The sequence below is a fragment of the Globicephala melas genome, chromosome 4, assembly GCF_963455315.2.
Source record: "Globicephala melas chromosome 4, mGloMel1.2, whole genome shotgun sequence".
NCBI lineage: Eukaryota > Metazoa > Chordata > Mammalia > Artiodactyla > Delphinidae > Globicephala > Globicephala melas.
Genome location: NC_083317.1, coordinates 9,114,768 through 9,258,946, shown reverse-complemented (window position 1 = coordinate 9,258,946; position 144,179 = coordinate 9,114,768). Strand labels below are relative to the sequence as shown.

At 44.3% G+C, this 144,179-nt stretch overlaps 1 protein-coding gene and 1 pseudogene across 3 annotated transcripts; one reads left to right on the top strand and one right to left on the bottom strand.

Annotated features, from left to right (window-relative positions):
• Positions 1 to 32,397: 32,397 nt before the first annotated feature.
• On the top strand, positions 32,398 to 32,803 carry LOC115865806 (large ribosomal subunit protein uL14 pseudogene; annotated as a pseudogene).
• Positions 32,804 to 56,051: 23,248 nt separating this feature from the next.
• On the bottom strand, positions 56,052 to 143,559 carry SETD4 (SET domain containing 4). Of its 3 annotated transcripts, none has more exons than XM_060297811.2 (12): positions 143,004 to 143,524; positions 141,271 to 141,440; positions 137,627 to 137,722; positions 133,295 to 133,332; positions 130,815 to 130,903; positions 128,859 to 129,288; positions 126,697 to 126,871; positions 125,137 to 125,218; positions 123,860 to 123,940; positions 121,210 to 121,333; positions 119,778 to 119,944; positions 56,060 to 57,682 (listed from the first exon to the last, which is right to left on the bottom strand). In XM_060297811.2, the coding sequence occupies exons 2-11, from the start codon at positions 141,341 to 141,343 to the stop codon at positions 119,810 to 119,812; spliced, it is 1,323 nt and encodes a 440-aa protein (XP_060153794.1). In that variant the 5' UTR covers positions 141,344 to 141,440; positions 143,004 to 143,524; the 3' UTR covers positions 56,060 to 57,682; positions 119,778 to 119,809. The 3 variants fall into 3 exon arrangements, with proteins under 3 accessions (XP_060153797.1, XP_060153794.1, XP_060153795.1); XM_060297812.2 differs by lacking the exon at positions 56,060 to 57,682 and adding an exon at positions 68,207 to 68,225 and having other exon boundaries at positions 143,004 to 143,526; XM_060297814.2 differs by lacking the exons at positions 119,778 to 119,944; positions 121,210 to 121,333 and having other exon boundaries at positions 56,052 to 57,682; positions 143,004 to 143,559.
• Positions 143,560 to 144,179: the final 620 nt, after the last annotated feature.

The following is a 144,179-nucleotide window of genomic DNA, read 5'->3' as shown; positions in this document are numbered from 1 at the left end:
TATCATTGTAACATCCATCATTATTTACTCCCAACCATTCTTAATATACAAGATTACCCATAAAGTTCAAGTCTGCTCTGAAGATGAACCAACACATCCCTCCACACTTTCCCAACTTGCCATGTTGTCCACAACATTGGTCTATTTGGAGGCTGGAGGAGCTGGAAGAGGACTGAAGGAGGGCAAAGAACAAGGGGGAAAGCATCATTCAGAAGTTAAGAAACTTCACTGTGCCTTGTTTAGGATCAACAGAATCTACTCCTTACAGAGACGTCACGTCCTGAGATTCTCATGAAGATTGCAAAAGGGATCACACATCATCACTCCCTTGGGAAAGTGGCTTAAAAACTCAATGAGGCAATTGATAAGCTCACAAGTCTCCCAAGCAATCAGTGGAAAATTTATTTGGAGTTTCCATGATTTGTTCGCCAACTCCCAAGAATACGCACACACCACACACACACACGTGCACTCACACACAGCAGCATCCAGACTTCTTCAGCTCCAGATCTTAACCTGGTGAGGTGAGACTTGCTAAGTCCCCTTGCTGAGGTGGGACTTGCCTCTAATATGCTTTTTCCCAAGATTCACTTTCTGTGTCACCTCCCTTCCCACATTCTACTCCCCACCACCAAGCTACCAAAAAGTGCGCAGGGGCTCCAGCCATGGTGGAGAAGCCAGGAGACCATGTGTTCCCAGGGGATTTATTTGGTTTCATCAGTGCCTTAGAACACACACAGGGGAGAAAAGTGAGCAGAGCGCAAGGGAAAAGTTTCTTTGATCTTCAGTCTGGAAACAAAACATATTGGCGTGAAGCAATGAAGAGCCAGAAATGGCAAATGAGAAACCACAGCTTGACTCTCAGAATTAAACATCATTATCAAATTGTTGTGGGTCCCCGATGGCCCCTAAAAGCTCCATTTCAAAACAAACCCAAACTATGGCTGGAGCTGAAGAGGCTCTTATAATAGGTGAGTCCACGGCCTGGGTGAGAGAGTCAATGTCTTACTCAGCTCCCCTCACCCAGAGGCATGAACACCTACAAGCTTCACCCGAAATAACTCATCGCGGCCACTCTTTTTATCTTGGCAGCCCCTGGGAGACTTTCGCCAAGGTTCTGGGCTCTTTCAGTCAACATGACCAATTCCACATCCTTTTATTAATCACTAACCATTTCCCCTTGTAGTCAGCCCTGAAATCCCTGCTTTGATCTGCCTGACATGTCACATGGTGTGTGCTTCTGAACACAACCTCTCCCATAGCTGACCAAGAACCGGCAGGCCTGGCAGACACACACACAAGCAAGGGAGACATTTCCTGGAGACACTAGAAAAAGGGGAATTCTACCGGGAAATCAATGGCCATAAGCAGAGAATTTATTTTGTTCATTCCCTCTTTATTTATTGATTGATAGCCCTTTGGTATATGCTGAAAAATCCAATTTCAGTGGCTATCATAAACGCCCTACATCCCATCCAATTAGAGGGTCCATAACTTATTTAGCTCAAGAATTGACTGTGATTCTGAAAGTAAATTCTGATGAGCTGAATTAGGTGCTTAACCAAGAAGACTCACAGACAGGCCTTCTGGTAGCTTCCGTTAAATTTTCCAAAGGCACCAAGGCGTCTGCTGCTCCTAACCAAGTCAGAATGGCTTGTGATGAGATGCCTGTCTTGTAACCAAGACAAAGGACATGAGCAGATGCCCGTCATCCAGATCCACTTTCTTCCTTGGACCAGTCTCTACATAAACAGCCTTTATGATATTTCAAATCGGCATAACGATAAACCAGAAGCATTTCCAAAGGCACACGTACAAATCCGTTGTCTCCCTGGAGCCTGACAGCAGATGCTTCCAGGGAAATCTGAGGGTAAGCACTGTACTGAATTTAACAAAAGTAATTGAATTTTTGGAGCCCACCCCAAGGATCAAAAAGAAAATAGCCATTACCAGCAAGCATCCGATCTTACATGAGCTGAAACTGGCCACGTGATTAAAAACATTAAATAACAAATGATTTGCCTTGATTAAATATTTAGACCATTTCTATTTAACAAAAATGTGAACCTTTTTTCTTTGCACAGCTTAAGATGCAGGTAAGCTAAGGCTTTACTTTATCTTTACTTCCTCTTGGCAACCCCTACACATACAAGTCAGTCTTGCCTATTCCCCTGCAGTAAAAAAATACCAAGTCGACTCTGCTTCTGCTGAAATTGCTGTCTGGTGCAAAGATCAAAGGGGCCTCTTCCCCCTGCAGATTACTTGTCTATAGTTCCCTGGCTTCTCAGTGTGGTCTCAACTGCTCCCACTCGTCCGGCGCTGCTCCAGAGTTAGCAGCCGCCTAGATCTTCCAGCTATACAACTGGGCTTGTAATGACAGTAATTGCTAGTCTGTCAAGTCACCTCCAACCAAGAAGGAAAATGCCCTCCAGACACACTTCTCAGGCCCACATGAAGAGATAGGAATGAATTCAGTAAAAGAAAATTATCCAGTCCTGTTTATACAATGCCACTAAGACCAGGAGGCTTTTTTTTCTTTTTGTTAATAGGGATATTAAACACTCCTGGGCCACAAAGTGGGGCAAAGGTTTTATGTCTGTTCCCTCAAGTGTCCATGTCCTTGACTTGCTTTGACCACCAGATATCCACCAAGAAGCAATAAGTCCTTGAGCATTTCACATCTCTCCAAGGTATTGTTGGGCTGGGGATGCCTTTGGGAGGATACCTGCGCAGGCGAGGGGCCACCTGGGTTCTTATCCAAAGTGGAAGATGTTTCATCTCATTCCTTCTCTACCTTTTCTGTTTAAATTTGATCCTTTTTTGTTATTGTAGAAAGATAGGATTAGTATGGCCAAGACCTAGGATGTAAATGATTGTTTTGGTCTTGGTTCTTACCAATAAAGCCAATTGGATAATTAGTCTGAATAAACATTAACATGAACCTTTTAAATATATTATCCATTAGCATCTATACAACTTCAGGGTTGTATGTATATGCTAGATTATAACGTTATATGATTCCACAGAGACGGGTTTAAAGAAGTGATAACTAGTAACAAAATGTATCTCGTTCATTAATTTAATCAAGTAATGTGCATCTACTTTAAATTTACGTAGGATATGTCCTTGGAAATGGGTGCTGACTAGTCTTTTGTCCCTCAGCTCCACTCTCTCCCTTCTTTATTCTCCCATCTGGCCTTGGGGCAGAAAGCCTGAAAACCACATTTCCCAGGTTCCCTGGCCAACCAGCCCCTGTTGGGTTCTACCAATGGGAGGCACCAGCAGCAAACCAGAAGGTGAGCAGAAGGGAGATGCTATTTTTCCACCTTCTTGAGGTGCTTCTGGCAACGGCGGCAGCAGCAGCAAAGGCAGTGCTGTGGCTTCTGGGTTTCTGCTAAGTCAGCTCAGTTTTAGCAACAACAGTTTCGTGGCCAAGTAAACCAAAGCTGAGAGTCCCGCCATGTTCCTTGTGGCTTCTTCAAGACTAATACACTACCATGTGTAAAACAGCGAGCTAGTGGGAACCTGCTGTATAGCACAGGGAGATCAGCTCGGTGCTCTGTGATGACCTAGGTGGGTGGGATGGGGGGGTCGGAGGGAGTTCCAAGAGGGAGGGGATATATGTGTATGTATAGCTGATTCACTTCGTTGTACAGCAGAAACTAACACAACATTGTAAAGCAACTATACTCCGATAAAAATAATTAATTAATTAATTTCTTTTAAAAAGCCTAAGGGGATAGTGGCTTCCCGCAGTTACTAATCTTTAGGTAACCCTGCCTCCTCATTTTTCCTCCTTCATCCCTCTCAAATCATGTACTGCATATTCTCTGTAGGAAGCACACCTCATTTTACTGCACTTTGCAAATATTGCATGCTTTACAAATTGGAGGTTCACGGCAACCACGTGTTGAGCAAGTCTATCGGTGCCACTTTTCCAACAGCATTTGCTCACTCCATGTCTTTGTGTCACATTTTGGCAATTCTTGCAATATTTCAAATTTTGCCATTACTATTATATTTGTGATGGTGCTCTGTGATCAGTGATCTTCGATGTTACTATTATGACTCACTGAAGGCTCGATGATGGTTAGCATTTTTTAGCAACAAAGTATTTTTTAATTAAGGTATATACGTTGTTTTGGGGGGTATAATGCTATTGCACACCTAAAACACTACAAAATAATGTAAACATACCTTTTATATATGCGCTGGGACACCAAAAAATTCGTGTGACTCACTTTATTGCAATATTCACTTTATTGCAGTGGTCTGGAACCAAACCCACAATATCTCCAAGATACGCCTGTATCAGATTCCTTCTTTGAGATACCTACAGTGGTTTCTAACAGAAAATTGCACTGATTGGAAACCGATCGATTCATCTTGTCATACAAGACATTTATCCCCGTAAACTGCATTTGCGATGAAGCAAAGTTTAACCAGATGTTTAAAGATGATGCTAAAGTCATTTCATTCACTCTGCCAAATCCATGGCAGAATTAGGAATAAAAGTTTAATTATATAAATTCTCCTTCTAAGACGCCATAAAAGAGGCAGTGAGTGGCGCAATCCCTTTTCCAAACAGCTTTGGTTTGGATGTTATGCTTGTTGGGTTTGGGTTTGTCCGTGTGGGTCACGTGCTGGCCCGCTGCGGGATCTCAGGATTGCCACCGAGTTTGCACGGCTATCCCCTGACCTAACGAGGCAGATATTGGATGCCACAGCTCTGATCCACGCACACGCACAGGATATAGACATAAGAGCTCCCCAGACCAGCTGGAAAGAGTCCCCGTGGGAATACTCCACGACATAGTAATCAAAGTCAAATGGCAGAGCAAATTGAACTGGTTCATTAATTATGAAAATTCTCTCACAAAGTGACATCTTGTTAACTCTGTGGAAGCTTAGCACATTTTCACAAGGTCCTTGCTGTCTACTCAGATCTAAAATGTCGCATTTAGTAATAAAGAGAGGAGGGTTTTTTCCTTGTTGAAGAAAAAAAGCTCTGTTATGCCTAACCCACATGTAAATATATACTGTGTGTTTCCCTATGCCCACTATGTTGTGGATAGAGGTAGCGAGCTGATAAAAGAAAGTTTACAATACCAGAATGTGTTTTACGAAGATGTATAGGAGGAATTAGGAAAATAGATGTTGATTATTTTAAAACCTCTAAATCCATGTCAACTGCCCACACACCTGGGCTTACTGGGAAAATTCAGCTGCCGTACCGAAAGCTGGCCTTATTTCTCTATGAATGCTGGCTAAAATAGTGAAAAGAATCTGTGCCTCGTATCCACTATCATTCAAAGGAGCTTCAGTTGCTTGGGTCTTTTCCTCCTTCAACATGTGGGGATGAGTAGTTTAAGTGACTAAATGTTCCCTTTCAATATTCAGACCTTTTACATAAACTGAGACAGCCATTAGACACAGTTTGACTCACCTCCTGTAAGTCTCTTACCTCTCTGTAAGATGGGTGTCTCACCTACCCAATCTTACGACAAGGCCTGACCACTGGAAATCCTTTCTAGATCAGTTAGTTGGGTTACTGATTTGGCTGCTGTAACAACGGCCAAAGTAACAGTGTCTTAAACTGAGAGAATTTTATTTCTTTCACATAATGGTCTAATCATAAGTATTTAAAGAGTGCAATGCCAGCCCATATCATCAAAGTCCCATCTCTGATTTCCTCCTCTGTCATTCAGAATACATGGCTTCCATTTTGCCGGTTACTGATATGTGTAGACCTAGGCCAGTCCACAGAGGCCAAATAACAGCCCCTGTCCACAGCCCCTCAAGGTCAGATCCCATTGGCCAGAACTTAGTTTCACGGCACTCCTCACACAAGAGAATACGGGAAAGTCTTTATCCTGGGCTGCCGATCGCTCAACAATACTAAAGAAGGAGGGCAGTGACTGGCCACCTCTGCCACGCTCTCCCTCTTGTTAAGGTGCAGTGTGTCCCTAAGTATTGGCACAGGGAAGGCACAAAATAGATAATTGTTAAATGAACAAATAAACAAATGAGTGGATGAAATCCTTAAGGAAATGCTAATTTAAAAACAGATATGATGGGCTTCCCTGGTGGCGCAGTGGTTGAGAATCTGCCTGCTAATGCAGGGGACACGGGTTCGAGCCCTGGTCTGGGAAGATCCCACATGCCGCGGAGCAACTAGGTCCGTGTGCCACAACTAATGAGCCTGCGCGTCTGGAGCAACAAGAGAGGCCCGCGCACAGCGATGAAGAGTGGCCCCCGCTTGCCACACTAGAGAAAGCCCTTACACAGAAACGAAGACCCAACACAGCCCAAAATAAATAAATTAATTAATTTAAAAAAAAAAAAAAAACAGATATGAGGACAGATTGCTAGGACGTCCATGGTTCATTTCTTCATCACTCTCTCAGAAGTGAAATTTAGGTTTAATTAGATAATTAAGTTGACCTAGAAATCGTATATTTGTATGTCCGAATCAGAATAGTGATATAAATACCCAATGATGACTCCATCAGATTTTTCTCCAGAATTTCACAAACTCATACGGTCATGGAACCCTTTTGTCAGAGAATATCCACTAACAATTCATGAGACATTCATGAAAAACACTCTCCTGCCCAAAATCTTAGCAGAAAAGTAGAATTCAACCATTCATCTTCTCAAGTAGGACCTTAAAGAAATCATTTTATACACAGCGAAATATATATTTTTTAAAAGCAACAACACACAGCAAAACTACTCTGTTTGACATCATAATGGTGGATACATGCCATTAAACATTTAGCCAAACCCATAAAATATACAACACCAGGAGTGAACTGTAAGGTAAACTATGGACTTTGGGTGACTTTGATGTGTCAGTGGAGGTTCATTAATTGTGACAAGTGTAGCCCTTTGGTGGGAGATGTTGATGGCGGAGGAGTCCATGCATGTGGAGGTGAGGGGGTATGTGGGACATCTCTGTACATTCTGCTCAATTTTGCTGTGCAGTAAAACTTCTCTAAAAAACTAAAATCTATTTCTGAAAAAAGCAAAAGAGGCTTTTCAGAGCACACTAATAATGGTTCCATGGTATCTTGCCATGACTGCGAATGGCTAGACGGGCTGACCTGCCACCTTATGTGACATCCTCTTCTCCCCAGTGATTTCCCAACAATCATGGAAGGTTAGAAATGGCAGGGACCTTCAAATGTCATCGAAGCCATCCATCTGTGTTCAGATCCTGATGTCACCGCAGGACTGAGAGAAAACAACATCAGAACGAAACTTCATGACATGATCTCATTCATATGCAGGGTCTGGATAACATCACTTCCACTTTAAATAAATACTGAAAAGGGAAGATTATCCAGACAGACGATCTTAGATGCACTATATTTGTGGACTAGGCGACTGTAACCAACAGCCCCAGGAAATCTGGCATTTGTTTGGAAAACACGTCTGGAGTTTGAAAGGGCTCTGCCTTAACACCTTCAGTGTATGCCCAGAGGTCTCTGAGGAAGTGCGCTCACAAAGAGGATGCGACTGTGTGAGGAATTTTGATTGATGCCACTTTCGTGCTGCAACTCTGGCTCAAAAGGGAAGTTAGTCCAGTTCCCCTTTGAAACAGCTTCTCAGCAGCAGGTGGCCACCAACCACTCAGAAGGCAGGCATGTGAACGCAGCTGTCTTGAAATTCCACTGTTTTGTAATGATTCTCCCTTAATCCATTAAAAGGGCATGCGAGGGAGGACAGAGAAGGTCGATGTTTAGTAGACAATAGTCTCTTGGAATTACAAAACTCAATATGTCATGGAGACACTGGTTCCTTTCTCCCATTTCGAAGAATTGTTATAAAATACTGGAACTAACTGAAAGCCCAGCGTTGGAGACCCCTCTGTAATTAGCATGGTTTGGAGGAGGAGAGCTGAGGAGGAAGTCCGTTGAAAATAGTTTGGAGTAATCTATTAGGCAACTCTCGACACTTTTCCACCATAATTTTCATTTTTCCCCTAATAAGTTCTTTTTTTGTCTCAAGTTTCTATATTTAGTCTGGAAACCTTCCAGACTGGGAGATTGTTTTTATAACTTCCTTTTTAATTGAACTAGAGTTGATTTACAATATTGTGTTAGTTTCTGGTGTACAGCAAAGTGATTTAGTCATATATATATATATATTCTTTTTTCAGATTCTTTTCCATTATAGGTTATTACAAGATACTGAATGTAGTTCCCTGTGCTATACAGCAAATCCTTGTTGTTTATTTTATATATAGTGGTGTGTATCTGTTAACCCCATACTCCTAATTTATCCCTCCTCCCTTTCCCCTTTGGTAACCATAAGTTTGTTTTCTATGTCCACCAATGAATTCTGAGTCTCCAGAAATTAGAAAGACTATTTCTCAATTTACCTGGGCAGTAATCCATTTTAATGAAACTAAGTCTGGAGACTGAGGGAAACTAGATAATAATAGAAATAATTGTGCTAATTTTTAAAAGAAAAGAAAAAGAGCAAGGTTAATGTTGGTTACGGTAAATATTAATGAAAAATATGTGTTATTCAAGGTAGTCACTAAAAGGATGGAAATATTTTCAAATGTGATTCGTTCCAATTGAAACAGGAAGGGGAGCAAAAACATCAACATCTGACAAGGCAGTTAACCTCACTAAGTGACAGCAGCTCTGCCCCTGTGGGGAGGAAACCGCCCTCCTCCCAGTGGGGGGCTGGACCAGCTCACTCCAACCAGCAGCCTCTGGAGAAAGAGTCATGGAAACACACACACACGCACACACGCACACAGAGAGACAACAGCCAGCCACAGAGTGTGAAAGACAGAGGGGCTACACCAACCCCTTCAGGACCACGCCAGCTAAACGATATCCTTCAAGAAGGAAAGGAATCACGAAAAAGAGCTGAAGGTGGAGGCGTTGGGGGCAGTCCTAGGCACTTCTGGTTTTGCGCTGCCCAGCTGGAACAGATTTTTGCTCAAATAAACTTACAATTTTTTTAAAAGAAAAAGAAAAACAGTTAATGGATAACTTAGGTCAAAATCTGATTGGGAGAGGGTTGACCAGTTTTGTGGATTCAGGGGTCCTGAGACAAAAACCTAAATGTCATCAGCAGGCAATTCAGGTAAGGAAGCCAGAACAGACTTGGAATGAAAGGGAATGGGGGCCCCCAGGAATAACACCCTGTAAATGTTCAGGCCTTGGGGATTTGCAACTTGAAGAAAATGGCCAAAAGTTACTTCTGAAAGCTAGGAAAATGTACAGAAAACACAAGCATCTAAAAAAGGAGGGTTGTGAAATGGGAGAAAGGGATGACCTTGGCTTCTATGAGTCTATGCACCTACTTTTAATTTCCTTCACTAAAAAAAAAAAAAAGTTTGTGTAATGATACTTTTAAAACCCGTAAGTAGAAAACCTAGCTGGGAAATAATCAGTGTGAGCTGGCAGAGCATAGATATAGTAAGACCCCTATATACGAACCTTCATGTTGCAGACTTTCAAAGATGAGAATGTGCGTTCACATGTCCAATCACGTAAGTCAGTTCACGTGCCTGGCGTACACTGTCACACGTGGGCATCCTCTACAAGCGGTTGTGCTTTTGTGTACTTACTTTGTGTAGCTTACTAATGAAGATCTGATGGAATTGGAGGCCCAGAGAAAGGACGAAGAGAGACAAGAGGAAGAAGAAGTAACTGAAGAACTGAAGAGATTCACGATGCAAGAAATGGCAAAGGGATTTTCTTTATATGAGGAGGCACTGTTGGAACTTCCCTCGTGGGGCAGTGGTTAAGAATCCACCTGCCAATGCAGGAGACATGGGTTTGATCCTTGGTCTGGGAAGATCCCACATGCTGTGGAGCAACTAAGCCCATGCGCCACAACTACTGAGCCTGAGCTCTAGAGCCTGTGAGCCACAAATACTGAGCCTTTGTGCCACAACTACTGAAGCCTGCGCACCTAGAGCCCATGCTCCGCAACAAGAGAAGCCACCACAATGAGAAACCCACTCGCCGCAGCTAGAGAAAATCCACGCACAGCAACAAAGACCCAACACAGCCAAAAATTAATTAACTAATTAATTAATTTTTAAAAAAGAAGGAGGCACTGTTAGTTTTTGAGGCACAGGACCCAAACGTAGAACGGTACATGAAGGTTGCAGCAGCCATTCAGAACGCAACCCAGTGCTACCGTGTCATCTTTGATGAGAAAAAAAGAGCTACTACCCAGACATCACTGGATTGTTTTCTCAAGAGGGTAGACAGAATTGAATCCAGCAAGGAACCAGAACCTGTGCCATCAGCGTCAGGCGAGAGTGAAATTGCAGCCTGCCCTCCGTCTCCTACTGCTGACGACCCTTCAGCTCTCCCGTCTCCCACCTCCTCTCCCTCCTCCAGGCAGTAACTCTTCTTGCCTGTTCTCTCGATGCCAGCCCCTGGATACCAGCTGTTGTACTGTACCACTGTACTTTTCAAGGTACTGTACTGTAAGATTAAAAATGTTTTCTTTTTTTCTGTTTGTTTTTTATGTATTATTTGTGTGAAAAGTATTATAAATCTATTACAGCGCAGCACTACACAGCCAATTGTGTTAGTTGGGTACCTAGGCTAACTTTGTTGGACTTACAAACAAATTGGACTTAACGAACATGCTCTCAGAATGGAACTTGTTCGTATGTAGGGGACTTACTGTATTCTCCTATTTATCTAACTTCCCTGTAAGAGAAGCCACGGGCTCCACATTACAGAAGGGTAAACGGGTGCCATGTTTTAATTTTTTCAAGATTTTGATTTAATCTAATCAAGATATTGGGGTTTAGGGGGTGGAGTCCACTACCCCAGGGAGGCGGATCCAGTTACAGACTTGAGGTGCACTCATATCTAGACCCTTCCTCCTGACTTGACAGCTCAGCATCACCATCCGGCCGCACTGGGCACTCCACCAGGAGACCCTGCAGACCCTCAATGAACTCAGTCCCTTCCCTTCTCTCACCCTCTTTCCTCTTTCACTTTCATCTCCCTTCTCCTCTCAGCCTTCTCTGACACTGTCTTCTGCATCTCAGTTAATGAGGTCACTACCCATCTGATTTCCAATGCTAGGAATATTCAGGCACATCCCTGACTAAATAACTCTGCAACCTCCCTCACCTATAGGATAAAATCCAAACTTTTCCATCTCCATGGAGAAGAGCCTTTCACGTTCAGGTCCCCATCTACCTTTCAAACCCTCCCTACCCTATGCTCCCAATTCACCCAAGTGTCCTGCAAGACTCCACACCCGATCACGTTCCAGTGCCCTTGGACATACTCCCTTCATTTGGGGCACCCTCCTATTCTCCTTTGCCTCGGGAACTGCTGCCTCACTTCAAGGTTCTGCTGAAGCATCACCTCTTCTGTGAAGACCTCCCTAAGTCCCCAGGCAAAGTCTGTCTGTCTGTCTTTCATCCTCTTGGGTTTATAGAATAGCACTTGCCCTGCTGACTGCTAACCATTGTGTTTTTGAGACTCTCTTCCCCAGTGAGCTGTTAGAAGGCATGGAGATCTCTTATTCATCTTTGTGTGTGAGCAGTAAGCACCTTAGTCACCTTACTTAACATTGCAACGTACACATACACACATCCTGCTGTGTTTTCACCACAGCACGAATGTATACACACTTTGCCTGTTTATTATCTGGCTCCCTCCACTAGAATACGAGCTCCATGAAAGCAGGTATTTTGGTCTATTCTGTTCTCCCCTCTACCACCGATTCCCAGAATAATACCTGGCATGTGGTGGACGCTGAATAAATATTTTGATGAATGTGCATCCAAAATGACTACAATGGTGTCTACACATCCAATGTATTCATTGTTGAATGAATGCAAAAGTCCCACCTGCCTCTTAGAGCTTTCCTTGGCTTTCTCCCACCTTTATCACCTGCTCTGAACTCCTACAATAGCTACAGTGAGGTCCCACTACTCTCAGTACTTTGTTCCATTAATGTATTTTAATCTTGTCTCTCTAAGGAGATTATAAAAATTCCAAGGGCAGGCGCCACATCTTCTAAGAAAGATAATGTTAAATATAACTGGTGCCAGGTGCTTCCAAAGTGATTTATTGTATCACTTAATTATCTCCCAAACATCTACAAAATTAGTTCACTATTCCGATTTGGCATATGAGGTAACTGAGGTGCCGACGTACCCACGTTCTCAAGGCCTTTAAGTAGCAAAATCAGGATTCAAACCAGGTTTGACTCTAACTTCTGTGTTCCTTCCACTAACCCACATTGCTTCTGAGTCAATGTAGCTCACTGTTCATTTTTCCAAAAATACAGAAAAGCCAAAAACAGAAAAACAATCGCCCACGAACTCTTCATCCAAAGACGATCACTATTAACATTTATTCTATGACTTGGTCTTTTTTATTCTACATATTTTTCAATAGTTGTGGTCATACTTTATGTAAAACATGGTGACACCAACTTTCTAATTAAGATTTTAAGTTTGTGTCCCATATGTATAATAAATGTTAGGATATGATCATTATTGTCTGTTTATCCATGAAGCTAAACGTTTTTTCAAGTGTTTCTTAATGTGTACTTTTTCCCTTTGTGAATTATTTATCCTTTCCCTACTTACCTAGTCGAGGTCTTAATAATTTTCTTGTACATTTTATAAAGGATACTTTCTGAAAATTGTTGAGACATCAGATTTTTAAAATTTTAACCAAAAAGATTTGTAACTATGTGAGATGACGGTTGTGATGGATATGTGAACAAGCTTATTGTGGTGATTTTTTCACCACATATACGTACATCCCATCGTTACGTTGTACACCTTAAACTTACACAGCTTATGTAATTCATATCTCAATGAAGCTGGAAAACAAAATACTTTCTTACCCATTTTTTCTGAGTTATTTTCTATGCTATTTCTCAATTCTCTTACCCAATAAGTGCCTAGCACTGTGCTGAGTGCAAAATGAACGTGACATAATAGTGCTGATTAATCATTTAAAATTATTCACCCAACCAAGTGATTGTGGTTCACATCATCAGTAATGTCATATTGATATCATGTCTTCCTGATATGAAACAATAAGAAAAGCACTTCGGGTTTCCCTGGTGGCGCAGTGGTTGAGAGTCCGCCTGCCGATGCAGGGGACACGGGTTCGTGCCCCAGTACGGGAGGATCCCTACATGCCGCAGAGTGGCTGGGCCCGTGAGCCATGGCCGCTGAGCCTGCGCGTCCGGAGCCTGTGCTCTGCGACGGGAGAGGCCACAACAGTGAAAGGCCCACGTACCGCAAAAAAAAAAAAAAAAAAAAAAAAAAGAAAAAGAAAAGCACTTCCTCTCCATGGTGTTCTTCCCCAAAATCCATAACCCCGGTCTCACCATGAGAAAACGTCCGACAAACTCAAGTTGAGGGACATTCTAAGAAATACTTGACCAGTTCCTTCAGAAATGTCAAGGTCTTGACAGATGAGGAAAGACTGAGAAATTGCCAGAGATTGGAGAAGATTAGGGAGACACAATGACAAATGTAACGTGGTATCCTGGATTAGATTCTTTATAGAGGGAGGGCATTAGTGGAAAAGCGAGTGAGATCAGAATAAAGCCTGTAGTCTGAGTAACAGTACTGTACCAATGTGAATGTCTTAGTTTGGATAAGATACCTTGTTAGATGAGATGCTGACATTAAGGGAAATGGGGTGGAGAGCATACAGGAAATCTCTGTACTATCTTTCCAACTCTTCTATAAATCTGGTTATTTCAACATAAAAATTTTTTTCTTTAAATGATTCACTCTGGATACATAACTAGTATCATTTCACAGAAGAGCATAACTTTACCTGACACAACCTTAGTTCTTTCAACAACCTTAAATGCCAGAATAAAGAACTATTTATTGGCTTCATAATAAATTAGAGGATAGCTGAAACCCAGAACTATAATGTACTGGATGTGAGTTTGCCAAGTTGGAAAAGAGATCAGAAACAAGACTAGCTCAGTTAGACAGGTCAAAAATCACCTTTCTAAGGCAGAAAAAGTGGACCAGACAAACTAAATACAAGGTCCCCTAAAAGCAGGATGGTATGTTGGAAACAGCCCGAGTTCTGAAGTTGAATCCTGGCATTGCCCATCTCCAGTTGGTTGGGGACCTTAGGAAAGTAAACAGCCTTCCAGAGTCTTGGTTTCTTCAAGTTTGAACTTGAAATAGTTATATTTCTTTCATGGGCCTCTAGAGGAGAGATCATCAAACTTTCTTCCTAAGATAAGAAATACGTTGGGTTTTGTGGGTCAGATGGTCTGAGTCACAGCTGTTCAACTCTGCCAATGTAGTTTGAAAGTAGCCACAGACAACACTTAAAAGTGTGGCCAGAGGCTCAAAGAAGAGATTAGCTGGGGAAGAAGAAGACAGAGTAGAAGAGATTGATAACTTCCATGTGCCACAGAATTCCCCCATTTCATTGCCAGGATGATGGTGAGGGTAGCACTGTCTACAGAGACCTTCATTTCCAAATGTAAATATTGTTCATGTATTAGCACCCTGGGAATACAGCAGCTATAACGTGTTTGCTGTATTTTTAAATATTCAGTACAATTAGAGAGGACAAGAAAAATAAACGGGGTGGCTGAAACCCAAAGGGTACATTACTTAGATGGTAAGTAAGCTAGTGGCTCGTGCAAGGCAGGTGAAATTCATTGATGTGTTCGCCGTAGGTAGTGAGTAAGCATATAGCATAATGCAGAAGATGTGTATTTCTTGAAATAGCACAGTCATATAGGATGTATCCAAATGTTCCTCTTCTTATAGGCATATCAATCATTTTAGATTAGGGCCCACCCTAGTGACCTCATTTTTTTTTGGCTGTGCCTTGAGGCATGGGATCTTAGCTCCCCGACGAGGGATCGAACCCACACCCCCTGCAGTGGAAGCATGGAGTCGTAACCACTGAACCACCAGGGAAGTCCCGACCTCACTTTAATTTAATTACCTCTGCAAAGACCCTATCTCCAAACATGGTCACACCATGAGGCACTGATGGTTAGGATTTCAATATATGAATTTAACTGGGATGGGGGACACGATTCAGTCCATAACACTTGACTTTTCCAACGTCTAGATGCCACCTGCATTCCTTGGCTCATGGTCGCCTCCTTCGTCTTCAAAGCCAGCAGTATAGCATCTTCAAATAGACATCTAGGGCTTCCCTGGTGGCACAGTGGTTGAGAGTCCGTCTGCCAATGCAGGGGACACGGGTTCGTGCCCTGGTCCGGGAAGATCCCAGATGCCGCGGAGCAACTGGGCCCGTGAGTCACAACTACTGAGCCTGTGCGTCTGGAGCCTGTGCTCCACAACAAGAGAGGCCGCGACAGTGAGAGGCCCACGCACCGCGATGCAGAGTGACCCCCGCTCGCCGCAACTAGAGAAAGCCCTCGCACAGAAACGAAGACCCAACACAGCCCAAAATAAATTAATTAATTTAAAAAAAATAGACATCTATCTCTCTGACCTCTGCTTCCATCATCACATCTTCTTCTCTAACTCTGATTCCCCAGCCTCCCACTTCCCTAAAAGGAATCTTGTGATTATATTGGACCCACCAGATAATCCAGGATAACCTCCCCATCACAAGCCCCTGTATCACATCTACAAAGTCCCTTTGCCATGTAAAGTTACATATTCACAGTTCTAGGGACTAAGACGTGGGCATCCTTGGGTGCCATTATTCTGCCTAACACAACCAGTCAGCAGGTTGATTGGGGATCTATAGCTACTGGCTGGACATCATTCCAATACAGCAAGGATGTGCTGGTTACAGGCACCTTTCATCTACTGAACACCTTGTTTAACCTCAGCTCGAGTCCTTGTAAGCACACCATGGACAGACAAGGCTGATGCAGTGGACAGGCAGTCAGAACGTAGCCCAGGGTTCCAGAATCCTGGAATTATGGTCTTTCCATCCTGCAGGCACTGGATCCTAAGTGCGTTCATCACCCCATCAATTTCTCCTTGCTTTTCACTGCATGTCTTGAATTGGTTGAATACACCATGTGATTTGAGCATCTTCTGTGGTCTGTGAGCCTTTCTGTTCCGTGATAGCCTGCCTGGTAGGGTCTTAGAGGCTGCCACAGCATCAAGGTCATTTTCGATACATCATCAGCTTTCATACAGGAGCAGATTGTTGAGTCAACAGAACACGGTGAAATTTGATGGAGAAGGGTATGTAAGCCTCGGGCTCAGAGAGGGTGGAGTTGGGAGGAATCCAGCAACGAGCATCCCAGGATCCCACGAAGGCCTCTGCATCAGAGGACTGGGGGTGACCAAGAATCCACCATGGAGGAGGAAGACCCTGCCGGCCAACTTCCCCGGGCACGCTGCCCAGACCAGCCCTGTCCAACAGCGCCCGAGGCTCACGCCAGGCCAGATTCCAGGGCATTGTGTCATCTGAGGCAGTTAGACGCACCAATGAACACTGAATAGTGTGGGAAATCTGACAGTCAGGATACCAACAGGACGGCCAGGAAAGGAACAGCGAACAGAACTCCTGTTTCCTCTTTGTGTTGTTTCGGAGCCATAACTTCCATAATTTGTGAAATCCAAAGCAGAAAAAGAATGTTAAAAGACTTGTGCATACATAGGTTTAAAACACTTTCTACCCTTTTCCCAAAATACCAAAATCAGAAGCATTCCAGATTTCAGGGAGGAAATACATATTTAATTTATGTTTTTTAAAGGAATGCCATTTGAAAAACATTAAGAGATGCTCTTGTATACCAAAAGCTGACTTTTAGAAATGAATTTATCTTCACTTTAAAAAGGCTTTAGGGCTTCCCTGGTGGCGCAGTGGTTGAGAGTCCGCCTGCCGATGCAGGGGACACGGGTTCGTGCCCCGGTCCGGGAAGATCCCACATGCCGTGGAGCGGCTGGGCCCGTGAGCCATGGCCGCTGAGCCTGCGCATCCAGAGCCTATGCTCCGCAACGGGAGGGGCCACAACAGTGAGAGGCCCGCGTACCACCAAAAAAAAAAAGGCTTTAAAGAGTAAATATCCTTTTAATTCAATGTCAATCTTTTAAAAATTAAAAAAAGAGCTTTTCTCAATAGTAATTGTCACATTTCAAACCCCTACATTTTGGATTTTTTTGGAAAATGAAAATAAAATGTGTCCTATCTGGTGAAGACACATGGAGTGTTACTAGGACCACCCCCAAAACTCTGCCCTTTAGACTCCAAATTCTAGATCAGGACGAGCCCTGCGTCTGTCATCTACGTTAAGCCGCCGCCACCACTGTGATTGGAATAAAGTGTTTCCTTGAGTGATGGGCATCCTTAATAATTCACAGGTGACCACTCACAGGTCCCTCCAAGAGACAGAAGACCCTCTCAACCCTATAAAGCTGGGTAACTGAGCCCGTATCATAGGGTTATGAACAGCAACCTTTTCTGATAGAAACCTTCAGAGTTAAGTTTGCAGGAGAAACACGCTACCGGTGTCAGACCAGGAGAAAAATAGTTTATTTGCAAAGCACAACAATCCAGGTTTCCTAGCCCTAATGTTGTCTTATGTGAAGAGATGCTACATGAGAAACGCTTTCCAGACTTCAGGTACAATCCTAGGGTCAGAATCCCCTGATCCAGCCCCGAGTTTATAACAAGAAAGAATACCAGCATATAACAAATAAAACATAATGAAAAGGATGGAGAATTCTTCCTGAGAAAGTTTGCATTCTGCTTTCATATCAAGAATACATGTGTCCTCCCTTTAATTCCAGTTACAGATATTTATTCTAAGGAATTAATCAGAGATGTGAAAAATGTATATATAACAATATTTATTTCAGCATCATTTCTGAAGTAAATTTGGAGCAACCCAAGTGTCCACCAATAGGAAAATGATTAAACAAAGTGGAGCACGGGCAAAAGATGGAATAATACGTTACCGTTAAAAGCTGGGTTTTGAAGAGTAATAATACAGGGGTATGTTCTTGATATAATGTAACATGAAAAGGAGGATATAAAATTATAAACACCATCTGATTTCAATTTTGTTTCTAAAACGGTAAGGATTGTTATTTTCATGATACTTTCCTGTTTTTTCCAAGTTTTCCACACTGGAAATGTATCACTTCCATAATTGGGGGGTGGGGAGTATATATTATTCAACGAAATGGATTTATCCCAGAAGACTCCCCCTTTTTAATTCTACTTTTTTTTTTTTAACTCTACTGTTTAATTCTACTGTTTTTACAATAGCCCGGCACATGGATGTGAAAAGTGGCTACAATGAAGGCTGCAGTGACCACAACCCTGTGGGCTGTTTCTCCCCAGGCCTCAGCATCCCCCATCTAAGACTGCGTCTGCACCCCCAGGGGAAACCCTACAGACAGTCTGGGGAACCTGCCCAACGATGTCAGTTACTTTGATAATTCAAAGTTTGACCACAAGGCAGCATTCGTAGAGCGGGTCCTGTCTGTTCAACAGCAGACGATCCTGCCCCCCAATAATCACAGATAAGCAGTTCAACAAATGTACTCTCCTCCTAAACAACACCTACAAGGCTCTAGCACACGTGTGTTGACACAGAAAGTGCCATCAAAGTGTGTGTGCGCGTGCAGGAGCCTGTGGGCAAGAGAGAAGGCGTGCGCGTGCAGGAGCCTGTGGGCAAGAGAGAAGGCGTGCGCGTGCAGGAGCCTGTGGGCAAGAGAGAAGGCGAGGGAGAGGAGAATCGGGAGGGAGAAAGAGAAGGGAGGGAGAAGGGGAGGGGAGGGAGAAGGGGAGGGGAGGGAGAAGGGGAGGAGGGGAGAAGGGGGAGAGGAGGGAACAAAGGGAGGGAGTGTTCACACCAATGACTCAAGTCTGTGCCTGGCTAATTTAAAAATTCGCTGACTCTAAAATTTTCCTAACATTTCCAGGATAGGGAAGAACTAAGAACTCCAATCCCGACTAAAGGAGAAGAGCCCCTTCTGTTCCTTCTTCCAGCAACTTAACACGAACATCACCAGCTTTGTCTGTGTACACAAGTCGTCTAGAGCACTTGAAACTGGTGCCCAGCAAAAAAGGAGAATTGAGCCCTTCTTTCAGCAGGATTCCCTAGCCCGGGCTGCAGGCGTTATCTACATGCATTAATGTGTATGCAAATTACTGCCGATCTAGCACGGACACCGAGAGACATCTAGTGACAAGTCGGGTGAAAAACACGACAACATACGGACCACAGAGAGGAAGCAATGTGCCATCCACCTGCAATTGTACTTTATTCAATAAACTGTTATTAAACATCTAACGTGCTAGGCACCAAGCTAAGTTTGTGGGAATACGAAGAACAAGACAAACAAAAGAAGAATTTTCCATCATTTGTATCAGAATTTTCCATAATTTGTAAATATTTCTCATTAGAAAATGTCTTTCTTCTGCTGTCTCTATTTATGAGACACAAAACAAAGTCCCACATTCAAAACAGAGCATCTCTCAAAGGAAAGCCAAATTATTTGCTTTCCCATGGTAAGAAAATTATTTTCCAAAAGCTCTAGGATTAAAAGAATATTCTGTCAGTAATTCCAAATTTGCAGTCCTTGCAAAAGGCTGGGTTTTTTCTTTGATTTTTATAACACTTTCCCCATATTCCCTCTCCCAACCCAGAGGGCTGAGCAGAACAGAAATAGTGCTTTTAAAGTGAGTTTATATAAATTTTGTTCTGGTAAGTTTAGAAATTAATTTCATAACATTCTTTAATCAGTTCAAGCATCAGGCTCATAAACTAACCAAAAGAAAATATAAAACTAACATTCAGGGCTTCCCTGGTGGCGCAGTGGTTGGGAGTCTGCCTGCCGATGCAGGGGACACGGGTTCGTGTCCCGGTCTGGGAGGGTCCCACATGCCGCGGAGTGGCTGGGCCCGTGAGCCATGGCAGCTGAGCCTGCGCGTCCGGAGCCTGTGCTCCGCAACGGGAGAGGCCACAGTGGTGAGAGGCCCGCGTACTGCAAAAAAAAAAAAAAACTAACATTCTGAATTCAGGTCTCCTTGATACTGTCGATAGTTTGTACACAGAAACTTTTCTATACTAAGAGTGGAAAGGTATCTCTGTGTGCGTGTGTGTGTATGTGTGTGTGTGTGTTTACTCTCTGTATACCTCCCATCACTAAGAAATATCAACATGTGGAAATTCTAAGCTGTATTTTATCTTCAATTATATCATAATGTATTGCATATATAAAATGGTACGTTGCAAATAACTCCATCATACATTTCTTTTCCTGGTAAGAGAAGGAAAACAGTTCAGTACTCTGTACCTCGAGTGCTAGAGAGGTTTGTGAGCAGTCATAAGAAACGTTGGTACCTTTCTTCCAGGGAGGGCCGAAGGCAGTCCAAATCACCAGATCTCATAAGACCATATAAGTAAAAGCAACTCAACTTAGAGCTTGTCCTACTTAGCGGTTTTGGTGAATAAGAAATACAGGATATGCCATTCATTTTAAAAGCAAAGACCAAGAAACATAAAATTATTGTGTAAATGCAGTAAGTGAAAATAAACTTCCCTTCTACGTTATGCACATTTCAGGAAAAGACAGAGTGATGGGGAGGGGGGAGTCTGGAAAAAAGACAGATTATGAGACCAACCTGGGTCTTACCATTTGCCATGTGCCCTGAAGGCAGGATGGCTTTCTTTGGGAAAAATCTCAACCCTTTAGATTAAAAGGATGAATAAATCTGGCCAAAATTTTTTAATTAAAAAATATGTTTAACTGTTGCCATTTGATATAGTTTTGTCCCTCTTCATTTCCTTCCCAAATCACCAGAGTCCCATTGCATGCAGCCCCCCCAAATGCCTGCAGCCTACAACAGGGCATCCTGGATGTGCCTCTGTGATCTGTTTTACAGCCCTGCTTCTCTATCCCAGCAGCCTGTGACATTTCTTTCCAGACCTGCATTGCAGTAAGTGCAGACCCCTTGCACGGTACCTGCCTGCAGAAAAGCCAGGGTGGACAGCACACTACATTTCCTACCTGTCACAGCTGAACCCCTGCCACCATCTCCTTCTCAACAGGTATCTTCCACCTGGCTTTGAATTCCAGCACCGCACCAGGCTGAGCCCGCCCGGGGAGGAACTGAGATAGGGCTTGACTCACACCTGTTTGACCCCATGAGTGCTGCATATACACAGTGCACACACGCACGCACACACACACACAATCTTTGATAATTTTCTGAGATAACTGGTCAACACCGCTAGGTCAGAAGAAAGGACCATGTGCTTCCAAATGAAAAATACCCAGAGAAATTACTGAGAGAGGTATAGTAATTAATCACGTTGGCAGATACTTTCAAACAGGCTTTCTCTCGTGCCTCCGTTCACGACAGCACTTGCAGGTCCGTATCGGGACAGTCCAGCAGCCCAGCGACACCTGCATTCAGGCAGCCCTGGCTTGTGCTCTTGTTGCAGCCCCTAGTAGGGACCGTCACGCTGCCTCTCCCCCCAGGGCTGCACCCAGGTCTCTCTCCGCCCCGCAGCCTGCTGCAGGGTGGCCATCACCCCGTTAGCCCAGGACAGTCCCAGTTTACACTGGTTAACCTGTCATAATGATTATTAGCACCTTCTTTTATTCTGAAAAGAGCCCTGGTTTGGATAATAAATTTCATGGTACCTCACCTTTTGGGAACATTCTTCCCAGCAACACACCTTTCCTATCTGTGCAACTGTACAGTCGGCTGAAAAACGGGACTTTGGCACTTGTGTATTCCCATGATTATATGCCCTGGGCCCATCCATGGTTCCCCAAGGCTGACGTTGGCCGCTTCTAGACCATCTACTGGTCCAAGATAGACAGATCACACGTGTTCTCTACCTTCCCCTTTCCAACAGGTTGAACTCTAATCACATCAGATACACGTGTGCATGGATACTCATCAGGGACAAACTCTAACATATGGGGTCCTGTGGACTGATCTGTATTAGAAAAGAAGATAATGTAAGATAATGTAAAAATAAGATAAGATAATGTAAGTTAGGGAGGATACTCAGTTGTAAGTCCTCATCTGTGAAACCTTTTACAGAGGCTTCATTCAAAATTTAAATAGGATAAAATTCACAAACATCATGATTTGCTCCTAATCGTTGGTGACTCCAAAGAATGTCACAGACCTTCTTCAAGTTACTAATGAGAACTGAATTCAAGTGTCTTTAATTTATAAATGTCATCATTATTCTGTCCAGCTGTGGACATGTACCTACCACCACTTGGTAGAGACCCAAAGAGTACTTGTTGATTCATTTGTTAACAGAAGGGGAACCACTTCTCAGGCCACATTTGCAGGCGGCATTGCAGGGGTGAAGAGCTGGGGCATATGGTCAGACACACCTGTCTCTGCAGCCTGGCTCTACCCTCTTAATTCTCTTCTACTTTGAATAGTCTCTGAACCTCTCTGAGGCTGTTTCCTACTCCGTGAAGTAGGGATAAGAGTCACCAACCCCCTAGCATTGTTATACTACTGCACCTAACAAATGAATGGATAAAGAGGGTTGTGGTATACAATGGAATACCACTCAGCCATAAAAAAGAACGAAATTTTGCCATTTGCAGCAACATGGATGGACTTGGAGGGCATGATGCTAAGTGAAACAAGTCAGAGAAAGGCAAATACTGTATGATATCGCTTATGTGTGTAATCTAAAAAGTACAACAAATGAGTGCATATAACAAAAAGCAGCAGACTCACAGAGAACAAACTAGTGGTTACCAGTGGGGAGGGTGGTGGGCAGGGGCAATTTAGGGGTGAGAGAGAACACAGCCAGTATTTTGCATTACATAACCGTAAACAGAAAGTAATGTTTAAAATGTATAAACATGTTTTTAATTTTAAAGAAAAATACCGCACTTAAGGTGTTTGATACAGTGCCTGGCATCTAATAAGCTTTCAATCATTATTTTTATCTAACAAATACACATTGTGCTTATTAAGTGTCACACCCAGTTCTAAGCACTTTGCAAATACAAATTCATTTAATCCTCATAACAACCCCATGACATAGATAGTAAACATTAGTACTATCCCCATTTTACAGATAAAAACTGAGACAGAGAAAGTTTAGGTCCCCTGCCTGGGGTCCCACAGTTGGTTACCACCCAGTCAGACTGGCTTCAGACACTAACCTCTTCCCCGGTATGCTAGGCAGCTCTGCTAGTTTTCCACACTGGTTGAGCGCACAGATGGTATCATTAGGACCCACGGAGGCCAGCTGATCAGTGGAGCTGAGGTAGGAGCTCCACAGTAGCGTCTGGTACACGGACTTGGACACAAGGACACTTCCTGTCACCATGACACACCAGGATGGTGACCCACTGAGATAATCAGTGGCCAGATAACTCTAGCTTAAACCCAGATGCGTCCTGCATCAACTTCTATTACATTTTTTTAAAAGACTTCTGTTTTCTCCTTGCATTGATCTCAATCCACACGGAATCCACACCCAACAGCACAGGTTCTCCAGGTAAAGAACCAATGTCAAATTAATCCTTCAAAATGGACGTGTTTTGAAGGGCTCTGCTGCTTTCATTTTAGAAAAGACACATAACTCAAACTTCACATCAGAGATACATTCAGTCAAAAAACAGGATTTACTGAGTGCTAGCAGGACCTCCTGAGCTCACCAGTAGGTGAGGGGCAGGACCTGTGAGGTTGAATTGTGTCCCCCCAAAAAGATACGGTGGAGTCCTAACACTTAGTGCCTCAGAGTGTGACTTTATTTGGAAACAAGGTCTTTACAGAGGTCATCAAGTTAAAATGAGGTCATTAGGGTGGGCCCCAATGCAGTATGACCGTGTCCTTATAAAAGAAGAGGAAATTTGGACACAGAAACAGGCAAACTCTGAGGGAAGATGATGTCAAGAGAGACAAGGAGAAGACAGCCAGCTACAAGCCAAGGAGAGAGATCTGGTACGGAAGATTTCCTCACAGCACTCAGAAGTAACCAACCCTGCTGATACCTTGATCTTGGACTTCCAGCCTCCAAGAGTGGGAGAGAATAAATTCCTATTGTTTAAGCCTCCCAGCTTGCGGCACTTTGTTACAGCAGCCATAGGAAATTAATACAGACAATGGTATCGGGAGTGGAGTGGCTTAAACTCAGAAACCTAACTGGCCAAGAACTGAGAGGCACCCCTGAGACACACAGTGAGCTGATGTGAGTTAGACAGTGGGCAGACGGGGCACCTGTGCCCCCAGGTGAGGCCAGAAGACTCTCTTCCTTGGCCTCGATTGGAGGGGGTAGGGGGTGGTCCACATGCTCTGAGCACTGAGGGTCACCTGTCCAGTGGAGCCAGGAGCAGGCTTTACTGTCCCCATCCAGCTCAGTGCCCCTGGCCATTCCAGCCAAGAGCACACGTGTCTAATCTCTCCATGTCTAAACTCTCCAGGTCAGACCTCTGTCTCCTTCATGTTGAGAGTCCTCTCCACTGGCCTGTGGGTCTCTTGATGCCTCCTTGACTATGAAGAGGGACAGCCTCAGCTCCTAGAAGATGGGGCAGGCATATGTCAATGTGGGTTCCTCTCTACTTAAATTAACCCTTCACCTAGTTGGTACAGAGGTGTAGCCAATGAAGCCAGTTGAAACTGGGGGTGTTACCCCGTAAAAGCAGAAGTCCTTCCCCATATACTCTCACCTCTGTCCTTGACATCAAGCCTTCCCTAACAAGTAATCTACTGGCCTGTGTACTCCAACGCCTCTGTGCTGCCTCTGATGAACACGTCACTCTACCCTTTAAAATCCTAACCCCTCCACACCCTCAGTGATTACAATTCCGGGGCCGGTGTCATGGAACAGAGGCACAAGTGTAGCAGGGATGGTTTGATCTCTGTAAAATATTGCATTTACATTCAACATCATCTTGAGATGAACCCTCCAGATTTGGAGAAATCACTTCTCTTACTGAAATTTAATTACTCCTGTGATTTTGGTCTACCAGAAAAAAATACAATGTACAGAATATAAATAAGAAACAGAACAGGCAGTGCCAGATATCTGACTGCATTTTTCCTAATATAAAACATATAGGTCCTAATTCCCTTCAAACATCTCTTGCCCTGTAGATGAAATATAGATGCCTTTATTTTTAATAAGCAAAGGGGAAAAGGATCCTTGATGCAATATTTTCTTGAAAATACCAAATATCTAGCCATGTCAAGGATCAAATAACCTAAAATTAACCAAATAAAGCCTTAACCATTCCTACTGTAGTCAAAGAATATTCAATAACATGGAGGAATTATTTTTACATCAATGTTAAAGGGAAAAAAGCAGAATTATATATTTGTTATATATATATATAATCACACAATGATTATATACATGTATAGAAAATAGAAAAAAGGAAATGCCTCAAATAATGGTAATTATAGCTGAGTGATAGATACCAGGTGCTTTCTGCACCTTTGTGTATTTTCCAGATTTCCTAAAGTAAGTTTGGATTACTTTTTTTTTTTTTTTACTTTTTTTAAAATTTATTTACTTATTTTTGGTTGTGTTGGGTCTTCATTGCTGCGTGCAGGCTTACTCTAGCTGCAGCAAGCAGGGGTTACTCTTCCCTGAGGTGCGTGGGCTTCTCACTGTGGTGGCTTGTTTCGTTGTGGAGCACGGGCTTTAGGTGTGTGGGCTTCAGTAGTTGTGGCACGCGGGCTCAGTAGTTGTGGCTCACGGGCTTAGTTGCTCCGTGGCATGTGGGATCTTCCAGGACCACGGCTCGAACCCGTGTCCCCTGCATTGGAAGGTGGATTCTTAACCACTGTGTCACCAGGGAAGTCCTGGATTACTTTTTAATCAGAGAAAAATGTTATATTTTATTCTGTTTATTAATAATACACATACTTTATAAAGTATATGAATACCTGATTACTTTTTGCATGTAAGCAATATTAGCCCATTAGGTAAAATTTTATAGCCAAACACAAAAGTCATTACGAGTTGTGTGTCGGACCCCATAGAAGCACACTACACACACCTGTAAATAACAATTAAAGAAAATATATAGCTTGTTATCACTTGAGCAAGTTTAGTTTTTGGTAACTGATTCTGTTTCCATTTGCCACAAGAAATATATCCTCTTTATCTATGTCCTCCCTTGCTTTTTTTAGGTGTATAAAATGACAGCTTATGTGGAAATCAAACTGAGGTCAAATTACCAATATTCTGTGTGTGGCTGGAGGTCAGAATTACCTTTGTAAAGAGCCCTGAGGCCCAGAATGAATTTCTATTTATTCAGCAGTCTACCTCCCAAACTCTGCTAACAAAAAAAGAAGAAAAGGGCAAAAGGTTCCCAAGCTCAGAGCTCAGCTTGTGTTTGCAAATGACCAGGAAAAAGAAAGATGGAAGCAGGCACAACCAGAGAGAATAGGGGCTAGAAGTCCCTTGTATTTGTAAAGGCAAATGCTTATTGGTTTGACTCAGTTTGCATCATTTCAGTTGCATGGTATTAGAGAGAAAAGAAAACTGTACACTGCCAGATGATGAAGAGACCCTTGATGTGCTTTGTGGGCTCCGTGTGTGTGTGTGTGTGTGTGTGTGTGTGTATTTCTTTTTAATTTAATGGGCACCTACTATGTGCCCAGCACAGCGCTAGGAGCATAGATCCCTGACAACTGACTGTGGCCCTAAACTCTAGGAAGAGTCTGGCCACTTCTTTCTCAATTGTTGACCATGTTCTCTATTTGGGGTTCTACTACATGTTATAGAGGCCTAATTCCCCTTCCAGAAATACCTGCTAAGTCCCATTGGTTTAATTGTGTATAATGCTTGTTCTGGCTTCAACAAAGAGACATCTGGATTATGGATTTCTGCAGAGATTGAAAAGTCAAGGCCTGCACGATGCAGCCCATGGAGCACTGCCTTTCCCATCATTATCCATCTCCCCCGCTCCTACTTCATGCTGCCTCACTGAGGTCAGTGATGCTAGTCTATTCAGGCTAATAGCACGTCCTTCTTAGTGAGCTGCTCCTAACAACGTGTGCTGCTTTTGCACACCCCTGGCTACTTTTATCTCATTTGTGCTTTACAACGTCTTTGAAAGATGGATGGGAAAAGAAATATAAGTTGAGACGTAGAATGTTCTAAAACCTTGCAACTTAACACCAGTTTCCACTTTGATACTACTTAGTTCCATAGGCTGCTAGCTTTCTCCTTGCCTTCTCCAGCCTTGTCCCATTCCCATCCATTCTCTGTTATGGCATCAAAGGGCTTTTTCAGAAATGTAAATCCGATCATGATATTCCCCAATCTAATCCTGCCCAATGGCTCTATGTCACCAACCAAGAACAGTTGGAACTACTCAGTGTGTCTTCCTGGCTGCCCCTTCTGGCTGCTTCCCTCCTGCTGGGGCCAGTGTTTCAGCCCCATCCAAGCCTCTGCATGTGCGTTCTCCCCACCTGGACCACCTTCACCACACCTCATCGCCAGCAGAGGAACTCCTTCTCATCCTCCAAGGGCCAGCACAAGCATTCCATCCTCCATGAAATGTGTTTCTTAGAAACACTCAGCTTTTAATAAGGAAAGACATTTGAGTCAGTATCTTCTTCGGAGGAGACAGGAGAGTGGTCTTGACCTTGGAGAGAAAGTTACACTCAACCTCGGATAACCTGCATCTGTGCTTTTTCTTTCATCCAGTTCCCATAACTAATGAAGAAGCGGACTCGGCACACCAGGATGAAAATCACATTGATTTTTACTACTAAAGCCCTAGGAAAATAAACAAGTCATGGAACCAGTCAGAGCTGGCAAGATCTCACAGAAAAATGCTCATGGAAACAAAAAATACACTTTGATATTTTCTGCCCTTGCAGAATATTTTTTCCACAGAAGTGTGTCTTTCACTATCATCACTATCCCCAAGAACTTGGGGGAAATAAGATGGTTGGATTGAGGGCCCACCCGAATCCAAGATGATTTCATCTTGAGACACTCAATTTAAGTACATCTGCAAAGACCCTTTTTCCAAATAAGGTCACATTCACTGGTTCCAGGGGAATGCACCTTCTGGGGGACCACCATCCAACCTGCTACAGACAGCATGCCTCACTCTGACTGAAACCTCATCACTAACACCCCAGTTCTGAATCCTGGCCGACCACACTGCTTTCCAATTGTGGGTTCATTCCCAGGTAGCACGACCTCTCTGGAGTTCTGGAGACTTCAGCCTCTCTGCAGTTATGTTTCTTGTGGGAAATCAATGGACTGGAATTCTGGTTATACACTTGAGTCTCATAATTGACTCAAGTGCATAATTTCACTTGAGTGAAATAATTGTGTATCTGTGCTAGAGAGAGAAGAGCCCACCTCTTAATGTGTCAGCCCAATACTATTCCTGAGCCTGCAGACCTGGAGCCCAACTGAAGCCTGGGAAATTAAGGTAATTTTCCTAAGGTGAGCCATCTAGGGAGGCCCCTAGAGAGACTGCCGGCCGGCCATTCCACAGATGACCTTCCCTTAGGCCTGGACAAGTGAGGACATAGAAGCACAGAGGACAGAGGACCAGAGCTCCTCGGGGAGCCTGTAGTCCATCCAGGTCTTTCCACCCAGTTTTGTGCTGGCCCTTTGAGTCAGTCTTCTGGAAGATAAGGAGTGGGGCCAGTCAAGATGGCAGAAGAGGTAGTGAAGGACCTTGAAGACCACCCTGAGCCCTAATGAACCATGTCAGTGAGCAATGCCCACTGTCCAAACACAAGCAGCCAGGAAGCCATGTCTAAGAAGCACGTACCTCCTGAAGTGGAATTTGACATGCAACCTCGCCTCCTGGAGCAGGTGATGCCATATGCCAGCTGAAATCCTACTTTCAAAGCTCTCCCTTAGCTACTATCTAAAAAGTCAGTAGAAACAGATCTACACAGAGCCTTTTTTTTTAACTGAAGTATAGTTGATTTACAATGTTTCAGGTGGACAGCAAAGTGATTCAGTTATATATATACATATACTTTTTCAGATTCTTTTCCATTATAGGTTATTACAAGATATTGAATATAGCTCTCTGTGCTATGCAGTAGGTCCCTGTTGTTTATCTATTTCATCCATAGTAGTACACAGAGACTTCTTAACCTATTGTGTGCTGCTGGTTTCGTTATTGCTGTGGGTATTTCTGCATGATTTCCAACGGATCTGGCTTCTTGGAGAAGCTGGTAGTTTTCCAGTGATTAGAACTGTTCTCCATGAGAGGAAAAGGATGATAAACTGAGATCTTAAATGTCACGGTGACACTATGTGTGTGTCCTCAGAAAAACATTTCTGCTGAGAGATAAAAATCTTCTGGATGCTTTTATCTCTGAGCTTCTGGCAACTGCAGAAATTCCCTCATGGAGCACGTGCTCATTACCAGACCACAGACACTGAAACAGGGAAGAAGGACCTGATGTGAAAGGACGGAGGGAAGGGCAAGTTTGTGGGACCTGAGAGACAGCGCTAGCAGCAAGGAGCTTAGCGGCTCTGACTGAAGCGATCCTGGATTATGCTTTCTGAAGTTCATTTAACTTAAATTTACCTTCTTCTTTATGTGTAAGGTACATGGGCCTATACTGAGTGTCCTGCCTGGCTTCCCTCCATTTTCTGTGCCAAAACTCAGCCTAAATGCTGTGTCTTCCCAGTCCCCCATCAATTTTGGCCAACCAAGTGGAAATGCAGAGGCGAGGAGTTCCAGCACGTTCCTGCCCAGTCTCCTCCCAGGACCTACCTGTGTCCCCAGACATGGATGAGAGGCCGTCAAAAGGGACAGTGGTTTCTGGAGGCAAGAAAATGGCTTACCAGTATGAAGGGGCCAGGGAGAGGGCTGTGCATGTTTTGAATTTCATTTCAGACCTAACCTTCCCCTCAGTCTCTGCCTAATAGAAAAGAAATAGTGAAAGACTCACAGACTTAGGGAACGAATTTATGGTTACCGGGCAGGGGGAAGGGTGAGGGGAAGGGATAGTTAGGGAGTTTGGGACTGACATGTATACACTGCTATATTTTAAATGGATAACCAAGAAGTCCCTACTGTATAACACAGGGAACTCTGCTCAGTATTATGTGACAACCTAAATGGGCAAAGAATTTGAAAAAGAATAGATGCATGTATATGTATAACTGAATCACTTGGCTGTACACCTGAAATTATCACAGTGTTAATTATAACATTGTTAATCAACTATACTCCAATATAAAATAAAAAGTTTAAAACAGAAAGAGTGAAACATTCTGGAAAAGATAAGCAGTGGAATCATTAAGTGCTTAATTTTAGGAGCCGTGTTCCAGAGACATATACCCTCACAGCTCTTCAGACAGGAAATAGCAATATAATTTCAGGAAATATCAATGATCTTCATGGCTTAGTATTTCCTGTAAAGGCGTAGAGAAAAGGGGGGAAATGACATACTCAGCTTGCAAAAACTGCAGCTTCTAAAAACAAACTGCAGCTTCTAACACATGCCAATTCTTACTTATCTAAAGGCTTCAAAAGTCAACCCCAACGTGATCAGAGAAACACCCTTGGTTGAGGACTGTGTTTATATTGGTTATTTACAATATTCTATCACACTGACACTCCAAATGCTAAGTTTCCTACAAGGATTTTGGAATACGTCATGTAAACCAACGACTAGTTTACAGTAGATAGTTTTGCTACATTGAAGAGTTTCTCACTCTCAGGTGACGATCAACCAAGAGCCTTAAGTGACAACTTTTTTAAAGCTGTCTGCCTTCTTAATGGAAGTTTGCTTTTTCGAAGGTGAAGTACGCTGTTCTTTATGACAGCTTTGTTGACACCAACAGAAATTCAAAGTAAAGCTCTGAAAGTGAATCAGGTAGGATTACCTACATGTTCTTGGAATTCAGCTCGGCTTATGGGAAATCTGTCAATTATTTTCATATTCCATTTCCCAGGAAAACATAGTCCATGATCAACAGAAGCTCATTATCCCAGAGCAGCCAATCAAGGAAGCATACCCTGTCGCCAGGTGAGATACGGCTACATATGGGTCAACATCATGAAGAAATACATCATCATCGTGTAAACATGAGCAGTTTCAGGAAGACAGCCTTTGCATTCCTGCCTTGTGTTTCATCGAAACCAGGACACGGAACTCACGCTTCCAGACACAAGTCAACTCTGCTTTGACCCTTGCTTCCACCAAGTTCACCGACACTTCAGGAAAGCGGAGAGTTGCCTGGATGAAACCAAAGAATCTTCTGGCAACCCCCAAATCCTGCCCCTGACAGCAGCCTATACAAAGTGAGTCTGAGAAATGTAATACATCTTAGGAATGCACCTGAAAAGCAGCAATATTATATCCACCAGGGGAAAAGTCTTCCTGGGGATTAGTGTGGGCTCTGAAACTTGATTCTTCCCAAGCTTTCATAATTGTTATCCCAATTAATGGAACTGCAGACACCATTCTTCTATTCCCAGGTACAATCATGTCACGTTCTTCTGAAGCTCACAAAGCCATTTCCTTCAACACTGCCCTCCGGGAGGGAGACTTGAGGTTAATGACCCTCCACAGAAGACTATCATTTACGTACTGTACAAGTGCATCTCCTTTGCATTTCAGTGATGCCCTGACCTTGGAGAGGACGATGGGAAGGGGGATGCCTGACCGCCCTCCCATTTATAAACTGATTATTTACCTATTGGCCCCTTCATTCTGCAATCACTGACATAAAATCTTTTACCAAACAAAATGTAAGAAATGAGAAATCGATTGGATTTCTAAAGTTTGCTTTGAACTCAGCCATTGATAAGAGGTTCTTTCAAGAAGAGGAGTCTATAGGAGTGACTCCACACCAGAACCCAGCTGAGCTACTTCCCGAGGAGATGCGGCCACAACCAATCGAAGCGTAGAAACTCTTAGTCATTTTTAACTGAATTGACAGAGAAGTACTATTTTTCTACCAAAAAAAAAAGGAAGGAAAGAATGCTTTCATGCAGATCTACGCAAGCTAAACTTACACCAAAAGCTCACGCAAGGTCAATGAATAACAAAGTTTTCTACTCCCACCACAGACTCCTTGCCATGACGTGGCCCTCACAGACAATCTTCCCCAGAGGGCAGCTCAGCTGCTTCCTTTCTCTTCTGCAGGTCTTCATGCAAATGCCACCTTCAAGGCAAGGCCGTCCCTAATCACCTGTTGACAATTGTAAAGCCTCTGCCCTACCATGCCCACCTGCTTTCTCCACTCAACTTTCCTTTATAGCACTTCTATATCTGAGATTCTCTACAGTTTGTCTAGTCCTTTATTCTGCCTATTGCATGTCTCCCCTCACGAGAAGGGATGCTCTATGAGGACCAGGAGATAACAACAACCCCTGAACAGAAATCATCACAGAGCAGACACTCCGTAAATATAATGATATAAGATGTTTAAAATGGAAAGTCAAAATAAAATCGCCCAGCTTTTTGTCGCTCTCCGGCATTCAAGATGTCAAAGCGAGGACATGGTGGGTCCTCTGGTGTGAAATTCTGGATTTCCTTGGGTTTTCTGGTTGGAGCCATGAACAGTTGTGCTGACAACACAGGAGCCAAAAGTCTGCATATCATCTCTGTGAAGGGGATCAAGGGACAACTGAATAGACTTCCTGCTGCTGGTGTGGGTGACGTGGTGATGGCCGCAGTCAAGAAAGGCAAACCAGAGCTCAGAAAGAAGTGGTAATTAGACATCGAAAGTCCTACCGGAGCAAAGATGGTATGTTTCTTTGTTTTGAAGATAATGCAGGAGTCGTAGAAAACAAGCGAGATGAAAGGTTCCGCCTTTCACAGGACCAGCTGCAGAAGAATATGCAGACTTGTGGCCCAGGATTGCATCCAATGCTTGCAGCACTGCATGATTCTTTGGTGTATTTGTAAAAAAATAAAAATAAAAATGATTTGCTCCCCCCCCAAAAATAAAATAAAATCGCCTGCCATGAACAAGTAAGCACCTTCTCTCCACTAAGGGAGACAGGATGGTGAAGCCGTTGCCCAGAGAGCCGAGGACGAAACAGGAGGAGAAACACTGCTCGTGCCCTGGCACATTGGATACTAAGCCTTGTGCCTTCCATTTCACCTTGGAGCCCTGATCCCTGTGCACACCTCCACCTGAGAGACTAGAGGGAAGAGCGGAGACGTTCCCTCTGGTTTCCAGCTTGCTTGTCAACTCACTGGTGAGTTGTATCCAGGACCGACTTCCCGGGAATGCAGCCTGCATCATGCCACAAGTCTCCGCACTTGGAAGGGACCCTATGTTTGGTTTAATGCTCTGCTGTCCATACCTTGAAATTCTTAATAATTTTACCTTCCAATTTGTCTTTTATAAGTGAAATTCAGTGGGACAATGGAAGATGCGTATGAGCAGAGGAGAGTCATGAAATAAAGGAAAAACCTTCATATTTTAGACCTTTAATGGCACTTTTCCCTACCTTTCAACAAGCAGCCCCATTTTCACTTTGCACTGGGCCCCAAAATTATGTAGTCGGTCCTGGTTGTATCCATGTTATTTCTGGAGAGCAACAAAAACTTTCTAAGGTAGAGGAAATCCATTCTGTCCTATATGGTCTGTTCTCCCAGCTCGAAAGCAAAGTGGTCATCTTTTTGGCTGGCAATGACCCCCCATCACCAAGCTTAGATTCAATTAAAGTAGAAATTAAGGATAGCATTTGAGGCAATGAGTTGATTTTGGAAAGAAAGAAAAAAATAAAGAAAATCCTGTTATAAAAATAATTACTGAAAATGTTAACAACAGTAGCTTGGAAACTCTTTTTGTTGTCTGAGAACTTTTCAAAAAGTTTTTTTGTTTTTTTTTTATTGTTTTTTTTTTTTTTTTTTTTGCGGTATGTGGGCCTCTCACTGCTGTGGCCTCTCCCGTTGCGGAGCACAGGCTCCGGACACACAGGCTCAGCGGCCATGGCTCACGGGCCCAGCCGCTCCGCAGCATGTGGGATCTTCCCGGACCAGGGCACGAACCCATGTCAGGCAGACCCTCAACCACTGCGCCACCAGGGAAGCCCTCAAAAAGTTATTTATTGAAATCATATGACTATATCTACTACAACTACACCATGTACGAAAAGAAAATGGTTTAATCCACCTCTTCCTGGGGAAGAGTAGAGATTAGTGACATTACCCAAAGAGTCTCAAATACTGGAGAGAATCTGGCCATTCGACAATGATGCAAATTAATAAAAGGCGATGCTCATCTTTATTTTCACAACTTCCTAATTTTGAGAAAACTCTATGAACTCACAGGTTAAATTAAAATAAGAAAAAATTTAAACAAGCTGCTAAAAAATAAAAGTTAGATGGGTCATTCATAAATTAAATGCTAATGACACCCAAATTTGGTAACTTGCAAGAAATAAAATAGTTTAACCTCATATTCCCAAATGACTAATATTTTTCTAATAGCCAGCCCTTCCCTATGTCTCTATTTCCAGGATGCTGTCAAAGAAGATGCAATACCTGAGCTGTAAAATCAAACACCTGTAGGGATCAGACACATAACACAAATGTGTGACTCAGATTAGATACAAGGTAACAGAGGAGATGGGACAGTAAGAACTGCATGTGTCCCTTATAAAGAAGTGTTTCATTTCGTTTTGTTTTGTTTTGAAGGGGGTCTGTGTTAGTCTGGGTCTTCTGAAAAGCAAAAACCAAGAGAGGATTAAACGTACGAGTAATTTATTAAGAGAAATACCTATGAAAGAACATGGGAAAGGAGCCAGTCTCCAAGAGGTGATGGACCGTGATGCAGGTCTGACGTGAGGGAAGGAGAGAGGGAAGGAAGGGAATGTGCATGGATGCCTCCTGGGCTGCCTGGAGCTCTACAGAAAGTTCGCCAAGGCCACTGGGGGAGGCCTAAAGCCACAGTCAGAGGCGTCCCATCTCTCCCAGAAATGGACCTGCCTCAGTTTCCTGCCTCACTCAGCCTTGGAAGGCATGGCCTCAGTACCAACCAGTGATGGATTTCAAAGCTCAGAAGCTGGGGCTTCTGAGAACCACTGGAGATATGAGGTCATTCTCACGGCCCTCAGGGTGCCCACAAAATACACCTGCAGACCAGCAGTTTGAGACTCTTCCTGGGCCCAGATTACAGTTACTTTCTTCATTCTCCCGACATCGCTCCCTTGATGAACCACTGTTGTCTTTCTGTGTCTATACATCTCTTCAGACACAAGGAGAGTGTAGTCATCCAGTTCAGAGGCATTGAAAGGATTCATCAGTTGAAAAACAGGACTTGCGCCGCTAGGAGAAACATTTTCAGAACCAGCTGTCCTTAGAGATCTGTTGGAAGTCAGTCACTGAAGTTGCCTTCAGGCCAGAAAAGTTGGATCAGGTATCAGATTGTTCCATGTCCCCACAGAGGTCACGGTGCCCTTTGCTGAATGTGGTTCCAGAACCAGAAAAGTTATGTAGGAACAACCAGCATTTTTTTAACCAATTAATTTTATACCAGTGTTTGAAACATAAAGGAATCTCTCACCCTCTTCTTTTTATACAGAAAAGTGTTCCCCTTGGGAAAGTTCCAATGATCCCACAGTTCCTCCCATGGATACAGAAATAGCAACAGTGTTACATTTAAGAAGTTGAGAGACAAAACCCTGAGTACTACCAGACCCAGGGCCTGCAAAAATATTAGCAGCAGTGTTGCCACACAGCAGGGCTGAAAGTATCATGGCTGTATCCCAAGGGGACCTCAAGTTAGCAAAATTATTCTGCTGAAGGACTGAAAGAAAATAAAGGAGAAAGCTCCCTGTAAATACAGAACCAGTGAAGAGAACAAAAACAAAAGGGCATCCTTTTAAAAACACAAATGAAATATGAAACACGAAGGAAGATTAACAGCTAAGCCCTCACAGGGGGGAACCAGAAAAAAAGGAAACTTTGCTGTTGACATGTCCAAAATGCCACCTGAGAAAGCTGAGTGCAAGGGGCCTATCAGGGGGAAACGATGGTCTTCTGCAAGATCTTTTCTCTAAAGGATCCAATGCCCCTAAAATAACATGTCATGCATTTTGGGGAAGAGATGAGTAGAGAAATACTTTGTCAAGAACTAACATGGGGTGATTGCCAGGGAGCAAGCAGACGACTGAATAAAAAGGGGAATGACAGTTATATGAAGGTATAGATTGAAGAAAAATCATCTAAGTGTAAACTTAATACATGTACATTTTATTGATATAAGTTATGCTTCAATGAAGTTGAAAAATCTTAACAGAAAAAAAAAACTAACATGGGGTATAGAAGAAGAAAAATGTGAGACTTGGGTGTGAGCCACATTTTACTGATACTGTTAACCAAGTGTGTGGTTACACTGTGTATTCTAAAAATGGAATTGTGACATGATCTGTGTGTTGCCTTTCCAGGTGATGTGTCTTCTACTAGGACATTCAAACATCCTCAAATCCATCCTGACCCCCAACAAACAGCCTGCCCTCATGTTTTCTTTCAGGAAATGGCAGCCCTGTCTATTCTGGAAACCTATCCATGTTGGAAGACTTCTCTTCTCCAGCCTTATACAACCCATCATCAAGACCTCTCGGTTTCACTTTCTCTTGACTCCATCTGCTTCTTGTAACCGTAACCTCCACCCTGGTCTAAACGAAGGTCACTTTTTTCCAACTCTCTAGAGACAGCCATCCAACTGGTCCCCTTGATTCGACTCTTTCTCCACACCCCCCGTCCTTCTCCAAAGAACAGCCAGTGACCTTCCCAAGACATAAATGGCTCATATTGTTCCACTGTAGTCTCAACCTCTCCGGTGGCTTCCAATTCTGCTTTACTTACAAAGACCCTCATCCTCAATATGCCCGACAAGATCTTCATGTGTGTAGCCCCCCTTGCTAATACATCCACCCCATCTGCTCAGTCCCTACACAGCATCAACGCCGCCTTCTTCCGGTTCTTCAAATACTGTGCTCTTTGTTGCCTCAGAGCCTTTGCAAATACTGTTCCCTCTGCCCCCATCTCCTCACCTCTTCCCTCCAGCATTTCATGGAGTTCAAAAGGATTTTCCTCAAGAAAGCCTTCCCTGCCACATCCTTGACTAACCCGTCTCAGAATAACTGAGGTCCTTTTCACACTTCTTGTAGCATGATTGCCATTTTAGTGTATTTATGGGATGATTTGACTAATCTCTGTCTTTATATCTAGAGTGAGGCCAGGAACCATGTCTGTTTTCTCAATTATTTCCCTTGTGGCTAGTCCAGCACCTGGCACAGAGGTGAATAATTGTGTTGGATGGATGGATGGATAAGTACAAAAATATTATAAATGCATAAACCAAATACATCTTTCCAGGGGCGGAAATAAATTTCCAATGTAGATAAACACTAATGGGTAAATATACCACATTTTCAATGTTTTAATTGTTTTGAATAGGTAATACATTTACATGCTTCAAATCTAAAAGATATCCATTGAGAAAATTTGTTCCTACCTTGTATCCTTCTATTCCATTCTTCACCACCCCTATAAGGCACCTACTAGCATCTTATATCCTTGTATCTTCACGTACATACAAGCAAATACATGTTCTTAGTTTCACTTTTTCTTACACAAAAGAGAGCATACCATACACACTGTCAGTTTACCGAGAGCTTCTTACTCTCTGTACAGGTGTGTGGTAGTCTGTTTATTTAACCCTTCCCCTCCTCTCTTTCTTTTTTTTTTTTTTGCTCTTTCAAACGAGACTGCCATGAATAACACCGTGCATGTGTCATTTTGTATGTGTCCAGGTCTGACTGTAAAGTCCACTCCTGCAGAAGTAGGATAGCTGGGTCAAAGTGTAAATACACTGGTAGTTTTGCTAGATTTCCATCTACATGCATTTTAAAATCTCATTTTAGAAATCTATAACTTCGAAAAAAGGTAAGTTAGGAGAGAGTGGGGTAAGCCTTAGAGCCAGAAATGTCTGGGTTTGAATCTTCACTCTATTATTTACCAACTATGTTAGCATGGGTTAGATCACCTCTCTGAGCCTCAGTTTTGTGGCTTCAAACAATTCCCAAACCTCCATCTGCAGCTGAGACTCTCCTCACTTGTCCATTTGCCAACTGGATACCTCCTCCTGTATGCCCCACATCCTTAAGTTGCCAATATTTAAAACAAAACTCACGATCTGTCACTTAAACTGGATTCTATTCCTGCGTTATCCAGTCATCCAAAGACACAGAGACCTGAGGGGTTTCTTCTGCTCTTTCTCCTTCTACCCACAGTTCCAATCCAGTCATCAAATCCTGGTCATTCTTCTTCCCAAATCTTCTGGAATCTGTTTCTTCCTTTATTCTCTTTCCATCTGTCCCATTTTCGTTGTTCATAGCTTCCCAACTGGACGATTACAGAAGGGACCAGGCTAGTTTTTCTAACTCTGGTCTCAGGGCCTTTTAGGACAATGTCGCTAACCGGTTGTAAAGGGATCATTCTAGAACACTAACCAGGTCTTGTTTCTCCCTGGATGAAAGCCACTTGTTGTCCTCCACCTTCTGGGGGCAGGTGTCTAAATAAACAGCACGTAAACTGTATGAACCTCAGCTTCACCTCCAGCCCCTCGCCTCCAGCCCCGCCAGCCTCTCACCCAAACAGACTTCTCTTTGCACAAGGAACTCTTCCTGTATGTTCTTCATTCATTTATTCATTCAGCAAATATTTCTGAGTGGCTAAGATGTGACATTTATCCTTTAATTAAAAAAATATATATATGTCTGGCACGCCTCAGACTACTGGACCCCCAGAAGCTTCATTGGTGCAACAGATCCCTGAATTTTCATAGGGTAAATCTCCCAGCTCTGCTACACAGGTGTTTTACTAAGGCAGTATTTCTCAACATGGCACTATTAAAATTCGGGGAATAAAGCAGAAACTAACACACCATTGTAAAGCAATTGTACCCCAATAAAGATGTTAAAAAATAAAATAAAATAAAATTCGGGGAAAGACAATTCTTTGGTGAAGGGTGAGGGTTGTCTCAAGTATTGTAGAATGTACATCCCTGGACTCTACCCACTAAATACTCGTTACTCACAATCCCTCATTTTTAACAACCAAAAATGTCTCCAGATATTCTCAGATGTACCCTGGGAGTTAAAATCCCTTGATCGAGAACCCCTGTATTAGGGCATCTATGATACCTGCAGCACCCTGATCAGTAAGTCCAAGTACCATGATGTCGTTAATAGGTGGGCAGAATGAAGTTCGGTAGAATGTCAGGATGAGCAAGGTCCCAGCAGACGTGTAGACAGCGAATGTATACTGCTGCCCTTGCCATGTGAAGGCCAACCACTCTAGATTCTCCCCGTTGATGGGGACTGAGAGAAAAGCATGTGCTAGATCAGTAGTCCCATAACCAAGTTTGAGGATATGTGTTGATCTTCAACATTCAACACATTCAACACATCTGGTACAGCAGCTTCAAAAGGGATTATCACCTGAATAAGTTTAAGGTGGACTAATAACACCTGCCATAATTCATCTGGTCATTACAGGGATGCAATGGGTAAACTGAATGGAGATATTATAGGAACCACCACTTTGCATCCCTTATGTCTTTGATGGTGACTATCTGTAATTCTTCCCTAGGATGCAATATTATTTCTGATTACCTATCTTGGATAATGGGGGAAGAACAGTTTCAGATTACTTTTATTTGGTCCTTCCTACCATAATGTCCCACACTCCACAAGTCAGAAAACCTACTGGGAGTTCTGCCAACCATTAAATATATCTATCCTACTCGGGAATCTGAGAAATAACCCCAGGGTAGTTTTGTGGACCCAAAGAGCCATTATAAAATGGACTTTGGGGAAGACTTAATTTGTCACCTGGCCTCCTAAAGCTGCTGATCTAACTATGGGGCCAGTATGTGGCATTTCAGATACGCTGGTACTACTGTCAGCTTAGACCGTATATATAGTCGTTCTCAAAAGGTCTGGCTAGTCCCCATTCCGTAGCACTAGTTACTTGGGGAAATATCTACAGACCCCTTGAAGGGGAGGATTAGAGGAATAAATTTTCACGTATACTAGTGAGAAATAGTAATGTTCTTCTCCAAGAGGACCTCAGCCTCCCTTAGGGTCTACAGATTCTAGATATGTAAGTTGACTTACATTTGAAAACCAAGCAAGAAGCCATAATTTTCCACTGCAGTGACTGATGATAACATCCTGCTCTCCAGGTTTCATTTCTGTTATTATTATACAATTTTAACAACACCCTAGTCAGCTGTCCATCCGTCTCCTGTCTAGAAACACCACAATCTGTTAGTCATTGCCACAAATCTCTGAAGGTTAAGGCACCCTAACTGCTACTCTGTGGTGCTTCCGGTTATAATAAGCATGGCTACCTTTGCCTCTGGTGGTTAAGAGCTGCCACCTAGTCTTTTAATTGTGGAATCTCATTACCCTCATTGACATTAAGGAGTCTATGGCAACGTTTACCACCATTAAGCTCAGCCTACAGAAGACAGACACCAACCTCTCAGAGATGTCAGTGAGCCCTTAATTTGTGACTTTGTATTGCCTACAGAGGGAGTGTCCTCCAGTCTCTTTCAAGAAACAGAGTGGGCTTCCCTGGTGGCGCAGTGGTTGAGAGTCCACCTGCCGATGCAGGGGACACGGGTTCGTGTCCCAGTCCGGGAAGATCCCACATGCCGCGGAGCGGCTGGGCCCATGCGCCATGGCTGCTGAGCCTGCGCGTCCGGAGCCTGTACTCCGCGATGGGGGAGGCCACAAAAGTGAGAGGCCCGCGTATCGCAAAAAAAAAAAAAAAGAAAGAAACAGAGTTAAGTGGAGGTTCTTAGGTTTTACACAGTAAATCCATTCTAATATTCCCAACTCTTTGAGTCTTACCCTTTCTTCACACTCCTGCACCTCCACTTTACCAACTGTAGGCCATCATCCTGCCTAAATGTCAAGGAGCCACCCCTACTGACCAGCTCCAGGTGACCATGACAATCTAACACTCGCAAGACCCACTCCTACCCATCTCTGCTGGTGCACATTTGACAATCCCTGTATGTCCTTTGACACATAGATTGTTTTCCTTGGAGCGGAGAGCTGTGATCAGACCTGACTCTGGCTATTACCCAGGAGACAACAAGAGACGATAGGGACCGACAGTGAGAAAAACAATGGTCAGATGTGAAGCATCTCCTCTGGGAGGTCATGGTGGGATCCCCTGGGAAGGGGAGGCTGATCCCTTCAAGTCACTGGGACAGCTTCTGCCAGCCGGGAAGCTTCAGGCCATTTGGGATCCAATATTCTCAGTCTCAACCAGGCAAATGTCACCATCCAAGGGTCCCACTTCTTTCCTCATCAGGGGATTTCCTTTGACACAGAGGAGCCGCTAAGGCTGTCCATTTATTCTTTATGTTTCTAACATCTTATCATCAGATCCTGCTTTAAAAGTCTTCTCCCTTGCAGCTTGAGGAGATGAGAACCCCCTTTACAGCTACCGCAGGAATACCCTGGCTTTCAAAGACAGGCTCAAGATAGCACCTATCATTTTTTTGCAAGGCTTCCAGAGCCTTCAAAAGTGATTACCGCACATCACCGTCCTAATATTTATTGCCTCAAAACGGATTGAGTGCCGAAGTGAAATGATATCCGCACACTTTACCTCCACTTCACCCTTGTCCTCTTTAACTTCGGATAAAGGCTTTAGTAATCGTGATGCTACCATGTGTGGAGGGCTGTCACCACGCACTCACCACTGCCAAAGTGCACCAGAGGGTCTGCTTTCTAGAGCCAACCTAGGTTCCCACTCTGTTCGCCCAGGTTCTCTAGACACAGACCCTGGGGCATATGTTTATTTGCTAATACTTCATTCAAAGGTGTGATCCTAGAGAATGGGGTGGGGGAGGGGTAGAGCAGCGAGGCAGGGGAGAGGGAGCCCAAGTGCACGAGGGCAGGGTACTGAGTTGGCCAAAGCTTTGTGACAGCCTGGCTGATTGTGCAGCCTCACGTGATGTCCTCAGGAAGGTTGTAGGAACTGTTGCATCTCAGAACAGTCTCTGAAGAGAAAGGAAAAAAAACTCATTGACCAGCTCCTTCCTATCCGCCGCCTCCCACTGGGTGAAGTTGGCCCCAGGAGGTTTTCATCTCTCCACATTTCCAAGATGTCCCAGCCTCCTCCGGGGCGGTGGCCTCTTCTTGATGGTCAGGCTGCATGGAGAGTGGCAGCTGCAGTAATCTGACGTCGTGACCACAGGAACAGAGCAAGTCACTGCTGGCGCAGCTCCAGCCAGTAGGCAAGAGGGAGGTGCAGATCTGGGCGGGTACAGAAGCTGAGTCTGGCACAAGCCCTGAACACTACCCTTGCATTTGGATTAAATAAAGTCAATGAGTTGGATCTAAAGGAGGTCATTTCAGCACAGACACAAGATACAATAACATGCGAAATCTTTTCTTATCCTTTTCAAATTCATGTCCTTAGATTTTTTTATTTTTTTAAGAAAGAAAGCTGTATAGCAGCTAAGATGTTGACATTTCCTTAATACATTCATTGAACTTGAGAAACTAACCACAGATTTTCAGGGAATTCTACCTGTTTAACCAAGAAAGTTAATGTAGGAAGCCAGAAATGTTTGAAATTATAAATTCTATGCCACTGGGCACAGTCTAACAGCTCACTACTGCTATTCTGTCAGATGGATTTTTTCTCTAACTAGTCAAATTGCATAAATTCTCCACTTCTATTTGTACTTTGTAGCCAAAGCTCCTTCGGCTTCTTACAGCCTCACCAACTCTCCAGCTGAAGGATGTCTCTGACTGCAGGGCAACTCTACCTGTGTGCTGTGGGGGAAGAGCTGACTTGTCCGAAACTACAGTTTGGTAAAATACAAGACAAAGGGCTAGAGAGAAAGGAAAGGATTTTTTTTAAAGTCTCCCATTTGTACTAACCGTGAGCCAAACTGAATTCGAGGGACTTGTGTATTTTAATTGTAAAATGTACTATATCTGACTTCATTACAGATTCTGCTCTTAAAGTGAGATCATATTTTATCTGGACTAGGAAAATTGTTCTTTAAAGATACGGCAGTGATGAGGAATACGGGGTTAACAAACTACTATACATAAAACAGATAAGCAACGAGGATTTACTGTATAGCACAGGGAACTATACCCAATATCTTGTAATAACCTATAATGGAATATAATCTGAAAAAAAAAAAGAATCACTACGCGGTACACCTGACACTAACACAATATTGTAAATCAATTATACTTCAATTTTAAAAAAAAAGGTACTGCAGCAAATTTCTTATTGCTAAGTGTCATTTTGTGATATGAAGAATCACGACTTATTTTATCTGTTTTTTACGTTCAAATCTATCCAAAAATCTTTCAGGACAATATCCCGGTATTTCACGTCGAACTTAGGGCATACTATCCAAAACATGCTTCACTTTTGTATTCAATGAATAATACAATGCAATACAAAGCAATACAGACCGAAATCAGGAGCTAAAACAAAAATGCATTCGACGGCATGAGGGCAAATTTGCCGTGGCTGCAACGTCTCCTGTTACAGCCTACCCAGCGTGCTGTCACCATATCATTCTGGTTTTGCGTTCAGTAAACCAGCAGTCTCGTGGCATTTGGATGCCGAGACAGGGCAAAGTTTAGAGCATAATCTTTCATTTTAATCTTCCATCCTCATGAGATGTGACGCATATGCAGCTATCTTTGGACTGCTCGACTTCCAAACGTCCACTCCCTCCCTGCACGGACACAGGCCCACAAAGGAACGAAATTGATAGCTCTGAAGTAGAGAGAGCCCACACAAAGTTAACCAGCAATAGGAATATGGAGTGGTTTGGGGGCTTTTTCCCCAATAAGAATACCCTCTGTCAACATGAATCTTTTAGACGGGATCAGAAAGGGACTCCCTTAAACATCCAAGCAAACAACAGGTACCCTTGGTTCCCAGCCACAGCGCCCTCTGCTGCGTATCGAAGAGGGTCCCCCACAGAAGCATACTTTGCTTTAGACTCAACTATTTTTCAATTTATTCACTTTCTGGAGTAAAATGAGGAAGAAAATTACGCAGTTAAGAGCGATGTAGGAAAAAAGACCTCACACAACAAAGGTATCCACTAAATGCTTGCTCAATGAATCAATGAATGAATGAGTCAATGACCGTATCTGAGCATGACATGGCACAACAAGCATTTTTTTGAACCTCAGAGCCTATGTAACCAGTCAAAGCTTTGGTCAGTTAAACTAAGCAATGTCCTTTTTTTTTTTTTAATTTTTTTTTTATTATTTTTTTTTTTTGGCTGTGTTTGGTTTTCGTTGCTGTGCGCGTGCTTTCTCTAGTTGCGGCTAGCGGGGGCTACTCTTCGTTGCAGTGTGTGGGCTTCTCATTGCGGTGGCTTCTCTTGTTGTGGAGCATGTGCTCTAGGTGCGCGGGTTTCAGTAGTTGTGGCACGCAGCCTCAGTAGTTGTGGCACGCAGGTTCAGTAGTTGTGGTGCATGGGCTTAGTTGCTCCGCGGCATGTGGGATCTTCCCGGACCAGGGCTCGAATCCGTGTCCCCTGCATTGGCAGGCGGATTCTTAACCACTGAGCCACCAGGGAAGTCCCAGCAATGTCTTTTTAATCTCTTTCTAAAAATACTATAAACAGCTATCACACTTATTTTAAAAGTAATAATACTAAAATATGGAAAATAAGAAATGGAAGTTCCCAAAGTCCTATTCCTGAGAGGTTATCTCCCTTAACAGTTGGCTGCATATTCTTCCAGGTTTTTTTTCCCATGCATATATAGAATATACGTACATATTTTTAATAAATGGGGTCCTAAACTGCATATTATTCTGTAAGTCTTTTTTTTTTTTTTTTTTTTTGCCACACCACACGGCTTTCAGGATCTTAGTTCATCCACCAGGGATTGAACCCGGGTCACGGCAGTGAAAGCACCAAGTACTAACTACTGGACGCCCAGGGAATTCCCTGTAAGTCACTTTTTAAATCTAGTACTAACTACTGGACCCCCAGAGAATTCCCTGTAAGTCACTTTTTAAATCTAAGTCTCTATTACAGACATTTTACATGTCAGAATATATAGTAACTATATCTCACTTCTTTAAATGTTAAATAATATTCCATAAGTCACTTAACTTACCCCCTATAGATGAAGTATAATTGTAAGGTCAAAAATATAGGCACTTTTTAAAAACAGATATTGTCAAATTTGTCTCTAAAAAATTATACCACCATCATCAATACTGAGTACTGTTAGCCTTCTTAACACGTGTAATCTCATGGAGAAAATGCTGTTTCATTGTTTTAATTTGTACTAATTTGATTATCAGTAAGGATAAGCATCTCTTCTGCTTATAAGCTATGTATACTTTTTCTTCCACGAATTGCTTTTTCATAACCTTCGTCCATTTTAAATTGGATTGTTAATTGCTTGCTTACTGATTTGTAGGCACTTAGACACTTCTTATACTAACCTTTTTAAATGACACAGGGTGAATATTTTTCCCAGCTTCATATGCTGTCTTTAAATTGGGTTATATAGCTTTTAGTTACATAGAAGGGTTTTGCTTCACTGTTATCAAATATGTCATTCTAAACCATTTGACTTATGGGCCATATGTCATTTCTTTCAATGCTCTGCTCACTCCAACATAATGAAAATATTTCCTATGCGCTTACTAGTATTTTAAAGATTTTTCTTAAGGTTTAGATCTATAATCATTTCAGATTCACTTTTGTATGTGATATAAGTTAAAGTTATAACTTTCTTTTTAAATGTTTTATTTCTTAAATCTTAGCTTATTTTTTAATTTTACCAAATTACAGCCAGATGTGTAAACATAATTCGTTCAATAATTTATCCTTTCTTCACTGATGTAAAATGCCTCCTTTCTCATATACCAATTCTCCATGTACAGTTGAAGGCTTTACGAGCAAAGACTAAGGTTTTCAGGAGAAGAAGCCATTCTGCCCAAGACTGCAACACGGAAACCCTGGCTGAGTCTCCAGCCTGCCTGGTCTGCCCTGCGGAGTCTGGACTCAAGACAGTAACATCAGCTCTCAGTATCCTGTTCATCTCTTGGTCTACTCCTGGGCTAGCATCTCACTCTTTTAATTACTGTAACTTTATAGTTCATTTTCACATCCAGAAAAGTAAGACTCTCCTTCATTCTTCTTTTTGAAAAGTTTCTTGACTCTTCTAGAGCATTTGCTTTTCCAGATTAACTTTAGAATCAAATCTGCGATAGTACAATCATACACATTCTGCCTTGGAAGATTTCTTCTCTTCCTGCATCCAAAGTACACTAACTAGGCCTCTTTTGTGTGTTGGCCATCGTATGTAGGGACCACTCTTGCAATGGTTCCAAGCATCAGAGAGCCGCAATCTAAGATGTCATAGACTAATAAATAATACATTTCCACCGCAGTGGGGGAAATGAAGGATGACCTGGATGTCCAAAGAAGGTCACCTAACCCAGATTTCGTGTCAGAAAAGTTTCCATAATAGGTGATATCTAAACATTGACATAAATAATATTAGGCGTTGGACAGGAAAAACAGACAGAGGAGAGTATTTCGGGAAGACAGAAGGCAGTGAGGAAGAGAAGGCATATTGGGCCACAAGACCTGAAATGTCCACTGTGACTAGAACATGACGGCCACCACCAGGGGCCTAACAAGCTCCATGAAGGCATCTGTGTTCTTTCCCAAGAGCAATGAGCTGCCTTAAAAAGGGTTGGACAGAAGAGAGTAAAGGAAATGAGTCAGAGTCATTGAACAGTCATTGAGTGCCCAAGCAGCCCCTCTTTTCCCAGTGACGTGCAGCACCCGTCACAGGGGGCGGTACCATTGACCAGTTCTGGCCAATGGGCTGTGAGTGGAAGTGATCGACGGCATTTCCATGCCAAAGCATTTAAAAGCTGACCCTCCCACCCTGGTTGCCCCAGCAACCTGGAAGCCACATACAGAGATCTTGGCTTCCCAATATGGAAGTGGCCTGGATCACCAGGTCCCTGAGTGGAGGACAGTGCCCTGAAGACTCGCCTGACCCACACCAGAATTTTCATGAGTGAGAAAGAACTCTTTATTGTGTAAGCCACGGAGTTCTAAGGTTTATTTATTGCTACAGTACAGCCTGGTGCTAACCTAAGAAAGTCTCCAAATACAATCTGATGACAGGGGATCCAGCTTCTCAGAGCTCCCCAACACCACTGAAAGTCCTTGTCTTCAGAAGCTGAGAATACTCCTTCCTCTTTAGGGGAGAACAGTACTGATATCAGCAAGGCCGTCGCTATGCCTTCTCGGGGGTTTACAAGCTACTCCGTTGATGAACACTTCGCTCTACTGAGCAGGCGTGAGATGCTTCCTGCACAGAGAATGTTAAGTGGTCTGCAATTTTCCACTCTCTCTCCCATGCTTCATGGTTGTACCTTTCTCTCTTATGTCCCCTGGTTCTTTCATCCCTGGCCTTTTTCCTATCTTTCTTCAGCAGTGAGATGGTGCTGGCTGATAACTCAAGGGTGGCCACGTGGCAGCTACAGCCACAAGCAATGTCCTAACCTCCAGCCCCGCTGCACCTCCAAGAGGGAGGACAGACTCCCTAGCACCGCTGCTGCAGGCACAGCAACCCAAGTTCAAATCCAGCCCAGCCTCTTTCCTCTCTGTATGCAGTTTGAGAGTTTCTCAACTTCTCTGAGATTTCATTTCCTATTCTGCAAAACGAGGATAGTGATACTTACTTGAGAGTCTTACAGGGATTATAGGAAAAAACAAATGTAACGTTCCCAGCACAGTGCCTGGCACAGAATATGAATTTCCTAAAAGTCTGTTTCCTTTGCCCTTTCTCCTGAGGGAGAAACCGACTCCTCTCAGATCTCCATGGTTTAATCCTACATCTATCTATGTCGGCCTTTTGATGGGCAAAACTGCACTCTTAGGTCTGTGGAGGATACAAATGATCAGACAATGTAGCTGAGGAGGCCAGACGTACTCATAGGGAAAAGTTAACAGGTTAATTATTAATTAGATGTGTAAATACCCGAGGGTTTAATATAAGCCATAAGTGCTAAAGAAATCCAGAGAAAGAAGAGACATGCTCAGGCTCCTGGGATTGAGGCTAAGGATTCAGCACAGGGAGACGGGGATAAGGAAGCAGCTCCTGCTTTCCCGAAGGCCGGGTCTCCCATCTCTGGGTCAGCATCCACTCTGGTTCAAGACGGGCTTCAGACTGATAGCTGTCCCAACGATGACAGAGCTGGAGAGACATTTTCGGACAGGCTCTGTCCACTCACAGCAGATACATCTCTGAGTACGACCTACTGATTCAGGAGGGTATAACAAATAAACTTTTGAATGAATGTGCCCACCCTACAAAAGCTTTTAGAGGGTCCCCTCTGCGTAAGGTACAAGGGTGGTCACTCCAAAGGCTACACTTGATATCAAAGGCGGGGACTATGCCGGGTACCCTTGCCAAGCCAGAACCTAACACCAGCACCGGGCACCCAGAGGTTATTTACAGGCTGTCACAGGAGGTTCCCAGGGCTCTGCAAACATGCCTACAAATGCCCTCAAACTTCTAGACAGGCGGGGTCAGCTCCTGATTGGGAATGACGCCGTCAGCTTACTCAGCTGCACGTGTGCTTTAGCCGGGACGTACAGTTCCTTTCAAAAAATCTCACAGAGGGGCTTCCCTGGTGGCGCAGTGGTTGGGAGTCCGCCTGCCGATGCAGGGGACACGGGTTCGTGCCGCAGTCCGGGAAGATCCCACATGCCGCGGAGCTGCTGGGCCCGTGAGCCATGGCCACTGAGCCTGTGCGTCCGGAGCCTGTGCTCCACAACGGGAGAGGCCACAACAGGGAGAGGCCCGCGTACCACAAAAAAAAAAAATCTCACAAAGGTGGGGATCATTTAGTAAATGTATAGAAATTTCAAATCACTACTGTGTGAACCCGGAACCAACATAGTGTTGTAGATCAATTATACTTCATTTTTTTAAAAAAAAGAGAGAAAAGAAAGGATGTAATCACCGTATTCTAATAGGTTCTGTCTGCAGTGAACAATATTTACATAATTAGAATGTTGCAAACACTAATTACTGGCATAATTAAAAGTATGATAATTTGGGGGAAAGAATGAGGAAGGAGAGGTAGAGGTATTAAATCTTCATCTCTTATAACACTGATAAATTTAAACTTGCTTTTTTCTTTTCTTTTTACTGTGTCTATACAAGACAATAAACGTTAACTAAACCTACTGCGGTCGTCATTTACAATATATATAAATCAAACCATCACACTGTACACCTTAAACTTATAGAGCAATGTATGCCAACTGTTTCTCAATAAAACTGGGGGAAAAAAAACCTAACAAAACTCCAGCCACCACTCCCAAAGGAAAACATGAATTTTAGTGTGATCCTGTCACATTAAGTATGCAAAACAATGCAAAGTTGCATAGCAACATCATACATCCACTGGCTGAAGACTCTCACATCAAATGGCATATTCGAAGGCCAGCAGAAAAGCAAAACAAACGAACAGTGACTAGGTTAAAATGTTCACTTCTGCTTCTTTTCAGAACCCTCTGGGTACATGGAAATGTAAGGGAATAACAGGTTGATTGTTCTTTAGACTTGAAGGTAAACACAGGCCAACGGTGTGACACAGCTACCAAAAAACCAAATGAGATCTCAGGATGGATAAATTAATAGAAGTACAGTGTCATAAGCAAAGGAGGTGACCGATCTCTGTACATGAACGATGTGCGGGGTCTATATTGCTACTGGACAACTGCTGCAGGAGGTGAGAGTGTTCTCCCTTCGCATCAGAAAGCAGTGAGGACATTCAGACAGGAGACAATGAGGCAACGTAAACACCAGTGTCATCTTTAAACATTGCAAGGACCTCAGTATGAAGAGAGCTGGATTTTTTTCATATAGTTTCAAAGGGCAACTGAGACCAAAAGACAAAATTGAGAGGGAGACAATTTTTAGCAAAATGTGAAGGAGACCTTTCCAACAACGAAGGCTGTTCAAAATCTGGAAGTCTCATGAGGTGGTAGGCCTTCCCCGCACTGAAGCTTTCCTACAAAGGTGTCTTCCCACTTTTTTTGGCTGCATGAAAATTTAGAGGAACATGAGATTCTTCAACTTTCAAGGCAGGTTTTGTAGAAAGCATCCCTTAGGACAGAGAGTTTAGGTGGGTGGCCTCAAATGACTGCATAGAAGCTAACCCAAAATTCTTGCTTCCTCAGACATTATTTTCCCCTATTACAAAGGTTAAGAATTTCCCGGGTCAGATTTTAAAGGGGCATTTAATCGGGTCATTAAAGTTCAGTCCTTTTCCCAACTGACAAGTCCCGTGCTCACTGGCCTTCGTGCGGTTCTGCTCTCTCCTCTTCCCACCCCAAAGTCACACCCGCGCTCTTGCTAAAAGCTGTGGACTCTAAACCTCATCGTGTATAATGCAGAAAGGGAATCATTGATTTTGTTCTGATGAGTCATCATAATGCTTTTCTCTTATATGTACTTAATCACTGTGGTTTCTCCAAGAATGGAAAGCTTTCCTTTCTACGGGAGAATCTAAATAGCTCTGCAAACAGACAGCAGCTGAGCAAACAGTGCAGAGAATTTCGGTGCCCTGTGATGAGAGCCACCGCACCCTCAGCTAAGGCCAAGCAGCTCCTGGCACGGCAGCCAAGTTACAAATAGCTGCGGAGTGATTCCTTTTGATCAACGGTGGACGCTTTCATTTCTTACGAGAATGTTCCATCCAGCTTTGTGGTTAGTCACAAAGCCTGAAAATGATAAATGTACTAGAGAATCGGCCAGCGTTTCCCTTCCAGGACTAGGACCAGACGGAGCCCGGGCAGCACCACTGCAGCAGGAAATAGCCGTACAGCTGGCCCCCTGGCAAGGGGCCGGCATGAAATGCTTCTCCCTGGAGTCCTCATTTCTCCGCAGCCTTCGCTGCGCACCCTGCCTGGCCCGCTCTGCCTGTCTCTGCCCAGCGATCAGGCCTTTCGTACTTTGCAGTCTTAAGCACAGGAAACACACAAGTCAGCACCCACAAACACGCACATCACCTCTTGCTCCTAAGGAGAATTCCCAGCAGCTGTTTAACAGGGTATATGCCCACTCACATTATCTAATTGCTGAGGCAGGATGAGATGGGGTGGAAAAAAAAAAAAGGAATGAATGACTCCTGTGAGACTGCAGACTGTTGAATAATAACCAGTTGGCATTCTTCCCTTAAGTAATGTTCTAGTGTTGCGGGGGGAAATGTAGGTTTGAGAAGTGTTGCAGCCTCCTCGTGTTCTAGGGGAAGAGGGCTGGCCAGGGGCTTTTCCTAAATACAGAGGCTCCTTGGGGCTGGTACTGGGAGGAGTATTTCCAGCTCAAAGCACCAGGTGATGCTGCAGCAGAAGGAAGGGATAGAAGAGTACAGTGTCTTCAAGGCCAAGGCCACCTGAGGTCTGACTCTGGGCATGGTCAGCCTCCCAGAGGAGGCCACAGTGAACTTGGAGCCTGTCTCCTTGGGGGCAGGACTGCTTGGCTTCTTGCTCTGTGGGAGAAAGTATGAAGCCTTGTCTTTAATTTGCATTTTCTCATTAAGTGGAGTCAAGCCCTCTTACATCTGTGGATACTGTGGTTGCCTTGACTGGGTAGTGTCTTTACATTCCAAATTCCAAATTACCAGCTACAAACACACTTTTATTTATTTGCCATCTGTCTTTACACAACCTGGAACGCACTCAAAGGAAGCTGGGCCTCATGCTGTAAAATCATTATTTTTCCCAGGTCGTGCCGAGCTCAGGCTACAGAACCCTGCCCGCATTACTAAAGCTGGGTCTACCCGGGCCAGGTCTTACTGCTGAACATTGACCAGAGGCTCTTAAATACAGGACTTGGTGAGGGAAGTTTCTAGCAGTACAATCCTACCTCAAGAAACAAGAAAAATCTCAAACAAACAATCTAACCTTACACCTAAAGCAATTAGGCAAAGAAAAACAAAAAACCGCCAAAGTTAGCAGAAGGAGAGAAATCACAAAGATCAGGTCAGAAATAAATGAAAAAGAAACGAAGGAAACAATAGCAAAGATCAATAAAGCGAAAAGCTGGTTCTTTCAGAAGATAAACAAAATTGATAAACCACTAGCCAGACTCATCAAGAAAAAAAGAGAGAAGACTCAAATCAATAGAATTAGAAATGAAAAAGGAGAAGTAACAACTGACACTGCAGAAATACAAAGGATCATGAGAGATTACTACAAGCAACTCTCTGCCAATAAAACGGACAACCTGGAAGAAATGGACAAATTCTTAGAAATGCACAACCTTCCGAGACTGAACCAGGAAGAAATAAAAAATATAAACAGAGCTATCACAAGCACTGAAATTGAAACTGTGATTAAAAGTCTCCCAACAAACAAAAGCCCAAGACCAGATGGCTTTACAGGCGAATTCTATCAAACATTTAGAGAAGAGCTAACACCTATCCTTCTCAAACTCTTCCAAAATATAGCAGAGGAAAGAACACTCCCAAACTCATTCTATGAGGCCACCATCACCCTGAAACCAAAACCAGACTAACATGTCACAAAAAAAGAAAACTACAGGCCAATATGACTGCTAAACATAGACGCAAAAATCCTTAATAAAATACTAGCAAACAGAATCCAACAGCACATTAAAAGGATCATTCACCATGATCAAGTGGGGTTTATCTCAGGAATGCAAGGATTCTTCAATATACGCAAATCAATCAGTTATACACCATATTAATAAATTGCAGGATAAAAACCATATGATCATCTCAACAGATGCAGAAAAAGCTTTTGACAAAATTCAACAACATTTATGATAAAAACTCTCCAGAAAGTAGGCACAGATGGAACTTATTGAACATAATAAAGGCCATATATGACAAACCCTGAGCCAACATCATTCTCAATGGTGAAAACCTGAAACCATTTCCTCTAAAATCAGGAACAAGACAAGGTTGCCCACTCTCACCACTATTATTCAACACAGTTTTGGAAGTTTTAGCCACGCAACCAGAGAAGGAAAAGAAATAAAAGGAATCCAAATCAGAAAAGAAAAAGTAAAACTGTCACTGTTTGCAGATGACATGATACTATACATAGAGAATCCTAAAGATGCTACCAGAAAACTACTAGAGCTAATCAATGCATCTGGTAAAGTAGCAGGATACAAAATTGATGCACAGAAATCTCCTGCATTCCTACACACTAATGATGAAAAATCTGAAAGAGAAAGTAAGGAAACACTCCCATTTACCACTGCAACAAAAAGATAAAATACCTAGGAATAACCCTACCTAAGGAGACAAAAGACCTATATGCAGAAAACTATAAGACACTGATGAAAGAAATTAAAGAGGATACAAACAGATGGAGAGATATACCATGTTCCTGGAATGGAAGAATCAACATTGTGAAAATGACTGTACTACCCAAAGTAATCTACAGATTCAATGCAATCCCTATCAAACTACCAATGGCATTTTTCACAGAACTAGAACAAAAAATTTCACAATTTGTATGGAAATACAAAAGACCCCAAATAGCCAAAGCAATCTTGAGTAAGAAAAACGAAACTGGAGGAATCAGGCTCCCAGAGTTCAGACTATACTACAAAGCTACAGTAATCAAGACAGTATGGTACTGGCACAAAAACAGAAGTACAGAGCAATGGAACAGGATAGAAAGCCCAGAGATAAAACCACGCACATATGGTCACTTTATCTTTGATAAAGGAGGCAAAAATATACAATGGAGAAAAGACAGCCTCTTCAGTAAGTGATGCTGGGAAAACTGGACAGCTACATGTAAAAGAATGAAATTAGAACACTTCCTAACACCATACATAAAAATAAACTCAAAATGGATTAAAGACCTAAAAGTAAGGCCAGACACTATAAAACTCTTAGAGGAAAACATAGGAAGAACACTCTTTGACATTATTCACAGCAAGATCTTTTTTGATCCACCTCTTAGAGTAATGGAAATAAAAACAAAAATAAACAAATGGGACCTAATGAAACTTCAAAGCTTTTACACAGCAAAGGAAACCATAAAAAAGACGAAAAGACAACCCTCAGAATGGGAGAAAATATTTGCAAACGAAGCAACTGACAAAGGATTAATCTCCAAAATATACAAGCAGCTCATGTAGCTCAATATCAAAAAACAAACAACCCAATCCAAAAATGGGTAGAAGACCTAAATAGACATTTCTCCAAAGAAGATATACAGATTGCCAACAAACACATGAAAGGATGCTCCACATCACTAATCATTAGACAAATGCAAATCAGAACTACAATGAGGTATCACCTCACTCCGGTCAGAATGGCCATCATCAAAAAATCTACAAACAGGGCTTCCCTGGTGGCGCAGTGGTTGAGAGTCCGCCTGCCGATGCAGGGGACACAGGTTCGTGCCCCGGTCCGGGAAGATCCCACATGCTGCGGAGCGGCTGGGCCCGTGAGCCATGGCCGCTGAGCCTGCGCGTCCGGAGCCTGTGCTCCGCAACAGGAGAGGCCACAGCGGTGAGAGGCCCGTGTACTGCAAAAAAAAAAAAAAAAAAAAAAAGTCCCCCCAAATAAATAAATACAGGACTTGATGAAAACAGCAGAGCTAGTAAACCCTCCGTGTAAACAGAAAGCTGAATTCTGTGTATATTGACTCCCTTACGAGGTGACTTAGGCATTAATGATTTCCACAACTAAGACTCATGTTTTGCAAGATACTGATATCAACAAGGGGTGAGGCCGGAGCAATGAGGAGCTCCCTCCTCTCTTCAGAGGAGACCTAAGCAGGGCAGAATCTGGAGAGACTGGAGGAGGAGGAAGAACGGGAGGCAGACGGGGGCTTTGTTCGTGGCACAGAAAAGCACATCCTAGCAGAGAGGGCGTCTGCCTTGGGCACAGGTGATGAACATCCTACGGACACAGATGCTAAAGGCAGCCAAGGAGAAGCAGCAGTCCGTCCTCACAGCTCTGCCCCTTCCCAGCTTCTCCCCACGCTCTGCCCTCCTTCCTTCCTTCCTCCTCCAGAGCTTCACTGGGAAGCAGCTGCATCATGGAGAGGTGGTGAAGCTCCTGGTGCCTGTGTTCTGTCTCCGGACACAGCGGGGAGGCCTCTGGCTGGGGTCAGGGCAACGCACCGGCTACACTGGCTCAGCCCCACCTCCGTGCCAGTTTTCACTTGCTCCACCTGGAGAGCAGCCCCATCCTCTGGTCTGGATCTGTCCCCGTGGACCCTGCGCATCCTCCTCTGTGTACCCTGCATCCCAGGACTGACACTGGGCTGGCACTTTCTTCTTCGCAGGGACCTAACTCTTGGTCTCTCCTTATGAGCTGCCCCAAGTCTTCTTTCTGTATCGATTATAGACCTTCATCAATTGTCTTGGCAGAGGCTGGCTTCGCGTAGATTGATCGATGCCCACAGCAACTTTGCTGAGAACCTGAGTGAAACCCAGAGCTCTGGCTCACTCTTCATCCTCTGTCTTCTGTCTGACAACTATATCCTCCACTGCAGTCAGTGCCCTGTGTGTTCTAGGAGCGGAATCAGTGGGAAGAGGCGTTTCTCAACTGGGTTCCAAGCTGGAAACAGTTCCCTCCAGGTGGAACCATAAATACCATGACATGTTGGGAAGGAAAAATCAACCATAGCTGGCAATGAGATGTGAAGGGGGAGGGAGGATTCCTGCACGACTCCCCAACTTTGAACTTGGATGACTAGGTAGATGGCAAACGAGGGCAGGAAGACAAAACGGAAGGGGGTGTGAGTGGATATCCATGTGGGGTCTCTCCCAAAGGTAACAGCTACCTGGAATGTTGTTAATCATCCCCTTGCTTCATCATATATATGCAGTGATGTGATGGTAAATGTTTAAAAATCAGCTCTCCAAGAATTAAATATGTGTGCATATCCTAATAAGTTTGTTATAAATTGTGTGATACAAAGGATGTATATCACACAGTTTACAAATAATAAAATACATAATATCCTTATTAGAAACCTCTAACATTCAATTGATTCTCACAGAATATTTTTTATTTTTGCCAAACTTTCATAATTGTGGCCAACCTACGGTTGCAACAGATGAACCAATGTAGTTTCAGTATGAAGGTTGGTTGATATTTTCATTTACATAAACAAGTAAGAAGAAAGCAAAACGACAGAGACACATGGTAGAAAATCACTTTTTTATCAATTATGTGAGCAACTTCTTTGTTGAATCGGATAATAGTTTTCAAATACTGGAAGGCTATTTCCTCAATTTCTGTGCTATTCACAATGTAACAGCCGCAGACATGACAAACATTTAAGTTTAATCTGTTAATCATTAACATTTAGTCCGTCATTTTGTTATATCCAGACAATCAACAAAGCAATCACGCCCTGATTTGTAGCACTGGCCAATTTCTTTCATATAAATAGGGGCCCATTTCAAGCTACCAAGGTGATGTCACTGAACACTGAATTGGAAAGAGATCATGGTAGCATGCCAGTTTATAGGATTTTTACCATACAGACGCAATAGATAGAATAACCTCAACAGCATAGATAATAGTAAAATAAGTAAGATCATTAGGAGGTGATGAGTTAGAGTATTTATTACCATTCCTGTTGCTGTAATTATTTTATTGTAAGCTTATATAATTTAATCTTTAATAACAGCTGTGTTTAACAACTGCCTTGCCGAATTCCTGAAAATTTAACTATTGGATCTCGCAAGTCAGTTCAAGCCGGCTCAGGCAAACCATTGCGTGAATGGCCCAACAACATGTTGTTTCATTTCGTGCTTTATAAAAATGGTACCATGTTGAGATTCCCTGGCGGTCCGGTGGTTAGGCCTCCGCGCCCTCACTGCCAAGGGCCCAGGTGCAACCCCTGGTTGGGGAATTAAGATCCCACCATGTTGCAGGTAATCTTCTGGGAGTTGCTTTGTCACTCGCCATCGTGTTACTCTTGTCTAGGGACACTCAACACTATCCTGTCCCCTTGTTCTCAGCTCTGTCACAGGAAGTAGAAGCCTGAGGGCCACAATCCCCAAAAATCTCTTGCCAACAGGGTTTCTGTTCCATGACCAACGATAGGTGGACGGTGGTACAAGGTGGATTTCACTCTTCCTCAGGCAGCGATGGTGTCTGTGGTAGCCATAGTGGCTTCCTGCAATGTTCTGGTTTCCGAGGAGCATCCCCATCTCTGGATTTCGCCCCCTCCCATCCCTTCCAACAATTTTGTAGGACCTGATTTCCTGTACTAAACCCTTCCGAATGGAAATATATAGAATGGTTTCTGGGCTTAGGATTAAAAGACTGGGATTTATCCACGTTGATGCATGTAACCTAGGACCGTCTTTTCCACTGTGGTATAACAGGCCACACTGTGACGGTATCACATAGGATTCTCCATCGTGAGGCTGCATTTTATATCCTGCCTGCCCACCTTTGATACTTTCAATACAGCCAGTGTGCCCAGAGGATACTACCATGGGCAACAAGAGATCACGCCCTGGTGCTGACCCACACAGTTCTCAGGCTCACTCACTGGACTCAACATTCCTGCCCTTACCTCCTTCTCCATCTCCTTCTGTAGGTGGTCCACCGGATCCTGCTTTCCAGTCCGTCAACCTTGGCCAAACATGCTGTCATGTACTGAAGGAGGGTCTACTGGTGATAAAGAAGTCTGGTTCCTGTGGGCCAGTACAGGCTCCCAGCTACAGCATGGGAAAAAAAAATCACATAAGAAAAATGTAGCTTGGGTTAGCACATGTAAGCTTTTATATATGGAGTGGACAAATAACAAGGCCCTACTGTACAGCACAGGGAACTATATTCAATAACCTATGATAAACCATAATGGAAAAGAATATTAAAAAAAAGAATGTGTATATATATATATATGTATAACTGAATCACTCTGCTGTATAGCAGAAATTAACACAACATTGTAAACCAAATATACTTCAATTAAAAAATACTGAAAAAAAACATAGCCTACCTGCTCATAGTAAATTACCTTGAGACGTAAGTTGACAATAGCATGACATAATTGGCAACAGCCCGCCCAGATTCATTAGTTAATCAAACCCAGCCAGGACTTTTCCAGAATGTCCTCCCTGTTCCCATACAACCTGTGCTGAGCTGCTCAGGAGATAAGTTAATTTATTTCTGGGAAGAAGAGAGAAATATTGTCTCCCCTTGTCTATGAGTTGAAATCCTATTCACCCTTCAAAACCCAGTTCAGATATCTCCTCCTCCGTGAAGCCTTCTCAAACGCTACCCATCTGAAATACCCTGCTCTGTATCCTCTGCACCTTGTGTATAATTCTTTACACCCTTGAGAGATGGGATAATGTCTTCCCCCCAGACAAAAAACGGGCTTGCTTATCACTTACTCTAAGAACAGTGGATTCCCCAAGCTCAGCATTCCTCGGCTATGATACAAACCCGCTGCACACCTAACATCCACCTGGACCCCTCATATTGCGCCTGTGGGGCTTAGAGGACAAGGGGAACCCAGGCCATCATAATACTCATTCAGTCTGCTCTGCCATGAATAATGAAGTCCCTCGTCTCTGACCCAGGACTCTGTCTTCTGCCAGCATCCAGCGAACCAGTAAGAGGCTAAGTCATTAGCCTGTGAGTAAAATCCCAGACCCTTCCCAGATCCAAGACTGAGTCTGTGTCTTATCATCCTTGGGGCTCCAGAGTCTACTACAGGCCTGATTAGTACAATATATGCTTGGAATTTCATCAGGTTGAATGGACTAGACCAGATACCGGGAACTTTTCTTCTACTGCGTACCAGTGAGCCCGGAGTCTCTCAACTTGGGCACTGTTGACATTTGGGGCTGGATCATTCTTTGCTGGGTGGAGGGTGGGAGGCGCTGCAGGATGTGCACTACAGGATGTTCAGCAGCATCCCTAGCCTCTACCCACTCTCCAACTGTGGCAACCAAAACTGTCTCTGGACATTGCCAGCTGTGCCCTGAGGAGGCAATACCACTCCCCTTTCTCCAGCAACGAGAACCACTGGTGCAGCCTACCCAGAGGGTAGTGGTGAGAATGGGAAGAGCAAGCAAAGGGGCCGTCGCTAAGTTACAATGTAGCATCCGTACAGAGATATAAAATATTACACAGAGGGGGCTTCCCTAGTGGCGCAGTGGTTGAGAGTCCGCCTGCCGATGCAGGGGACACGGGTTCGTGCCCCGGTCCGGGAGGATCCCACATGCCGCAGAGCGGCTGGGCCCGTGAGCCGTGGCTGCAAAGCCTGCGCGTCCGGAGCCTGTGCTCTGCAACGGGACAGGCCGCAGCAGTGAGAAGCCCGCATACAGCAAAAAATAAATAAATAAAAATATTACACAGAGATGTAAAATACTGCACTGCCTTTGCACAGCTAACAGTAAACACAACCGTGTGAGCACCATAGGTGCCCCGGGGGCATCAGCTAGGTCACCTCATTCACACCCTCCAACATTTCACTCTGTAGGAACCGGAGGCATGGATGGGGTAAGCGGTTCACCCAAGTGGAATAGTTTGGACTTGAACCCAGAGCTGAGGGTTTCCAACACTCTTGTTCTTAATTCTTAGCCTCGTTATGATCCCACAAAGAAAGGCGGGGGGGAGACAGACTGGGGCTTAGAAATAAGGAGATGGGAAATCAAAGTTGACCTTAAGAAAAAATAATAATAATCAAAATTACATGTCAACACCAGTCTCTTAAGGGTTAAAAATACATAACCCTTTAGCTATTTTAAGTGGGCAAATAAGTGCCAGAATCTGTATTAACATGTACTTTAATTCCTACATAAAATGTTTAAGTACAAGCCCTCATGAGCTGCTCTCTTTTCTGCATCCCGAAAGTCCAGAAAGGAGAAAAGTGTCAAAAGCTGTTTTAACGCAGCAAACGCATTGGTGAACTTCAGTGGAGTACCTCTGCCATCTGGTGGCGAGTTGAAGAACTGTCCTTAAAACACGCAAAGCCACTTGGTACTACTCTGCGATGGGTGTTTGAATGAGTGCCCACCTCATTCCCAACTGAGTCAGACAAGAATTGATGCTCCAAACTGGCTACAGGTTGATACCAGATTTGGGTAATCTGGAGAGCAGAAAAATTACTGATTACCTATGGAATTACAAAGCTGGAGTAACTCCTAAGGAAAAACACTATTTTGACTTTATTTTAAACTTTCCCTGAGAAGCTAACATTCCCCTCATCCTTAATTCTCAGAAATGTTTTCAATGCACGATAGCGTTGTGTTTTGGAGGCAGAGAAAGACAGCAAGAAAGAAGGAGGGGGAAAGAGAAGAAATGAAAGAAAGGGGACATCACTGCCATATTTGGTGCCCAAAACCATAATTCTATTAAAAACATGCATATTAGTCAAAGATTTTCCAACATCTAAGTCAGTTTCTCTCAGGAATCCTAAAAACATCATTAATGTTTTTATTAAGAAATTAATGATGACTTCTTAGTTAAAATAATAAATTTACTTAAAAGTGGGATTAATGCCCAATACTAAGATACATCTACATAACTCATGTTGATAAAAGTAATTTCCTCCCATTATTTTATGTTCCAAATAGAATTGTCTCATGTCTTCATTCCTCAAATCTTTAAACTGTTCTCTTCCTCTACTCAGTAATATCATAGAAAAATCTACAACACGTTTTTGTTAATCTAATGAGTATTTTCTTGAGCATCTACTGTGTACCAGGCATTGGGATATAGCAGTGAATGAGACATATCCTTACCCCATGGGGCTTACAATCTAACAGGGAGAAAGGCGATCCACAGGCTCTATGTAACGTGGTAAGCACCATCTCATTTAATTTTCACAACTCTATGTAGTGGGTCTTATTATCCCCATTTTACATATGAGGAAACTGAGGTTCAGGGAGGTTAAGTGGTTTGTCCAAGGACTCAGAAGACTAAGTGGCAGAAGCAGGTATCTGATTCAAAATCAGATACCACCTCTCCAAAGCCCAGCTCTTAACACCTGTACGATCCAGTTACACGTCTTCAACAGCGAAGCAGGCAGCGTGCACTGAGAGCTGATATGTTCAGGGCACGATGCCAGGCCCTGTGGGGTATAGAGGAGGTGCCTCCAAGAGTTAGAACAGCATCTGCCTGCAAAGATTAGTACATGAGGCTTCCGGGCCCAAGAGCACACCTCCCCACTCACCAGCATTCATTAAAAATAACGAACGGGGCTTCCCTCGTGGCGCAGTGGTTGAGAGTCCGCCTGCCGATACGGGGGACACGGGTTCGTGCCCCGGTCCGGGAAGATCCCACATGCCGCAGAGCGGCTGGGCCCGTGAGCCACGGCCGCTGAGCATGCGCATCCGGAGCCTGTGCTCAGCAACGGGAGAGGCCACAGCAGTGCGAGGCCCGCGTACCGCCAAAAAAATAAAAATAACGAACGATCCCAAACTCCACTCTAATACTCTGGGGGAAAAAAAATCATTCTTAAAATTATAATTTAAAATGTATAATAGAAGTGAAATTCAACAAAAAGATTCCCATTAAGAGGATCATCAACAGATCCAGCCATTTCCCCATAGAGGGAAGAAAAGTCAGGTTTGGGGCAAACGGATATCGTGGGGGGCTTCCGCTCCCCCACCTCACGAATTTAAAGTCATGATGAAGGACAAGGACGGGGATTTTCAGGTGGCCAAATACAGCCCCTGAAGTGGAGATCTTGCTTCTGTACCAACAGTGCATTCTGAAAGGCTCCGTGACGTAGAATGTAAAAGGAGGAGTGGGAAATTGCAAAAGACACTCCACTTGAACAGACGGAAAGTCAGCACTTCTGGATATCACGTGCCTCTTGGGCAGGTATCCTAAATCTAGGCTGCATCTCACACAGACCCAAAGTTGACCTCGGAAGAGAAGCCCCGCTGCCTACACCGCTGTTAAAGCCCATTCCGCCCGGCCATTTCTGGCAAACCTCTGATTTCCACTTGTTGTCTGAAACACAGTTTGCTTGGCCAAAGCCAAAAGACCTGAGAACCTCCCAGGGCAAATGTTGATCTAAAGAAAATGTCCTAAGTGATCGGTGGTATTTATCCAGGTATTATTTCCGCCACCTGAGCTGAGTTTACCAAGCAGGTGGGGAGAGCTGCTCTCTCCCCTACGTTTCACTTGAGTTGCCTGGATACCACGTGTTGTGTTCAACAGGGAACATACACGTAATTGTTCCTCTCTGCACTTAAACCATAAGGATTCCAAATTAGCTCATATCGCTGAACCACAAGAAGGAACCCTGTGCACGTGAACTCTGCGTGGCTGGCCAGAGCTGCCCTGTGAAACCAGAGGCAGCAAGGTTTGTAATCGAGAAGATGCCTCAGGGTCTCGCCAAACCAACCAACATTCAAGAATCCCTCCTCTTGGCAGGCGTCAGTTTCGGTGTGATCGCTCCTAATTGCTGGTGACATTAAGGAATGGATCTCTGAGGTCTGATTCCCTTTCTGCAGCCAAGTTGCTAACGTACATTAAAAACACCCTCATAAACTGTCATTTGTGGGCAGAACCATCAGTGCCCATTCCAAGACATGCTTGGCTTCCACAGACTGGAAAAAAAAGAAGAAATCGGAAAAAAATAAGCCCAGAAAGGACGCAATTATAATAAATGTAATACAAGGAGTAAACTTCAAAGTTGCAGCTACCGTAGAATCTTTGGCAAATCTTAAAATAAGATTATGAAACGTCATGGAAACGTTTTAAGGTATCTTTTCACGAAATCAACTTTTTTTTCTTTGGGTTCTATTTTCATTTCATAGCACTTATCACAACTGTGATTCATGAATTATGCACATAATTTTTTTATTGGCTGTCAGACTCCCTGGTTATTCTGTAGCTCCCTCAGTGGAGGACCCGAGACTGATTTATTTACACTCCCTATGCCCCATATATGGATGGGCACATAGTAGGGGCTCAAAAAAAATCGATGCTATCTTTGCAACAGCACTGTGATTTCATCATCTTGATGTGTCACCTAGCTGTTTCAAAAGCACTCTGCATCATTTCATACTTTTGTTATGATCGTTAAGCAAGACGTTGCAGGGGTAAAGGGTACATGGTACCTCCCTGTATATTTTTTTTTTTTGCAACTTCCCGTGAATCTGTGATTATTCAAAGTCTTGGATTTCACCTAAATAGTGGAATTTCCATTTCGATCTCTCACACGCATGACGTCACAATGCTCTTGGCTTCCTGGATTTCACCAGTGTATTCTGGGTTTCCCCAACTCTACTTCCAACAATCGGACACCCTGAGCAGCCAAGTGATAACTAGAAGCTCATCTTTTTTTCCCTCCAACCCTTGACAGAGCACATCCCTCCGTACAACAGCTACCCCTCTGAGACAGCCAGCCAAAATGTCAAGACTGATGCCAATTTTCATACCATTTATCCTTCTCTGTCTTCTCCACACAGAGACCACCAAAAAGTTATCACGTGGCAGTAATTTTCAAGAACTAGCTGGAATACCAAGGTTCAGGGAGAGGTGCTATGTTGCTAAGCCAATCATTCCCTCAAGATTGTTAGTTGGCATAAAATCCAGAACGTGTGTGTCCGGATTCCAAGTCGGTGAACCACACACTCCTAACTCTTCTTTTGCCGCGTCCGTGGCAGCCTTGTGTTACACAAAGAATCAGGCCGCCACCGAGCCGCCAAGAGCCTTGGAAAACTGTACAAAGTGCATTAAAATCAACAGAAAGGTTTCCCAGGTCACAGTATTTGGATAACTTCTCACCCCTGCGAGGTCCCCCAAAAGCTACTGGCTGAAGTCTGACACACTGGCTTGAATCGCACAATCAGATTCAAACTTTTAAACAAAGCACTGTGCAGCTATTCACTTCCCCATGAGCCTGGGAACACAGCCCAGCCCCACTGGACGTTGAGGACAGATCCCATATCTAGGGGCAGAGCCGAGTCAGGACTGCAGAGCGCTCTCAGAAGTTGAGTATACGAGCAGCCTCCGCCAGCCCCGAGCTGAGCCCACTCTGCTTCTTCAGCCTCCTAATTAATGACCTTCTCCGGGAGAAAACAGAAAGTCCTGCCTTTAACATTCACATCAATTTCTGTGAGTCAGAAGACAGAGGCTGTCTGGCTTTCCAACACCTTCACAGGCTCGGAGCACCGTCCTCTATCGACCCTTGTAAAAGCAGATGGCAACAGCAGAAGTTCAAGGAGAAACAGCTTTGAAAGCTACTCCAACAGTGAGACCGGGCTACCAGGAAAGACGAAAAGAAGTGAAAGCCAGTCTTCATTGCCTCCTGGACCAAAGTGGGAGAAGAGGGAGAGAGGGCCAGGGGGAGGAGAGAGAAATGATCTTCATTATTAAAATGCTTTAATAAGGCAGCATATACACTACCAAACGTAAAATAGAGAGCTAGTGGGAAGCAGCCGCATAGCACAGGGAGATCAGCTCGGTGCTTTGTGACCACCTAGAGGGGTGGGATAGGGAGGGTGGGAGGGAGGGAGACGCAAGAGGGAAGAGATATGGGAACATATGTGTATGTATAACTGATTCACTTTGTTATAAAGCAGAAACTAACACACCATTGTAAAGCAATTATACTCCAATAAAGATGTTAAAAAAAAAAAAAAAAAAGACTGATATTCTCACTGCCAGGCAGTGAGTCCAGAGAAAGACAAATGCCCCATCCTCTCACGGTTTTTATTTAGCAGAAAAATAATGTCCATTGGTATAGCATTTTTAAATCAATAAAGTACTTTCACATACGGAAACTCACAAACTCTCAGCAGCCTTGAGCTATTATACCCACTTTGCAGATGAGGAATCTGAGACTCATAGCAACACGAGTAAGTGGAGAAGCAGGATAACAGTGGGACGGTCAGCAGTCAGCAGGGAGACGAAAGAAGCAGGCGAGAACTGCCTTGCTACCCTTTGGGGGAAAAATAGAATAAAACATAGTCCCCAGATCAGGGTGTGGGGGATTCATCTCCACCTTTGTGGTGGGCCTAGGACTCCAGAAAGGACTTCGGAGAGTTAGTTTATTCTTATTCTGACAATTCAAAAAGAAGAGTCCCTAAGCTGATAATTTCTCATTTCAGAGGTGATTCATAGAACATTGTCTCCAAACAGAAATCCACTGAGAAATGTGAGATGAGAGAGTTATAAACAAAGGGCCCCCAGCTGCTACTTGAATCGGTACATGCCTCAAATGGGCCGGGAGCCTAGGCCAAAATATTAACGGGCTCTACAGCGGGGCAGCTCACCTTGAAGTGACTCTGGAACACGACCTGGTCATGGATGAAGACGCAGAAGCTCAAGCCGGGGCCTCGGTGACAACAGGAGGTCAAGTCCACGACTCAAACCTCTGACCTCAGATAATGAAAGGCAGGTGGGCCACACCCTCTGGTGCTGATGGAGAAGCCGTCTGCTCCAGGTTTCACAGAGCACCCACTTTCTAAACACAGAGACACGCACCTCTGATTTCCATGTGCAAACAGATGTGGCCTTGGGGGATGGAGAAGTAGGGAGGAGAGAGGAAACGGTGCTGCAGGAGAAACTGGGCCCTGAGTGCTGACCTACGCTCTGCCCCTCAGGGTCCCGTCCCAACATCTCACCCTAACCCTAACCCTAACCTGACAGAGCGGGGATGCAAGGCCAAGCTTGCCCGGGGGCCCTTGAACATTTAAAAGCAAAGCTTGGTTCCATGACCTTGGGGAAATGAGTTTTCTGTCAAGCTCAGCCTACAATTGCCTTTAGGAAACCTTTGACAAGGGTTTCCTTTGCCACGTCCGGCTGTGCTCTCTGCAGCCATACCGGTGTCCCCACAGGCCTTCGAGGAGGTGGGTACCTGCTCACTTCAAATGTACTGAATCCATTTGACCTGTCCCAGGCTGGGCCACTTGGACTGCATTTCCCCCTTCTGGTAGAGAATTTGGGAGCACACTGCCCTGGGCGGACACTGGGAGCAAAGAGTGTGCTCCCCAAGTGTAAGCACCCAACTCAACCTGGAGGCTGGGGGAAGGGATGGAACAGCGACACTGAGGAAGGCCCAGCCCCCCCTGCCTGGTCCCAGGGGGACCCCACGGAGCAGCGACCACCCAGCTGCCCCCTACCACTCTGGGACAGAGAAATAAACGTCTGTGTCATTGAAGGCGCTCAAAACACACACAAACAGGACGGAGGGAAGGGGCAGCCCAGGATAGAACTTTCTTTTGATGAGACTTTGGATTCTATGTCATGTTTTAATCCACAAGAAATCTGGTCTCACTTCACGCCCTGGGAAATAACAGAGCCTCCCTCCATTTGCCCAGCCTACTCTTCTGAAGTTTTATTCCAGATTTCTCTTTTCGTTCTAAAAGTTTTAAGGAGGACTTCCCCGCGGTCCAGTGGTTAGGACACTGCGCTTCCACTGCAGGGGGCCCGGTTCCATCCCTGGTCAGGGAACTAAGATCCCACAAGCCATGTGGCATGGCCATGAATAAATAAATACATAAACAAATAAAATTTTTAAAATAAAAGTTACAACAAATTAGGCCCATTGTGTCGTCCTTTCATTTATTTTTTTAATTGTGGTAAAATACACATCACATAAAATTTACCATCTTCACCATTTTTAAGTGTGCAACTCAGTGGCATTCAGTCTACTCACATTGCTGTACAGCCCTCGCCACCATCCATCTCCAGAACTTCTTCATCACCTCACACAGAAACCCTGTTCCCATTAAACAATAACTCCCCACCCCACCCCCAGGCCCTGGCAACAACCATTCTGCTTTCTGTCTCTATGGATTTGATTCCTCCAGATATACCTCATGTAAGTGGAATCGTACAGCATTCGCCCTTTTATGGCTGACCTCCTTCACTCAGCACAATGAAATGTAGCCTTGTGGTTCATCCATGTTGTGGCAGGGCTCAGGATTTCCTTCCTTTTTAAGGCTGGATAACATTCCGTTGTGTGGATATACCACACTTTGCTCATCCAGTCATCCTTCAGTAGAGGCTTGGACTGTTTCCACCTTTGGGCGGTTGTGAACAATGCTGCTATAAACGTGGGCCTACAAAGTCTGTTGGAGTTTGCTGCCCTTCCTTACAGCCGCCCAAACTGAGATAATTAGAAATGAACAGGGCATCACAGAAGACCGTCGGTTTACTATTGCGACGTCACTGCCCAAGCCCATCTGAAGCTTGGGCCCAGGGGTCTGTCTCAGCAGCTTCCAAGGCCCCAGTTCCTTTTCAGTGCCCCCCACACACATGACAACCAACCCCACAGGCCCAGCCATCGAAAAACACAGACCCCCCAACCTTCACACAACCCAACCCTCACACACACCCAACCCTCTCACGGCCCTGACACAGCAGAGGCCCTGTCGTCTCTGGGGGCGTCATGGAGCAACCTCCCACCTGCACTCCAGGACTGCAGCACTTCCCAGCCTCAGGGCATCATCCCCGGGGCCCCAGCGTCTCCAACCCTGGCCCCAGCCCTCTCGAAACTGAGTACTTTCGAAAACCAAACGCACCCTGCCTCTGTTGCGTGGACAAGGGCAGCTCCAGGTCTCCTGGACACAAAGCCCTGCTCTCCCCTCGGACACCAGAAGTAGAGAAAATATATCCCAGTAAAGCATCCTCTGCACCATGAAGGGTTTTGTGTCCTCTCTGACTCTGGCCTCTTTGGTTCTATTTTTATTACATTAGTTCACTTTGCCTCCAAAGGGAGGAATCGATTAGAAAAACACATTTTAAATATCCTCATAAGATTCTCCCACTGTCCTTGGGATACAGGTGCTATAGGAAGAATACGGAGAGAACTTTTAAGGAAGGAAAATGTGTCTAGAAGCTATTCTGTGGGTTGGAGAGAAACAGGCTGTAGCCACAGTGAAGACAGCTGGTATACAGTCTGCTCAATAAATAACTGCTGGGTGAGTAAATGAATGAACGTTGGAAGTCAACGGAAGGATGAAGGGAGAGAAAGGGTCTCCCTTACGCATCTGCCTTCACCTTCCATCATCCAGGGCAAAGTGCTGCTCGGGATGGGAAGCTTCAGGGAAAACAGGGATCAGTCGGATGGCTCCTGGCTCCTGGCTCATCACAAGAGCCTGGGCCAAGGTGACATTCACAGGCAGGGGACCCCATGTGCACCTGCCCGGCTCACGGACCTTACCCAGCCTTCCTCTACGCCGTGGCCATGAGAAGTGTAAGGACAAGTGACATGAGAATCACACAGATTAGTCAGGAAGAGCAGTGAGTCTTCCTGGATCCTCTTGACAGTGGGATGGACACCTGCGGTGACAAGAACAGGAGGGGGCGGCAGACGTCAACCTGGACTTCACCCAGCCCCTTAGGGAGGCAGACTCTTCACTCACCGCGCCATAGACAACCCACCCTTCACACTTCCACCTGGGCAGGTAAGCATCAGACGGTCAAAGGGGGGAGAAGGATGCTTTCCCACCCCTTTTAGGAAGATTAGGGAAGAAAAGTCCTTCTGCCTACAGTGTCTGTACATCGCCTGGCTTTGCCAAGCCTGTGGATGGTGACGGCCACAGATTTAGACAAGATGCACAAGACAAGATGACCCAGATGTCAGAAACCAGGCCTGTTTCTCAGCAAGGTACTGAGGAAGGAGATCAAGAGACCAATCAAGTTTTTGTGAAGAAACATGATCAGAAACAACAGGAAAGACACCTTCTGTGCCATCTCCTTTAGATGGGCCTTTTTCTGCGACAGGCCTGCAGTTTTTGTCATTCGAACCAGTGCATTTAGTTGTAACTCTAAAGACCCCTGGCTCTGGATCCAGCAGACTTGAACTTGGTACAGGAAGACTGGAAACTGTCCTACCAGGAACCAGGAAGACAGGTAATCTACAAGGAGTACAAAACTGTCGCCACCTCTTAAAGAAAGGGTTGCTCTCACTTTATTTAAAACACTAGGGCAAATGCAGAAATAATTACATGCAGTAAAAATACTACTCCCCACTGCAACACAGCAACTGGGACCCAGGACAGTCTGTCATTAAGGCCCATAAAGAAAAGAAAGGCGTATCAACATTGAGGTTTTGTGGTGAGCGGAGATGAAGCCTCCCTAGAGTTTGCTGGTTCTGTCTCACACGGCTACTTTATCCCAACATGGCTGTGGTTTGGTCTTCAAACAACTTGAAAGATAAGCAAATCCCTTCCTCCCAGGTTACATTCGACTGCCCTCAGCATCCAGTGTGTTGCATGAACACGAGCGGTACAGCAGAAAGCCACAATTCACCCACACTCAACCACAGAACCTCATCTAGAGTAAACCATAACTGGGGCAGAAGATCCCACCCAAACAACAAAATCAAATTTGATTAAAAGGTGATACAGGGGCTTCCCTGGTGGCGCAGTGGTTGGGAGTCCGCCTGCCGATGCAGGGGACACGGGCTCGTGCCCCGGTCCGGGAAGATCCCACGTGCCGCGGAGAGGCTGGGCCCGTGAGCCATGGCCGCTGAGCCTGCGCGTCCGGAGCCTGTGCTCCGCAACGGGAGAGGCCACAGCAGTGAGAGGCCCACATACCGCAAAAAAAAAAAAAAAAAAAAAAAAAAAAGGTGATACAGCCAGCCTCTTTCAGCCACTGATCTTTTTGATGTGGGAAATGTGAGAGTTAGGGAAATCAGATGGGTAATTCAGACCACTACAAAACACAAGCAGGCATCACAAATGATGTCTTACCATCAGAAACAAACACTCTGAGATGGATTGATAGATTAAATGTGCACTGTCCAATTGAGTATCCCTAGACACATGTAACTGTTTAATTTTTAGTTAATTAAAATGAAATAAAATTGAAAATTCAACTCCTTAGTCATGCTAACCACCCAGGTCAAGTGCTCAATGGCTACATATGGTTAGTGGCCGCCATATTGAATGGCACAGGTATAAAACACTTACCAGGAAGTGTTATTGGACAGCACGGAACTAATTACTAAGAAAGGGAGAAGGAAAGGAGTTTTAAAAAGAAATAAAAGGGTTTGTTTTGTTTTGTTTTTAATCAGAAACTTAACTATCTACTGGGTCCCTCTCTCAGAGATTCCTGAAGGCGTACTCAAACACAACGAACACATGGATGACTTGACATGCAACTCTAGGCCTACAGAAGCCAATGTTGTTCCACAAAAAGGTAGTAGTAGTAGAAGTGCCATGGGGTAATTACTTTTGTAATTTTCATAGCTTTTTAAATAGACTGAGAACAATGCTTTCAGCTTTCAACAAAAGGTTAGTTGGCACTCTCATGCTCATTTTGGTAATGTGTTCGCATATTATCATCTTTATATTTTTGCTGTGAAAAACTAAAACAATGAAAGCTTCTAGGTTGCCCACTGTAGCTCATTTTTTTGGCAAACATTAATACTGTATTTCAATTTTTTAATGCCATTTACCCAAATTTTTCATACTAAAACTTCATTTCAAGGAATACTTTTCCCTTGTATTGAAAAAAAGAATTTGTTTCCATTTGGATCTTCTCACCAGGTACGTTTTCTCTCCCTGGAGTTCCCAGAATAAAATAAAGATCAAGTCATTTAAAATGAAACTGGGTCTGCTTTATTCATTTGGCCCAGAATGGCCAAGGAAGTAGGTGACAAGCTGAACTCTGTTTATCCCATTGGCTTTTCATGTCTTGTGGTCCAAACTCTCAAGGTTTTCAGCAATCCACCCAATTTTCCCTCTGTTCATGGTTAACGGGATAACAGGAAAAACATAGGTTTTGAAATCAAATACCATCGATAAACTCTATGATTTTGAGCAAATTACTTATTCACACAGCGCCTGCTTACTTACCTGAAAATGAGGTTAATAACAGAAACATCACAGGCTTATTGTAAACATTGAGTCAATATGTGTAAATCACCTAACCTAGTCCTCAGCACACAGTAATTAATCTGTATCAGTATTATAATTATTATTGTTATTGTCTTTCTTTCTATGGCATTGCTTTTAATATGTACTGTATTCCTGAAAGTGACCGTCTTTAGCTTGGTCTTGAAAATCCCTCCTCTGATCTGCCCAAGGAGCATCCTAGCTAGGCACGTAATCTAACGGTCCAAGGTCCCTCCCAAACTCAGTTCCAGCCCTGGGGTGCACCTCAGTCCAGACATTGAAACAAAGGAACATCAAGAGAAAAGCAGATTCTTTGAAATAGGTAATAAATATTGATAACCTTCTGTAAGTCTGATTAAAGAAAAGAGAGAAGGCATAAATAAAAAAGATTAGGAATGAAAAACAGAAATATAGATGTACAAATTTAAAAGACAGAAAATTATGAACAATTTTTGCCAATAATTTGAGAACTTAATTAAAATAGATAAATACCCAGAAAAACACTAATTGTCAAAAGTGAGTATAGAAGACATAGAAAACCTGAATGGTCCTATAAATATTTACAAAATTTAATCACTAATTTAAATTCTTTCCTCATCTGGATGATAAATACATGGGGTTTATGATCCTATTCTTTCCACTTTTTATGATCAAAAATTTCAAATATATGCAAGAGTAAAATTAGTAATAATTTCCCACATAGAAATGTTTCTGCAGGTAAATTCCATCAAACACTCAAGGAAGAGGAATTCTACTCTCTCATAAAATTTTTCAGATACTAGGAAAAGAGGAAACAGCACAACTCATTTTTTACACTAACAAAATCTTGAAGTCAAAAGCAGACGAGGATGAGATAAGAAAGGAAATTTTAGGCCAGAGGAGCTACCCTGGGAACTGGCGTGTGTCCACGCAGAGGTTGAACTCCATGGTGAACTTGCCCTTCAATTAAAAGAAAGCCACATTTTACATTAAGAGCTTTATCATCCTTCACCTTTTACATTGTGAGTTATTGTAATTAAACTCCAATCCTTCCATTAACACCTGATAAATCCACACACTTGAGGGTTGTGTTGTGGACGAAAGTGAAGAATAAAGCCTGTGCTCCTCCCACCACCCTGGCTCCCAGAGACCCAGAGCGCACGAGGGGCCTCCAGCCTGTGTGTTCCAGATGGAGATCATAAGCAGAGTGAGGGGTGAGGATGTAGGTGACTCCTATTGGCTTTGCCGTGGCTCAGTCCCATCTCCGGGTGACTACTCAATGACATGATCTGATGTGGACAAATCTTATGAATTGGGGACACCCCACAGCAGCCCCACGGCCATAGCTCAGGACAGGCGGATGCCTTTCCCCTCCCCTTCTCATCAGACATGAAGCCCACTCCTCACTGCCCCTCCGACAAAGGTGTCACATAAGAAACATCAGAGGTTTGAGCTATCAACTTCTTCACTCCTCTGTCTCTCCTGCTGGCACTGTGACCTCATTCGTATCATTAGCCCAACTATACAGTGTCTTGCTAAGTGAGACCAATTTTAGTAACTTCAAGAACTAACATTTTCTTGCAGTCAGTAATTTCCCATTTTCCAAGGCTAGATCATTTTGAACAGAATCAGGTAAGCACGGATGGGCATGAAGTATTTAAGGGACTGTGAGATTATCAGGCTGATTGAGGTAGAGAGTAATCTGGGGAGTAATGAAAGGTAAGTTTAGTTGTACCAAGCTAGACCAAGATGAGGGTGATCTTACTTGTTTGAATAAGCCAAGGGGTTTTCCAGCTTCTCTTTAGCAACAGTGCAGTTTTTATAGATTCTTTTTTTTTAGAAGAGATAATGAGGGTTCTTTTGGGGTTTTTTAATTAATTTATTTATTTTTTTGGCTGCGTTGGGTCTTGGTTGCTGTGTGTGGTCTTTCTCTAGTTGCGACGAGCGGGGGCTACTCTTCATTGCAGTGCGCAGCCTTCTCACTGCACTGGCTTCTCTTGTTGCGAAGCACGGGCTCTAGGCGCGCAGGCTTCAGTAGCTGTGGCGCACGGGCTTAGTTGCTCCATGGCATGTGGGATCTTCCCGGACCAGGGATCGAACCCGTGTCCCCTGCATTGGCAGGCGGATTCTTAACCACTGCGCCACCAGGGAAGTCCAGCAACAGTGCAATTTTGATGAATGAAATTTTACGTAGGTCTTCAATATATAAAATCGATCAAATCAGAGCTGGTCTTCTTATAGTAGGAGGATGGAGATTCAGGGATTCACCCACTGGACCTTCTCGTAACCTCTGAGTCAGCCCCACCCCCAGACCTAGACCCCAGCCCTCAGCGCTGTGGGCTCTGGGCATACGGCTCAAAATCCACTGCCATGGGCCCTAAATGTCAACTTAAAACCTTCGCCATAAGGTCATGCATAATTTAGAGGCAGGAGGTTTATGTAAACCAAACCCTTCATTTTACCAATGAGAAAACAGTGGGAAGAAGGGTCTTCCTGACTTGTCTGAAGTTCACAGCTATTCAATGGCAGAGGCAAACATAGTGTATATGCACCCTGATCCCTACCTCCTCCTATTTCTACCACATCCCACTGATGCAATTAAATAGAATTGAAATTTTTTCTTTTCTGGCTGCACTGGGTCTTCGTTGCTGCGCATGGGCTTTTCTCTAGTTGTGGTGAGCGGGGGCTACTCTTCGTTGAAGTGCGCAGGCTTCTCACTGCGGTGGCTTCTCTTGTTGTGGAGCATGGGCTCTAGGCGTGCGGACTTCCGTAGTTGTGGCTCACGGGCTCTAGAGCGCTGGCTCAGTAGTTGTGGTGCAGGGGCTTAGTTGCTCTGAGGCATGTAGGATCTTCCTGGACCAGGGCTCAAATCCGTGTCTCCTGCATTGACAGGCAGATTCTTAACCACTGCTCCACCAGGGAAGTCCCAGAATTGAAATTTTTGAACTTGCATCCACTAATGACTCCTATACTATTTCTATCCCGATATCTGAACGATATGTGTACAGACTTCTGCACAGCTCTAAGGATATGTGTAGCAGAAGTCCTTGCTAGGCTGTAGATGAAGCTTGTGGAGATGGCTGGACCACCCAGACAGGTGTCATCCACTAAGTATCATGGAGACCCAAAGCCTCCCAGAAATTACTTTAATATCTGTTGAAACTGGGGGCAGGAAGAACAGGGTCAAGTAAGGAGAATCAGTAGAAGGTAGGAATAGGAGAGACTGTGAGGTTCCCTAGGAAAGAGCAACCATGCTGGATAAAGGGATGGATCTTAGGGGCCAATTTCACCAACAGGACCTAAGGGATAGAGGCGAACGGCGATTCCAGGTGTGACAAATGCGTCTCCCTAGATGCTGCCCCAAACTCAGCCACAATGACAGTGTGTACATGCCTTGGGAAAGAAAAAGGGGTATGGAATACAAACACTTAAGAAAACTGTAAGTCCTAAAAGAGCCAGCACCCAGCATCTCCGCAGAAGGACCCCCTCCAGAAAACAGAGATTGGAAAGGTGTTCATTACCAGGAAGAGGGGAGTGAGCCTCAGGACATGACAAGACCCAGAGGCAACAGACACTGTCTTCTTCCCCCACTCCTACTCGCCACCCCACCCGCAAGCAAGCGTCAGCAGCCTGAAGGGATCTTAGAGCAGATCTGGAGTTCCAAAGAGCAAGCTCTCTCTGCAAGTCCAATGTATAAATCTACAGAAAACAACACTAACAGGCCCCGCTCGTGTCCCACGACAATGCCTGGGACCAATCACCACGGTGGGAAGGACAATGGCACACACCTGAGTCAGACGCCCATAGGCCAGCCAGCAACACATGATGGGGGAGGAATGGCAGGACCCCAAAGGTGAAGAGAAGTGCTATTGTGGAAGGGATGGGTGCGAAACAGACCAGAACAGCAGATATCTACCAAGACTCTTAGCTTGAGAAATTTCTAGACCATTACCTCAAGATCAAGAATTAAAGGTTGGAATAAGCTGTAGTCATTTTAGAGAGGGGTATCTGAAAAAGAAGACGCAACGATGAAAACTGGGACTTCCCTGGTGGTGCAGTGGTTAAGAATCCGCTGGCCATTGCAGGGGACACATGTTTGATTCCTGGTCCGGGAAGATCCCATGTGCCGAGGAGCAACTAAGCCCGTGCTCCACAACAACTGACTCCACGTGCCACAACTACTGAATCCTGCGTGCCTAGAGCCCGTGCTCCGCAACAAGAGAAGCCCCTGCAATGAGAAGCCCGCACACTGCAACGAAGAGTAGCCCCCGCTCACCGCAACTAGAGAAAGCCCGCATGCAGCAATGAAGACCCAACGCAGCCAAAAATAAATAAACAAATTTATTAAAAAAAAAAAAAAAGATGAGAATTTAAGAAGGTAACTGTCACATCTGAGGGGATAACAAAGAAAAAGATAAGGAGCTGAGCCAACCCAAGACAAAAGTGCAGGAATGAAGATAAAAGGAATAAACTCAAGAATAATCAAAGTTACCATGTGGTCTCGCCTCCTAGCGCTACATACATTGTTTCATTTTATCCTCCTAACAGCCCTGCACTGTAGAGTATCCCCCAGGTTCCTGCCCATCCCCACCACCCTGTGAGAGCTGAGAAATCTGGCTTTCATAAGGTCAAATATACCAAGGTCATTCAGCTGGTTATACGGCAGAATTGTTCATCAAACCTAGGTCTGAAGACCCAAAACCTCTCCCACCGCCTTTCACGTCTCTCTGCCCCCTCATGCCCACCCCCAGCACCCTCCTACACCACACTGTCTCCCTGTAGAGCCTGGGTGGACTCTTCAGGGGATACCGGGCAGGAGGGAGGACTCCCCTATGGGGGCATGGGCATCGTCTGGGCACTGATGGCTTGGCCATTAAATGGAGGCATGAAGGCCAAGAACAAAAAACAAAAAACTGGGGAGCTGGTGCAAACATTTTTGAAAATACAATAACAGTCATATTAGAGGCTAGTGAATCCATCGCTACTTAGGGTGTCACCGGAAGGAAGAGAAGAGAATTGGGAAAGCAGGAAGTGAGTCTCAGACATTAATGCTGAAAGCACCGCTGGGTCCTTGTTATACTGCACCTTCTGGGTCCTCATCCAGAGATTTGGATTCTTTGGGCCTGGGGTGAAGCCCAAGAATGGTAGCTTCAACAAGCACCAGGGATTCTGAGGCAGAACAGCGTTCAGAAACACTGGTGAGAGACGAGGGAGAAGTAAGGATAGCAAAGTGTGGTAAAAATGGGAGAAAGACGTACGTGCTCTAATACTGTGAGAACTGGAAAAGAGGAAAGAGAAACGTGTCCAAGGCCACCGCTAAACCCACTTACCTGCCTTTGTCCCAGAAAGGGAATATTCTGGAAGAGCCAGGCAACTGATAAAGGGAGGGGGGAGGGGGAGGTACCTCCTGCATCACTAAGTGGCAAAGGACCCAACCTAAGCTAAGGCTTAAAATAATTATTAATACTTGATCTAAGGTTATAAAAGCGTAAGGAAAGAAAATAAGAGGAAAGAATGCACTAAGTCAACGTTATTGATTTACACTCTGAAAGAAATGCCAGAACTATTATTTAGATGTCAAAATAACTCCAAGAAGAGTCCAAGGCTGTTTTGATCATTTGAAACCAAATACCTGCCTTCTTTGAGATGGGGCTTTCAGACAGAGAGCCTCCTTAAATACCACTGCGATGGTCTGAACAGATCACATTTCCCCTTCAAAGGTTATACCACTTTAAATTATATGCAATTTCAGAAAGAACACGTCGTTGTCCTACTTTGAGTCCCCTTCTCTTAAAAGCATGTTTTGACTAAGATTAATTTATAGCCCAAGGAGATTTGGGGAAAGGAAAAAGCCTTGAAATTGCAAGTAAAAATAACTAAGAATTCTGGTCGCTTCTTAAATATTGAGTGACGTCGTTTTGGGAATAGGACCAGAACTGCACAGAGCTACAGGTAAATGGGCCGACTGTGGGATCTGCGGTATCCAGTAGACACTTGAAGGGGAAAATTCTAGCTGGATGGCATGGTCAGGGAGTACTACTACGTGAGAAAGACAAATACTGTATGATATCACTTATATGTGGAATCTAAATTTTAAACAGCATACAAATGAACTTATTTACAAAACAGACCCACAGACATAGAAAACAAACCAGAGGTTACCGAAGTGGAAAGGAGGGGAGGAAAAAATTAGGAATTTGGGATTAATATATACACACTACTGTATGTAAAATAGATAATCAATAAGAACCTACTGTCTAGCACAGGAAGCTATACTCAATATTTTCTAATAACTTATAAGGGAAAAGAATCTGAGAAAGAATCTATATATATGAATCACTTTGCTGTACACCTGAAACAAACACAACATTGTAAATCAACTATACTTCAATTTCAAAAAGTAAAAAAGCATCTCTTTGTGCTTTTTTTCTGTGTTTTCTTTGTGCATGTGAACAATCTCTTCATCTTTCACTTCCATAACACTTGCTCTACCAAATCAATAAAACTCATTATTAAGTGAAGGAACCCCAGAAGAGCCTACACAGCCGACAGAACTAGGGTTCATTCACCCACCAAAGGAAGAAAAACTTCTTATACTTCTCATCTTTTGCACATAGTCACTTTGGTAATTCCATTTTCCATCATTTTTTTGATTCTTCAGATGCAAATTACTGAAGGGAAAAGACGTTTTCAGTGGGATAGGGGATTAAGTACTTGCACTGTGGCTTTGATCTGTTGGAGCATTTCCTGAGTCCTGGCCCAACATTTGTTTCCTTAATAAGAGGATCTATTAGCCTGCCTGGGCTGCCATAGCAAAATCCCACAGCTAAATGGCTTAAACAACAGGCATTTATCTTCTCACAGTTCTGGAGCCTAGAAGTCCAAGATCACAGTGTCAGTAGGGTTGGTTTTTCCTGAGGCCTCTCTCCTTGGCTTGCAGACTGCCGTCTTCTCACTGTGTCCTCACATGGCCTTTCCCTGTGCACACATCCCTGGTGTCTTTACCTCTTTTTAGGAAACCAGTCCAGTTGGAATAGTGCCCACCCTCATGACTTTATTGTATTAGTGGAGTTTTCCAGAGAAACAGAACCAATAGGATAGAGAAGAGACTTATTATAGTAATTGGCTCACATGGTTAAGGGGGCCAGGAAGTCCCACAATCTGCTGCCTGCAAGCTGGAGACCCAGGAGAGCCAGTGGTGTAATTCTGTTGAGTTCAAAGGCCTGAGAATCAAGGGGCTGGTGATGTACGTCCCGATCGGAGTCCAAAACCAAGAGAACCAAGGGTGCCAATATCTGAGGTCAGGAGAAGGTGAATGTCTCAGTTGAAGCAGAAAGTGAATCCACTCTTCCTCTGTCTTTTAGTTCTATTTAGGCACTCAATGAATTGGATGATACCCACCCACACTGGGGAGGGCAGGCTGCTTTACAGAGTTCACCAATTCAAATGCTAGTCTCCTCTAGAACACTCTCAGACACATCCAGAAAGAATGTTTTACCAACCGCCTCAACATCCCTTCTCCGAGTCAAGGTGACATATAAAATTAACCATCACGCTCACTTAGCCTTAATTATCTCCTTAAAGATCCTATCTCCAAATACAGTCACATTGAGGGTTAGAGCTTCAACATATCAATTTGTGGGAACACAATGCAGACCATAACAGAGGATATACCAGAAATATTAACAGAACCAACTGTTAAAATGCTGTAGAATGGGGACTTCCCTGGTGGCAGAGGTTAAGAATCCACCTGCCAATGCAGGGGACACAGGTTTGAGCCCTGGTCCAGGAAGATCCCACATGCCACAGAGCAACTAAGCCCATGCACCACATCTTCTGAGCCTGCGCTCTAGAGCCCGTGCTCTAGAGCCAGCAAGCCACAACTACTGAGCCTGTGTGCTGCAACTACTGAAGCCCACGAGCCTAGAGCCCATGCTCCACAACAAGAGAAGACACCACAGTGAGAAGCCACAATGAAGAGTAGCCCCCGCTTGCCACAACTAGAGAAAGCCCGCGTGCAGCAACGAAGACCCAACGCAGCCAAAACTAAAATTAATTAATTAATTTTTTTTAATGCTGTACAATGATGGAGAAGTTTAAGGTATTACTCTCTTTTAACTTGACCCATAAAACCATCAATGTACAAATACCATGGGTTAAACCACACCCCTGAAATAAATCAACTATCTATCTACCTATCTACCTACCTATCAATCGATCGATAGACAGGTAGATAGATATAATAAAAGCACTACATTTATGGAAAGTAAATTATCTTCCTAACCTCTATCTTTTAATATAATTTAAAGGGGCTTCCCCTCCACCAGAAACCCTTGGACATTCATTTCAGATCCAAATGATAAAGTAAGTCAAAATATGTATCTTAGAAACCATCTGTATTTAGCTTCTGATGGGGAAAAAATGCAGATACAGCATTTAATAAATAAAAGACAAGGGCTTTTCACACAACATCCTTATGATCTGAAAAACTGCTGTTGTTAAATTTAATAGCCATTATTATTTTAATAAGCAATGAGACAATCCAGAAGGCACTTAGTCCAAGATCATAAAGTCTATGTAAATCATCGAATGTGACTAGCCAATGAGGGAATTACAGCTCCCGGCACTGAATCACTATTGGCCCACGGTACTTATTCTTCTTCTTCATCAAGATGCATGACTCTACAACTCCCTGAGGACTGACAAATAGCTGTTCTGCAAATGAGATAACACAGCCAAGGGGCAGGTTAGAACGTGGGATCATCGAAAGGAGGGATCAGGTCCAGGAAACAGCCTTAGGTTGTACTAAACAGCATCTTAAAACACATTTAACCAAAACCTACAGAGAGATTTTTTCTGAACCTCAGACTAACCAAACTTTTTTGCAGCTCATGACATTTCTATCAACTGCCCCACACCTGACATCATCAAAGTAACGAAGTGTCTTCTTAACCAGTACTCTTAGCTTAAATTTCCCATATATCTTTTCATTCTTTATCATTTTCTCCCTGCTTCCAGCACTGTGTTACTTTCTTTTAAGTCCCCAAGCCATGCTACTTTGTATGACTAAATCTTCATGCAACATGTCCGAACTTCCATGGAAGTTTTCTTTCAACTTCTCTGCTGCTGGAGTGTTATGGTGATGAAGATCTACTAATAATTATTAGCAAAATGGGATGGCAGGGGGAAAGGTACAGCTGTGAGGGAAACACAAGAAGGAATAACCCCTAGAACAGATATCTTTGTAGTAAAGATATCTGTCGATTTATGATATATTTTACCATAAGATATCTGATTCAACATAAATACGACTGGTAGCAGCATCGTAATTGGGGAAACCCTCACTTAACACTTCTTCTAAACTGGGAAGAATCATGGCCAAGTTCTTTCTGTCAATGACATCCAAGCTCTGAAGCGCTTCCACAGATAGAACCTACTCTGTCCAATTTCTTTCCTGATTGCTGTTCCCAAAATATTAACCAAAACAGCATACTATAGGTCAGGATCTACATTCTCCTATTGCTTAAAATAGTAAACTGTATTTTACCTTCAGTAAGGAATATTTAAGGTGAGCAGTACAAAACATAATATTACATTAAACTGTCCAGAGGAAACCATCTGATCACTTGGTTTAGAGTGAAGATGGCCTTAATGGTTCCCTCAGGTTGACTTAAGTTTAGACAACCTTATTCCTCACTCTAGGGTCTGGCCTCCTATTACTTAGAGCATTTTTTCTAGAAAACTTGTCATTGTAAATTCTTCCTCTGCCACTTTGAGAGATATATAATCTTTTTTAAAGCCTGTTGCTAGTTTTACAACCCAGGGATGTCTTTCTCAAGGACCTCAGAGCCATTCCCTTAAAATGTAATCATCAAGGAAAAGAGTGCCCTATCTCCCAGTCTCTGTTGGGAGGGTGGGAGCCTAATTTGATGGTCTTAATCACAGAGAAAAACATTTGCAAACTCGGGAAATAACTCAGTGTGCTCGACACACATCCCATTGATCAACCTCCCTGCTAACTTCCTCCAGTATATTTCCACTAGCTCATCCCAGCCCTTTAAACACCCCCTGCCCTTTATTGCAGTAGAGTTGAAGTCAGACTTAGTTCTAGTCTCTCTCCCCTATTGCAATAGCCTTGAATAAAATCTCCCTAGCCTGTTTAACTTCGTATACTGCAATTTTTGCTTTGACAAGGGTTTATCATTTCTATGACTCTGCTCATCATGGAAAAAAGGTAAAAGTTACTTATTTCACAATTAACAAAGGATCCATAATTTCTTCAGGGTATAATGTCTATAAGGCATCTATCGCAAATTGCTGGCAAGCTGTTTGAGAAGTACGTATGTATTTGTTTATAGGGACCTCTACTGATATTCTTCATCATCATCATTATTCAACAAATAGTTACTGGAAATTATGCCTGGTCCTAGGGCTGCACTGGGAAGCATGTAGACACAATCCCAGCCTGCAGGAAACTTCATTCCAGCATCAGTGTTACAAGGGTAGCAGTTTGGAAAGCATTAATATGCTTTTCTCTTTGCTCTGATCTTTGGAGACATCCCTCTGCTTGGGGGGGGGGTGGAAATGAGAAGTATATAAGGAGAGCAAAGAGATAGGCCAAGGAAACATTCACCTTCATGCATTAAAAATGATGATTTCGCAGCAAGAGATAACCTTTCAGGCTGGGCTGCTGACCAGAGAAAGGATGCCCAGCTTTCCTTGTCTCCCCATTAGTGTATCAAGAGCCAGGCCTGGAGGACTAAACCATGGAGTGTTTATAAGGGAGACCTAGACAGGACCTGCCCCTTCTGGTCCTGGGGGAAATGTGATGAGGAGAAGGGAACCAAGAGGCAGGAGGTCAAAACAACTGCCTTGGTCCATTCTTGCTGCTATAACAAAAATACCATAGATTGGGTGGCTTAGATGACAAACATTTAATGCTGACAGTTGTAGCGGCTGGGAAGTCTGAGATAAGGGTGCCAGCACAGTCAGTTTCTGCTGAGAGCTCTCCTCCTGGTTTGCATCCATCCATTTTCTCGTTGCGTCCTCACATAGCAGAGGGAGAGAGAGGAAGCTCTGGTCTCTTCCTCTTACAAGGGCACCAATCCCATTATGGGGGCTCCACTCTCAGGAGCTCATCTAAACCTAACCACTTCTCAAAGGCACAAAACCATCATGCTGGAGGGTAAGGTTTCAACATAGGAATTTGCAGAGGGGCACAAACACGCAGTCCAAACTTACAAGCCAACAGGTGTGCTATCGTTCAAGTGAGGATATACCCAGGACAGGGAGTTCTGGCTTTACTACGTGTGTCAGGCTATGAAGGAGCCACCTTACAGGCTGCCCCATGTTCCAATCCAGGGCCCAGACACACCCTAAAAATTCTGGCAGCACAAAAAGCAGGGTCATTCTGAAGGACGCCTTGAAGACCAGCTGTCCTGGGCCACACGGATCCCTGGCCTGGGGCCAGCTAGAGAGTCAGGCTGCAGACAGCAAAAGCCAGCAAGGGAGAAATAGCAGATGTGTCCCAGAGGTACTGCCGGGGCCCAAAGAACAGACTGCAAGTTCACCAGTTCCAGGCAGGAGAACCACCACAGAGGGCAGAACACTAAACACACAACACGCCTCCCACCCAAAGCCATTTTAGGCAAAAGACCAAGAGAGACTATTGGAGCAAATTTCACTTTCGGCTATTGCCTAAAGGAGCTCTTTAAACTCAACTGTGGCCTTTTAAATTAGATTGGATGAGATGATATAAACTGGACGGGACTAAAAGCAAAATTTTACCCAATAACCCGTCGGGTGGGCTCACGGAGGATTGGGTCATGCAGCCAAAATGAAGGCATCACATTTTCTCTGCAGCGAAACTGATGCCCCTGCACAACAGCCAGGCCTGGCTGCCCACGGAGGTACACTTCATCCTTCCAGCAGCCCTCGGACATCAGTGCTCTGCTTGTCCACACTTACAGATGAGGAAAGGAACGCACAGGATGGATATAAACTTTCCATGGCCACAGAACTAGTGAGTGGTGCATCAGGACCCAAACCCAGGTCAAGGCTGGGGGCCAGTCTAGAACCCATGCTTATAATCCATACCCCACACGGCCCCTGATCAGAGTACAGTTAAGCAAGAAGCCCAGGTCCTTAAAGCAAAAGGAAGATACCATACAAAGCTTTCATGACAAAGCATCACACAAAAGTGCTCCACCAGCCAGCGAAGCTACGTGACGTCAAAGTGCCTCGTGTCAGGTGACACAATCTACCCTCAAAACTAAAACACAAAAGCAAACAAAAAACACAGCAGCAGCAATAATTAAAGATGAGATGAGAACAGTTAAAGAGAAAAGGCAAGCTGGAAGAGGCTTCCTGTGAGAGCTGCATTTTTAGGGAAAGAAAGGGAGAAGAATGACTTTTCTTTCCATGACTGGATCAAACTCTGAGGTCAGAGTAAAGAAATGACCTTGAGCCACAGCAGAGAATAATAAAAGACAGTTTCCCGTAAGCATGCTAGCTCAAATTAATGATTTACTTTTTATTTTTAAACTCAATTCAGTAGAGATTTACATGCATTAGGTTACGGTGATTAACATTTGAAACTCGACCGTGAAATAATCTTTACATTGTAAATTCTTAATGATCAAAACAATGTTCTCAGTGATTAAAACATATTAGTAATTAATGAGTAAAGGAGAAAAACTGCAAATGTACACGCCTAAAATCTCAAGGCTTTTAAACCATTTGTACAAATGACTGGACATTTCTTACATTTACCAAAAAAAAAAACCCTCCATCTGATTCTCATTTTCATCATCAATCCAACAACAAGAATGGTACTTCTCTGCCTCTTCTGTTGGCTTACACACTAGAAATGTACACAACTACCTTTGATCCCATCAAAGCCAAAGAAAAAAATTGTCCCATAATAATCTGTAACATTAAGAAATAATCCCAAGAACTTTCTTGAGTGAGGTTAACAAAAGGTCAGTGGTTTTGATGATCATTTGTCTTTAAAAAAAATCACTTTGTGAAACAGTTTAATAACATATAGTCAGGACACCGTCTTCGAGCTCCACCTAACAACCACGAGTGATGCTCAAACTGCTAACAGGACAAGTGGAACTTACCTAGCCAACTGGATTTGCCTGAACAATTTTTCCTGAGTAATAAGGTTTCAAGAAAGAATTATATCTCATTACATAGAGAAAAAAATTCAACCAGGTATCAGTCCCGTGTATTTTAAGCAATCTTTCCCAATGCTGCGGCTTTCCTTAACTTGGATGCTCTTCCCTGGAATAGATTTCCTCCCAATAGAAGGAACCCACAAATGTGTACAAGCCAGCGCTAACTGTGGCTTCCACTGGCCAAGGACCAGGACAAGGGCCTCTCAATACACTGGCCTCCCAAGGGCTGATCACACCTAGCCAACTCTCTTGGAGAAGATGAAAAAGTATCCCCTACACCCTCCTTGTCTGTGAGGTCCCATCAGAAGTGACAATGTTTAATGGAAAAAAAAAAGAGAAAGAAAAGGCAATTTGCTGGGGCATCTGATCTATGTAATTTCCTGAGTTGCCAAACATTACTTTTAGTAATTTACTTTATGTTGATCACTGAGATATTCTTTCAATATAAAGGAGCGATATTTGAAATGTTACCTATGTTAATTTTCTACTGCTGAATAACAAATTACAACAAACTTAGTGGCTTAAAGTAACACAAATGTATTATTTCACAGTTTCTGTAGTCCAAGATCCAGTACACTTTAACAAGGTTCTTTGCTCAGGATTTCTGCTAATGGACTAATGTTTGTGTCACCCCAAAATTCATATGTTGAAGCTCTAATCATCAATGTGATGGGACCTCTAGAAGGTAATTAAGATTAGATGGGGTCATGAGGGTGAGGCCCCCACAAAAGTATTAGAGCCTTGTAAGAAAAAGAAGAGACCAGAGCTCTCTCTTTCTCTGCCGTGTGATTATATAGCAAGAAGGCAGTCCCATGCAAACCAGGAAGAGGGTCTTCACCACACACAGAATCCACCAGCACACTGATCTTGGACTTCCAAGATCTTGAACAGTGAGAAATAAATGTCTGTTGTTTAAGCTACCCAGTCTATGGTATTTTTGTTAAAGCAGCCTGAGCTGACCAAGACAGTCTCACAAGGCTGAAATCAACTTGTTAGTCAGGTGCATCCTCATGTGGAGGTTCAATGAGGGAAAGATCCACTTCTAAGCAACATGGGGTTGTTGGCAGAATGCACTGCCTTAGAGCTATAGGACTGAGGTCCTCATTTTCTTGCTAGCTGCCAACTGGGGACCACTCGCAGCTACTTGAGGCTATACTCTAGCCCTTGCCACGTGGCCTCCTCCACAGGTCCCCTCACACTTCAAATCTACCTCTTCAAGAAGGACTTGGTCCCTTTTGAGGGCTTGCCTGATTAAGTCAGGCCCACTCAAGATAATCTCTTTGGATTAACTCAAAGATAACTGATTTGGAGTCTTAATTATATACTGCAAAATCCCTTCACTTTTATCATATAGCATAACCTAGTCATGGTATTCATAGTCCTGTCCACACTTAAGAAGGAAGGGGGATTACACAGAGTATGTACACCAGGCAGCAGGAATCTGGGGCCATCTCACAATTCTATTCGTTTGGTTTTTCTGGAGAACCCTGACTAATATACCTGTTCATTCTGTGAGTTACAATTCGGGCTCCACAGTATGTCTCTCCAAATTCAATTTGTCCTTTATATTACCCACGTTCATACAAGGGGCAAAAATGGTAACCCCTTGAGGGTTTTTTTAATGGTCATGACATCCTAAAGAGCCCTGGCAGAGCTACAGACCACATAACCTTGAGACTGTACTTGGTTTATTTTAAACAGAATCCAGTGACTGTCTAGTCCCTCTGATGATACCTTTCTGCAGGCACAATATGTCTTAACCCGATGACACAGAAAGTGGAAGAAAATTTAAAAAACAAGGAATGCTCCTATTGCAGAGGATACAATAATAACTATCAGATAGATATTTTTAGCTGCAAATAACCGAAAACCTAACCAAAAGGGGCTTAAACAATAATAAAGACATGTTACTTCACATAACAAGAGACCTGGAGACAGGAGGTCTCCACACTCATAAGGAGTGTGTATTCTTTCCTTCTTTATACTCTGCCATCCTCAGGGTGTTGACTTGGGATGACTCCCTTCATAGTCCCAAGGAGGCTGCATAGATCCAGGCATCCTGCAGAGATGACAACATCTAGAAGCACAAAGGGGCTATTCCTTCTCACTTGCCTCTTTCAACATTTTAGAATGGAGGCTGAGGAGATCTACATTCTGCTGTAAAATACAGTGAAAATCACCAATACTTCACAAAGTCTTCCAAAGAAAAGAAGAGGAAACACTTCCAAACTCATTCCACAAGGTCAGTATCATTCTGATACCAAAATCAGACAAAGATATTACAAGAAAAAAAAACTATAGACCAATATCCCATAGGAATACAGATGCAAAAATCCTCAACAAAACGTTAGCAACATATAAAAAGGATTATGCTCCATAACAAAGTGGGATTTATCCCAGGAATGTAAGGTTAGTTGATATGAAAATCAATCAAAGTAATATACCTTATTAAGAGAATAATGGATAAAAACCATATGGTTAGACATGGAAAAGGCATTTGGCAAACCCCAATACCCTTTCATGATAAAAACACTCAATAAAGTAGGAATTGAAGGGAACTTTCTCAACCTGATAAAGGGTATCTCAAAAACCCAGAGTTAACATCATGCTTAATGGTAAAAGACTGAAAACTTTGCCACTAATAGCAGGAACAAGACAAGAAGGCCCCTCTCACCACTTCTATTCAATATTGTACTGGAGGTTCTAGCCAGGGCAATTAGACAAGAAAAAGAAATAAAAGGCATCCACATTAGAAAGAAGTAAAACTTTCTCTCTTTGCAGATCACATATATAGAAACTCTTAAGAAATCCACAAAATAAACTATTAGAGTTAATAAAGAGTTCAGCAAGGCTGGAGGATACAAGGTCAATATACAAAAATCAACTGTATTTCTATACAGGGCAATGAACCATCCAAAAATGAAAATAAGAAAACAATTCCATTTACAATAACATCAAAAACAACAAAATAGGTAGGAGTAAATTTAACAAAAGAAGTGCAAGACATATACAATGGAAACTACAAAGCATCCTTGGAATAAATTTTTAAAGATCTAAGCACGTGGAAAGATATTTCATGTTCATGGATTGGGAGACGTAATATAGTCAAGGTAGCGGTGATAAGTCAGTTTTACGTGTCAGCTTGACCAGGCTGTAGTCCCCAGTTATTCAATCAAACACTAATCAAGGTGTTGCTATGAAGGTATTTTGTAGATGTGGTTATCCTCTATAAACAGCTGACTTTCAGTAAACGAGATTATCTTAAATAATTCAGGCGGGCCTGATTCAATCAGTTGAAAGCTGTAAGCATAGAACTGAGGTGTCCAAGTAGAAGATATTCCACCTGTGGGCTTCAATTTCTCCTCATGTCCCAGAGTGCCAGCCTGCTCTTTAGACACCCTGCCCTGCAGACTTCAGACTTGCCTAGCAGGCCCCACAACTGCAGGAGCCAACTTACTGCTGTGTGTGTGTGAGTACGTGTGCGCCTCCTACCAGTTCTGTTTGACTGATAGAACCGTAACTGATATAATGGTTACAGTCCTCAAAGTATCTACAGATTCAACACAATCCCTCTAAAAATCCTTGCTGGCTTTTTTGCAGGAACTGACAAATTGATCCTAAAAATCGTATGGAAATTCAAGGGACTCAGAATAGCCAAAAAAATAATAAAATCTTAAAAAGAAAAACAAATTTGGAAGGCTCACATTTTCCAATTTCAAAATGTACTACAAAGGTACAGTAATCAAGATAGCATGATATTAGCATAAGGATAGACATCTAGATCAATGGAAAAGAATTGAGAGTCCAGAAGTAGACCCGTACACTTACGAGCAATTGACTTCCAGCAGAGCACCATGACAATTCAATGGGAAAATTATAGTCTTTTCAACAAATGGTGCTGAGACAATTAGATATTCATACACAGAAGAATGAAGTTGGGGGACCTCTCTGGCGGTTCAGTGGTTAAGACTCTTCGCTTCCACTGCAGGGGGCACGGGTTCGATCCCTGGTCGGGGAACTAAGATATCGCATGCTGCATGGTGCGGCAATATAAACAAATAAATAAATAGAATGAAGTTGGACCTTTGCTTCACACCATATACAAAAATTAGTTCAAAATGAATCAAAGACCTACATGTAAGAGCTAAAACTGTAAAACTCTTAGAAGAAAACAGGTGTAAATTTTTGTGACTTTCAATTAGACAATGGTTTCTTGGATATGACACCAAAAGCACAAGCAATTAAAGAAAAAAAACAGATTGGACTTAATCAAAATCAAAAACTTCTGTGTTCCAAAAGGCACTATCAGGGAAGTGAAAAGATACCCCACAGAATGGGAGAAGATATTTGCAAATCATAAGTCTGCTGAGGGTCTAGTATACAGAATGTATAAAGAAGTCTTACAACTCAACAATAAAAAGCAAATAATCCAATTTAAAAATGGGCAAATGACTTGAATAGACATTTCTCCAAAGAAGATACACAATGGTCAATAAGAAACATGAAAATCTGCTCAACATCATAGTCACCAAGGAAATGCTAACAAAAAGCACAATTAGATACTATTTCATATTCACTAGGATAGCTATAATCAAAAAGATAGACAAAACAAGTGTTGGTGAGGATGCAGAGAAACTGCAACCCTCATACATCGCTGGTGGGAAATAAAATGACAGCCACTTTTGAAAAGAGTTTGGCAATTCTTCAAAATTCCACTCCTAGGTATATACCCAAGAGAACTGAAAACACATGTTCACATAAAACCTCGTATAGAAATGTTCATAGCAGCAATGTTCGAATAGCCCCAAAATGAAAATAACCCAAATGTCCAACTGATGAATGAATAAACAAAATATGGTATATCCTTATAATGGAATATTCTTCCACATAAAAATTAATGAAGTACTGATATATGCGAAAACATGGATGACCTTTGAAAACATCATGCTAAATAAAAGAAGCCACGCACAAAAGGCCACCTGTTCTATGATTCCTATTACATGAAATGTCCAGAATAGGCAAAGCCACAGAAACAGAGTAGATTAGTGGTTACCAGGGGCTGAAGGGAGGGGAAGTGGGGAGTGACTGCTAATAGACCAGGTGTTTCTTTTGAGGGTGATGCAAATGTTCTGGGATTACATAATAGTGATAGTTACACAGCTTTGTGAATATACTGAAAATGACTGAATTGGATACTTTTAAAAGGTGAATTTTATCATAAATTATCTCTCAATTTTTAAAAGGACAGTGAGAATTTGAAGTTCCTAAGAGTGTTCCCCAAAGGATGTGAAGAGAAAGAGGAAGGAAAAGGAGGAGGAGGAGGGTGACATGATGAGAAGCATGGGTTTCTCTGGGGGTGGGGTGCAGTGGGTGAGAAAAGTTTGTTTTGCAGGAGAACTTATGGAAAGGAATCAGGAATCAAAGACAGAGGTCCAGGAGAAATCAGGAAGGGGTCACAGGGAAGGAAGGGGGAGTGGAGGGGTTTAAGAGGAACTAAGGGAGAGCAAGGCACTCCACGGAAGGGAGAGGAGCCGGGGGAGGGATTTGGTGCCCAAGACTCAGCTTGGACAGAAAAACATGTTTGAGGAAGAGAGTTCTTCTGGGCAAAAGAATGAGAGAAACAGAATTATCTTAGGAGCCACCATGAAGTATATGCTTGGATCCATTTAAGATTCTTCCAAAAACTCTAGTAAGATGGAAACTCCTATTGGGATTCTGCTTCATTAAACACCACATCTCAGGCCACAGATGTGAAAACAAAACTTGTCAGGGATATATTATATCTAAACTATTACGAGTCCAAATTGATGGAATTTTATGGCAAAAATCATTTAGAAACAGATTCTTTACTCACTGCTCTTCCGAAAGGTGAGCAAATCAATCTCACTTCCTAGATGTGTCAGATTGCCAAAATTACAAAACAAGAAATACAGATGAACTGACTCCCTGACAGGCCTGAATGGAAATACAAGCCACTGCTTCTCCATCCTAAATTCATTGCGTTTCAATCCACTATTTCTTTAAAGTTGCTCAGTACAATGTTGGACATGATTCCTCAAAGTCTCAAAGCCCTGCACATTCAACATCAAGTTAAAAAAGATGTAAGACATTGGCGTTTTTCTTTTTCTGTATTCGAAATATAGAATTTATGCTCCTGTAATCAGAGGATGTAAAAAACTGCTGTTTCGGGCTTCCCTGGTGGCGCAGTGGTTGAGAGTCCGCCTCCCGATGCAGGGGACGCGAGTTCGTGCCCCGGTCCGGGAAGATCCCACATGCCGCGGAGCGACTGGGCCCGTGAGCCATGGCCGCTGAGCCTGTGCGTCCAGAGCCTGTGCTCCGCAACAGAAGAGGCCCGCACAAAAAAAAAAAAAAAAAACCTGCTGTTTTGTAGTCATGGCATCAATCATGAGAATTCACAATTTTGTGTGCGAGGATTTCTCATATTTGATAAATGACTTCATTATTGTGTACTACTGGTTATTTGCTTTTCAGATACATTACAATTGTTGGAAACATCCATTAGCCAGTACTTATCCACATTTTAGGGATTGATTAAAGTGAATCAGTGTTTGGGGAACATAGAGGAACCACTTGTGCTCTGAAGACAATGAAGACATCCAGTAGATACTTGGGGAAGAGAACAATAAACAAGAATCTGGGGGGCTTCCCTGGTGGCACAGTGGTTGAGAGTCCACCTGCCGATGCAGGGGACGCAGGTTCGTGCCCCTGTCTGGAGAGGCCACAACAATGAGAAGCCCACATACCGCAAAAAAAAAAAAAAAAAGCATCTGGGGCCACCTATCACTGTCATTTGTTTTCTACAGGTTTACCAGTAAGCTCTTCACTTTTACCATGAAAGTAGCTCAGAAAGCAAAACAAGTCAAGGGGAGAGTACAGACGCAATCTAATGTTATAATACAAGACCACCACTTAGACTGTGTCTGTAGTTCACCTTTGCTTTTGGTTTCCATCTTAAGTTTTTAATTGGGGTCGGCAAACTTTTTCCATTTATTCATACTAAATATTTCAGCTTTGCAGGCCTGAGGGTCTTTGTTGCAACAATTCAATCAGCCTTTGTAAGAACAAAGCAGCCACAGACATTGTGTACATGGATGGGTTTAGCTGTGTTCTCATAAAACATTTACCAAAAAACGAGTATCAGGCCAGATTTGGTCCATGGGCCATATTTTGTCAACCACTGGTTTACACTATACTAGAATCAAAAGATTTATGCTTTACAATTGATATGACTGTTGTGATTATATTTCATATTTCTCCTACTTCAGGCAAACCGTGTATTTTCTTTTTCTCTTTGCACGTTGCCAAATTACGTGGCAATGTTATGTCACAGATTTGGAGGTGCCACATGTTAATGGGAAGCGAACATGGTGATATGGAGACAGATACACATCAATCCAAGTCTCTCCAACTCTATACTACGGCCTTTCTCCATCCCTCCTAGCTGCAGACACACAGTTGAGCTCCCAAGAATACGAGATGATTGGGAAGAGTAGAACAACCCTTGGGTAGAAGCTGCGAAGTGATTATAAAAACCCTCTGCTTCTCTCCCACAGTCCTTAACTTCCTTTCCTCTTCTCCTTTTGGAGTAGGATTTTACATGGTAAGATTTGAGGAGGCGTGTTCTGAAATTAGGTGTGCTTTTGATGGGGAGCCAAGGCAGGGCCCCAGGGGTGTGAAGTGCTGCAGTGGCTTCCTCGGTGTGATAGCAGGTCACAGGTCCCTCCCTGTCTGCAATGCCCTTTCGTGTGTGCTCACCCCGCCTCCCCCTGATTATAGATTCTGGAGAGGCTGTTTGTTTCCTTGAAGTCTTCTTATCCTAATTCTAACACGTTCTCTGTTTCTCCATGATCCACTCCAAAAATCTCACCTCAAAGGATCAGTCCAACAGAGTGGGGACTGCATTGCCCTGGCCACTCCCATTCCAACCCATGCAGCTCTAGACAGCCCCAGAACTCCTAGCGCCTACTCCGCAAGCTTTCATATAAAAGGACCCCCTGCTTTGTCCTGATCTTTGATCTCTCTCCAGAAAATGTAGCTGTGACTCCCATTTCCACTGCTGTGTATCACTGTGGTGCTCTGGCTGGAGAAGCCCCTAATTTTTCAACAGGGAAACCACCTTGCATTTTAAGTTCAACCTTCACATTATCCCAGGCAGCCCAAGGTGTGCACAAATAACTTGTTATTAATAAAAATTTAACAGCTCTGATGTAAAATTATTCTTTCAATAATTTAGAGTAGATTTAATGTTACTTCTGAAATAATGTCACTTTTTTAAATCAAGAAATAATGATGCACTTTTCCAATTAAGAAAAAAAAAAGTTGGCTTAAGATGAAGGAGAGATAGTTAACTACTGTCCCACCACTCACACCCAAAAGCCCATGATACAGTTGACAGTTGTGGGAACTACAATTTATACTGCTCATGAGGTGTGGTTTCACAGTTTCTGTTGTTCTCTTTTGAATTTCACTCAGGGATATATTTTCGGTAAGAAAGACATCAAGGACAAGCGAAGAATGTGTCAGCAGTCTCTGCATCACCAGGGAACAGAATGCTACCACGCCCCTCCTCAGTCAGCGTGCTAGAGAAATCTGCAAGCTGGCTGTATTCAGTATTCTTTATTTTTTTCCAATTTACTTTCAAATTATATCAAATTTACTCTCAGGCACGTATCACCAAAAAAAAAAAAAATCAAACAGCTTGAATATGACTGTGTCCCTTATAAGCAGGGAAAGCCACCTGCAGATCAAGGCCATCACGTGATCTCTCCCTACTAATAGCATTCAAATATCTGTGAATTCCATTTATTGTGACTTTTAACAAAATGGTCTTTATTTAAACGTATTTATTGTAGCACGTGCCTACTGAATTATCTGAGGAATACAGAAGGAGAACAAAATCAATACTCATTTTTTTTTAAATCTGTACCATAAAATACACTTTTAAATAATTTTCGATAATCACATTAACAGTTTTTTGCAAAGTGAACAGTTTTTGAGATCATCACATGGCTGCTTTATTTAACATGTGGATAAATGTATTTATAAAAGTCACCCAAAAAAGCCCAGTGTCATTTGCCTTATTTCCCTGCAAGATTTCTTTGTATTTTCCAAAAATCTGAGTCCACTCATGGGATGTGTCATTATATCGGATGTATATATATCTATATAGCCTGGATGTGAATGTCATCCATTATATGTGTGGTGGGTTGAAGGGTGTTGAAAGGGATCAGAATATGCCACCCCAAAACACGCCACTTTGGCATAAGGACTCTTTTGCGCTGAAGGCAACTGAGACACAGCAGGTGCAGGAGGAACTCTCTGCCCTCCTCCTTTTTGCTTAAAATCAGGGCATAAACTTCCATTTGTTAAGGTGTCCTCCCCTGTCCCCACACCAGGAAGAGAACAACTCTTAATCCCCAGAGATTCCTATCACTGGAGATTGCCAACTTGGTCTGCATAACAAACCTTACTAAACAGCCCTTATCTTCCATTAGTTTCCCCAAACATTCACCTTCCCACAATTTACCCTCCCCCCAGAAGTACAAACCCCTTTTCCTTTGTCTAGTCTTTTCTCTACCGTATATCACCTTTTTTAAAAAAAAATGACATATAAGCTCTGAAACCTAACTACATTTTGGAGTTTTCATTTCCTTTCTGTGTGGCCCTTACGTTAGGGAAAACACTGACTGAAACCGCCCGCCCTGGCCAGGCAAAGACAAGCAACAATTTGCATGAGTTATTTTATGACAGGAGATCCTAGCGAGGAACACGGAACTCACAAGACAACACAAACGGGAAGAATACGAGAAAGGTCAAAAGAAGAGAGGAGACGCCAGTGCCTATGTCCTACCAACCTCCCAGAATCCTTCTCACTGGAATCCATCTTGGCTGAGCGGTTGTGTGTGCGACCAGAAAGGACCCTGAGCCAGAATGATTGGCCAGAGGCAACCCAGAAACTAATCCCATCACCATAAAACCTGAGACTTCGAGCCACGTGGCAGAGCTATCCGCCTAGGTTCCCTCACCCTGCTGCTCTCCTCCTGGCGCCCCTTCCCAATAAAGTCTCTTGCTTCGTCAGCACGTGTGAATCCTCAGACAATCCGTTTCTGAGTGTTAGACAAGAGCCCACTCTCGGGCCCTGGAAGGGGTCCCCCTTCCTGCAACACTCACATGCATGCAAAGTAAATCTTTCTCCTCTTGGTCTGTCTATTGCCAGTTCATTTGCCAGCCTCAGCCACTGAACCTAAGAGAGTAGAGGAAACGTTCTTCCCTCCTCTACCGTGTCCTCACCACACCCTCATAAGAAAGGTCCAAGTCCTAAGCACCGGTACCCATGAATATGACCTTACGGGGTTTTTATAGACGTAATTATGTGAAGGATCTCAAGAGGAGATCACCCTAGATTAACCAGGTGTACCCTCAGTCCAATGCCAAGTCCTTTTAATGGAAAAGAAGCAGAAGCAGATACACAGAGAGACACAGGAAGGTGATGTTGGCCCTAGCGGCAGAGATTAAGGTGATACTGCTACAAGCCAGGGAACCCCAAGGATTGCCAGCAACCGCAGAAGCAAGGAGAGAGACCTGGAACAGAGTCTGCCCTAGAGCCTCCAGAAGAAACCAACTCTGCTGACACCTTGATTTCAGACTTCCAGCCTCCAGGACTCCTTCCTTCCTCCAGGACTTCAGACTTCCAGCCTCCAGGACTCCTTCCTTCCTCCAGGACTTCAGACTTCCAGCCTCCAGGACTCCTTCCTTCCTCCAGGACTTCCGACTGCCAGCCTCCAGGACTCCTTCCTTCCTCCAGGACTTCCGACCGCCAGCCTGCAATATTCTTTATTGAGAGAATAAAATTCTACTGTTTTTAAGCCCCCAGGTTTGTGGTAATTTGTTACAGCAGCCACGGGAAACTAAAACATATGTGTCGGGGCAAGAAAAAAAAAAGTGTTGCCACAGCACAGATCATACTTGCTCTAGGTTTTAAGGGAGGGAAAGAACATTATTGTCTGTGGGACGCCGCCAGGAAGGAGCTGGATTCTTGGTCCAGAGGAAGGCGAAGTTACATTGTTGCATCTTGCTTGCACTACCCGGGAGTGCCGCGTAAGGCGCCACGCGTGCATCCCGTGGATTGTAGGCGTAGCAATATATTGTCACATGTACTGACACACACCAATCCAGGGCTGTTGTGTGGACCTTCTGGCCAGTATAAAGCCTGCCATATTCTGCTGCGTAGGGTCTTCCTTCCATCTTTCTTCAACCAAGCTGTGCTCCAATAAAGTGTGATACGAGAAGAATCTTGCGTGTGGCGGCTCGTTATTCTGCTGGTCGGAAACGGCCCGCTGCAAGTGGTGCCGAAACCCGGGAACTTCGCGCCTTGCATGGAGGACCGATTCAGAACTCGACACACGGAGTGAACCGGTAATTTTGCCGGTACGTAGCCTTTGTGCCTTGCACTGTCTTGTTGTGTGTGTAATGGTGTAAATCTTTTAGTGAAAGTCAGTAAAAGTACATAATGGGGAATACTCATGTTAACCCCACAGCAAATTTTTATGAGCCGATACAGGCACTTTTACGGGATCGGGGGTTGATGTTATCTCACAAGACTATTGGCCGTTTACTGAATGATATAGATCAAGCAGCGCCATGGTTTGGAGTTTCGGGTACTTTGACTATCCCTTCATGGGAGAAATTGGGAAAGGATTTGCACCGTTTTCATGAGGAGGGTAAGCTGTGCTGTGGGACTTTCCCTTTGTGGAATTTAGTTCGATCTTGTCTTAAGGAGGGAAAGTGTACAGACATAGTGAAACAAGCGACGCAAGTTTTGCGGTCATATCAAGATAGTGCTTCCGAAGCAGGCAGTCATAAGGCTACAGATGATAGGCCTACAAAAGAAGAATTAGTAGATAATAAGGTTAAGAAAAAGTTAAAATCTAAACAACCAGACGCCCAAGAGACTGGGCGAGAACCAATGTATCCGCTATTGTCTGGCTTGCAAGCCATGTATTTATCAGATGATGAGGAGCTAGATCCCGGCGATGCTGCGGATTTGGCAGAAGCTGCTGCAAAATATGAGGAGGAGCGTTATGGCCCTTTTGGGGCTTTGCCCCCTTCTCGACCTCAGGAATTTTTTGCCTCAAGGAATGTTATTCAACCTAGGCGTTCTGCGCCTTCCATTCCTTCCCCGCAATGTACTTTTATTCCCCGCGAGGCTTGGTTTCAAGTTCCTTCTTCTTTGTCCAATGCGTTTCCAGTATTTGAAGATCCAGCTACACGCCAGCGATATTATGATATGATAGATCATAAATTAATTAGAGATCTTGCAGAAGCTTCCAAACGAGATGGCATTTCTGCTAATTATACTATTATGCTTTTGCAGCGGCTTACAAGAAATGCCTTGACCCCTACTGATTGGCAAGATATTGCTCGTGCGTGTTTAACGATGGGGCAATATTTAGACTGGAAGTCTATTGTTTCTGATTTGGCTCACAGTCAAGCGAGGGAAAATGCTGCCAATGGGCAGCCTGCCTAGAATGTAGATATGTTATTAGGACAAGGACAGTGGATAAATAATCAGACTATGTTCCCTGTACAAGTTTATAATCAAATAAATGAGATTAATATGCGTGCATGGCGAGCCCTCCCAAATAAAGGGGAGGTGTCAGGGAATTTAACAAAAATAATACAGGGAGGCACAGAGCCATTTTCTGATTTTGTAGTGAGCGGGGAGGTTAAATTAGCTAATAAAAGTCAAATATATAAATTGAAATTACGTAATATACTAAATTCTTTGTATAATTATTCCAAGCCTGCAGCTGTGATATGTGTACAACCCCCTTTTATGTTTTTATTGTCTAATGATACAGAAGGATGTAATAAGGGCGTTTCTTGCTGGATTTCACAATGTTGGAATGGAACAATCGTGCAGACTGCTGTAGTACTACGTATACCTACATTTGTTCCCATTCCAGTTAAGGCAGATCCCGCTACTTTTCCATTAGTTAATTTGGTGAGGCAGCGGCGGGATCTTGGGATTACTGCTGCACTTATAATTGCCTTAACTGCTTCTGTGACGGCGGCCGCCACTGCTGCTGCAGCAATGGTGAATCAGGTACAATCAGCTGCTGTAATTAATGGTATAGTAAAGCAAACGTCGCTAGCATTAGAAAATCAGAATCGCTTTAATACACATTTACATGCTGGCATTTTATCTTTAAATCAACGGATGGATTTGCTGGAGGATGCCTTTGAAGAGTTGTATGATATGCTTCAGCTTGGTTGTGTTGCTAAATTTAATCATCTTTGTGTTACTCCCTATAAAATTATAGGACGTTTGAACCAAAGTAAATTGATTGGAGAATATTTAAAAGGAAATTGGTCTGAAGAAGCAGAGAGACTGCTGTTTGAACAACGATTACAGATTATTCATCTTAATACTACCGAGTTACACCCTATTTCTTTTGGGAATTTTGCTTCATGGCTATCCTCTACTTTTCTTTTCTTTAAAGAATGGGTAGGCATGAGGGCTTTTGGCATCCTTTGTACAGTGGGGATCGCACTATGCCTGTGGTTGGTGTGTCGTCTGAAACGTAAGTCACACACACAGAAGATCATGTTGATGCAAGCCTTGGTGGCCATTAAAAACGGCCAGCCTGCCGGTGCCTGGATCTCCCTGCTAAACAAGTCCTAATGGTTGCCCCTGCACAGGATGGCCATGAGCCATTGCACTCCTAGTGGGAACCTCTGCCTGAAATCAGCCCTTGCACCCCGCGCTGTAAGCAGCATTGCACTATGGGAGGGTGATTTCTGCCGCCCATGACAATAGCCCTTGAACAGCCATGTCCCCTTGGGGGCAAGACTTGTACGGGCGACCGTTATGTGGTCTAAGGACATAAAGAAAAAGGGGGAGATGTGGGACGCCGCCAGGAAGGAGCTGGATTCTTGGTCCAGAGGAAGGCGAAGTTACATTGTTGCATCTTGCTTGCACTACCCGGGAGTGCCGCGTAAGGCGCCACGCGTGCATCCCGTGGATTGTAGGCGTAGCAATATATTGTCACATGTACTGACACACACCAATCCAGGGCTGTTGTGTGGACCTTCTGGCCAGTATAAAGCCTGCCATATTCTGCTGCGTAGGGTCTTCCTTCCATCTTTCTTCAACCAAGCTGTGCTCCAATAAAGTGTGATACGAGAAAAATCTTGCGTGTGGCGGCTCGTTATTCTGCTGGTCGGAAACGGCCCGCTGCAATTGTCAGTCCAGGCCCTGGGAGGAGAGCGGATGTATTAGGGCCAAAAGAGCTTGTCTGCGGTTGGAGCAAGCCCGGTGTGTTACCGAATACCAGGTACCAAATACCTGGTAAAGTGAGAGCAAGATACCAGGTAAAGAACTAAGCCTTGCTCAAAACCAGTTCCCAGGAGACGGAACTCTCCAACAGAACCACCAAAGGAAGCACATATTTGATTAGATCTAGGGCAGGAGTCAGCAGACTTTTTCTGTAAAGGGCCAGACAGTAAATATTTTCAGCTTTGTGAGCCATTTGTGAGCCATCGGGTCTCTGTCACAACTACTCAGCTCCGCTGTTGTAAACTCTGCCATAGACAATCGGTAAACAAAGAGATCCAGCTGTGTTACAATAAAACTTCGTTAACATACCCCTGGGTATATACCCAAAGAAAGTGAAAGGAGATGTTCAAACAGATACTTTCATATCCAAGTTCATAGCAGTGTTACTCACAAGAGCCAAGAGGTAGAAACAGCCCAAGTGTCCATCAACTGACTAACAGATAAACGAAATACGGTATATACGGACAGCAGAATATTATTCAGCCATAAAAAAGAAGGAAATCCTGTCACATACCACAACATGGAGGAGGCTTAAGGACACGATGCTGAGTGAAATAAGTCAGACACAGAAGGACAAATACTGCTTGATTCCACTTACATGAGGTATCTAAAGGAGTCGAACTCTTAGAAACAAAAGTAGCATGGTGGTTCCAGAGGCAGAGGGGAGAGGGTAAAGGGGAGGTGTTATTCAATGGATACAGAGTTTCAGGTCTGCAAGATGAAAACGTTCTAGAAATCTGTTGCACGACACTAAATATAGGAAACACTACTGACCGTACATTTTAAAATGGTTAAGATGGTAGATTTTATGTTATGTTTTTACCACAATAAAAAAAAGCAATGATGCAAGGTGAGTTAAGTTCTGAAGATCTAATGTATAACACTGTGACCACAGCTAACAATACTGTATGTGTTTTTCAAATTTGCTAAGAGGATGGGGCTTCCCTGGTGGCGCAGTGGTTGAGAGTCCGCCTGCCGATGCAGGGGACGCGGGTTCGTGCCCCGGTCCGGCGGGTTCCCACATGCCGCGGAGCGGCTGGGCCCGTAAGCCATGGCCGCTGAGCCTGCGCGTCCGGAGCCTGTGCTCCGTAACGGGAGAGGCCACAACAGTGAGAGGCCCACATACCGAAAAAAAAAAAAAAAGAAAAAAAAAATTTGCTAAGAGGGTAGACCTTAAGTGTCCTCACCGCTAAAAAAAAATAATAATTTTAATTTTAAAAAAGATGGTAACTACGTGAGGCGATGGATATGTTAAATAGCTTGATTGTGGTGATTCTTTCATAATGTATATCAAAATCATCAAGTTGTACACCTTAAACACATACAATGTTTAATTGTCAATTATACCTCAATTAAGCAGGGGGCGCAATGAAGTACTGACATATGCTAGAACAGATGAACCTCAGAAACATTATGCCAACTGAAATAAACCAAGACACAAAAAGACAAATGTTATATGATTCCACTTCTATGAAATATCTAGAATAGAAAATTACAGAGACATAAAGTAGATGAAAGGTTACCAGGTGTGGGGGCGGGGGGGCAGGAGGGAATGGGGACTTATTGTTTAATGGGTACAGAATTTCTGTTGGGGTGATAGAAAATGTTTGGAAATCGATAATGGTGATGGTCACACAACACTGTACTCAATGTCACTGAATTATACACTTAAAAATGGTTAAATGGCAAATTTTATTATGTTACACCTATTTTACCACAATTTTTTCGAAGTCTGCATTTAGAAAAAAAATTTTATTTACAAAAATAGGGGCTGGCTGACCCCTGATCCAGAGTTTTCTGTAAAATGTGTTCTTCAATCTAACACTCTCCCAACTGTAACATGTGTTCTATAACATGTGTGTGTTATGACTCCAGAATTATCCCCGTGTCACAGATTTGAGGTGGGAAGCTCTGTGGTCCTCGTCATTGGTCTGTGCCATTTCCTCATGGGTACATACTTATACACATGTGGAACATGGAGAAAGGCAAATTTATGTTGCGTTGTGTGACCTTAAAAAGCCTCCAAACTATGTCATTTACACTCTGCTGTGTACCTAAGAGGGACTGTCTGATACAGTATGAAGACTTATGGGTTGGGAGACCTGTCACCATTCACTTCCTGGCCCTCAGATGCATCATTTCTGCTCTCTGGGACTCAGTTTGATCAGACGATTCTCATTTGCTGGTTACATGATGTCCTGCACCAGAGAAGCACGCAGCCTCCAATGGAGCCCGCGTGAGAGGGCATCCCAGCATCCCAAGCATGGCTGCCACCAACCTTAGGAATATTTTTATCCAGAAGAATAAACATCCTAGTAGAAGGAGACATGAAACGCGAAGCTTGAAGTCATAATTCAATGTATAAGCACCCGCAAAGCGGTGCAGGTTTATTAGATGGCTAATAAAAATAAATCATGGTCATGTTTTTAAAATGACTTCTCATGTGTTGTGGTTACTTCTCGGCATACTGTAAATTAGCTGTGAAGGGCTACTTCCTGCCGGGATTTTTTTTGTCCCTCAAATATAAAGGGTTATAAGGCTAAAGAATGCAGACACGCATCATGTCTGCAAAAATCGTAAAAAAAGATCAAATGTAATATTTTCTTTCGACATGGACAATGGCTTTGAGATTTTCCATTCAGGCAGCCTTGAACACAGCCTCCAGCATTTGCCAATTACTCCTGACAAATACCATTTGGGCCTGAGTGATGTTGTAAGTGAAATAAAACAGTGGGAGGAAAAAAACCAGAGCATGATAAAAGGCATTTTTTTTGGTCTGCTGAGAACTTACTGTAAGTTATACATTCACAGGGGAAGGCCTCGCTTCCTGCCAGTGACAGGCCCCATGTGATAGAGAGTTCTAAGGTGACTTTTGTTTGACAGTAATAGGAAGAGAAGACAAAACTCAGTTTTCGTGTCCCTTAAAAGGGAGTCAGCTCTTTTTTTCCCCTCACGAAGAAAAATATGTCTATAAACAAAGGAAAGGACACCAGGCACTGCCCCCACCCCATTCTGCACAATGTGAGCTAATGGGTGAGAACAATGCCGTGAAATCAACCTGGCCACAATGCCCTGGGCTGCCAGCACCTCCGACTCGCTGGGATCTGAGCTTGGGGCATGTCAGAACCTGCAGCGAACCCAGGCCACAAGAAAGAAAGGCACAGCCAGCACTCAGAGTGAAGCTGTCTGATCCTTCCCACGGCCCATCTCTCCCGAAATCTCCTCCGCTTCTGCGGTCTTTCTGTCCCAGAACCCATGGGTGGCCTCAGATAAGCGAAGACCAAATCCATCCCCACCACCACCACTGCCTCATTCTTCAAGGCTCCAAGGAAACTCATCCCTACACTCAACCTTAGTGCTGGAGGGAGTCAGAAAGCAGCTCATGGAAATGACCAGAAAGAAGCTGTAGGTGTATGAAGGCTCCTTTATACTCCTAAGTTAACACCATGGCCGGGTCTGAAAGCCCCTGGACTCTTCCACTCGAGGTCCACCAGCCCCCATGCATTTGCAGCGGCTCAGGGAATTCAGAACCACACCGCTGCACGGGGATCTATTTTTTCCCCCGTGAATGTGAACCTCAGAAATGGATGTTAGGAAGACTGGGGTTCCACAGCTGACTGCCCAGCAGCCGCAGCAAGGGGTGGGGGCAAGGAGCTGGGTGGCTTCCGTCAGGCCACCTCCCCTGGCACTTCCGAGGAATTTGGGAACAGCCGTCCCCCAAAGTCAAAGGGGCAAAACTATGATAATCGCCAAGGATCTGGCCACGTGGATCCTCCCAGCAGAGCTCCAGGGCCCCGCGAACAGCACCCTCATGTCAAGGATGGGCGTCCCCCAACTGCGCCAGATGGCTTGCTGATGGTCCGACCGACTGGTCCAGGAGACTGGGAATTCTCTACCACAATGGCTTGGACCCCAGAGCCAGTCACACTTCTGCGGGACTGCTTCTCTAGCTCCCAGTAGGTTCAGGGCAGGGCCTGAGACTCTGCTTTTCTCACAAGCTCCTGGTACTGTTGATTCTGTTGGTCTCCAGACCAGCTTTTAAGGAGCAGGGTTCTAGGGCCAGCCACCCCCATAAAAGATGCTGACAGTGCTTCGTTAGCTTTCTGAGGGACATTTTCAGTGGCAGTGGCCTCCCCCGTAGACTCCTGCCACCAGCAAACTATAAAAGAAAGATGATGAATTCTAACAGCTGCTCACTGCCAAGATTTTGCTCCTACGGGTATCAGAAACACTGCCTTGTAAATAGACAGAATATTTCCTCTTTCATAAAATTTCTGCTGATGGCTGTGTCCATGTGTGCCACGGCTCCCAACCTGGGCTACGGTGTGGTCCCCTGGCCTGAATATTGAACCACAACAATCACAAAGAGCTCATTATCCCAACATGAATACTCTGAAGCAGGATCTGTTTCCCAAACAGCCAGCCACCACCAGTAAGGCAACTCCAATCAGAGAAACTGTCATCTGTAGTTTACTCCTCCAAGTAAGGGGAAAAACTTCAATACCATAGTAAGGGCCTCATCCAGGTCTTGCTACCACGCTCTAGATGAAATGCCCAAGAGAAAACAAACACCCACTTAAGACAAGGCTGGGATGTGTATAAATAGCAAGAGGTGTGGAAGGGGAAAAGAGTGAGAAGGGAGAAACCGTGATCAGAGCTCCCCTATCTGCAAGTTGAATTCATCTTGATGGAAGGACAGATCACAGAGGCACTGGGAAAGTCCAGCGGACCAAAGAGATCGTTTCAAAGGAGCCCACCCCCACCCCCACCCCCCCGCCACTGTGCAGTCACTAGGTGATGTGTGCTGGGTCACGTCACTGCCCCAGCCATGTGGGATCTGGAGCCTGTCAGTCACCTGTAGACAGAGCAGTCCAAGGACACCCTGGTGTCGTTTTCACTCTACTTTGAAGCTCTGTCCTCAGATCAAACGCACGCCTCTAACAACAGACAGGCAGCCCTCCCGTTGGTTGGGAAGAAGTGGCTCCTTTCCAGCTCTCCACCAAATGGACCACTTTCTAATTCTAGAAGCCTCTGGCAGAAGAGGGGTCACAAGAGTAGCCCCCCTTTCTTTGTGTGGGTGGTCAGTTTAAACTCCAAAGCGACCCTTGCTCTTTTTGCTTGTAAGTCAGGACCTGTCTCCCTGCTCCCAGTGATAGAAATTAAATAGAATAGAAGAAATTAAAAGCTGCTAGCCGGTGTGAAAAATGAATTAAAACCTGCTACCTGGTGTGAAAACTTCTGGCCAGGTCCCTTCTCTGTCAGCCATCACCTTGAACTATTATTTATCGGTCTGCGTTTCTCACTCAAGGAGATCCAACGGCCCACAAGAGAATATGAAGTCTGCATTTTATCCCAGTAGCAACACATAGAGTTCTTGTTTGCCTTGTCTGGGTCCTAACATCTGAAAAAAAAAAAAAAATGACACTCCCTGTTGCCTGATTTTGACGGTAGCCTCAAGGACCTCAGTATGCATCCTCAGCCCAGCGGTCTTCTTGCGCCATCCAGTGTTCAAAGATGGAAGTGTCTCAAGCTCACTGCAGAGTCCCACAGATTCAGAGATCCATTTCTTATTTTTCAGGCATCAACCATAACACTTGGGACACTCACAGGTATAGCTAGTTTTTAAAGGAGACTTGTGAAAAGAACTAAAAAGTACTGAGCCCCTGCTGTGGTCTGGCCACTCATATTTCACTCTCCTGGCTGAAATGAATGTTAAAGCACTTGTGCTTTGGATTAATCTGTACTCAGCAGGGATTGGTACTATTTTAGAGATTATTTAGGCAGCATAAACTTGTTCAGTGGAACAGAAACTGGCATTCTCTCTCCTGCCTCCCAAAACTATTGTAACTGTAGGCTTGAAAATCCAGAATGTTCCAGCTGGGAGAAGTTAAAGGAGCTTGTTCCTATAGCCCAGAGACTCAGAAAGGAAACTCTGGTGAAGAGCAAAGTCACCTGGGAGCTTTAGGACCCCCAGGATGTTGGCACACCCCAGACCAATTAAATCAGACCCTCGGGATGGGACTCCGGCCTCTGCAGTTTTTAAAGCTCTGCATGTGAGAGGGAGGTGACATCAGCAAGGTGGAGGGCTAGGAGGTCCCAACGTTCACCTCCTCACAAAGACAGTGAACAACTGCAAACCAACAAAAACAGCTCAGGGAACGCTCTGGAATACAATGAAGAAGCATCAAAAATCCTGCAGAGCTCAAAAACCGAGGATGGCCATGTAAAAAAGTGCAGGAAGCATCTGACCTGTGTTACCCCAGCCTCAGGCCAAGAGCGTCTGAGTGCCAGGGAGATCACCCCCAGAGGAATTCCACCTCCTGGAGAAAAGGAAAGCAGAAGGTCCAGCAAGCCTCACCACTGTGCACGTCTGCAGCCTTTGCTACTGAGGTCTCCCCCGGTCTACACCAACGCCGATCCCAGCTGACGGAGCTGCCCCGAGTGCCCACCACCAAGTCCCCTCCCTAGGGCTGGAGCTGTCACCATCCGCAGAGGCCCCAGGCACTGCCGTGCCCCACTCTCTGGGATCAGGACCTCACAGCGCATCATCACATACATGATGGGAGCCAGGCTGCCCGGAGCCCTGCTCTCAGTCTCAGGTCACAGCTTTGTGCCACCATTGCCAGGGCAGCCTCTGCTGCCCTGAGCCCCACCCTCTGGGTCCCAGGTCACACTCTGACCATTACCAGTACCACACTGTTACTGCCCTGAGCCTCACACCCAGCTCCCAGGTCTTGGCTCTGAATCATCACTGACGGGGCTGCCCTGAGCCCCAACCCCACGACTCAGGCCACCACTCGGAACCATCATTGCCAAAACACACTATCAGTGCTCCCAGTCCTGCCCCTCCGTCCCAGGTCAAAGCTCTGAACTGTCATTGCCAGAGGCACTGCCACTGCCCTGAGCCCTGCTCCCTGGATCCTAACACAAGGTTTTAACAAGCCACCACCAGGTAGGTGCTACTACCGTCCTACAACTGCCCCCTGGGGTCAAAGGTGGGACTTCAACCCACCATCTGCAGGCTGTGCTGCTACTGCCCCCTGCCCCCTGGGGCCGAGGACCAAGCCATTGCTGCACCTTGTCACCCCAGGGTCTGTGCCACTGCTGCATCACCACCCCCCTCCAGCCAGAGTCACTGTGGTGAGACCCAGAGACCCAGACCTTGGTTCCACAGGCCATCTGTACATGCTCACACTTTAGACACAAGTGATGCTGCCTCAGCAAGTGGTCCCAGGACTCCAGCTCCACTTCTACCGTTTGTCAGCACAACAGACCACAGCCAAGAGGGATCCCATTGGCTAGAACTTGCTCCCATGGGAAAAGCAGAAGACCCCAGCAACTTCACCTCCGAAGTGCCCAAAAGCTTTGTTGCCACTCCTACCCATAGGACCTTGGCAGTCTTGGCCACAGAATATTCCAGCAGTCTGCACCTACGATGACCTCAGCTGACAGAGCCGCGTGGAGACTATGCTGCTGTGCCTTCCAAGAATGAAAGACACTGTACCCCACCAGGCTAGTACCCTTGCAACCACATTTAGGTGAGTCTTTTCCCACTGAAGCCAGTCCAAAAAGTGAACGCATCCTCAAATGCACAGACATCAATGCAAAGCCATCAGAAATATGAAAAAGCAAGGAAACATGACACCATCAAAGGAACATAATGATTTTCCAGTAACCAATCCCAAAGAAATGGAGATCTGCGAGTTACCAAAAAAAGAATTCAAAATAATTATTTTAGGGCTTCCCTGGTGGTGCAGTGGTTCAGAGTCCGCCTGCCGATGCAGGGGACACGGGTTCGTGCCCCGGTCCGGGAAGATCCCACATGCCGCGGAGCGGCTGGGCCCATGAGCCATGGCCGCTGAGCCTGCGCGTCCGGAGCCTGTGCTCCGCAACAGGAGAGGCCACAACAGTGAGAGGCCCACGTACCGCCAAAAATAAATAAATAAATAAATATTATTTTAGGAAGTTCAGCAGGATTTAGGAGAACACAACTTAATGAATTCAGGAAAACAATAAATGAAAAAAATAAGTTCAACAGACAGAAATCATTTTTAAAAAGAACCAAACAAACTCTGAAGCTGAAGACCACAATGAATGGAATGAAAAAATGCAATAGAGAGCTGTTGATGTTCTCAGGCAGAATAAAGAATCTGTGAACTGGGACTTCCCTGGTGGCGCAGTGGTTAAGAATCCACCTGCCAATGCAGGAGACACGGGTTCGATCCCTGATCCAGGAAGACCCCACATGGCGCAGAGCAACTAAGCCCATGCGCCCCAAGTACTGAGCCTGCGCTCTAGAGCCCACGAGCCACAACTACTGAGCCTGCATGCTGCAACTACTGAAGCCCACGAGCCTAGAGCCCGTGCTCCGCAACAAGAGAAGCCACTGCAGTGAGAAGCCCGTGCACCACAACGAAGAGTAGCCCCCGCTCTCCGCAACCCGAGAAAGCCCGTGCACAGCAACAAAGACCCAATGCAGCCAAAGATAAAATTTTAAAAAGTGAAAAAAAAAAAAAGAATCTGTGAACTCCAAGATAGATTTGTTGATATTATCCAGACAGAGGAGAAAAAAATTAGATTGAAAAAGACTGAAGAAAACTTATGTGAATTATGGGATACTATCAAACAAAACAAAACAAAACAAAACAAAAGAAGAGAGAAAGAAAAGGACAGAAACATATTTAAAGAAATCATAGCTGAAAAATTCCTAAATCTGGGTAGAGACATGGCCATCCAGGTACATAAAACCCAAAGGTCCCCAAATAGATATAACCCAAAGAGATATTCACCAAGATACATTATAATTAACCTCTCAAAAATCAAAGACAAAGAGAAATTTTAAAACAGAAAGAGAAAAGGGACTCATCACATAGAAGGGAATCCCAATAAGGCTATCAGCAAATTTCTCAGCAGAAACCTTGCAGGCCAGAGGAGGGGATGACACATTCAAAATGCTCAAGGAAATAAACTATTCACCAAGAATACTTTATCTAGCATAACTGTACTTCATTAGTGAAGGAGAAATAAAGACTTTCCCAGAAAAACGAAAGCTGAGGGAATTTATCAGCACTAGACCTGCTTTACAAGAAATGCTAAGGGGGGTTCTTCAAGCTGAAACAAAAAGACACTAATTAGTAACATGAAAACATGGAAGTATCAACTTTACTGGTAAAGGTATAGTAGAATTCAAAATACCCTAATACTGTAATGGTGGTGTGTAAGTCACTTTGAACTCTAGCATATAGGCTAAGAGACAAAAGTCTTAAAAATAATTATAGCTACAATATTTTGTTAATGGACACATAATATAAAAAGTTGTAAATTGGGACAACAGCAATATAAGTTGAGGGTGGGAGCAAGTAAATGTGTGGAACACTTTTATGCAACTGAAGTTAAGTTATAAGCTTAACAGTTATAACAACAAGATGTATTATGAAAGCCTCACGGTAACCACAAAGCAAAAACTATCTGCTGTATAGATACATAAGTGATAAAGAAAAAAGAATCAAAGCATACCACTATAAAAAAAATCAACTCACAAAGAAAGACAGCAGAAAAGGAAGAGAGGAACAAAGAAACTACAAAACAATTAGAAAGAAATTAATGAAATAGCAATGGTAAGTCTTTGCCTATCAATAACTACTCTAAATGCAAATGGTTTAAATTTTCTATTTAAAAGGCAAAAAGTAACTGAATGGATAAAAAAAAACCCAACTATATATACTGCTTAGAAAAGAGTCATGTAAGCTTTAAAGACACAGGCTGAAAGTGAAGATATTTTATGTAAATGGAAACCAAGAGAGCTGAGACAGCTATACTTATATCACACAATATAGACTTTAAGTCAAACATTGTAACAAAAGACAAAGAAGGTCATTATATTGTTATAATGATAAAGGGGTTAATTAATCAAGAGGATATAACAGTTGTAAACATATATGCACCCAGTACTGAAGCACCTAAATATATTAAACAATTATTAATAAAGCTGAAGGCAAAAAATAGACAGCAATGCAATAATCGTTGGTGATTTCAATACCTCACCTTAAACAATGGGTAGATCATCCAGAGAGAATCAATTTTAAAGATGGACTTGAAAGACACTTTCAATCAAATAGACCTAATAGACATGTAAAGAACATTCCATCCAACATTCATCTCTAGCACACATGAAACATTCTCCAGGGTAAATCATGTTAGGTCACAAAACAAGTCTCAATAAATTTAAGCAGACTGAAATCATATTGAGTATCTTTTCCAACCACAATGGTATGAGACTAGAAATCAGTAACGAGGAAAGCTGGAAACTTCACAAATACGTGGAAATTAAACAACACACTTCTGAACAACCAACAGGTCAAAGAAGGAATAAAAACATATCTAGAGACAAACAATAATAGAAACACAGCATACAAAAACTTATGCAGCAAAAGTGGTTCTACGAGGGAAGTTTATAGCAATGAATGCCTACATTAAGAAAAAAGATCTCAAATAAACAACCTAACCTTACTCCTGAAGGAACTAGAAAAGGAAAAATAAACTAAGCCCAAAGTTAGCATAAGGAATGAAATAAAAATTAGAATATAAATAAAGGAAATAGAGATGAGAAAGACAATAGAAAAAGATCAACAAAACTAAGAGTTGGTTTTCTGAAAAGATAAACAAAATTGACAAGCCTTTAGCTAGACTAAGAAAAAAAAAAGAGACTACTCAAATTAATAAAATTATAAATGAAAGAAGAGACATTATAACTGATACCACAGAAATTCAAAGGATCATAAGAGACTACCATGAACAACTATATGCTAATGAATTAATTTAGAAGAAATGGATAATTTCCTAGAAACACACAACTTACCAAGAATGAATCATGAATTAATAGAAAGTATGAACAGACCAATAATGAGTAAGGAGATTAAATGGGTAATCAAAAATCTCCAACAAATAAAAGCCCAGATGACTTCACAGGTGAATCCTACCAAACATTTAAAGAAAAATTAATGCCAATCCTTTTCAAACTCTTCTAAAAGACTGAAGGGGAAGGAAAACTTCCAAACTCATTTTACAAGATCAGCATTACCCAGATACAAAAGCCAGACAAGGACACTACAAGAAAAGAAAATTATAGGTCAATCATCAGAGGTTGAACACAGATGCAAAAATCCGCACCAAGATACTAGCAAACTGAATTCAAGAACACATTGAGGGCTTCCCTGGTGGCGCAGTGGTCGAGAGTGTGCCTGCCGATGCAGGGGACACGGGTTCGTGCCCCGGTCCGGGAAGATCCCACATGCCGCAGAGCGGCTAGGCCCGTGAGCCATGGCCGCTGAGCCTGCGTGTCCGGAGCCTGTGCTCCTCAACGGGAGAGGCCACAAGAGTGAGAGGCCCGTGTACCACAAAAAAAAAAAAAAAAAAAAAAAAAAAAAAAAGAACATTAAAATGATCACAAACCATGATTAAGTGGGATTCATCCTTGGGATGCATGGATAATTGAACATATGTAAATCAATAAATGCGATACATCACATTAACGGAATGAAGGATAATAATCAAATGATCATTTCAATAGATGCAGAAAAAGCACTTGACAAAATTTAACATCCTTTCATGATAAAAACTCTCAACAAATCAACTATAAAAGAAATGTTTCTCAGCATAATAAAGGCCATATATGAAAAGGCCACAGCTACATCATACTCAATGGTAAAATTTTAAAGCCTTTCCTCTAAGATCAGGAACAAGACAAGGATACCTACTCTCACCATTTCTATTCAACATAGTACTGGCGGTCCTAGCCTTAGCAATTAGGCAAGAAAAAGAAATAAAAGGCATCCAACTCAAAAACGAAGTAGCAAAATTATGTTTGCAGATATAATCTTAGACATAGATAACCCTAAAGATTCACCAAAAATCTGTTAGAACTAATAAATAAATTGCAGGATACAAAATCAACATCGGAAAGCAGCTGCATTTCTATACACTAATAACAAACTATCTGAAAGACAAATTAAGAAAGCAATCCCATTTATAGAAGCATCAAAAACTATAAAATACTTAGGAATAAATTAAGCAAGGATGTGAAAGACCTGTACTTAAAACTATAAGACAGTGTTGAAACAGACCGAAGAAGACACAAATAAATGTAAATATATTCCATGTTCATGGATTGGAATAATTAATATTATGAAAATGTCCATACTACCCAAAGTGTTCTAGAGATTCAGTGCAATTCCTATCAAAATTCTGATGGCATTTTTTACAGAAAAAGAAAAAAAACTACCCTAAAATTTGTATGGAACCACAAAAGACCCTGAAGAGCCACAGTAATCATGAGAAAGAAGAACAAAGATGGAGGTATCATATGTCCTGATTTCAGACTATATTACAAAGCTACAGTAATCAAATAAGTATGGTACTGGCATAAAAACAGTCACATAAACCAGTGGAACAGAATAGAGAGTCCAGGGATACACCCACACATATATGGTCAACTAATTTTTGAAAGGTTACCAAAAATCCACACTGGAGAAAGAATAATCTCTTCTAACAAATGGTGCAGAGAAAACCAGATATCTACATGCAAAAGAATGGACCGTTATCTTACACCACACAAAAAGATTATCTCAAAATGGATCAAAGACTTAAATATAAGAACTGAAACTGTAAAACTCCTGGAGGAAAACATAGGGAAAAAGATCTTTGACAGTGGTCTTGGCAATCATTTCTTAGATAAGATATCAAAAGTACAGGCAACAGAAGCTAAAATAAACAAGTGGAACTGTATCAAACTAAAGAGCTTCTACACAGCAAAGCAAACAAGCAATAATTTTAAAAGTCAGCCTACAGGATGGGAGAAAATATTCACTAATTGTATACCTGAAAATATACAAAGAACTCATACAACTCAATAGCAAAAAAGCAAATAATCCAATTTAAAAACAGGCAAAGGACCTGAATAGACATTTTTCCAAAGGCATACAAACGTTATATGAGAAGGTGCTCAACATCACTAATCATCAGGCAAATGCAAATCAAAACCATCACACCTGCTAGGATGGCTATTATCAAAAAGACAAAAGATAACAAGTGTCGGTGTGGATGTGGATAAAAGGGAACCCTTATACACTACTGATGGAAATGTAAACTGATGCAGCCATTATGGAAAACAGTAACTACCCTGTGACCCAGCAATCCCAATCCTGGGTTATATCTGAAGGAACTGAAATCAGTATCTCAAAGAAATATCCATACACCCATGTTCACTGCAGCATTATTCACAATAGCCAAGATATGGAAACAACTTAAAATGTCCTTCAACAGATGAATGAATAAAGAAAATGTGGCACATATATACAATGGAATATTACTCAAACGTAAGAAAAGAATGAAATCCAGTCATTTGCAACAACATGGATGAATTTGGAGATGACCCAGATCGAGAAAGACAAATACTTATGATATCACTTATATGTGGATTTTTTTTTTAAATCCAATTTCATAGAAACAGAAAATAGAATGGTGGTTATCAGGGGCTGGAAGGAGGGGGAAATGTCAAAGGGTATAAATTTCAATTATCAGAAGAATAAGTTCTGCGGGTCTAATGCACAATTGTGGACCTGAAGCTGCTGAAAGTAAATCTTAAGCATTCCCACCACATACGTGCGCGCGCACGCGCGGGCACACAATGAGTTAACTGTGTGAGATAATAGATGTGTTAATTATCTTGATTTTGGTAATCATTCTACAATGAGTATGTATCAATATATCAAATCATTATGTTGTACATTTTAAATATATACAATTATATTTGTCAATTATTCCTCAATAAAGTTTTTTAAAAAGGCGCTGGTCCCACCTTCACTATCTGAGGCTCAGAGGCCAGTCACCCAGGACACTGAGTCCCAGAGATGACCTGAGAATCGAAGGTCTGTGCTGCCCACCTCCAACATGCTCTATACGTGACCTGCTTCCTCAGTGACCTCCTGAAACCCCCTCTCCTCTTAATCAGTTTAGAGTCTCCTTTCGCGAAAAGGGCAAAGTTAGAACTGCGATTACTTACTGCCCTAATAACTGCTTAGTAGATGCTTTGCAGTCCTGGGTTTTGCCTCACCTTCTGATTCTAGGCACCAGAAGGCGTCCAAATGCTTGTGGCCAGAGCTGCAGAGCTGGACAGGGACCCTTGATATCAATAGGGATCCCCACCCCAGGACAAATTCCTCCGGAACGGGAGAAGCCTGCCTGGCGGGACCACTCTCCCCTTCTTGTCCCTCTAATAACACCTGCTGTCCTTTATGGGATGTGGGTCTGCAGGGTGAGTGGGAGAGGCTGGAAAACTGAAATTCGACCATAAAAAGTCAGGCTGCAGGGACAGGGCTTGGCCCGCAGGGACTTCCGGGCAGGCCTTCTTTCTCCTCAAAGCTCGGTGCTGCTGGGTCCTCGTGGCCAATGAGGTCGCCCATTGTAACACAAAAATGAGACACAACAAAAACTGCTCTCAGGTGGCCCATCCCTACCCTGCACCCTAGGCTGCCCATCTTTGGAGGCAGAAACAGGTGTGGCTGACAGGTGATAGACTTGAACTCAGACACTCCTGGGGTCAAACCCCAACTGTATGATGTGGGATAAGTCCCCTGACCCCTCTATGCCTCAGTTTCTTCACATCTAATAAAGACATAATACGTGCGTCCCAGAGCCACCGTGAGACCAGAGGAGGGGCTGAAATGAGGACAGAGGCCAAACCCAGGAAGGACTCAGCTCCAGCGCGTCCCTTCTCCAACCCTTCTCAGGCTAACGCTACCACTTCCCTTTCTCCTCCAACAGCCCCGCTCCCACTTTCTGATTCTTCCCTGGAAGAATACAGTTTGGGGAGTTCATTTGGGACAGTATCTGGAAGGAGGATGCAGGAAAGCATAAAGTCTGCTAGAAACAGCAAGAAAATGTGGGTTCTGATGCTAAGTCCATGGCCCAGAGCAAGCTTCTCACTGTCTGGGAGCTTCACCCACAAAATGAGGGGTCAGAGTGTATCACCCCGAGGACGTCTCTCACTGCCACCCTCTGATGCTACACATATTCAGAGGCCCAGGGTCGGAGTCACACGATCGAGGGTCAGGTCTGTCTAACACTTCACCTCAAGAGCCTGTGAAATGACAACTGAAGCCCTGGGACCAGGGACCAGGGCGCAGCCCCTCCTCTGGCGTCTCTAGGTCAGTGGTTTGCAGACAGCGCGCCCTGAAATCACCTGGGGCCTCAACAAATACACATTCCCGGACCTACCTCCCAGAGACTGACTCAGTGGGTCTGGACTGGGCTCGTGCACCCTGGCTGCTTCTGATGCCAGGGTCAGGGGACCCCACCGTGACAAACGTGCTCCTAATAAAGGCTCCTGCTGCCCGCGATGGAAAGCAGCCTCACCGCCACCCTCACATCACTCCACATTCCTTCTCTCCTCGGAGCCTGTTTCCTTTTCTCTAAAACGTGGCTAATAACACGCCCTCTCAGGGTCAATGTGAAGTCAGGTTCCCTGGGCCCTGAGTCTGCTCTTCCATGTACTAAAGCGTCTCTGCTTGTCAAGAGGCCAGTGATCAAGCCAGGAGGGAGCGTGCTTAAACAGCAGGACCGCAGATCCCAGCCCTCCAGATGCTCGTCCAAGGGCGACCACTCCAGCTCCACTCTGAGTCCACGTGATCCCAATCAGGTGAGGGCAGGTGCCCACCTAAGCCCGCCTGTGCTTCACACACACAGTCACAGGAGCATCAACTTTAGGAGAGTGGGGTATGAAGGTTGACCGAGGTTTGAATCCTAGCTGTGTGACCTCAGCAATAACTCTACCTTCCTGAACCTTTGTCTCCACATTTACAAAATCAGGAAAGTTATTCCCGCACAGATCATTGTTAAGAATTAAACGAGGTGATAAATGTCACGCGTGGGGCAGAGGACCTAACGCTGCCAGGCCTCTACCATCGTCATCAGACTGACAAACTCTAGCCCTGCCTGTGAAAAAGTGTTAGCTGAGCATGAGAAGAGGGATAGAATTGAATTCCCTGGCGGTCCAGTGGTTAGGACCCTGCACTCCCACTGCCGAGGGCACAGGTTCAATCCCCTCGCCAGGGAACTAAGATCCCACAAGCGCACAGTGGCGTGGCCGAAAACCAATTTAAAAATTTAAAAAAGAAGAGGGATAGAATTCTCCAATAGGTACTAACCCTACTTTTTTTAAAAGAATAGCTTTATTGAAATATAACTCACGTGCCACACCATTCCCCCATTTAAAGGATCTAATGCAATGGGCTTTAGTATATTCAGAGTCGTGCAACTATCACCACAATTTTAGAACGTTTTCATCAACCCAAAAAGAAACCCCCTACTCTTTGGCTGTCACCCCCCAATCCCTCTAGCACCCTGCCCCACGCCACAGCACCTGCTAATCTACTTTGCATCGCTACAGATTGGTCTATTCTGGAAATTTCATGCGAATAAAATTCTATGTGGCCTCTTGTGGCTGGATTCTTTCATTTAGCATAACGTTTTTAAGGTCCATCCGTGTGGCATGTGTTGGTGCCTCATTCCTTTCTATGGCTGCATGATATTCCATTTTATGGGAAGACCACATTTTGTTTATCGATCCGTTCACCCACTGATGGACATCTGGGTTTGGGGCTGTTATGAATAATGCTGCTATGAATATTCATGCTCATGTTTTTGTGTGGACATACGTTTTCAATTCTCTTGGGTATGTACCTAAAGGGGGAATGGCTGGGTCATAAAATAACTCTATGCTTATCAACCTCTTGAGCCACTGCCAAACTGTTTTCCAAAGCAGCTACACCATCTTCCTTTCCCACCAGCAGTGTGTGGGGTTCCAATTTCTCCACATCCTCAACAACACGGGTTATTATCCACTTTTCTTATGATTGCTGTGCTAGTGGGTGTGAAGCGGTAACCTTACATTTTTCTTAAATCTTACTATATTTCTGTGTGTTTTTTTTTAAATTTTACGCATAGCCTGATATTAAAACTACATGGAACAGAAGGAAATTAAACAAAAAAAATACCCCTTCAAGGAAAGGTTACAACAAAATGATGAAGACAGAGAAATGCCCTCTGCAAGGTGAGTGGGAACAGCCCTGGAGAGACAGCAGATGGCACTGCTGTACATGACGCATTGTATCGTTGTATGTGGTACAATGACACCGTGGTATGTGGTACACTGCACTGTTGTATGTGGTATGACATTGTTGCCTGTGGTACAATGACCCTGGTGTATGTGATACAATGACAGTGGTGTGTGTGGTACATTGGCAGGGATGTAGAAAAGTGCATCAGGCCTTCCTCCTAATCTTCTTGTTCCCTTTAATTCACACGTAACTTCCTGGACCTGTAAAACAAAGCTCTTTTCCAAGTAAACCAACATGGTGGCATTCCTGACAAAGCTTTGTATTCAAATGTCAGCTGACAACCCAAAATAGGCTTTGTTGTACTTTCCTCCTCAGGACAAAACTTACTGCTGCCCAACACTAATCTATCACAGAATATAGCTGCGGTTTACCAACTAAAGGAGGAGCTAAAATAAGTCGCCCATTTCTGTGCCCGGACTCCCCTCCAAGGGGGTGTCCAGGTGTTTCAGTGAAAGCCATTGTCACAGCATTACAGCACTGATTTCCTGAAAGGTCATTAACAGTCTCCACCTTCAGGCAGAAGCACTTAAAGTGCCCCAGTCCGAGGAGAGTCTCCTCTATTTTTATCTTGAAAGATTTCAGGAATGCCTCAAATCATCCTTCACTTCTTGGTGTCTGCCCCCTCAGGCCAAGGCAGCAGTTGGAGGTTTACCACCCACAAACTCCGGAACCAGATACCAACAAGGGTGGGCGTACTACAAACCACAGGCCTGCCCAAGGCCTAGGAGAGAGAAAACAAAAAAGGGGGAAGGAGAACAATGGCAGTGGGGGGGAGAGGCGGTACATGGGAGAAGGGAGCAAACAGTTCTGCTGGTAAAGGACAGTGCAGGCTGCCCCCGTGTGGGCAGACGCGGATGCTGGCCCTCACAGGGACTGGCAAGGACAAGCCTAGGGACGCAGTGTGTGGCCTCCCTGGGGTTCGCCCTGAGGGCCAGACTGTCCACAGGAGCCACGCGTTTCTTGCAAGGAGTCTGAATGCATTTATACACCAAGGGTCATCTGCAAACTGTAAGTCTTATCCTTCTGTTTTCTTTTTTTTAAAATTAATTTTTATTGGAGTATAGTTAATTTACAATGTTGTGCTAGTTACACATATACATATATCCACTCTTCTTTAGATTCTTTTCCCATATAGGTCATTACAGAGCACTGAGTAGAGTCCCCCGTGCTACACAGTAGGCCCTTATTATACTGCTGTTTACAACTAAGGGTAGATCTGTCATGGATGATGAAATAGCTCTCATCTGTCAATGTCTCTGAGTAGTTGCCTCTTGTCATTGTTCATTTTTTCTAACCACGGACAACTAAAGCATAAGTCCCACATGCACCTGAGAAGTTTTTCCTGTTGGGGGGTGAGGGGCTTTAATTTCTAAAGGTATAAAGCACTCTCAAGTCAGAATTAATATATTTAGGTCCTAAATGTCCACGAATAGGGGACAGGAAAAATAAATGGTGCTCTAGTGCAGGGTCAGCACCCCACGGCTCGTGGCCTGTCTTGGTAAATCAGGCTTTACTGAAACACAGGCATGCGTGTCTATACACTGTCCACAGCTGCTGTGCACTACAACTGGGCCAAAGACCATATGGCCCAGAAAGCTTCAAACATGTACTATTTGGTCCTTTACAGAAAAAGCTGGTGAACCCCTGGCAGAGTGTATCATGAAACACACTACAGCTATTAAAAAGCAGAGTAAGGGGGGACTTCCCTGGAGGTCCAATGGTTAAGACTTCGCCTTCCAATGCAGGGGGTGCGGGTTCGATCCCTGGTCAGGGAGCTAAGATCCCACATGCCTCGTGGCCAAAAAACGGAAACGTAAAACAGAAGCAAAGATGGTAACAAATTCAATAAAGACTTTTAAAAAAATGGTCCACGTCAAAAAAATCTTTAAAACAACAACAACAAAGTCAACCTCAACTGCATCTATGAACAGGGAGAGATGCTCAAGATACAATAATGAAGATGTTTTATTTCCAACTCTGATCCCTGAGGTGAGTGGGCTCCGTTCACTTGTTTTTTGTTGAGCTTCACGAGAGGAATTCGCTTCTGGGGAAGGCTGAAAACAGGGCAGGGAAGACAGGACTCTGGGCAACAGAAACGCCGGGGCTGGGGCAGCCCCCACCCCCCATGACCCATTCAGGGATCCCCGAGGCCTGAGGAGCGTATACACCCCCTTCCCACGCTAGTTCTGAAAAGGATAAAAAATACTCCTAGGTAAGGACAGAGGTCAAAATATAACCATAGCCTTAGGTCAGTTTCCCTACACAGAGGCCCAGAATCAAGACGTCCCCACTGCGGCACGGCTGCGCTGGGTGGAGCTGGGTTCCCCCAGGGGCGAAGCGGAAAGAGCTACGCAGGGGGCCCAGCCCTTCTTCCCAAACTGGCAGTCACGTAATCCCTGCCCAGCGAGGTGTGGAGACCCGCCCCGTCCTCCTGGAAATCCCCAGAAGCCTCCTGCAACGGCCAGCTCGATGCGTCCACGCCGGGAAGGCACGCAGGCCGAGCCGCTGGGTCCACGGAGCACAGAGGCCAGCCCCTCGCTCCCCGGGCAGGACCCTCTTCCGCCCCGGGACCAGCCACGCTGCGCCTGTGCGCTCGCGCCTTCCCGGGGAGGGCGGTGGGACCGGGCGCGGCCACGACAGCCGGAGGAGGGACCGGCTCCCGGGATGTTTCTCATCCCCGCTCTCACATCGCAGGGCGGCGAGAGCGAGGCCGACCCTGTCGCGGACTCCCCAACATAACCTGCAGTGAAGCCGCGCGCCCACCAAGGCCAGTGGGCGAGGAGCGCGGCCGTCGGTGAGGATGGAGGAGAGGCACGTACCCGAGTCAGGAGAGCGCGGAATTCCGGACACTGACGCCCCCGAGCTGCGACCCGTGTCCCCCAGAGGGTCAGCTGAGAGGCACCGTCGCTCTGCCACACGCTAGGTGTGGGATTTCCGGCCGTTTCTTCCGGTCTTTGTTTGTAAAATAGGGCGGCTGTGAGGCTTCCGTAAAACTCCGCGCACCAAGCCCGAGCACAGGGCCTCGACCCAGCGACGCTAACGTTTAATAAACGTTACTGCTGTATGTTTCAACAACGTCCAGTTTTTATAATAAGCACGTATTTGCTTCTGGGATATATGATGACACCCGCTCTGACCCCCTCACAGTTGTTAACTGACGGGCATGAAAGCGCTGTGAGAAGTTTAAATCCAGAGCCAAGATCTAAAAAGTACTAATTAGAGCACACTTTATATAAAACCCATACTCAGAGTGCCGTCAACAGCCTAAAGGGCTTGTATTGTCTTTTTTTTAAAAGAAAAAAAAGGAAAGCAAAGCCTGAATTCAAAATGACCAAGTGAGCACAAAACTTTATCTCCTATTCCTCCCAATACTCCCATTAAAATGAAGAAAAGGAGCAGAATAAAAGGGTTAAACACCCACCACAAAGCATGGGAAAGGGACACGGGCTGCACAGAGATCTGAACACATTCTGGGAAACTGTAAACAGAGGGAGGACTGGTGAGGCTCCACGAGTCTCCTGTTGGACAAGGACGAACTCGCTTTCTGCGCACAGAAATCACAGGTAGTCAGGACTGGAGGGGCCCTCCCCGTGAGCTAATCCCTGGTCCTCAGCGGACAGGGGAGGCGCAGACGGGGAGCGGCAGCACCACCGGGGCCTGTGCCACAGGCCCTGCTGCTAGGTGGGAGCACAGGGGACCCCCGTAACAATCTCGTTTCCAGATGGGCAGTCAAGGACAGAAGATTCAAAGTGAGTTGCTCTAGCTCAGAGCGGCGGGGGCGGAGCCCGGCTGGTAGCCAAGCCGGCTGGGCACCGCCCCACACTGCCCCCTCCGAAGCCACCCAGCCACTCACCGCCCCGTGCTACATGCCCCTCAACCCTAACCCGCTGGCATCAGAGCACAGAGCAGCACGACGTCTTGTGCTTTTACGGCCGCTGAGTCGGGTAAGAAGCAGGACACCCAGAGGAAGACCACAAACGGGGCCCCGGGCTGACCCCGGCCCCCTCCCAGCCTCGCCCTCCCGTGACAATTCATTCGTTCCTGGGACGTCTTCCTCCAGGACTGCTATTTGCTTTGACAGCAACAGAAATGCTGATGGGACGGAGTCCCCAGGACCTGCTCTGCCCCTACAGATGCCCTTCGACGTCCCCAAGCAGCCACCACTCCTCCCCACAGACAGACAGAAGCAGGGGAATAGGATTAAGCAGATAACTGTTTAATAGAAACCGTTGATTGACTGTAAATGATTCTATATAAAATAAACCTTAGTTTAAAAATGTTTAAGAAGTCACACCCACCATTGGAGGTGATCACCTGCACTTCGGTGAAGTTACGTAAAAGCTGTTTGCAAACTGGTTAGGGTCTCAGCAGAGGCCTGGAGAATTTTCAGCTCTTCTGTCCACAGTGTTTCTACCAAAGTTAGTTGGTTTATCAAAGCCACTTCTTCATCTTTCATATGAGAAACCTGGAAGTTATTTTTAAATGATTTTCTTTAGTGTAGTAAAATATACATAAACATAAAATTTAACATTTTAGGGCTTCCCTGGTGGCACAGTGGTTGAGAGTCCGCCTGCCGATGCAAGGGACACGGGTTCGTGCCCCGGTCCGGGAAGATCCCACATGCCGCAGAGCAGCTGGGCCCGTGAGCCATGGCCGCTGAGCCTGTGCGTCTGGAGCCTGTGCTCCGCAACGGGAGAGGCCACAGCAGTGAGAGGCCCGCGTACCGCAAAAAAAAAAAAAAATTAACATTCTGACCATTTTTAAATGTACAATTCAGCGGCACTAAGTACATTCACAGTGTTATATAACTACAGCCACCATCCATCTCCAGAACTTTTTCATCATCCCAAACAGAAACTCTGTACCCATCAAACATTAACTCCCCATTCCCCCCTCCCCAAATCCCTGGTAACCTCTACTCTACTTTCTGTCTCTATAAATTTGCCTATTCCAGATATCTCATTTAAGTGGAATCATACAGTACAGGGTATTTGTCTTTTTGGGTCATGGTTTATTTCACTCAACACAAGGTCTTCAAGGTTCAATAAAATTATTTTTTTTAATCCTAGTAATGTTTTCATTCAAATAAGCTAATTCCTCATTTAATTAAAACATTCATTAAATAAAAGGGAAAGACGGGACTTCCCTTGTGGTGCAGTGCTTAAGAATCAGCCTGCCAATGCAGGTGACAAGGGTTCGATCCCTGGTCAGGGACGATTCCACATGCCGTGGAGCAACTAAGCCCGTGCGCCGCAACTACTGAGCTCACGCACCGCAACTACAGAAGCCTGCGCACTCTAGGGCCCACGTGCCACAACTACTGAAGCCCCGCGCGCCTAGAGCACATGCTCCACAACAAGAGAAGCCACCGCAATGAGAAGCCTGTGCACTGCAACGAAGAGCAGCCCCTGCTCGCCACAACCAGAGAAAGCCCGTGTGCAGCAACGAAGACCCAACCCGGCCAAAAAAAATTTTTTTTAACTAAAAGAAATTTAAAAATAAAAGGGAAAGAGTACCTTAAAAATCTGTTACCAAGAATTCATGCAATAATTTTACCTATTAAAAGGTGTAGACACATGTTACCAGTCAAAACATGGATTACATCAGTGTTCATTTATTAAGGCATTAACAACACCCTAAGAAGGTGGACTATCCCTATCCAACAAGCATCAGTACAAAACAACTTCATCAACACACTTAAGAAAAGAACGCAATATTCTAGAAGCATACCTTTTGAAGTACAGCCTTACTCTCCTTGATGAAATAATGGCATATTTTCTGGGCTATGTCCAAACTTGCCTTCTCATTTGTATCTGAAATTATTTCCCCAATAAGTACTTTTTTCCAGCATGTCCTAGAACCAAAATATTCAATAAGGTCATTTCAGCAGGTTTTCAAACACAAAGGCGGCTTTTCCACTTGAACACTTCTCCTATTTTTCCAGAAATATAATAAAACTCATTCCATCAGCATGTTCCCTCAAACCTCCCACCACACGCAGGTCCTGTGTTGGAGCAGACAAGGTATACAGGACAGAAGAAGGAACGCCGAGGATAAGAAGCGAGGGAACTGGCGCTCTTTGCAGACAGGGCCTGAGTTTTATTAGCACCACAATCCTGTGTCTGGCACATGAGTAAGAAGAGTCGCGTCCACCAGCCATAGGAAGAGAACAAGAGACAGGAAGGTGAGTCCACAGTCAAAGTACTACCGACTAAGGAGCAAAGGCGGAGGTTTTCCTTTTCTTCAAATGACAGCCTCTCCTAAAAAAAATGGCAAACGGAACAGGACATGTTTCACAAAGTAAAATGCTCTACAGATGGAAAGAGGAATCAATGGTGAAGCCTTTCTCTACACGCAGGTCCTTCCAATTTTACACTAAGGAAGTCCGTAGGAAATGGGGCTCAGTGGGCTGGCGGGGCCAGCTTTCTGCAGAGGAGGCAAGAGGGGGCCACGGCCAATGTGCCGAGCAGGAGGGGCTGAGTCAAGCCTACAGGCCGGTGAGGAGCACTAAACAGGGAGGAAGGGGGCGGGGGGACAGAAGCTAGATGCACAGAACGCGAAAGTGCACGTGGCTGAGGAGGGAAAGGCCACGGTGACAGCTCTACCATCGCAGTGGAGGGCACAGAAGTCGCTGAGAAATTCAGAACAGCCCAAGAGCCATACAGAAAATGAAGTCTTAGATGTCATCAGCTTCAGGGATCATGGCGGCAACCCCAGAGCAGATGAGTTCTCGGGAAAGAAAGGAAGTCAAGAAATAACATTAGGGACTTCCCTGGCGGTCCAGTGGTTAAGACTCCGCACTTCCACTGCAGGGGGCACGGGTTCAGTGCCTGGTTGGGGAACTAAGATCCTGCATGTGCGTGGCATGGCCAAAAAAAAAAAAAGGAAGAAAGAAAGAAGGAACGCCATTACTGTGTGCCAGGAACAGTGCTTTATACACAGCCAGTATCTGTTTTAATCTTCACAACCGCCTAGCAAAGAAAGCATTATAATCCCCACCTCAGACACAAAGAAACTGAGAATCCGGAACAGTAAAGCACTCACCCTAAGTGACGGAGCTAATGAGAGGCAGAACTAGCGTGCAAATACCCGTCAGGCAGAATCCCAAACACATGCTTCCTCTGCCACACCACTCAGGTAGTCAGAAAGCACCCAAAGGGAAGAAAGGAGGCCTCAGGAGGACCTCTGGGAAACATCCAGTTGCTTTATTTAATTTGAGGTTGACGTCTCCAAGAACGACTTAAAGAAACTTATGTGGGTATGCACGAGATAAAATAAAACACAAGATGAATGGATAGGGAAAACAAGATGAAGGAAAGAAGAAGAAAGATAAGATACAGCCAGGAATGAGTCAGTGATAAATTGCATGCCTTAGAATCCTGCACACGTGGATGGACCACAAAGTTGCCTCTGAGTTTTCTAGCGAGCGATAAAAAGAAGGAAACACATCAGATACAGAATTCAGTGTCTGTACGACAAAAACACACCATCTGCTGAGACGAGACACAACTGCTTCTGGTGTTGAGACCAGGGGATAGTTTTTCTCCCCAGGTCCCTACAGAAATGGAAGTAAGCAACACTGTAAACAGCAACATCACGGGGCACGATGGAATGAGCACAAACTACTTCCAGGCACTGTGCTGAGGGCTGCTTCTAGGCGTTATCTCACCTAATCCTCCCAACTGCTCGAGGACGGGGTTCGCCATCTTCAGGAAGTCCTCCCTGTGGTGTCTCTCACCTGAGATGTGCTAAGTAGCAGGCATTACTCCCCGACTCCCTCGCAAGGAGCTCCAGGGCTGGGCAGCGCACGGCCGCACATGTGACCATCCTTTCCACACTAAGGGAAGGACCAACAGCCTCTCAGGAATAGTGAGGACCTGACCAGGATGCGTGTCTACATCAGGGGCTCCTCCACCTGCCTCCTCTATGGAAATATCCAGGCCTCTCCTTGAGCAGGCGTCTGGATCTGCCCCCAGGACAGAACCGGGGGGGCCCGGCCAGTGGTCAGGAGCTCGGTCTGTTCCCAGGAAAAACCCACCTGCTCAGAGGCTCTCCTCTGACCAGGGCCAACGCGCACGCTTTTCCAAGTGTTTACCCTGAACAACGAGCTGCAGGTCACCAGGGGGATACATGTGAGGAGAGACCAGTTCTCAGGCCCGTGTACTCTGACTATAACTCTAAAACCAGAATTCCAGAAATCGTGCAAACCTAGAAGTGAACCACTCCCCACACGGGCAAGTTACACAGAGAATAAGCAACCCCAATACACAAGGGCATTCCTTTCTCCTCTGAGGTTGGGCCTTTGAATGTAAGCCCCAAAAAAGCCAAAGTTACGTCCAAATCGTAGCTACAGCTCATGACCAACACACAGGGAACTTACAATTCTTCAGCTTCCAGACATAACAATTTAAGAGCTGTGAGCAACCGCCAAGACGGTCCATCCCATCCAAACGTCAAATTTCTAAAGTAGAAAAAGAACAGAGACATGTATATGATGCATGTATGATACATGTATATGATGCATGTATGATGCATGTATATGTGTAACTAAATCACTTTGTTGTCCACCGGAAACTGACACAAGATTGTAAATCGACTACACTCCAACATAAAATAAAAATTAAATTAAAAACAAAAATTACCAGTCTGTCATTTCAGTACTTCACTACATCATGGCAAATGACTAAAAATCCAAACATTTTTTTAAAGGGGCCACTAAACATGGCACAACCCATGGTCTTAGTCACAAAGAGAAAAGTAAGTCTGCAAATACTTAAGAATAAGGCCTGAGTAACAAAAAATTCTTTGTGTTAAAAAAAAAAAAAGAAAAAAAGTAGGGCTTCCCTGGTGGCGCAGTGGTTGAGAGTCCGCCTGCCGATGCAGGGGACACGGGTTCGTGTCCCGGTCCGGGAAGATCCCACATGCCACGGAGCAGCTGGGCCCGTGAGCCATGGGTGCTGAGCCTGCGCGTCCGGAGCCTGTGCTCCGCAACAGGAGAGGCCACAACAGTGAGAGGCCCGCGTACCACAAAAAAAAAAAAAAAAGTAAAAAGCTATTTTTATTTGGTAAGAAGCTGAACTTGGATGAGGGGCCACAGTGAGATGAATGATGAAGAATCTGGATGATCCTCTGGATGAAACAAATGGCAGCCAACAGAGCTAGTGTCCCTCACAGTGCTGCTGGATTATTTAAAACTTAATTTCACCTATAGAAGAAAATCTGAAAGGGAGGGTGTCAAACCCAGTTTATCCCATTTGGCGTGGAATCACCTAGGCTCCTCCCATCCCCAGAGCCTGCATCCTGTTGCCGGGTGACTGACGGCCAGGCTGGCCTGCAGTAGCCGATGCCACCCCACCTGACCACATGTTTGCCACAAACATACTGGGCCACCGATCAGTACGTACGGGGCTCTCCCGGTACAGAACTTGAGACTTCAGGCTTGTATCTTAGGCCCCCAAACAAGTCGCCTGACCAGCAAATTCCCCTCCTGTGTATCCCGCAACATGAAGCACGATGTGCCGCCCAGAGTAAATGCTCGGTAAGTAGCTACCTGTCACCGGATACAAGTCGGGAGGCAGCTCACACCTGTAAAAATCCCAGCTCTCAACTTCTCATCAAGATTTCCTGAAGGAATAATTACTGGAGAGAAACACTTACTCTATAAAGTCGTGATCCTCTAAAATGGAGATCTTTTGGTTCATCCGTTTATCTGTTGATGGAAGATATTTAACAAGCATATCTGCATTAAAAAAAAAAAATCAGGCTGAGACTTAGGGTATAATTCAGGTGGAAGAGAGGGGGGACCCTTTCTTCTCAGCTTACTTTCCTTCCCGTCAGCAATCGAGACACGTGTAAACAATTTTACCTATTTCACATCCAAAAAATCTAGTCTTCAAGCCCAACTCAATGGGAGTATGATTCAGCCCTCTGGAAAGCTACAAGAATTCCAAGGCAGGGGACAAAACGTCTGCTACCTCAGCTGCTGCTCTCACTAAGCAAATCAACCCGCGAAATCGGGTAATGAAGACATTAGCAGGACTGCTGAGAAATTACACCCACCAGAAGTACAGACTCCGTACAAACATGAGGAAATGTTTCCAAGACTCAGTTTTTAAAAGCCAGAATTCAAAACTGTCTGGATATTAGTGACTGTAATCATAAACAACTGAAAATGAACATGTAAAAATTAACAAAGCTTTTTGGGGTCATAGGATAATGAGGGATTTTTCTATTTCTAAAATTTTTTACATTTCTCTACTTTTATTTTTTAAATACAGAAATAATGAAAGTGTGAATTTTGTTCAAATTATTTAACAAATCAATACTTCATGGTCATCGATATTAAAGTTATTCTCATAATATAAGGCTAATTTCAAAGCTAGCTTTCTAAGAGACCCAGCAAGGCCCAGTTTTCGCTTTTCCATTTCATTCTGAGAAATAACATTATTACTTTGGCTACTAATAGGATGGAGTAGTATCACCTTGACCAAGTCTCTATTTCCATTAGAACTTATATTAAAACTACCTCAAATTATACACTCAGTAAATCTCTAGCCATTTCTTCAAAGCCTAGAAAACTATTTCTCTGCTGCTTCAAGGAAGGGGGAAAAAAATCAGCCCCCTATGTACTATTTTTAATACCACATTTGAAATTTTCACAGCATAAATTTAATAGGTAAATCATTATTTTAAAAAGAGTAATACCAATGATGACGCTAGGTAACAAAAGAACATAAATGGAATGCATATTTTATCATGCCATTAAGCCGCCCAGAGAAGGACTGTGTAACATATTTACCATGTGATTGGTACACCACCTTACACACAGTGGGTGCTTCATAAATATTTTTTACTTGTTGCTCTCTAATCCTATTTTATCTTTAGTGACAATGTCTCAGTACAAAAATTTCCACTTCTTGCCATCTATTAATACTCTATTTATTTCCCTAGCAGTTTCTCTTTTCTTCCATTCTACTGTCTGACCTAATGCAATAAAAATCTCAGTTCTTCTCATCCTCAACATCGATCAAAGCTTTGCTGGTTTTACTTCAACAATGAAATGACGTGGTCAATAAGAATTAGGCTAGCCCTGCCTAGGAGAAAATAAATGATACACACTTTAAGGTTTTGCCATTGTGACAAAAACTTAACATAACCACAGATGGGGGGATGGGGAATTCTATCATCGTAGTGATCAGAACCAAAGTTAATTCCAACCTTTTGAGACATAAACACAAGCATGAGGATTGCGGACGGAAACAAATCCATACTCAAGGAGCAGGCGGTGGTTATCGTGAGGGCCATAGCAGATGAGCACCTCTTGGTGTTTCCCACAGCTCACAGCTGTTCTAATTTCATAACAGCGAGTTTCCTCATTAAATGCTGCTTTTACCTAGAAAACAGAATTGTAAAAGATGTTTTTAGAGCAAAGCAGAAAACTAAAAAGATTAAGTGAGCGTATTAATTTAAGCAGGATGCCGCTTTCAAGCACTCATCACGGAATTTATCCACCTGGAGAAAAAATGCCACGTCCGCACTTTGGCCTCTTTGGTTCTCCTCGACTTCCCCCCATCCGGGTGGGAGGGAGTCCCGCCTGGGGGCTCTGAGGATGGCCAAACACACGACACCTGACATCGGACAGATGACTAACGGCAGTTTATTGTAAGTCACCCATACGGCCACACAGGGGCTGCGCCTGGGAGCGGAGTGTCAGCAGAGGCCATGGGAAGCAGGCCTGCAGGGGCAAGGGGTGACGCCCTGGTTCCCCGGGGCGAGGTGATGTGCCTGTTTGAATAGTTTTGAGGGCTGGCAGGGAGTTGACACGCATTCGGTTGGGGACCAGGTAGGCTACAGCCAGTCCGGCCGAGGGCAACTTCCCGCTGGGTGGGAAATATCCGGAGAGGGCGGAGGAACTCACGGTCAGGCCTTCGGGGCCCCGCGAGGCCCAGACATCCAGGTCAAGCATGAAATTTCAGGTCCTACGATACACACACAGCCTTTTGTGAGCAGCATGATGTTGCCTAATACTGTCATATGGATTTTGTGACAGCTTTGTTAGGTAACAGGCAGAGAGGAAAAGACCAAGACCGGACTGCTCCCACAACAAGCGGCGGGTACAAGCACCGAGGCCTTCTCACTAAGCAGCAAACTGCAGTGAGATGGGGATGAGGAACAGGCTGAAATTCTAGCTTTTGTGGCACCTACAAGAGGTCAGGGCCAAGGCCAGCGGTGTCATGTCAAATGCCAGCTGCAGCGCACTTTTTTTTTTTTTGCGGTACGCGGGCCTCTCACTGTTGTGGCCTCTCCCGTTGCGGAGCACAGTCTCCGGATGCGAAGGCTCAGCAGCCATGGCTCGCAGGCCCAGCCGCTCCGCAGCATGTGGGATCTTCCCGGACCGGGGCACGAACCCGTGTCCCCTGCATCGGCAGCGGACTCTCAACCACTGCGCCACCAGGGAAGCTCTCCTTTGCTTAATTTTGTTAGAAATGTATCTTTCTACAAAAGCAAGGAGCAGACAGGCACGGCGATGGCCGCAGCCTAAGAAAGCACAGGGAGGGTCTCCCCTCCATCCCCACGCGCTCGTCTCGTGGGCACGTGGGCTTCTCAGGGTGGCGTGGGTCACGAAGAGGACAGCGTGAGCGCAGGTCCCGCCAGTACGCCTGCAAGCGCACCCTGAACAGGCAACAGGTTAGCTGACACACAGACATCCTTTGCCCTCATGCCAGGCCTTCAGCCCCGTGTGCCCCGCAGACATAATCATCTCCTTTATGTGCTGGAGCAGAGAAGCCTGGGGAAGAAGAGATCCCCGACTGACTCCCAAAGTGGGACCCCTTAACGATTTCCCACAAATAGCCATCCAGCCAGAAACTGTTGATTGATTGAACAGGCCTACTACGTGCCAGGCCCTGTGCTGAGCACTGGCGTTACAAAAAGTACAAGGCAAAGTCCCTGTCCTCTAAGACTGCAGAGCTCCAAGCGGGGAAGGAGCAAGTCCCTCAGAGATCACGGCAAAATGCTGACAGCGATGCCACCAAGTGTGAAAGGGAAAGAGACAGGAAAGCAAGCGAGACTTTAGCCGCAGGTCTGAGAGGAGGAAGAAGGATGCTGCACCATGGGGAGGTGGGGGAGGGCTAGGGTTCAGGGCATAGAGGGGATAGACCACCTGCAGGCCTGGAGAGCAGAGCAGGGAAAGTGGCAAAGGAAAAGGATGCCGGAGGGGAAAGAGGGTCGGGAAGAAAGAGAGGAGCCTACCTGACAGCAGGTGGGTTTACCAGCTGCACCTCTCCCTGCGGTTCTGCTGGCTTTTCCGAGTCACAGGTTCTACACGTTAGAGTCCTTCCTATTGAAACCAAACACAGGTCTCCCGGTTAACGTCTCACCTGGGCGTCAGGGCTGTGGTTCAGCAGATCGAGGAACGGGGCGAGCACGCAGGTGTCCGGCTCTGCGGAAAAGCACTGCCTCGGCGCGCGCTCCATGTACACAGCCCTGGTGTTGACGGTGCACCAAGCCCACAGGAGGGCGCTGTAGCTGAAGATGCTCTCGACGGCCTCCGAAAACAGAGGCTGCAGGGAAGAGAAAAAGTCTCTGGAGGAAGAAACGAACTCCTGCACGTGGGTTCTCTGCTCTCTGGCCTTTGCTTTCAAAGGTCTAGGAAGAAGATTCACCACTTCTGGCTCCAAACAAACAGGGCAGGTGTAGGCCTTGGGCAAAACCTCCAGGTAAGGCTTCCAGGGAGACCGGTCCCCAGCATGCTTTTCTGAAACTAAAAAGGTGCAAAGAGCCAGCACAGGAGATGGAGGAGGCTGCCACCTTTTAAAATGAAAAGCAGATTAAAGGAATTACTTTCATTCAAAATACGGCGTAAGCAAGAGGTACAGACATCCTAGGGCTTACTTCTGCTCCCAGAGGGACTGTGGCCAAGCTCACCTAATGCACCCAAGAGAGGTCTTCCTTCCTCAAGGCTTTCCTCCCCGGATTGCACCCCAGTACAAATGCAGTGAACCAGTCACACTGATACAAGGACTGGCTCACTAACCCGAGCTCCAGCTTTGTTTGCCAGAGATTCTTTCTTGCAAAAGCCTCTTTGCTTCCAACTTGGTTCTCCAGTTTTAAAGCTTTTGCTGGAATTTCACTTGTTCCACTTGGTTAAGGATATAAATCTTGGGGGGTAGAGGGCAACTGGTGGAAAGAACCTAGACGTGCCCCATCCAACACAGTAACCGCTGCGTACATATAGCTATTTCGATTTTTATTTTTTTTAATTAAATAATATTGAAAATTCAATTCCCCAGTCATACAAGCCACATTTCAAGTGCTCTTGAGCCATATGTGGCTGGTGGCTACCGTACCAGACAGCACAAGGTAAAACAATGCTATCATTGCAGAAAGTTCTATCATATGATACTAACCCAGGCAGAAAACTGAAGAGGCTCACTATATACCTGTTACAGATCTAAAGCTTTTATCCTAAATGTACCCATTCTATTGCAAATTATACATCGCAGTGTTTTTATTTGTTACCAATAAAAAGATCACATGTTGCATGAATGTATTTAGGAAAGTTTTCATTAATCCTTCAAAGTTCAGATTCCTAAAATACCATGCGTTCTACTCAAACTTTCAGAAAATGTTAATACTAAGAGCATCCTTGCCTCTACTCAGGCCAGTGAAAATACACCAGCCCTCTTACAAAAGTAAGCCAGGGAAAAAAAGTCCAGAACTTACTGTGGGTTGAGAAACAATACAATCTTTCAACCTTTATAATTTAGAAACCCCTTATGCTGAGGATCTCCCTCACACTGTCCTCAGAAACCCACCCAAAACAGAGACCCCCTATAACATAAGCCAGAAAATAGTTCTCAGCTCCCATGTTGGCCTCCTGTCTTCTCTGCCAAACAAAACCAACTCTCTCATACTGTCAACAGCTCTTCAGAGCTGAAGGGGAATTCAAGCAAGTACAATAAGGGTAAAAATGAAAGAGTAAATAGAATTTGTCAAGACCTACTACAACGGAGGAGAGTGGAGTGTCATGAGACAAGGCACTCAGCCGTGATTTACATCTATTATCCCATTTAATCCTTATTTTCTAGTAAGGTTAGATCAGGATTCAAACCCACATCCCAAGCAGCCTATTAAAACCTTAAAAACGCAGTTTACAATGAATTAAGAATCAACTTCATAAAACAGAGTAAACCTTTCAAATCATTTCAGATATTTGTTAGCTACGTGAAAGGGCTGGGTCCTAATGAGCTACGTCTTGGACGACACACTCTCCAATGATATAAACTTTAAGGGAGAAGCACTTGGCCCAGACAAGCAGGTGAGCAGTCACTTACTTAGCAATATACGCCCCTAAGTAGCTTCTAAGCACTGTGTCCGTGGTGAGCAGGCAACTCTCAGGCAATGAGATAATCATCTGTCCCTCCTTGGCAAAAAGAAAGTAAAGTTTAGGACATCCATGCTTTGGGAAGGACCTGAATGAGTCTTTAAAGCCCTTGATTCCACAATCATCTAATAAGAACCCAGCAGAGCCCAACCACCGATGACCAAAGAGCCCTCAGGGGATGGGCTCCCCAGTTTAAGTCAGCAGACGCAGGCAAGGCTGCTCCCACGCCAGGGATAGATACTACATCCCCAGCAAGAATTAAAGGTTAATTGTGTGACTGACACCCACCACCAGTCAACCTTCCACCAGAAAGGCATGTGGAAACACTGACAACTCGAATCATATTATCCCTTCATTTTCTGACACCAGGAAATAGTGCTACCTATAGGCAACAGACAGAAACCACGCCAAAAAATTCTTCCAGTGAAATCCATGTGTCCAGTGACTATTCCCAGCAATGGCCTACTCGCCATATAACCTGCGCCAAGTGGCTAAAGAAAGAAAGGCAGCCCCCTCAGCACAAGGGTCTCATTTGACCACCTGCCAAAGTATAGCTTTCAGTTTCTCCCACTGAGACAGAAACATAGAAAGAAAAATCAAGATGTCAAGGAAGAGACATCAGAAAGAAAGCACTAAGAAGCCAGATATAAGATCCTGCTTTCATCATAACTGGCACCTAAGTTGGTTAAACATCACAGCCAGGGCTTCCCTGGTGGCGCAGTGGTTAAGAGTCCGCCTGCCGATGCAGGGGACACGGGTTCGTGCCCCGGTGCGGGAAGATCCCACATGCCGCGGAGCGGCTGGGCCCGTGAGCCATGGCCAATGTGCCTGCGCGTCCGGAGCCTGTGCTCCGCAATGGCAGAGGCCGCAACAGTGAGAGGCCCGTGTGCCGCAAAAAAAAAAAAAAAAAAAAAAATCTCCTGGGTTCAATTTCTGGTCTCCTCATCTGTGATTCAAGATTGAGTTGGGATGGTCACTACAGTCCCTTCCTGCTCTGACATCCCATGACTTTCTGATTTAAAAAAAGGCACTTAATAAAATGCTCTATGTCTTGACTGGGGTAAATGACTTCATCATCAAAACTCATCAAACTGGACACTTTACATCTGTGCATTTCACTATGTGTAAAATACATCTCAATTTTCAAAAAGTTTTCACAAAAAAGCCACATTTGAAAGTACATGTAAAGCAACTGCCAATTATCATTTCATGATCTTAACAAAAACTGCCCACAGCCACTGCTGTATTCATGAGAGGTATATTTCTCCCCCCAACTTCTGCTACACAATGAAGTCATATACCTCCCCTCAAAAAGAAAAATATTGCACAACAATGTTAATGTACTTAATACTACTGAACTGCACACTTAAAAAGGGTTAAGATAGTAAATTTTATGTTGTGTAAATTTTACAATTTTAAATGTTTAATAAAAAAAATTAAGATAGCATAATAGAATTATAACATTAAAAGCTACCATTCTTTAGGCTAAAGATATATACACAGCTGGGTTTTTTTATAAATTAAATTAAGGAAGTAAAAATAAAACAATTTTGAAACAGCAAATTAAGATCATTACAAATAAGTTAAGGAATTAATTTCTAGCTTTACAGAAAACCGTGCATTAGATACCCTTTAAGTAGCACAGAAGAACTAAAACAGACCTTGGAAAGCATCCGCATCACTTACCTCCCGCTTCCCAGGTGAGGAGACAGAAGCCAGGAGGGTTAGCAGCCTGCTGGGCTGCCCGGCCGTACTTACTATGGATGTTCAGATTCGAGCAGCTCCCTTCCGCCCCCAGCCCATCCCCAGCGCATTTACAGTATGATCCGATTTACAAACCCTGCTGCCGCAGAGACTGCTGGCCACCTCCCCCAACGCGCTCCCTGCTCCTGCTCCCCATGCAGTCCCACCTGAAGGGTGCAGCTCGCGGCAGCTGGGAGCTCGCGGCAGCTGGGAGCTCGCAGCAGCTGGGAGATGGCGGCAGCTGGGAGCTCGCGGCAGCTGGGAGCTCGCGGCAGCTGGGAGCTGGAATTTCCGGGGTGAGGGGAAGCCTGCTCTTCCTCACTCCTTGCGCCGTCCTGCTGCTCAAGCTCCTGGAGCTGCACCCTGGAGCTGAGGGTGTGGGGCTCCCTCTCAGAACATGGATAAGAGCTGGACGGAGCCCGAGAGACCAGCACACCAGCCCAGGTCTGCCCGTCCACGCTTGTTCACATGACGGCACGAGACACTGGCACTCTGTTACCTTGGGGTTGTCTCTTATACACTGCAAACTTAATTCTAACTGACAGAACTGTATTCAAAACTATCCATTAAGTAAAAAATAAAAAACTGTATGTCTAAAATATCTTTAATTCACTTGAGTGAACCACAAAAACAAAAACAAAGCAGCAAACTCTACTTTGGGTTTCAAGATAAGAGAGAAATTCTCACCCGTAGGGATGTTTTGCTCATCAGCCCTCTTCCGGTACCTAGGAATGCAAAGACAGAAAAAGGGTAAATCCTACTCTTTCTTCAAGGTCTTAGAGATACTATTTTGCATAAAAGATGTGGATGAACTTCAAAATTACACAAAGCTGAAGCTGAGTGTCTCGTATCCTTTGACTCCCAGGGGAACCAAAGGATCAAGAAGCTATTCTGGGGCTTCCCTGGTGGTGCAGTGGTTAAGAATCCGCCTGCCAATGCAGGGGACACGGGTTCGAGCCCTGGTCCAGGAAGATCCCACATGCCGCGGAGCAACTAAGCCCGTGCGCCACAGCTACTGAGCCTGTGCTCTAGAGCCCGTGAGCCACAACTACTGAGCCCACGTGCCACAACTACTAAAGCCCATGCGCCTAGAGCCCATGCTCCGCAACAAGAGAAGCCACGGCAATGAGAAGCCCGTGCACTGCAACGAAGAGTAGTCCCCGCTCGCCGCAACTAGAGAAAGCCCGTGCTCAGCAACAAAGACCCAATACAGCCGAAAATAAATAAATTTTTTTTAAAAAAGAAGCTATTCTGGAAAATGGCCCGACCTCCTTCTGGGCTTATAATCTTGAAGGGCAAAGTCAGCTTCAGAGTCAACACCTAAAGACCATCACCTTTAGGCAGATCTGCTGCTGGGTCTCTTACAGGAAACGTGAGGCTGGATTCTCTCCCCTGGGGCTCACCAGCCGGGGTGGAGCCTAACCCTAACGCCCACGCAACCTCAGAGGCTGGACCCACAGGCCACTTTTACCCACTGCCAGACCCGGCCTTCCCCAGTCATGATCTCGAGTCTTTAACCGAATGACCAGTAAAGCTCACTCAGGTCCCTCAAAGCCTGAGGCCTACCCCCTCCCCACCCCAGCCAGGCAGCCATTAGCCACGGCCTCCGTGACCTGACGAGCTCAGCAGGGTAGATCCAGGGCCAGCTGCTCCCCGTGAGCCAAGGCCTTGGCCAGAGCACACTCACAACACTAACCTCCGCAGCAGCTCTGTCAACGCCACCAACATGCAGACGTCTACCCCTCTGTGCCCAAGGCTGCCCTCCTGCAACAGTCAGACGACAGCTTTTCCGGCAGGGATGGGCACAATATGTATGACCTGTAACTATCATACGGAGTCTCTCTAGTCATCTTCTCAAATCCACAGTTGTTGACTTTTTTCTCTCAGCTAGGAGGGTATATAATTCAGCAAAGGTCAATGCCTGCGGGACTAGTGGAAGCTGCAGGTTCCTGGAGGAAATTCCCGCCTCGAGTCCCGTCCGGTATCTGGCAAGTTTGATTTGATGAGTTATCTCCCTACCCAGAAGCGTCTGTCTGCTCAAACACACGGTTTTGGTTTTAAGAACTTACTTAATTTCTTCTGTGTGTCCCACTGTGGAGTTAATCCCCGTGGGCCAGAACCCTTCCTGAAATCAATTACTAATGAGAGGATTTTTTTCTGTGGGGTCATCTTTTAAAAAAATTCATGTGCTGGGCTCCCCTGGTGGCGCAGTGGTTCAGAGTCCGCCTGCTGATGCAGGGGACACGGGTTTGTGCCCTGGTCCGGGGAGATTCCATGTGCCGCGGAGCGGCTGGGCCCGTGAGCCATGGCTGCTGGGCCTGCGCGTCCGGAGCCTGTGCTCCGCGGCGGGAGAGGCCACAGCGGTGAGAGGCCCGTGTACCACCAAAAAAAAAAAAATTCATGTGCTAATTTAAGTGGAAATTTCTCTTCGAGCACACATGAACAGAACTTGGCATGTCGAATAAATCCGGAAGATACTTTACCTATATGTCTACAATATAGTATTCAGGAGATCAGAAAGCAGATCACAGTAACCTGCACTTACTAAGGCAAGGTAGCAAGTGGCCACGAGGATCTTATTACAGACCTCTCCCTGCCTTATAATTTCTGCTACCATCCATCTACCCGGGAGGCCCCGATTTGGACAGTGCTTTTAGCATTAAAAGGAAATACTAGGGTCAGCTCCCAAAGCACAAATCAGGTCAGAGTCTAAAGACTGAACCCTGCTTGCAACTTGGGAGCCTTGCCACAAACCAGGACTAACTCCCCAGAATTCTGTCCATTCTGACAGACTCCCGTCAGCATGCTCTCCTATCACACACTGATTAAGAGCTGAAGATACAGAAAGCCCTTAGGGAAGGTGTTGCAGACCGCATGCTTGTTTCCCCCCAAATTCATATGTTGATTTCTCAGCCCCCAGTGAGATGGCTTTAGAAGGTAGGGCCTCTGGTAAGTGGCTAGGTCATAAGGGTGGAGCCCTCGTGAATGGGATTTGTGCTCTTATAAGAAGAGACAAGAGAGCCTGCTCCAGCTCCCAGCTCTCCACCATGTGAGGACACAACAAGAAGATGGGAATTTGCAAAGCAGGAATCGGTCCTCGCTAGACACTGAATCTGCCCACACCATGATCTTAGACTTCCCAGCCTCCAGAACTGTGAGAAGTAAAGGACCGTTTTAAGCCGCCCAGTCCATGGTAATTTGCTATGGCAGCCCGAGCTAAGGCAGAAGGTTCCCTGACCCCAGAACTGTAAGTACTGGGTTCTGATCACTGCCAAACCACTTTGCTTTAGCTCCTCCAAGACCATGAATCTGGAGGTGGGCCCAGAGAAAGTTGCTCCTACTTTTAAAACTGCTAACTCTTCACTGCTCCAAACCACAGACAGATTACTTATTTTCAGGCATTCGATTGAAACCATATGCCAATTCCCGCTTGACAATTTTAAACCTACCCTTCTTAAGGCAAAGTGACACCCGAGGAGTAGGCAGGCCTTAGGCACAGCAAGTCCACTCCTGACACTACCTTCCCTTGATCATCTCATAAAGAACTCCATCCAGTAAAATCTAAGAGTATGGTTTTTACTGACCGTTCCTTGACACACAAAAAGAGAAAGTTAAACATTCCGTTAGAGGCTGATAAATATGGTTCACCATCATGAAGAAGGAGCAATCCTAATAGAAGTTGGTTCAAATCAAGTATTTTAGCCCAAAGTCATCATGTATAACTGACACATAGGGAACAACTTTACACACATCGCCTCACTGGACCAGGGGCACACATGGTAAACCATTTATCTTGGGTGATATATGAGGAAGTTAGTTTGCTCAAAGTTAAATTACCTAATGGGTACTTGAATGATCATTTTAATCACCAAGGGAAGCATTCAGAGGCATATGATCTAAATATTCTACAAGGTGAAATGTCTGCACCTGCCCTGTGATACAGAACTTCAAGGCCCTCAGCATATAACTGTCTCTGTGCTACAGCAGATCTGTAGCACAGAGACAGGTGGTCCTCTCTGTGGTTACCTCAAGCCCACTTGTGGACAGAGCTGGGTCGCCTTGTATGCAGGCACAAGCCCATAACAAGCTGTCCAACTTCTGTGAGAGAATGTTCCGGAAGAGAATGTTAACCCAAACTCCATGACAAGCTCCTCAATTTTCAGAAAACAATGTTAATCCAACCTTCACAACAAGCTCCTCACCTTCCAGAAGAGAATGTTCACCCACCCCTGTTCAGGTGACTGTGGACGCCAGGGCCACACAGGGGCTCCTCCTCCAACACTCGGGGGGCAATACCGCTGAGGCTTCCCTAAGGGCTCCTCTCCTGGAGCCTCCCCCAGGGACCAAGCACCTCTGCTGGTTCTCTGGAACCCCTCCCCTCAGAAAACTACGGTGATGCTCCGGAGCTAAGGATAATCCCATCAGCCTGCACGGCTTGAAAATCCCGTGAAATCACCAGAAGCAGGTTGATGGGGACACCAGTCCCCACATTACACAATGTCCTCCCAGAAAAGCCCAGTGAAGATGTTTCCCTCAGGTCTAAGTTCCAGAAATACCTGTACTTCTGATGAGTAAACAATTTAGCTGGGTTTACAGAACACTAAGATTCAGCTAATTAATCATATACATTGGGCTGCCGGAAAGATGAGTCAAATTTGTAGCTCACCTCTGACAGGGGTAAGAAATTTCACAATCATGGCTTTTATGTGTTATCCTTATCCCTGCCTTCGTCTTATTTTTCTATTCTCATTTCTCTTTTCTAACTTTTAATTTTATTTCACCATTTTGGAATTTCTCTCCACAAGCCACTTAAACTCATTTTTAGAATAAGGTCAAGTAAATATTATACCTACAAGGCAGGAAGGCTGCCACACAACAGAAGATGTTAGATATTTTTTGTCGGGTTGAGGAGATGATATGCCCCCAGAAAGAATACAGCCCACCTGCAAGAATCACCCCTGCTTTCCTACCACCTGGGCCCACATGTCTCTCATGTGAGAGTTGAATGTCAGACCTTACCTGGAAAACGAGCAGGTATTAAGTTTGTATCTTCAAACTTCCTATCTTTCAGCCACTTCTTAAGCTCTATAAATTCAGGCTTGTAGCTCTCATTCACTAATCAAGAGAGGAAAGAAAAACTGGTGATTAAAATCACTATATAATCAGATCACCATTTAAAAAGTAAATCTCTGATGAACTGTCTCAGACAGTCATATCTTAAAAGGGAATAAATTTTAAAACATGCACAAATAATGTAAACTAAAATAGAAAAACCACAAGATCATCTCAAAGATGCAGGAAAAGCATTGGATAAAATCTGGCACTCATTCCTGATAAATACTCCCAGCAAACAAGGATAGAAGGGAACCTCCTCAACACGACAAAAAATATCTAACAAAAAACCTACAGCTGACATACTTAAAGATGAAAAACTACATGCTTTCCCCCTAAGATCAGGAACAGAAGGATGTCTGTTCTCCCCACTACTATTCAACACTACACTGGTTCTTGCCAGTGCAAAAGGCAAAGAAAAATAAATAAAAGGCATCTATTATGGGTTGAATTGTGTACCCAAAAATTCATATGTTGAAATCCTAACCCTCAGTACCTCAGGATACGACCTTATTTAGAGATAGGGTCTTTACAGAGGTAACCAAGTTAAAATGAGGTCATCAGGGTGGACCTGGATCCAGTACGACTGATGTCCTTATAATAAGGGAAATTTTGACACAAGAACAGAGGGAAGATGATAGAAGAAACACAGGGAGAAGACAGCCAACGACAAAGCCAAAAAGAGAGGCCTAGAACAGACCCTTCTCTCACAGCTCTCAGAAGGAATCAATCCTGCTGACACATGCTTTATAGATGAATCCTCAGGGCATTATTGAAAGTGAAATAAGCCATTCACAAAAAGACAAATACTGTATGATTCCACTTACATGAGGTATCTAGAATAGCCAAATTCATGGAAACAAAAAGTAGAGTGGTAGCTGCCAGGGGCTAGGGGGAGAGGGGAATGAGGAGTTATTATTTAATGGGTATAGAGTTCCAGTTTTGCAAGATGAAGAGAATTCCGGAGACTGGTTGTACAACAATGTGAATGTACTGAACACTACTGAACTACACTTAAAAATTGTTAAAATGGTAAATTTTATGTTACATGTAATTTTACTACAATTAAAATTTTTTTTAATTTTTTTAAGATCTCAAATCAATAATCTGAACAAATGGAGAGATACATCTTGCTTATGGGTTGGAAGATTCCATACTTGTTAAGAAGTCAAGTTCTCCCCAGATTGATCTATAGATTCAATACAATCCAAATCAAAATGTAAGCAGGCTTTTTTGTAGAAATTGACAAGATTCTAAAATTCATATGGAAATGCAAAGAACCTAGAATAGCCAAGACCACTTCGAAATACTGATTTCAAAACTTTTTATTACTATAAAGCTACAGTAACTAAGACTGTGCGATACTGTCATCAAGACAGACAACGAAATTGATGGAACAGAAAAGAAAGTCTAAAACAGACCCACACATACGTGGATAACTGGCTTTTCACAAAATGCAAAGGCAGTTCCGAGGAGAAAGGATAGTTTTTTCAATAAATATTGCTGGAACAATTGAAGTAAACAAATCATGGAATATTATCAGCAATAAAAAAGAATAACCTGTTGATACACACAACAGAGAATTACCTCAAAATAATTATGCTGAGTAAAAGAAGGCAGATAAAAAAGAATGCATACTATATGATTAAAGAAAACTATAAAACAAACAAATCAATAGTGAAAGGAATCAGATCAGTGGCTGTCTGAAGAAGGAGGCGGGGGGGGGTTTCAAAGAGCGCCAAGATGAAAGGATTACAAAGGGAAACAAGGAAACTTCTTGGGGTGATGAATATGTTCATACCTTGATTTCGATAATGGCTTACTGTGTGTATACATATGTCAAAATCTATCAGATTATACACTTTAAATATGTGACATTCATTGTATGTCAATTATACTTCAATGAAAGTGTTTTCTAAAAAAATACATGATCCAAAATCTAAGGCTGCTAAAATACATTATCACAACCTAGAGAACAGAGTTTACAGCAAGAACATTTAATAAGCAACTACTACACTCCCAGCACTATTAACCACTGTGGAGAGCGTTCAACATGTTCTTCACCCTCAAAAAGTTAACATTTTAGTTGGGGAAACAAGACTTCCATGAAAAACAACTGGAAAACCATAGCTCCTAAAGAATAATACCCAATAAGCATGATAACCCAGTGACATTAGTGAGAACTGGAAATGGCATTACCAAAAACATAAGATCTCAACTCTGCCCCGAAGGTTAGAGAGAAACTGAACAAGCAGGGAGAAGGGAAGAACGATGTTTTGGCTGAAGAAGGACCTTGAGGAATGGCAGAGGTGGAAATGTGGGAGGTGTGCTCAGGAAATGGTGAGCGGAGAACATACTGCCAACACAGGGAGTGGGGCGGGGGAGCCACTTAGAAAGGCAGTTGATGTCAGGCAGGAATTCAGAGAGCACACAGAAGAGAATGAGGGGGACTTCCCTGGCGGTCCAGTAGTTAAAACTCTGTGCTCCCAATGCAGGGGGCACGGGTTCAATCCCTGGCTGGGGAAGATCCTGCATGCCGTGTGGCATGGCCCAAAAAAAAAAGAGAGAGAGAGAGAATGAGGATCCTGGAGGCTCCTCTACCAAAAAGGCTACATCCCTTAAGAAAGTTAGACTGACAGTGACAAATGGAACAACCAGCAGGGAAGAAAACAAGAATGTGGCTGAAGTCATCTCTGGGTAGAACAGAGAGGGAGAAGTGAACCTAAGAAAGGCCAGGTGAGAGTCAGTAGGACATGGGCTCCAGAGAGCAAAGAAGGATACATGGTCAAAGATTACCTCCATGGTGCTGACATGCTGGGGGTCAGCTAGGAGGAGTGCTATTAATTTTTATGAAAAATAACAACTGCATTTATGTAGTACTCTCCAGTGGTCCAAGCACTTTCACATACGGTATGTCGTTCAGACTGGGTTACACTGAACTTGAAGTGATAAATTTACATCCAAATATTAATATCCTTTAGGTAGCTAGAGGTCAGCAGAGAGGTCAGGACCAGAAACAGAAACCTGGGAGTCATCCCCAAAGAAGACATAGTTGAAGCAATATATCTGTATTTCTACAAGGGTTTAAAAGAATATAATGGCACTATTTAAAAAAATATTTTTTAAGAAGTATTCTCTATGAACACTGCTCATGGGCTTCCCTGGTGGCGCAGTGGTTAAGAATCCGCCTGCCAATGCAGGGGACAAGGGTTCGTGCCCCGGCCCGGGAAGATCCCACATGCCGCGGAGTAACTAAGCCCGTGCACCACAACTACTGAGCCTGCACTCTGAGCCCGCGAGCCACAACTACTGAAGCCCGCGTGCCTAGAGCCCGTGCTCCGCAACAAGAGAAGCCACTGCAGTGAGAAGCCGCGCTCCGCCGCAACTAGCCCACGCGCCGCAACGAAGACCCAACGCAGCCAAAAACAAATAAATAAAAAATAAATAAATTTAACGTTGCTCGTGTGCCTCTGAGAAAAGCTATGTGTTAATAGCAATCAACAAAGGATTCCTTTTTTTCATCACTGGCACCAAAAGAATCAAAACTGTACCTCCTCTTGATTCAGAACTTGTGAAGAGTTTTCGTCTTCTGATTCGGCTTGTTCTTCCACCTCCGTTCTTCATACTAAAACTGCAGTTTCTGCTTAATTGCCCAATCTAAAATAAAAAGCATTATCTCTGCCTTTCTTTCCAGCTGTATGATAATCACTGTTGATTGTACCTATAAAGATTTAAATATACAAATGTAACTATTTAGTAAACCATTTCTCTGAAGTGTTTTTGTATATAAATTGTTTATACTCTGACCTAAATCATGCGCAGTAATGGAATGCCCATTATATTGGTCCCTCTAAAACAGTTTTATCTTGAGGTCCTATTACATGCTGATTAATCATAGAAATCCTCATAACTGATTTCATAATTGTGTGCTTTGGTGACGTGTACATCAACGATAATTAACGCTTACTAAGCACCAACCTATCTGTACTTTGAATAAACAGTAGTCCTGAAGCCCCCATCTGCTAGGAAGTCTTAGAGAAAAAAACCAAATCCTCTTTCAGCGTGAAGTAAATAATGATTTGTCCTTAAAACCAGCATCCTGAAATAAATATAAACTAAGCGGGGGTTTGCCACAGATTAGGGAGAAAATGAGAGCCAAGAGAACAGACAAAACAAAGAGATAAGAAAATCTAAAATGACTACAGTTTCTATACGTTACTTCCTCGGAAATATAAAAATGAAATCTATTAAACACACCAGCATGATCAGATAATGGAGTGGCCTACTATATGAAGCCATTAATAGTAAGTATGCGCTAAGATGTAAAAATGTCCAAGATATATTACACGAAAAACTAAAGTTGCAGAACAAATTCAATGATCCCTTACGAGTTTGATACTGTGCACATTTTATGTTTATAAAACAAGAGGCTTTAAGGAAGGATATTAAAAAATATGCACGGGGAGGGGACTTTTACTATTACTTCTGTATCCTCCTAGTCTGTGCCTTATGTATGTATGAGCACATAAGTGACATAATATGAATATTACTTAAGTGCATATATATGTGCATTTTAACCATACCACTGTTTTTTTAAAAACCACTAAAAGCTACCGAACTGAAATTAATAACAAGACACGAACTCCAAGCTCTATTACTATCCCACCCCAGCACTGGAAGGTTCACTATTTGATCGACCCGAAGTTGACAAGTCCGGTCCCAGGGCCACCGGCGGCTCGTCCCCTCCGGGTCCCCAGCGCCCCGCCCGCTCACGGGCCGAGACGCGTCCACACTGACCCCGGCCCGGCCGCGCGCCGGTCCCGGGGTCCGGCGAGCGAGCTGTGCACGTGGCGCCAAGGCGACAGCACAGCTGGCTGCACTGTCCTCGCCCCCAGTCCTCAGCCCCTAGACGTGAGGCCGCCCCACAGCTGCGACACACCCCGCCCCTCCCCAGCCCCCTCCGTTTTCCGGCCGCCGGGTTGGCTGGGCAGGGGGCGAGCTCAGACCCCGACCAGTTACAAACACCCGACCTTAGGGTCCTTCGCGCCTACACAGCGGCTTCTCGGGTTGACATTCGCTAAATGAACGATTCCCAGATAACGGGGGGTGGGGGTGGGTGGGTACTATAATGAGCAGCATCATGCCAGGCCTGGCGGGGGTAGGCTATCCGAACTCAGCTCTCTTTTTGACCCCCCAAAATTAAAATCTATGGAAAGCTCCGGCAGGAGCAGGTTCCCGTTACCTGGGCAACGGTAGGCCCAGCCCCGGAAGTCGACCCGCTCACCTTGGCACAGCTTCAAGACGGCGGTGGGCGGGCCCACGTGGAAACCCAGAACAGCGCGCCAGATGCTCGCGAGTTGAAGAAGCGAGCCGCAGCAGCAGGGGGAGGGATAGAGCGCCGCCAGGCCCGCTTCGAGTCCAAACTGACCCACGCCCTCAGTCGCCAGGCGGAGCCCTCTTTCCGCCGCGGGCCTCAGCCTCTCGGCGTGCGCATGCGCATTGTGTTCCGGAGGCGCCACCGCCAAAAGCGGCTGGGGTCAGAGCGCCCCAAAGCTGGACCGGGGCGCCGGGGGGAAGAAAACCCTGTGGTCCGTGGACCGGGAACTGCGCTCTGAAAAGCCGACCTACGCAGTCCTTCCGTACCACCAGGGAAGGAACCGCCAAGTGCGCGCATCCCAGAGCAGACTCCTCCCCGCGCCTTGGCCCGCCAGCTTCCGCCTCGCCTCTGGGCCTCGCAATCCCAGACCTTCCCCCACTTCCTGCCCGAAGTTGCCTCGACCCCGCCCTGCCTCGGGTCGCAGTCCGCCCTGAACCCGTTGCAGGGCAGCCCAGCCCCACTTCACCCTGCTGTCCCTGTTGGCGGACGTGTCCCAGGATCAGCCTAACAGGAAAATTCCAGTCGTTTATGTAAATACGCCTCCCTACAGGAGATGGGGCTCAATCTCTGCCCCACCCACCCCACCTTGATTATCTCTTGCTTCCAAGACAGCCCAGCATGGAAAGGAGGGAAAAGTAACTTTACAGTGGAGAAACTTGGCAGACACTGCCTTGGCCAAGTGATAAGGGTTAGCATATCAGTAATAAGTTATGTTGATTGCGAAGTTCCCAACTATAGGAAGGGTACTTCACCTAACATTTGGAGATGTTACTCTCCAAAACCCATAACCCTAGTTCTGTAACACAGAAGAACAACCTGGCTCTATATTGGATCTATTCCTTTAACTCTAACGGTTGTGTTGTTGCCTGTGCTTAGTCATGCTGGCTCTGCACCTTTGTGTTACCAAACAGAGAAAGAACGTTGTCCACAGCCTGAAATGCACATAATAGTCCTTCCACAAGGCTCTGCCTCCCAGGCTTGCATTTTAAAGGCTTAACACTTTTCATTTGTATAGAGATAAAAAAGTTGCAGAACTTGTTGAAGGTTTACGAGAACATCGTGACCAGACCAACCGTGGACGGC

Excerpts from the sequence above, each read along its gene's own strand:
- SETD4 (XM_060297812.2), bottom strand. The coding sequence starts at position 141,343 with ATGAAGAACGGAGGTGGAAGAACAAGCCGAATCAGAAGACGAAAACTC. Across the intron at positions 133,333-137,626 it reads AATACCTGCTCGTTTTCCAG|GTACCGGAAGAGGGCTGATG; the intron begins GTAAGGTCTGAC and ends TTGCATTCCTAG. Across the intron at positions 130,904-133,294 it reads TGAGCAAAACATCCCTACGG|GAGGGACAGATGATTATCTC; the intron begins GTGAGAATTTCT and ends CTTTTTGCCAAG.